Genomic DNA, 130,418 nt, shown 5'->3' with positions numbered 1-130,418 from the left:
ATTACTCTGTAAAAAGCTGCATTTACATGTAATTTGTGCATGTGTGTGTAAACGTAACATTCTGTTGTGCATTAGTCATTGCCAAAAATCCAATGTCAAGTCAACATCTTAAACCAACATTATATTGACGTCAAATACTGACATTTATTCATCAGGTACCACAACCAAAATCCATTGTCTGATAGACATTATAATGTTAACGTCCACACAACGGTTGGCTGTAACATTATTAGACACTGATATTGGGTTGGTTTTAGGTTGGATGTTGAAGATTGACATTAACGTGATGTTGGGTTCTGACGTCAACCTGATTTTCATTTCCAAACAAAACAAAACGTCCCCCTGACGTTAGGGTACATTGTCAATTTGACGTCATGTTGATGTCTTGTGCCAGCTGGGTGTTTAAGGCCATTTCAGTCATCATACAGTAAACATCTGTCATCTTCTCATCAGTGACATGCATCTAATCAGTCTCTGGGTCAATGCGTGTAAAGATTTTGGACATCTTGGGCACTTTTAATGCTTTCAAACAGTTTGCTGCAATTATAAATCGCCCATGTCTTGAGGTAGTTAATTTACCTTTGATGTGCGATTTGATTGGACATCACATGACTGATTTTTCTAATCCCCAAAGACAAGAAATAATAAAGTAGTGACTGCAGGTTGAAGGAAGTAGTGGAATAAAAGTACTGATACAGCACTAAAAATGTGCTCAAGGAAATGTAAAGTACACGTTTTTAAGTGAAGTTTATTCATAAATTAATTTCGAGAGGAGCACGTGATTACGATTGAACACGGCTGGTTCTGCATTAGCATGCATGATCCACCAATCAGGCCATTCCTAACCCACAATAAAGAGCCAGAGTTTTTTGCACTACAGTCATCTTTAATTTGAAGAATACACTGCTCTGCATCAGCTGCTACTGCTACAAAACAACAACAACAACTACTACTACTACTACTACTTTTCCAACTACAACTACAACTTCAACAACAATTTCAACAACTTCTTAACCTTCTACTTCAAATTGCCTCACACAATGCAATCTCTCCATCTTCAACCCAATTCTCCAACAAGATCACAGTCAAAACTCGATCACCATCCATGAACTCTGTCTAAACTCTGGATGCCGGCGATCCAAGCTGAACTCTCTTCTAGGGGTGCACCAGCGGTAACGTACATAAAACTTTTTAAAGGGAAGCCTCGCAAACTACAACTAAGATTAAACATTCATCTTTGAAGGATGAATAGCGTGAATAGAACGACTCACCTCTCAATCAAGGGTATAGGCAATACAATCCTTAAAACATCAGTCCACAACTTATTCATACGTTGATAAACATCCATGTTAATTATCCAAACTTGTCGCTGTGGTGCGTTCAATAGAGTAGCGTCTCCAGTCATAACACTAGGGCTGTTTCTCAATTCCAAGAACGCAGAGAACGGACTTGTGTTCTTGTGGAGAGCGGTCTTGCCAGGTGTCCTTGGAAGAACGAACTCGGGAGACCGCGAGGGCAGAGAACGCGTCCTTTGAGAATTGAGATGCTGCGTTCTTCCTGATGGTCACGTGACCTTCATGTGTTTTAAATGGAAATTATTTAAACAATACAGCATTCATACAACGATTTATTGTTTTTCCCCTCTTCAAAATATATACTTTGCATAAAAACATTATAAATATACTCTGCACAATATAAATGAAACACATTTTAATACGAAGTTCAGCAAATAAACACCCTTAATGTATTTGTTCCTATATTAAGATGTTCATGGTTATGTTTACTTTCACCGTTTCCTTTAGAGAAACTCCTGAGGTAAATAAGTGATATCTCTGAACTTTAATAATAAAACTAAACTGCTGCGCTTCCCACCTCCATTCGCAATGACTTCTGGGACTTCCAGAGCTAGTTCGGTGCTTAAGTCTGTATCGTTGCGTCCCTAATATCAAGATCACGTCCGGGAAGTTTAACGTGTCCTCCGTACCTGCGGTCTTGAGTATTGGAACTGAACTTAGGCAGCTGATGATGATGTTGCACGAGAACACGAGGACGCAAGACCGCTGAAGAATGCATATTGAGAAACAGCCTAGTTCTTTGGCAAACAAAATGGCCGCCGGCCTTTTACTGCAACTTTCATAGCCAATAGCTGAAAGGAGAAGCGTCACCATCCAATGAGCTCTAAAAAACTTGAGATAGTCCCGCCCTCTCTCTTGACAAGCTCATGAATGGACCCTGTGTCAAAGACTTTGTGGATGAATTGGATATGCTTGTGATTTTATTACGTTAAGTTTCCAAAGTAATACTATTTCTGGATTAAAGTAAAGCCCATAACTAACATTCCATTCACACAGTTACTACTAAATGGTGACATTAATTGTAAGTTCAGGGTTTGATGTTGGCAGGTGGTAAATAAATAAAGAAAGAAAATAAATAATTATAAAATGTATAAATAATCAAAAAATAAATATAAAATAAATAACTAAATAAAATAAATCAATTAATTTATAAAAAAACCCACACACACTCTGCCACATCCGATAGCAGTTTAACTTCTAAAAAGATTACTCAGCTATTGAAAAACATTCAACGCATTAGGCATAGAAGTCTAATCGTAATATGCCCTAGTGACTCCGGTCCATACACTCATAAGCCATAAGCTTATAATGGCAAGTCGGTTAGATGTGAAAGCGGCAAAGAAACAAAACTTCCCGCTTTGACTACCATGGATGAGAGAAGGACATTTCTGACATGTCTGATGTTTCATCTATTGACTCTGCGTTAGATACATTTTAAGCAATTTCTATATCACCAAGGGGTTTAAACTCCACTATAACTCCACATACTCAGTCTTCATGAGGTACATCAGGACCACCAGACGAGCAGATTTCCCATCAATCTGCCATATGTAGGAGGGACGAATGCCCACCTCTACTATCTTTGTACATTGCGACTATGAGGCTATCGTACCATCCATTAACAAAGGCACTTCCATACACAGTAGCCCATGCTCTTATTAAGACACCCTGCATGGCTATCAGTAAAAAACAATTCATTGTGTTTGCCGTACATGTTCCATGTTGTAATAATATCATTTCTGATTCTCTCTTGTTTTTCTCATTTCAGAGAGCATGTCAGCCGCCTGCAGAAGCTGACCCTCATCCAACCTATTACACTCCACATCCATTTCTAAATATTCACACTCTTTGCAAATGATACTTTTCTACTCACATAGCCCACACCCTTGTTGCCATATTCACACTAGCCTTTTTAATTTTTTATGTCTTCTGAACTAAGTATGACATTTCAATCCAACAATACACCTAACCATATCTGATCTAACTTTGCAGGATGAAGGGATGCAGGATGGTCTCCGCTCCCCCACACACCAATTCTAAACCTCTTAGCATTTTTACACCACAGAAGAGCAATACCACCTCAGGGAAGCCCAGCTGATCCTCTCCAGCCAACTTCCACCATCATGCATTTCTGGGTATAAGAATGACTTTGTCATTTCCTTCCTATTTCCCTTCCTATTAACATAGGAGCTCCTTCACTACCCTTCCCCCGTTTTTTTCTAGCTTTAACTTTTTCCCTCCAAATTTGAACTATCCTATACTTCTATTCACTTTCATTTACCACAGCTCCGACCAATTCAGGGGTTGTCTCGAGTTTCAATTGCTGCAACAGCAATGCTCTAAATGAGCTCACATACACTTACAAATTTTCTAAATACTACTATTGTTACACTCCCCGCACTAATACAGCAGTAAATGCTTCTGCGGGAGCACAAGTTGCCTCAATCCTGACCCACTACACCGCTGCAGCCGCAGAAACGCTCCACCGAGTTGCACACCCATAGCACCACTGCTACCGCAGTGACCCTCTAGCTAAGCCTTATTCACCTTCATCTTTACATATCACTAAAGACAGTATTTAACATTCCTGCGGGAGCACTCAAAACTTTCAAATACTGACTGTTGAGGTGCTCCGCTGAACTATACACACCATTAACACCATTGCAACTGCAGTGACGCTCTAGCTGAGCCCCTTTTTCACTTTCATCTCTACATGTCACTGCTAATAGTACTTAACATTTCTGCGTGAGGCTCCAATACTGAGTATCACTGCACCTCCGTAACAGCAGAGACGCTTTGCCGAGCCTTATTCTCACTCTGCAAAATTAAGCTTTGCCTGAGCTGCAACTGCAGAGATGCCCATTTAGCCTTAATTCTCTGCACCACTGACTTCATTGCACTTCTGTAACTGCAGAGAAGTTCTGCTGAGCTTATTTCCCCCTGCACCATTGCTGCAGCAGTGACGCTCTGCCTGAACAGTCTTCCAGCAACAGATATAAACTCTGTCGTTGGACCTCTAACGCCTTTAAATCCTCAATTTGCCTCAGCCAATATTACCTCAGAGAAGCCAAGCTGATTCTCGGTAGCTGACTTCAACCTAGTTTCCAAGCAGCACGACTCTGTCTGTTCTTCCTACTTTCTGTCTTAGTAGCATAGGACACATTTTTACTAAACTTCCCTTTTCTCTTCCTCTTCATAATTTTTCAATTTCATTTGCACTCATTCTCCGCAGCTCGGACTCGCACAGGGGTAGCCCCAATCTCCCACTGACACAGCAGTGAAGCTCTTTAAGAGCTCACATACACTTTCCATAAATTTAACCATCATCACACTCCCCGCAATAATACAGCCGTAAAGGCTTAGCGGGAACTCGTATTGCTTACATACTGACCATCATCGCACCTCTACAGCAGCTCTACTTAATTACATTGCATTTTGGCATCAATTTATTCTCCCATCACCACACTCCCCGCAACAATAAAGCCGTAAAGCAGGGGTCACCAATCTTGGTCCTGGAGGGCCGGTGTCCCGGCAGGGTTTAGCTCCAACTTGCCTCAACACAACTGCCTGGATGTTTCAAGTATACCTAGCAAGTCCTTGATTAGCTTGTTCAGGTGTGTTTGGTTAGGATTGGAGCTAAATGTGCAGGACACCGGTCCTCCAGGAACAAGTTTGGTGACCAGTGCCATAAAGGCTTAGCAGGAACACACACTGCTTTCACACATATAATTCACCAGACACTGAATACCTAGTCAACTTTGCAGCCGCAGAGTCGCTTTACCGAGCCTCATTAACTCTCAGCTATTCGTCTCTTCAGAAGCCTACTTCCCTTCAAATACTGACTTCCACCGCACCTCTGCAGTTGCAGAGATGCTCAGCCGAGCCTCATTTCCCCTCTACATCACTGCCACAGCAGTGAGACTCAGAGAGCGCATGTATACACTTCCATTTAGTGTTCCACTACTGATACACTCCCCAGCACTGCCAAAGCAGTTAAACGTCTCTGCAGAGGCATATTTCTCTCCCAAATACTGACTTCCATTGCACCTCTCCTGCAGCAGCTCTGCCGGAGCTCATGTACACTACCATTTTATTCATACCACTACTGACACACCCCCTGCACTGCTAAAGCAGTTAAACACTTCTGTAGAAATGTTTTCTGTACCTTTCACTATTGACTTCCATCGCACCTCTGAACAACAGAGATATTCAGTCAAACCTCATCCCCTCTGCACCACCACGCAACAACAGTGGACACAGCTACTCTTCAATAATTCCTTTAAACTGATTCTTACCACTTGTCTGCAGCAGCTACTACTCTGCAGAACTCTATAGCTACATTTAATCACTACCATAGTAAGCCTCTCTTACAGAGCTCACCCACATACGTTTCAAATCATTACATTTATCTTACTCTCCTGCTCGGTCCTGGAGAGTAATTCTGCCCTGGGAGCACACATAGTCGATATAATCCGTCTGCCAGTGCACCACTCCAGTAGCAACGGCCACTCCCATCTCACCTTTTACACCCACACAAGCCTCATTTTACTCCTTTAAGCTTTTCTAGTTCACTTTTTACTCAGCAGCCGGATATTGCATTAATCTTCATTGCCTTTTGGGGGGTTCTTCAAATACGCGGCTGCTGTCCAGAGTGGAGCATTTTGGAGAGTTGTCAAGATCTACCTGAGCTCAAGGCTCCCCTCTCGCCCTTCAAATGGGAGGAAGAACCTTTGAGCTCAGGGCTCTCTCCCGAGACAGAATGCCAAAATTGCATATAATCAATCATCAGCTAAGTGTGAACTCTTGAAGTGAAGTTTATTCATAAACTAATTTCGAGAGGAGCACGTGATTATGATTGAACACGGCTGGTTCTGCATTAGCATGCATGATCCACCAATCAGGCCATTCCTAACCCACTATAAAGAGCCAGAGTTTTTTCACTACAGTCATCTTTGATTTGAAGAATCCCCCCTTCCACCCCTACCTCTTCACCTTTCCCTTCATAGGGCAGCACGGTGGCCCAGTGATTAGCACTGTCGCCTCACAGCAAGAACGTCACCTGTTCTAGTCCTTTAACAGGCCGGTGGTCGTTTCTGTGTGTAGTTTGCATGTTCTTCCCGTGCTTGCGTGGATTTTCCCCGGGTCCTCCGGTTTCCTCCCACATTACAAAAACATGCACAACAAGTAAATTGATAATTTTTTGTAAAGTAAAAAAATTTGACTTTTTGTAAAGTATTTGCTACTGTTCAGATGGCTTTGCCTACTGCTCCGCTCTTTGCATTTTTGCTTTTATATCTTATACCCTAATTTTAACTTGAGCCTATCAGCACAGTGATCAAACAACACAGCTTGAATTTTAGCATCGATTCTACAAACTTTCGGGAATATAGCTTTACTAACAAGAGGGGAATTACCATCTAAACAATCCTTCCGCTACCAGCTACCAACTGCTTACATTCCGGAGATGGGAAAACACGGCTGTGTTGCCTCTGGATCGGATTAATTCAGATTCTCACTGCTGTACAAACTGACACAAACTTCTACAAAGGATTGCAGTTTTTGAAACAAAGTTACTTGCGATCCGACTTCAGCTTCATTGTGGATCCTCTCAGCATGCAGCCGGTAAGTCCCATAAATCTGTTCCTGCCACTGTTTTGAGCACAGAATAAAACTGTTGAAAATGAATATTGGCATAAACAAGGTGCGAGACCAAAGAGTACTCGCGGGGTCAGATCATACTCTGCCGCATTAGTGTTATCTACCCAAAATACAGCTCGGACTCAAATACAGCTTCAGAACAGATATGAAGTTCTGAGTAATATGGGTGAAAAATCCCCAAATGCAGTCAGACTGAGATCGCATGATTCAGCAACTAATTCTGCATGGAACAGGGGCTCAAGGCCAACTAGACAGCACCATTTTGCTCGGATCACACCTGAAAGGGGCTAAAGGACAATATTTTTTTCTTCCTCCAACATCCATCAGCTGTGTATGCCACTGAACTGAATTGCGCACACACACACACCTAGCAAATGTCCGAATGACCACAGGACCTCAAATCAGCTCCTGAGTGGACTTGTGGCTGACACATCACCCAAGGACAGTGATAATGCCACGCAGCCAAAACACCCAATGTTGATAGAGACACTATCACTTGCCCTCTGCTCAACACAAGCAGACTGTGACGCATCAGAACAGCATCAAGTCTCGTCACTAAAAAATGATCCTCAGGAAAACATATTTCAGCAGCCAGAATCTCCAGTCTCACAGCCTCTGTCACCGCACATGTTCTCATTGTCACCTTGCTCGCCCCTCTTGAGTTTTTCAAAAAAGATGGAGGAACTGGTGTATGCGGGAACAAAACTTTCACACTCAATTGCCGCAAGCCCCCAGTTACCAACCAAAAAGCGGCCTGCTCCACAACAACCTATAAGCCCACCTGGAAGAGCTACTCTCTAAAAGCAAATGTAATGAGTTTGCTCATTTCTTTACTGACAAGATCAATAATATCAGAAAGGCAATCCGCTCATCCAATCAGCCAAGTTGTGTCGACGTCAGACAAGCTCAACCACAACTTAGGAAATCAGACATTGTGTCTGATTTAATGGCAATTAATGGTAAAATCTTAAAAGAGACAAGTTATGAAAAAATCAACCTGCAGTCTTGACACGCTCCCCACATCATTCTTCAAAACAGTGTTTATCTGTTTAGAAATGGATCTTCTAAAAGTGGTAAATATTTGGGTTGTTAAACCCCTCTTGAAGAAGACAGGGTTCTTGCACCATTTTAAAAGTAAAATTTAATGCTTTTTAAGACCTCAACAAATGTAATTTAAGACCCCAAAATTTAATAATTTCTTTGGAATAGGCTACTCATTTTAATGGTCTCGTTAGATTTAAATAAATTGTGCCTCGTCACAGTATGGATAACCCACAGTACCTGTCTTTTGGGTGTCTGGTGGTGAAATGAAACTTTTATAGCTGACTGTGAGAGGGCTGAACTAGAGCTGTAATCAGGCTATAAAAGTTAAGCCCGATAGAGCCTGAACCCGACAGGTACATTTTGATTGACAGCTTTTTAAAAGCCCGAACCCGTTTATAGCCCGACATTATCCAAATGTGCACATGCACACAGCTCTTTTGTCTATTTTTCATGAATGAGTCGTTTATATGCGTTAACATTACTTATTCATAACATAGACTACAGGCCAAGTTGGAACATAAAAATAAAATAAGCCCTCTGTAACATCTTAACATCTCAACACTCTAAATAGGCCTGGGTACATACACTTAACCTTTAAATTGGCCAACGCACCAATTAAAATAAGGCACAGTAGGTAGTGCTGTTACCTCACAGCAAGAAGGTCGCTTTGTGGCTGGTGCGAGCCTCGGCTCAGTTGGTGTTTCTGTATGGAGTTTGCATGTTCTCCATGCGTTCGCGTGTATTTCCTCCGGGTGCTCCGGTTTCCCCCACAGTCCAAAGAAATGCGGTACCGATGAATTAGGTAGGCTAAATAGTCCGTAGTGTATGAGTGTGTGTGTGTATGTGTGTGTGTATGTTTCCCAGAGATGGGTTGTGGCTGGAAGGGCATCCGCTACGTAAAAACTTGCTGGATAAGTTGGCGGTTCATTCCACTGTGGCGACCCCGGATAAAGGGACTAAGCCGACAAGAAAGTTAATGAAATTAATGATAAATGATGACGGGTATTTGGCAATAACGAAATTAAGATAAAGGCTCTGTGGGATTTGTTTTGCCACTTCTCTTCACAATAAGGCGATGGTGAAGCTGAATAATAAAAGAATAATGCCAGCATTAGCCTGTATACTCTGACTACATTATGATTTTATGGTTTTATTAATATTTAGTTATAATTTGAAATTCTTTACTCATCAAGATTAGGCTTTGTGTTAATGTGGGGGAACATTATTTAATTCACTGTGAATGGCTTTAGTGCAGTCCTGCTCTCACTGAGCAGCACTGAACACCCTTTCTCTGCTGCTGCTACTGGCCAGGATGCACTACTGATCTGGCTAATTAAGCATGTTTTGGGTAGGATTGTTTGTTCATCTTCTACCAGTCAGGAACATTCATTTTATTTTCCATGACAACGGTTTCAATGCAGCGAGTGACCTCGTCATCTTCTCTGTCAGCTCGCTGGACACTGCTCCGTAGTGCTCTACCGTAATACGCAGTATATAAGCGACTGCCGGAATACTTTGATGACTAGAATGACTGTTCGAATTAAACTGGTGGCTGGCCAGACCTCTGACAAAATTTGCTCGTTTTGACATCTCTGTCATCATTTGATTCACCTTTGAGGGGATGGATTTCAATGTTGTAACAAACTTTTTGATTACTTCCCCGCGCTAATCGAAATGCATCACATGACTGTTCATTTACTGCGCAAGCCCAAGCCCGGCACGACCCCGTCTAAAATGATAGAAATAAAGTCCGAACTCAGCAAAGATCTTCAGCTCTAGTCTGAACTAGTAACATTGTTAAGTCGAGCTGCAAACAATGCAGGGATTAACCTGGACCTGCTATGACTAGCAATGTCCCGTGGCTGCTTTCCTCCTTTCATGTGCGACTCGATGGCTTTAGCCTCATGGTCCCTAACGAAAAGGTATTTTTGCTGAATTTACACATTGCCTCATTGCCACGTCGTTAAATTTACACTTTCCCATCGTTGCATTTTGAACCTCACATCAACAACCGCGTAATGACAGCACGCAGGAGCAGACCAACGTAAGCGTCTGTACTCTGTAGCCGACCTACCGTAATAAGCTAATAAATCACGCAGACTGTCATTTCTCTCCTGTTTCATACATACTAAATGAATCAACTATTAGATATAGTGGACCACTGTGCTTCCCTATCGTCATTAAGTACACCGGCTGAAAATGTAATACCTACAGCCACTTACGGTAAAATTTAACTTAATTTCCCGGATTTTAATTTAAGACATTTTAAGACTTTTTAAGGACCCGCGGGAACCCTGGAAGAGCAACCTGGATAACACCCTATTGAGCAATTACAGACCAATCTCAAATCTCCCTTTTATTGGCAAAATCATTGAAAAAGTTGTTTTTAACCAGGTTAACAAGTTCTTAAACTTCAGGGCGTGTTTAGGCAATTTTCAATCTGGTTTCAGAGCACATCACACTACAGAGAGCGCTCTTATAAAGATAATCAATGATATACGTCTAAATACAGATTCAGGCAAGCTAACAGTGCTGGTATTGTTGGATCTCAGTGCTGCATTTGACACTCATTTGACACTGTCGATCACAGCATACTTCTGGATAGGCTGGAAAACTGGGTTAGGCTGTCTGGCAAGGTCCTCAAATGGTTTAGATCTTACCTTGAAGGTAGAGGTTACTATGTCAGTATAGGTGACCATAGGTCAAGGTGGACACCCATGACATGTGGAGTCCCACAAGGCTTGATTCTGGCACCTCTCCTGTTCAACCTTTACATGCTCCCTCTTAGCCAAGTAATGAGAAAGAACCAAATCTCCTACCACAGCTATGCTGATGACACTCAGATCTACCTAGCCTTACTGCCTAATGACTACAGCCCCATTGACACCCTATGCCAATGCATTGATTAAATGAACAGTTGGATGTGCCAAAACTTTCTTCAGTTAAACAAAGAGAAAACTGAAGTCATTGCGTTTGGGAACAGAGATGAGGTTCTCAAGGTAAATGCGTACCTTGGCACTAAAGGTCAAACGACAAAAAATAAGGTCAAGAATCTTGGTGTGACTCTGGAGTCAGATCTGAGTTTCAACAGTCATGTCAAAGCAGTCAGTAAATCAGCATACTATCATCTCAAAAACATTGCAAGAATCAGATGCTTTGTTTCCAGTGAAGACTTAGAGAAACTTGTTCATGCTTTTATCAGCAGCAAGGTGGATTACTGTAACGGTCTCCTCACCGGTCATCCTAAAAAGACAGTCAGACAGTTGCAGCTCATCCAGAACGCTGCGGCCAGGATTCTGACTAGAACCAGGAAATCAGAGCAAATCACACATGTCCTCAGATCTTTAGACTGGTTCCCAGTTACATTCAGAATAGAGTTTAAAGTATTATTACTTGTCTAAAAATCACTAAATGGCCTAGGACCTAAATACATTACAGATATGCTGACTAAATACAAACCTAACAGATCACTCAGATCATTAGGATCATATAAACTAAAAGTTCCAAGAGTTCAGTCTAAGCAGGGTGAATCAGCTTTTAGCCACTATGCCCCTCGCTTCTGGAATCAGCTTCCAGAAATGATCAGATGTGCTCCAACATTAGGCACATAGAAAATCAAGACTGAAAACACATCTGTTTAGCTGTGCCTTTACTGAATGAGAACTGTGCTGCGTCCGAAAGATTGCACTATTGTGTTTTTCTCTTCTTTTTCATTCTTTTATATCACATTTTACCTGTTTTTATGTTTTTTTAAAATCATTTTTATTATTTGTTTTTATTTTTATTTTATTTGTTTCTTTTATTCTTGTTTATGTAAAGCACTTTGAATTGCCACTGTGTATGAAATGTGCTATATAAATAAACTTGCCTTACCTTGCCTTGCCCTTGCCTTAAATATAAATTTTGCACTACAGTTAATCTCTCACCCTGCAGCATATCTTTTCATAGCATTCAATTTTTAGTCATCAGTTTTTATCAAGGGGTAGTTGTCGAGATCTACCTGAGCTCAAGGCTCCCCTCTCGCCCTTCAAATAGGAGGGAGCCCAGGGCTGAAGAACCTTTGAGCTCAGGGCTCTCTCCCGGGACAGCATGCCGAACTTGCTTATAATCAATCATCAGCTAAGTGTAAACTCTTTAAAACCACTTTGTAAATTACAAATCCTGAGAAAAACCTCTCAAATACAGTAGTTTGAGTATTTGTAATTAGTTACTTTACACCACTGTGTGTAATATAAAATAATGTGTATAAAGATTTTTAATTACTTGTTTATTTACTATTGTCATTTATTTTCTTTGCAGTTTATTGGTATTTTGTTGGACATCATTGGAAGTGTCTGACAAATCACGTTTAAAATCAATTACTTATGAAACTATTAAAAATGAAATTTTCTGCTATTTATTTTAATTGTCATAATTTGAGGTTTAAACTTTATCCCTCTGAACTGAAAGCATGCATAGTGGCATATAGTGGATTGACATAAGAGTAAAAAGTTAGATAACATTATTTATTACAACTTGTACTTTGTGTAGTTAATTTATAAACTAATTTTGAGAGGATCACATGACTATGATTAAACAGCTGGTTCTGCATAACAGTTTTATACAATGGCTATGACAGTTTTTTCAATACATTTAACAAGTTTGCTAAATCTTAACCTCTAAACTAATGTTTAAATTACAATAACAAACGAACACAATACACCATGTCTAACACTGCAAACATGTTTCAAAATAATATAATTGTTCAAAACAGGCTCTCTTCCAACAGAAACATTTAGTCAATCAGAACACACTGACAAGAAAAACTCTCATCAAACAATCATCAGTTAATATCACAGAAACTGCATTATTTTAGGTGTCAGTTCTGCTCTTATATCTGAAACCTCTCTACATTTTAGTTTTGTTGGGTTTAGTAAATGCAGGCGTTTGGCTTCTTTTGCTGCAGAAATTCAATACTAAAATGAACAACCATCCCAGAGTAGCTTTATAAAATGTACAGTTTGTGTAAAAGTTTTCTAAACTCTTAACACAGTTAGCACAACATCCGTCTTCGTGGGCTATACAATAAACACATTTCTTGTTGCTTTGACACAAAATAACATCACAGCTGGTTCCCACTTAGGAACCACACTCATGTGTTGTGGTTTTTTTAAATACATGATCATACTGTATGTTCTAAAAGAGGACTCTTGAGGTTTTTGGAACAGTGAGCGCATCAAACTTCGTCACCTAATACATCCCAGTAAGGTTATGCAATACAGTCATTACTGTACTATACACAGTGGGTTTTGCTGTAAACTACTCTATAAACCTGAAGTTCATTACTGCAGTACATAGTGTAAATGCTGTATTGTACTGCATAGCTACTTTCTGTCTACCTTCATTAGTAGAGAAGTGTGCTATAAGTTTGTGATTTGAGCTGTTTCTCCACCCATCCATGTTACAGTTTTTCTTAGTTGTTTACACACAATTACTTGTACTACAGACACAATTTCTACAACATGTAATATATGCGCCAACCCCCTGAACCAATTCTGCTAAACTGCAAGCACAATTCCTGCTTTACACTCAAATTGCAGGTTTAAAACACACTTTTTTCAGAACACTACACACAATTCTCTGCATTTTACACAATTTTCATGCTGAAATTCTTTTGTTTTCACAAGGAACACACTATCATTCACAATTGTAAAGTCAGTTGTCTTACTTTGCATACTAACTCATCGCATGAGTAAACACTTGTCTCACAGAATTTCAATTTAGAAATCAGAGCTCATCTGGATCATAACTGGTTCACTGCCCACTTACAATTTTTAGTGGTTTATCTCCCTCCATATTCTCCATTCCTTAAACCTATTGAGGAATTGTTTTTTTGCCTGGAGATGGAAAGTGTATGACCGAAATACACACACACGTATACCCCTTCTCCAAGCTATAGTAGTTGATGCTTTTCATGGCAGGATTCACCATGCAAGGTGACATTTCCCCCACTGCTTGGCCAGACCAAAACAGAAAAGAGGATGCAGTATAGCTTCTTTTATTTTTTCTGTAACTGTATTCTGTAAATACTTCTGTTGATGGTACATGTAGACCACGTTATCTGCAACTTTGTGTTGGTTGGGACGAACACTGTGTACACAGTTTTTGTGGGGAAATACAGTAAAATGTATTTGGTATTTGTGTGTTTTGTATAAAACAATATTCTGAAATATTTTACAGTGCACTTCTGTAGGCCTATGTACTGTCTATCTGTAGTAAGTGTAACACTGAACAAAAAAGGCGGACAGTAAGTCATTATGATGAATGGTCATAGTGTTTTACATTGAGCTCATCAGTGTTCAACTGTTCTTATAATTGTCTATTGATGTGATGGCTTGTGTGTGTCATTTGAAAACAAAATTCCATTTTGAGAAGAAATTACATAGTTTTGAATGTAGAGTTTCATTTTGCAGAAGAATTGAAGAGTTTTGCCCAATGTGTGTGTGTTTTGTGATTTGTGTGTGGAGTTCTGACAATATGAGACCGGCTTTCAGAAAATGTGTTTAAACAATTGGAAAAAACTGTAATTTTTTTTCCACATTACCCAATAAAACATCCAGTTTGTTGTCCAAACTAAGGTGTGTGGCAGAGCAGGTGTATTTGTGTTTTTGTCTCTTTATCCATGCAAACTCCACACAGAAACTCCAACTGAGCCGAGGCTCAAACCAGCGACCTTCTTGCTGTGAGGTGACAGCACTACCTACTGCGCCACTGCTTCTATCTATCTATCTATCTATCTATCTATCTATCTATCTATCTATCTATCTATCTATCTATCTATCTATCTATCTATCTATCTGTCTGTCTGTCTGTCTGTCTGTCTGTCTCTGTGTGTGTGTGTGTGTGTGTGTGTGTGTGTGTGTGTGTGTGTGTGTGTGTGTGTGTGTGTGTGTGTGTGTGTGTGTGTGTGTGTGTGTGTGTGTGTGTAAAATTAATATAAATGGCTGTGATTTTGTCATTAACATTTACATTTATCACTAAAACCAACGATGGATGAAAATATATTGATTGTTTTAAATGCAAATGTTTAGTCAGTCCATAGTCTTTTGCTAAAAGATATAAACAGAAACGAAGCGTGAAACTTTAGAAACATATGAAATATCCAAATCAGATGACAACTCAAGGCTGTCCTATTTGTGCTGAATGTTATCATATAATTAGCAGATTTCCCATATTGTCTTGTGCATGCAGTGAACCTTGTGTAATAAAGGTTCCTATAAAACATTATTGGATGCTGATTAATATCAATAAAATGTCCAATAGCTGAACATTTGTCACCTGGTACATTTTAATAATTAATTTTAAAATGTCAAAATGAAAAACTTTACTAGTATTTTTTATTATTTAACACCAGGGGGAGACAGAGACCACTAACCAAGCTGGGATAAATAACCAGTGTTGTGCAAGTTACTTCCAAACTATAATACATTACAGATTACTCATTACTGTTAATTAAAAGTAAACCCTTACATTACAGTATTACTGTCTCAGAATTGTAATATGTTACATTACTCTTATATTACTTTTTAGTTACTTTCACCAAAATTACTACAGAATTAGAACTTAACATTATAAAACTCTATAATGTTCTATAATGAGCATTTTACATCCAGTAGAAAGTGATTTGATGTTGCAGAATAACTGTGACCTCTCCTGGCTACTAACCATATAGTATATATTTGGCAATGTGAAGGCTCAAGACAATGCAAGAAAGGATGACAGCCAGAATCACAAATGATCTGTTAACAGTATGGTAGAGGTAAAGTGATTATCTGGCAATATCTGTGAATGGCTTGGCTATATTCATATTAGACACAACCGATATGTAAACTCCAATGCCATGACAAAATGCAGATTTTGTTTTTTTTTTCTTATTGTTGCCATTATTGTATTTACTTTACATTCAAGTGGTTCACAACACAAAACTGTCATGCACAAAGTGAGCATGATGAACAGCTTTCTCAGTATAATGTTTGTGCACTGATTTTCTCTGTTTGTGGACAAAACTTCTTCCGAACTCTCACATACGCTGCTCACGCAGACACGCACAAATTCTCACGATCTCTCAAATATGCACTGCTCACACACAAATTTTCTTGCGTGCTCTCAGTACACTGCTCTCTCAGTGAGATTGCATGCAGACTCACAATTTGTGTCTTGTGTTCCCTCTTCCTTTCGAGCTTTTTGATATGTTGTATATTAGTACACTATTTATTAACAATAACCAACATACTAAAATAGACTTATAATTTTTAATCTAATAAACCATAACATTTTTGGCTGTATGTTATATGATGACATATTTCCAGTTTTAAACACTATTAACTATTAAACATCCAAAAGGTGCACCATACTAATAAAAAATTAAAAAAAACATTTATACAGAATAGCAGAAATGTAACTTTAAACGTAATTTCAAATGTAAATAGAAACACTTGATAACTCCAAAAGGAAAAATCCCAATAAACAAGTAGTTAAAATTCATTATTTAAATCACATATTTTCTCTTTAATGTAGAAACAGTCAGATGTCAGATGTGTGTCTGAGATTATCATTCCAAAATGTGCATTGTCTCCACTGAATAAAGCAGTTGTATCTGCACTGAAATGTTCGGATGACTTCAGAAGATTACAGATCATGTTCACCTGAAAATGGAAATAAATGTGATTTATTCAATGGAACTAGGCTAACACAGCTAAACAAACACACTGATTTGTTTGTGTGTACATTTGATGTTCATTTTTTTCAATGAGGAGTGTATTTATAAAAGAGTTTGAAAAGCATCAGGAATATAAACAGAAACGAAGTGTAAAACTTTAGAAACATATGAAATATTCAAATCAGATGACAACTCAAGGCTGTCCTATTTGTGCTGAATGTTATCATATAATTAGCAGATTTCCCATATTGTCTTGTTCATGCAGTGAACCTTTTGTCATAAAGGTTCCTATAAAACATTATTGGATGCTGATTAATATCAATAAAATGTACAATAGCTGAACATTTCTCACCTGATACATTTTAATAATTCATCTTAAAATGTCAAAATGAAAAACTTTACTAGTATTTTTTATTATTTAACATCAGGTGGAGACAGAGACCACTAACCAAGCTGGGATAAATAACCAGTGTTGTGCAAGTTACTTCCAAACTGTAATACATTACAGATTACTTATTATATCTGTGTTGTTGTTATGTTTAATGTTGGGTTTTTTTCTTTGTTTATTTATTTTTCTCACCCTCTCCGCTTCTTACTCAACCCTTAAGTTTCTTTTTGGTTCAGCATCTGTCCATCATCATGACAGTGTTGTGGTTCCACCAATCACCGGATGAGCTCAAGCATTTAAAACCCCGACAGACCAGTGTATGGTGTGCGCTCTACCTTGGCGTACCTTTAGTGCTCCACGCGATCTGTGTGTTTTGGCCTGCTTAGGCTGTTAAGTCATTTATTATCTCAGTTTACGGTGGTAATTCTTTGGATAAAATGATTTGATAGTAGTTGTGGGATTTAAACCTAGCCTGTGACCTTTTTGTTAGGTTTGTTTTAGTTTAGATGGGTTGTTTTTAGATTAGCTTGAGTGTTTTGCCACCCATGTAACTTTGAGTTTTGTAGTTTAATTAGTTTAGTTCAGGTGTCGAGTACACTGAAGATCTCGGTTTTATTTTCATTATTTCTTTTTGTCGCCTAGTTTAGACTTTAGATTTAAGGATTGTTTAGTTTTGTTAAATATTTTTGATTTGCTTAGACTCATTGTTTTTGTTTAAAGAGAATAATTGTAATTTAAAAAAATGAAAAAATAGTAAAAAGCTTAAATATAATTAATTCCTGCCTCATCATCCCTGATCTGCCGCACACATTACATTCGTCTCACCTAAATATTACAGCATCCCACTTAAACATCTTTAAAACACGAAACAATTGTTCATAATTAAGTCAAACCGTTCCAGTTATTTTTGGATATGGAAAGAGACTCGTCTTTTTTGGTGTGCACCAGGTTTTTGGTCTGCATCAAAGGAACCAAGGGAACCAAACAGTCAAGTGAAATGCAAAGTATATAATCTTAAATTTGCAGATTCTTAGTATTCTGAAGATTGTACAGTAATATTGTTTTTCATGCCCCATATAACATGATTCAGTAAAGATTCTAAAAGATCATTATTATCTTAAAGGAAAACATAAAGTCAAATTTGGCCTACCTCTTTCTGTTGGTCCAGGTATACTGTACTTCTGGCCTTTTTTCCAATTTCTTATTGCCAAACCAACAATTATGGCACATACCAACAGCATAGCAACACCAATAGCAATCCATATGTGGTGTTGGTGAAGTTCAACTAAAAGAAGAATTTAGATGAAGATCAGATCAAAATTTTATCTCATATGTTCATCTCATATGTTTATCCTGAGCCACCTCAGCTGACTTCTCTCGTTGTAAAGAAGCAGCGGCTCTACTTCGAGCTCCTCCCGGGTGTCAGAGCTTCTCACCCTATCCATAAGAGTGCGCCCTGCCACCCTTCGAAGGAAACTCATTTCAGCCGCTTGTATCTGAGATCTTGTCCTTTCGGTCATAAACCAAAGCTTAAGACCATAGGTGAGAGTAGGAACGTAGATTGACCGGTAAATTGAGTGTTTTGCCTTTCGGCTCAGCTCCTTCTTCACCACAACAGACATCAACTGCTGCCGCTGCACCAATCCCCCTGTCAATCTCATGTTCCATCCTTCCCTTACTCATGAACAAAACCCCGAGATGTTTACCCTCCACCTGGGGTAAGGACTTTCCTCCAACCTGGAGATGCCAAACCACCTTTTTCTGGTGGAGCACCATTGCCTCGGACTTTGAGGTGCTGATTCTCATCCCAGCTGCGTCACACTTGGCAGCAAACCGCACAGTGCATGCTGAAGGTCCATGTTCGATGAAGCCAACAGAACAACATTGTCTGCGAATAACAGAGATGAAATCCTGTGGTCCCCGAACCGGACCCCCCCCAGCCCAAGGCTGCGCCTAGCAATTCTGTCCATAAAAATTATAAATAGAATTGATGACAAGGGGCAGCCCTGCCGGAGTCCAACATGCACTAGAAACAACTCTTATTTATTGCCGGCAATGCGAACCAGACTCTTACTCTGTTCATACAGGGACGAGACGGCCCTCAACAGATCGCCTCTGACCCCATACTCCATGAGCACCCTCTACAGAATGCCACGAGGGACACGATCGAATGCCTTCTCCAAGTCCACAAAACACATGTGAACTGGTTGGGCATACTCCCATGAACCCTTGAGCACCCTGGTGAGGGTATAGAGCTGGTCCAGTGTACCACGGCACGGATGAAAACCGCATTGTTCCTCCTGGATCCTAGTTTCAACCATTGGCCGGATTCTCCTCTCCAGTACCCTGGCATAGACTTTCCCCAGGAGGCTGAGGAGTGTGATCCCCCTATAGCTGGAGCACACCCTCTGGTCCCCCTTCTTAAAAATAGGAACCACCACCCCAGTTGCCCAGTCCAGAGGAACTGTCACTGACCTTCATTCGATGTTGTAAAGACGTGTCAAAAACGACAGTCCCAAAACATCCAGAGACCTAAGGCCGTACTCACACTAGGTACAGTTGCCTCGAACCGGGCCAAAGCACGCTTGTCCCCCCTCCCGTCTCCCCCGACGGCCTCGCACTCACACCACAAATGGGCCTCGGCACGCTTGCGTCATAGCTGCTGCTGCAGAAGCGCTCTCTCACTCAGCAGCACAGTTGAGATTCCTCTAGTTATATCGTTTCAGTCGTTTATTATGCAGTGACATGCAGTCAAATATTTCGCCAAACAGTTCTTAGGGATGCGTTGACACGCAGTCAGATATTTCGCCGAACAGATCTGCCACTTTTGGCGCTCATAAACAATCATAAAGCTCTCTTGCTGCAGGAATGAGGAGGTCTGCTGAAGCCGCGCAGCTGTCGTGCAGTGAGGGGTTTTCGTCTTTAATAAACTACAGCAGTTTGTGTTCACTGAACAGTAAGAATTATTAATAAATCCACATGAAACAGTGCCTTAAAAGTCATGTCTCGCTTTCAGTTTCGGGCATTGGCGCGTTTTGCACAAGCGTACCGTGCCAAAGCCCAAGTGAACCGCGCTCAGGCACACCTCTTCCAACCGGGCCAGGGCCAGCCAAGTTAACCGTGCTTGAGCCCGATTCAGCGCACTCACACTTCTCAAACGATTCGGGAAACGGGCCTGGGCACGGTACGGATGGCATAGTGTGAGTAGGCCCTAAGATACACAGGGTGAATCTCATCCACCCCCGCTGCTTTGCCACTGAGGAGCTTGCAAACTACCACAATGACCTCAGCTTGGGGGATGGGTGAGTTCACCCCTGCATCCCCAGTCGTCTCTGCTTCCACTTGTTTATGTGTGTAAAAGATAATTACCCAAATCAATGTGATATTCTTCGCCCATGTGTTTTGCAGAGCAGGTGTAATTGTGTTTTTCTCTCTCCTCTGCGCTGATCTCCAGACTCTTCCTCATCTGGTACGTCCCGTCTCCATTGGGCAGCAGATCTCCTCCAGTGAACTCATGATCAGATACAGGCTGTCCATCTCTTAACAAGGTCAGGTTGATGTGACGAGGGTAAAATCCTGTCGCTAAACAACTCACTACAAACCCTCCAGAATCTGAAGCTTTCTGGATGAGCCTGACTTGTGGTTTCACTAAAAAACAGAATTATAAAATTAAATATTTTGATATATAATATAATATATAAAAATAGGTGCAATTTAAAAATATTCTATAGACACACATTTTCTTTTTACCTTTTCTATTTATTTCTATTTCTCTTTTTTTGACGTAATTCTTTAGAGTATCTATACACACTGGGTAAAAGAACTGTTCAAATTTCATCTTGAATTCTTCAAGGTGGGGTTTCAGCAGATCTTGTCCAATAGTTGCAGTCACAGTATAAGAAAACGTCTTGTTGAAATAGCACAACTCATCTGTGGTGCAGCCTTTGGCAGCATCTTTAGTAATCATTTTTCCAGAAGTGTGAAAGTCCAGCAGCTCACAGACAACTAGTGTCTGATAAACATCAAGACCTGTGATGGAAATGAAGGAACATACTGTGAAAGATCAGCCTCTATTACACATGGGAAACTTTTTTTTATCGAGCCACGTCTGCTTACTGTCATTTTTGTTGTCTTGCCCCAGCAGTCGCGATCTTCTCATAAAGGATTCATGCATGTAGTGACTTATACTAATGATGTAATCTGAATGAATCACGTCATCCTCATTTGTTGTATTACCTCTTGGAATATAAGTCTCTGAATTATAGTATCCAACTGTGATGTCATCCAAAGTTGTCGTATAACTAAATTCTGGAAATTGTGTTTTTCCTTTAATATAGGTTGAGAACAACCAAAAAGAGAGACTTGAACCTGAAATACAAAATGCTTATCCATGATGTGTTTATTTTCTAAGTATTGTGCCTTCAAAGTTAGACACGTAGGCTGAGACTTTCACTTTCACTTAGAAAAAAAAAAACAATAAAGCCTACTATGAAGATCTGTAAAAAGATAACTTGTCTGAGTTCGATAAGATCAAATTGAAAATGTATTTACCAGCAATCAGTTTAAACAATTCAAAAAAATTTTAAAGACTTACCGTTTGAATCTGAAGCAAATGTTGGAGAGAAAAATACTAGTAACATAAGAATGGTATCCATTGCCTGACATTCTTTCGGTCTGTCGAGTTTTTAAAAATAATTTGCTCAATAGCTAATTAAACACATTGTTTATATGGTAAATGTAACAAGATTACAAAACAAATACATGTTCAGTGACTTGAAAAACATCCGAATGAAGGATTTAATTTTCGCCGTTGATCGTGCAGCAGTTTTTTAAAAATGCAGTCATTCCAGTTTAGGTGGCTCATGCAACCGTTTAGCTAAAAATATTTGACAACTCAATGCTGTTCCAGGTGTGGTAAACATTTATTATATGATAAGCAAGTCAGATTGCAATATTGTTTTCATTATACAGCAAGCCTTTTGTGCTATGCTGTATTCCTCTAAAACAGTGGTTCTCACACTGTAGTACGTGTACCACGTGTGATACACAGGCTTCCTTCTAGTGGTAAGCCAAAGAATCGCTGAATAATTAAAGTAAAAAAATGAACACACTTTTAATTCTTATGATACGTACGATAACACCGATGTGACCAGTAAAATGATTTCAGTAGGCTAAACCTTTCGTTTTCTTTTCAATTTTCTAATGTTTGTATTCTATCATTTGAAGCTAATTTCCTCCCATATTTGTAACCGTTGTTGTAGGCGTATTCTGCATTTTTATATCCCAATGTTGACAGGTATAGTTTTATCACTTGCTTTTCTGACACACAAAGCCTAAGCACATCTAATTTCTAATTTTATCATGTAAATCCAATTTGTATATTTAAAATACAAGTTAATGTCTAGATTTTAAACTTATACAAATAAGTTATATATACATGCAACATATTTCAAAATTTATCGAAAAGAGCTTATATATTCGAATATGATGACAAATATCCATATTTATGAGGTCCAAGGAACATTTCCAGGTTTTAATGAATAGGCTACTTCATGATAATATCTTTACATTTAAGTACAGCAGATTTGTTTTTACTTTTAAAAACCATTTTTAGTTTAAAAGCACATTTTTATTTAAACGCTATTATTTCTTTTTACCTATAAGCACAGAGAAGTGATAATGTTCAAACTATGTGTCATGTTTAAAGTGGTTGACAATAATAAATATTCAAAATAATATTAATCTGTCACATGCAGTGCAGTAGCTGCTTAATTAGGCCAATTACGCTACTGTATTTTAATACTGGTCATTATGGTGGTACCTGGAGTGACCTTTTTTTTTTTTTGAGGAGATACTTCTTCTCAGAAAAGTTTAAAAACCACTGCTCTAAAACACTATTGGAGGCTGATAAGTAATAATTATTATTCATTCATTTTCGTTTCGCTTACTCCTTTTATTAATCTGGGGTCGCCACAGCGGAATGAACCACCAGTAATAATTATTAATAAATGTATATTAAAACGTTTTGTTACTGTGTTTAGTTCTTATGCAAATATTTTAGCAATGAAGCGGTCTGCAACTATCTCGAAGTATTACAAAAATGACTAGTAGCCTACTTTTTATAATTTACTTAACATTAGGGGAAGACAGAGAGACCACTAATAATATAAAAACCCTCACAGAATTTGTAAACTGTTTAGAACACCTGAATTCTATAGCTTTTTTGTATTCTATAGTCTTTGATAATACATCTGCTAACACAGACTGATCGTTTCTGTAACGAATATGGCAGCTTACCATTCATCCGCCCACCAGAGGGAATATTGACTGGGTACTTCCTCGGTGGTACTTCCTGGTAGCCACCATATATAAGCACACGGCTTATGTCTGTTTTTTTGCGAAGTATTGCCAGTTTCACTGCCTTCTAAGCGTTTTCCTACTGCTGTTTCTGCCATTGTGTTATGACCTTTTTGCCTGCCCTTTTGACTACTGTTTTTGGATTTTGGACTCTGCCTTGTTTGCTTTTACGGACTGCCTCTTTGTTTGCTTGCTGTTGCCTGGTTTATAATCATGATTCTGCCTTTGTTTGATGCTAGCTGTTTGTTTACAGTTTTTTTGGATTGCTTACACACTAAAATTAAAATTAGTACACTATTAGCAAAACCTTACACACAAGTATCAAAACATCAGCCCATATTTGCACAACTATAAGCACATTGTCAACTTAACACTTGTTGCAAAACTCTACACACAGTGATTTGCAAAACACTAAACACACTTAGCATACATTACACACTAAAATCTATCATGAAGTCACTTCATTACAATACCAAAGCACGGACTGTCAAATTACTGCACCGTCCAACCAATTGGTTCAACACAGTCGTCAGGTGTGCAAACACTTGTTTGATTAATTGTAGACACATCAATCAGGTGTTTAAGCACTATAAAATGACAGTTTCGATGAAAACCATCAGGTCTCAATATCAACACACACGCCATAAAAAAAACCTATTCAAATGAAGCAAATTTATTGTTAATTTCGAAAGGGTGAAAGACTGGCATGATTATGCAGAGTTATGTATTCACTTGTGATCTTGCATACTGTCTCATAATCTTTTACTGTACTGTAATACTAGATTTACACTGAACTACACAATTTTGCCTGACACTGTTCTTCATGTAGTTTTATGAATGGATGGAGAAGAGAACCAGCATGTATTCATTTACGTAGATGATGGTGTGTTCAACCTGACGAGAACACAGAGTAGAAGAAATCATTGGCCACAGGGCTATAGTCAATGTCTCAGGGCAACGTGTGGAAAATGTACAGTAACACTGTGCAGCCATTACAAAGAATGGGGTCCTCCACTGCCATGACCATATGGGCCCTTACAACACAGCACATACACTTACATTCTTGGACCAATTGCACAACATAACAGCAGTAAATCAAATCGGTCATGCGCAATATATTGTTGTCTGGAACAATGTGTCTTTTCCACCGTTCTGCTCTGGTTCAGAACTGGTTTCAGCAACATCCACATTTCACCGTCCTAAATCTTCCAGCATACTCTCCATTCCACAACCCTATAGAAGAGTTTTCTCGGCATAGTGGTGGATGGTATATGACCTCCATCTTCAGGCTAAGGTACCCCTAATCCAAGCCAGTGAGGAGGCCTGTGATCAGATGGAGGTAGCAGAAATACAAGATTCTACATTCAAGACATTTCTTTCCAAGGTGTCTTGCTAAGGACAACATTGCAATTGAAAATTCTCATGCCAGTTTAATACGTAAAGTGACATGTTACAGTACTTTGAATCTTCATGCCAACATGTTGGACATGTTGAGGAATAAATGAGTTCCTTCAAGGTGCAACATTGTTCTTGAGTAGTGTTTGGTGAATTTACTTTATATTTGTACTTTGTTGATGGTAGCTTACTCTAATCATAGGGAAGCAGAAGTGCTAAAAGTGTTTTAGGTTTATCACAGCAGTGTGTAACTCGTGCAAACAGTGTATAGTAAATGTAAAAATGTGTGTTTCTTATGGTAAAAAAGTGTGTTTTTTGAACATAAGTCTATAGTTTATAAGAGTGTTTAATTATGCAAAGGATCTGTAATGTTTTGCTAATTGGGTGTGTGGTCGTGCTAGTTGTGTGTACTGTTTTGAAAACACGGGGCCTGTTATGAAAATCGTGCTTAAGCAATCCAAAAAAACTGTAAAAAACTCCAGCTTTTGGATTCATTCCGCCTTCATGTCTTCACCTACGGCTCCCTCACAGTTTCACTTAACCCCAACATGTCTTCTTCAGGAACCAGAGTTTTTTTTTTTTTACCACAGAAGTGCCATTAGTCACGGATTTAGATTTTATGAACCAAGAGTGATGTACTGAGGGTTATCAAATTGACCCTGTTTTTATTTTACATGAATTTCCCCTTTAAGATCAATACAATTGATGCGAAAAAAGAGTGTCAAAAAATGTGAAAACATGCTCTAAATTTGTGACACGGTGGTGCAATAGGTAGCGTTGATGCCTCACAGTCACAGCAAGAAGATCACTAATTCAAGCCTTGGCTGGATCAGTTGTCATTTCTGTGTGGAGTTTGCATGTTCTCTCCGTGTTCGTGTATAAGTGAATGGTGTAAGCTATATTGTCCGTAGTGTTTGAATGAGTGTGTATGGGTGTTTCCCAGTAATGGGTTGCAACTGGAAAGTTATCCGTCGCGTAAATATATTCTGGATAAGTTGGCAGTTCATTCCACTGTGGCAATCCCAGATTAAGAAAGGGATTAAGCCGAAAAGAAAATGAATAAATGAATATTTTCATTTCCACATTCGTCATAAGTAGAAGTCGTGTCTTGTGTGAAAGTGTGTAATGCTACTGGATTACACTGGCAACACCCGGGAAAAAAGATAGTAGTTAAGGAGTCAAACAAAGAAAAAAAAATCATTTGTTGCTGCCATTGGACAGTAGTATCAGAATGCTGACTTGTATGTGCAAGCTGAGACATGGAGTCAAATGCTCTCAATGGAGCTATAGGAAGGGAGAGGGTTAGGTGTGCGCATTAAAAGCATTTGGAAGGAGGTTCAATTTAAGCAGAGAAGTTTTTCAAAGATGGGGTGGTTGTGGAAATATCTAAAATAGACATGGAACACCCTTTTGAAGGGTGTTGGTGTTTGGTTCTGGGGTTTGTCTTGTTGTTTCTTACTGAAATATAAATGTCTTCAATAAAACATTCTCAAATCTGACAATGGGTCTTCTCTTTACTCACTGTTGTGGTGGTCCATCTGATTTCTTTACAGTAAGCATATGCTAGACATGACACTTTTTCTTTTCTTCAAAATGGATTTACATTATAATGGTAACAAATAAATTGTTTCAGTTCTTCTTAACAAACAATATTCATTATGGTTAACAAAAATATATGTGTAAAAAGAGTATGGTATAAAACCAAGAAATCACTCACACATGCAGATTGACTCTAAAGTCGTGTATTTTTATTAGTCAAAGATATTGGCTGGCAAATCTATTTAAACAAACCTATAAAAGCAGACAACAATAGAGTTAAAAAAATGAAATGTAAAAGAATAAAAGTTATTAAAATGTGCTTTTTGAGCTTGAGCAATATTGGTTAGCATACTGGACGTGATCTTTTTCTGATTGGTGTAACGGATGTGCTAGTAATTACTTTTATTTAGTAATTGTGCTTTAGATTACTAATACTATTACTAAAATTGTGAAGAAGCAGGAGTGATTACCAGCTCTGGCCTGCAGATGGGGATACAGCATTACAGACACAACTTTTAACTCATAGTGGAAATGTACTTGAACGGTACTGAACTGTTCCTTCTAAAGGAAAATAAAACTCTCATGACAGTAGGGGAGAGCGAAAATAATGAACAAAGTAATGGGGTTAGACTAAATATAATTTTTTTAACCAACAACACACAAGCCTCTCCTACAAATGAGCACTGAAATTATAATTGTCGGACCCATGGTTTCTGTGAGGTATTGTCAATAAGTGCCAGGAGTAAAAATGTTACTATTTACCCCACCTGCAGGCAAGTTGTAACAGATAGAGGGTTAGTTGTAACACATGCATTTCAAGGCAGATATCACGCAATTAATTTAACTTCTGTTTACTTTAAATAGTAGCTATATTTCCTTAGTAAGTGGCTCATTTCTTTTTTATTCTACACAGCACAGTATGTTTATGTATTTGTCTATTGGATAAACACATTTGAATCTATTTGCATTATTATAAAATGCATTTATTTGCATCATTAGCAATAAAATATTTTTTTTCTGTTAAAACAATATTTTCTATTAAAAAACATTTTTATTAAAAAATTCCCAACATTACACTCAAAATTTAAATATATATATATATATATATATATATATATATATATATATATATATATATATATATATATATATATATATATATATATATATATATATATATATTGTTTGTCCAACAGTGTGTGGCTTAATTGTAACACCCTGTTACAACTAACCCCATTGTGTCATGTTTTTCTCAAAACTGGCTAGCAGTCACTGTGTCGCTTACATATTTCAAAATGGTTCCATCTTTTAGCCTAGAAGACGGTGATCACAGCAATATAAATATATACTTCCCTTCTTAGACTTTACAGACCTGAAACTTGCTTATAGCACTTATTCATTGTTGCTCTTGGTTGTGTAAATTGCTTCCTTGTCCTCATTTGTAAGTCGCTTTGGATAAAAGCGTCTGCTAAATGACTAAATGTAAATGTATAAGATTTTACATTATATAGCCTAAATTGTCCATAGTGTATGGGTGTGAATGAGTGTGTGTGGATGTTTCCCAGAGATGGGTTGCGGCTGGAAGGGCATCAGGTGCGTAAAAACTTGCTGGATAAGTTGGCGGTTCATTCCTGCTGTGGCGACCCCTGATTAATAAAGGGATTAAGCCGAAAAGAAAATGAATGAATGAATGAATTAATATTTGGTTTGATTTTCCTTGTATCCTTGTTGATGTGGGTCAGGCTGTTACATTAATGTTGTTTTTCAGAATTTTCTTCAGATGCTGAAAAAAAAAAAGAAAACTAATTGTGAACATTGAGAAATCACGTGTCATTAAATTAATCTTACAGTTCACATTAAAACTGGAAGTCTCAATAATACATCAGCAACATTTGAAGAACTGTAATAGCATAACATGTAAAAAGCAACAAAACTAATATTTTATGCAGCATAAAATATTTTAAGCGGGCATAATGTCTTGGCTAATCAAGCCAGATTCCTGTCTGTCCACAAGTGAAATAATTAATAACATACCAAATTAAATTGAAAATGCACTAAAGCAAGGATTTCAGTAAAGATGTGCTTTCATATTAGGATGAGGAAGTACATACAGTAAAACATGTTCACACGGGAAAGCTGTGATTTATTTCTAAATTTTTTCACCTATAATCAGACATCAGATACAGTGTCCTTTCTTACAAACAAAACATGACTCCTCTGATATCAGATGTCCAAATGTTTCCACAATATTCTACGGACGGCTTTCATGTCAAAAGGGTTCTCGAAATTTCTTGTATTACTGCACCACCAATCAAACTCAAAGATGTTTTAGTATTTGAAACATCATATAAGATGCCAACATGAGGTTTAGCATTCTGCCATCTTTAAAAATTCGGGATGAAATGACAAAACCCAGACAAAGATTATGTGCAAAGGAAATGCACAGTGATTTTACCAACATTTACTTTTTGTGAACTGTAACCCTACTGAAAAAAAACAGCTTAAACCAGCCTAAGCTGGTCAGGCTGGTTTTAGCTTGTCACCCAAGCTGGTTTTAGCTGTTTTTTTCAGCAGGGAAGTGACCACTAAATGATTATACCACTTTAAATTAGTTCATGTCACATGTTTTCCGTAGCTCGGGTAACAAATAGGTTAATCAAATTAGCAGAGCGAAGAGGATACCTGTTTCTGTGCAGTTCGAGGAGATGAGTAGCAATTTATGAAGAAAGGAGGCTTAATCCTGCTCGGTTTATATCGTAGAACTCTTTGGTAAAGTGTGAGGTATGTGAAGTTGATTATTTAAGCCATATGAGTTTGTTTGTATGTATATGTTAATCGTCTTTATACACTTCATTGCTTACTTTTCTCTCTTTTCATTGTTTAGTTCATATATAGTGTCATATTTTTCTGTATACAAGTTGTATTTATTGATTTTTGTTGTTTCTTTGTGTAGTTTCATGGTGCTACGCAACGAAAGTTTAATGGCTCTCGTCTTGAGCAAAATAAAGAAAGAAGTACCTTTCAGAAACTCTCTGTCTCATTCATGGATGCCAAAGAGCAGCTAATTGAACAATCACAAATAAGGTGAAGGAGGTGTCTGTAAGGCTGTAATAACTGTTCACAAACCATTTTCTAGATCTTTCTGAATGAAATGCCTACTTTACTACATCCAATCAGTTCACAGTAGAAAAAAGCCACGCCCACAGTTTTCTCATTTAATATTCTATTTCTCTAGGAATCGCGTCACAAGAAAACATTGTGAACATTACTGCATCCAAAATGGTAAAAATCCTTGGAGTAAGGATTGATGATCAACTAAACTTCTCTGACCACATTTCTAGAACTGCTCGATCTTGCAGATTCGCACTCTATAATATCAGAAAGGTCCGACCCTTCCTATATGAACATGCAGCTCAACTCCTTGTTCAAGCTCATGTTCTCACCAGACTGGATTGTTTCAACTCTCTACTAGCCGGACTTCCATCTAACTCTTTCAAACCTCTTCAGCTGCTTCAGAACGTCTTTGAACCTAAAAGAGCACATGTCACTCCGCTACTCATCCGTTTGCACTGGCTGCCAGTTGCTGCTCGCATCAAATTCAAAGCTTTGATGTTTGCTTACAAAGCGACCTCTGGCTTTGCTCCTTCTTATCTGCTCTCACTTCTGCAGATTTATATACCCTCCAGAAACTTGCGTTCAGTGAATGAACATCCCTTGTGGTTCCATCCCAAAGAGGGAAGAAATCACTTTCCCGAACTCTTATTCAATCTGCCCATTTGGTGGAATGAACTCCCTAACTGCATCAGAATGTCAGAGTCACTCGCTGTCTTCAAGACATTACTAAAAACTCAACTATTTAGTCTCCACTTTCCTTCCTAATCTGCAACTGCCTTTCTGGCTATACCACTAACTGTACTCAAAAAAAAAAAAACTTACATTACTAATGCTTTGCTAGACTTTACACACCTGAAACTTGCCTACAGCACTTATTCATTGTTGATCTTATAGTTGTGTAAATTGCTTCCTTGTCCTCATTTGTAAGTCGCTTTGGATAAAAGTGTCTGCTAAATGACTATCCGTCTTTCGGATGAGACGTTAAACCGAGGTCCCGACTCTCTGTGGTCGTTAAAAATCCCAGGATGTCCTTCGAAAAGAGTAGGGGTTTAACCCCGGCATCCAGGCCAAATCTGCCCACTGGCCTTTGTCCATCATGGCCTCCTAACCATCCCCATATTCCAATTGGTTTCATCGCTGTCTCCTCTCCACCAATCAGCTGGTGTGTGGTGTGCGGTCTGGCGCAAAATGGCTGCCGTCGCGTCATCCAGGTGGATGCTGCACACTGGTGGTGGATGAGGAGATTCCCCCCATTGTGTGTAAAGCGATTTGAGTGCCCAGAAAAGCGCTATATAAATGTAAGGAATTATTATTATTATTATTATTAAATGTAAATGTAACTAGAACCTAAAGTTCATTGATAAACTTTGATGTTGGCTTGAGAAAGCCAACGTGACTGCGCTAGGACTGGGAATGGCAGTTGGCAAAAAGCACGGCGGCGGTTGCTAAGTGGTTGCTAGGCAGTTGCTAAAACGTTTATGGCATTGTTAGGTGGTTGCTAAGCAGTTGCTAAATGACAATGCTCGTGTACATGTTTGATCAAATGCTAATACTTAGTAGGCATTTCTAGCATATGTTATTGCATTTAGATAATCATTTATAGCATGTAGCTAATCGTTATTAGCACTTGGCTTCCATTATCATTGTTACCATGCATAGTACACAGGAAGTCCCATTTGCTAGCACGAGTCAAACAAGCCAATGGCCAGGTCCCTACGATGTTCTGATGTAGAGATATTGCTATATTTAAATGGTTGCTAGGTTATACTGTTTTATTGCTATGGGGACATTTGACAGGTTAGTGATGATACATCAAAGCTTCTTAGCAATATGAGTGATCTAAATCAACCCCGATGTTTCTATGACAGTCTTTATGAGTTTCAAAAACTGGACTTGAACATTAAGTTGGCAGTTCATTCTGTTGTGGCGACCCCTGATTAATAAAGGGACTAAGGGAATGAACATTATGTAAAATTGGCTTGCTGTATTTTTTTGAAAATACAATGCTTAATAAGTGTGAAAGTGATACATGCAAAAAAGGCTTGCCATATCAGTAAAAAATATGGAGTTTAAGTAAAAAATGGCTTACCATATTTTGAGAAAAATAATGCTTAAAAATTATTTATTGGAAAACTATAAGTCTGATAAACCTTAAAGATATAGCAACAAAATCTAACGCATCTAAATACAGCTTTTGGCCAAATTTGGGGCTTGTATAATTTTTTTTATATACTCGGATTATAAAAATTTTATATTTAACATTTTTTAATAAAAAAACAATAAGTCTTATAGGCATGAGGAAATATAGCAACAATCTTGAATGTAGAAGGCACATTTTGACCACATTTGGGTCTTGCGGCATGAACGGCCTAGGAGGAGATACGTTTGTTTTCAAGGACAGAGAAGTATAACAGTATGTTGGCTTTCTCAAGCCAACATAAAAAGAAAACAAAGGCATTGCAGCTTCTAGTTCATGCAGACTTTAAACTGAGTTGGCTAGAAATAGATGAAAATTCTTTACTAATTATAGTAACATCTTGCAACATCATGTCTTGTTTTTTTGCTTAGTTTATATGTGTTGTGTTCATAATTAAGTCAAACCGTTCCATAAGTAATTTGGAAGTGGACAGAGACTTATCTTTGGGGTGCACCAGGGGAGCATTGTGCAGTAATTGCACCATGACTAAATGTATAATTTCCACTCTTAGTGAGAATCTCCAGACACACAAGATTTTAAGGTGTTTTCTGCAGATTCTCAGTATTCTGAAGGTTGTACAGTAATATTATTTTTCATGCTCCACACAATGTGAGTGGGTAAAAATTCAAATAGATCATATTATCTGAAAGGAAAACATTTTTCAACAGTGAAATTAGGCCTACCACTTTCTCTCTATCCTGCTGCTTGGTATCTCTTCCAAATAAGCATTGCCAAACCAACAATTATTGCACATACCAACAGTACAGAAACAGCAACAGCAATCCATATGTGGTTTCTCTGAGGTTCGGCTAAAAGAAAAATTCAGAATAAGATCAGATTAAGATTTTATTTGAAACGGTATTTCATGTGTGGAAAAGATAATTACCCAAATCAATGTGATATTCTTTGCCCAGGTGTTTAATAGAGCAGGTGTATTTGTGTTTTTGTCTCTCCTCTGCTCTGATCTCCAGACTCTTCCTCATCTGGTACGTCCCGTCCCCATTGGGCAGCAGATCTCCTCCAGTGACCTCATAATCAGATACAGGCTGTCCATCTCTCAACAGGGTCAGGTTGATGTGACGAGGGTAAAACCCTGTTGCCAAACAACTCACACGAAAATCTCCAGAGTCTGAATTTGCTTCGTAAAAGAGTCTGACTTCTGGTTTCACTGTTGAGAATAAAAAAGAACTGAAAGATTTCATTATATTAGGCTAAATGTCAATTGGTTCACTATTTGTGATCATTCAGTTTACCTTTTCTATTGACTTGATCCTTCCTTTTTTCAAGGTAACCCTTGAGCGTCTTATAGCAGAATGGTTGATATAGAGTTTTATGACGGTTTTTGACCATTTCAAGAGTTTGTTCTATTTGTTCCTGTGGGATGGATAAGTTGATGTGAAGGGTAAAATTATGGTCAACATATAGCAGCGTATCTATGGTGAAACCTTCAAAAGCTTCTTGTGTAATCATTTGTCCCGGTTCACCATCATCTTTTAGCTCACACATAGCCAGAATTTGAAGGACAAAAACACCTTAAACAGATAAAAAACATCTTTAAACTAGTGTTTATATTAAAAACCACTGCATCTACAAATCAATTTTTCCATTAAATAAATCCTACAGTGTTTATAATCTAAATGCCCATTTTGCTGACTATAGTCTTAAACAATACTTACCATCAGTTTTATTTATATGTTTTTGTGCATATGCCCATCTTTGCTTAAAAGCTGACTTTGTTTTCCCATTTATATCTCCAAGAACATCTTGATCATACACATCATCTTCAGCTGTTGTGTTTCTCTTGCTGTGAGACTGTCTGTATCACCATTATAGTATAGGACACTGACATCATCCAGCATCACTACATAACTCAATTCAGGAAATGGCGTTTGTCCTTTGATGTACGTTGCAAGCATCCATAAAGAGTGAGAACCTGTGAAATTAATAGAGAATTTAAAAAAAAATCATGATTCAGAGAAATTACGTGAGGAAAATATTAGTTAATTTGTCACATAAAAAGAATATTTAAAGGTTTCTTTATGTTTCCTTGTGATCTAAAACATAAAAACAAAAATAAAAGGTGCATGTAATGTTCATTCATTCATTTTCCTTTGGCTTAGTTCCTTTATTCATCAGGGGTCACCACAGCGGAATGAACCGCCAACTTATCCAGCATATGTTTTAAACAGCAGATGCCCTGCAGCTGCAACCCAGCACTGGGAAACATCCATACATACACATTCACACACATGATTCAATTCACCTATAGCGCATGTCTTTGGACTGTGGGGGAAACCGGAGCACTCGGAGTAAATCTACGCCAACACGGGGAGTAAATGCAAACTCCACACAGAAATGCCACCAGAGCCAGCTGGGAATCAAACCAGTGACCTTCTTGCTGTGAGGCAACAGTGCTAACCACTGAACCACCATGTTGCCGGTGTATGATGTTTTTGGCAGTTAAAATTTCTTATTTCTCTCATGTTTCTTTGAACATTCTTTGAAACATACAAGATAGTGTAACTACACAAGTCAGTAAAATATACCAGTGTTCTAGTGTTTTTCAGATGTTTCAATGTTTAATGAAAAAAAAAATAATCTTAAATATTGAGTTTTTAAATTTGACCTCTGTAGTTATTATGGTGAGAGTAACTAAAAACTAATACAGAAATCATGCGATGCATTCTAACAGTCACAAGTAATCCATAATGTTTTACACTTTGAAAGCAATAGGGATCCTGTTTAATGGTGTCAGATATTATTATGGCTTTTTAATTCAATATAAAATCATGCTACAAAACATAAAGGGGTCTATTTTGACCATCCATGCGCAAAGTCTAAACCGTAGGGCGCAAAAGCATTAAGGGCGTGTCAGAATCCACTTTTGCTATTTTAAGGACTGACAAATCCGCTTTGCATCATGGTGCATGGTCTTACAGGGTTGAGCTTATTCTCTTAATGAGTTATAGGTGTGTTTTGAGAATAAACCAATCAGAGTTTCATCGCTCATTCCCTTTAAGAGTCAGTTGCATCACTCCATAGCACATTTGCTATTTACATGGCGGACTTTGTAAGTAAAAAACTGAATCCTTCACTTGCAAGAAAACCGTTGAACAGAGCAAGAATGTGAGAATGAGCCTCCTCATTCTTTAGTTTCACTTTCACTCTCGTGGATAGGGAAACGTAATGTATGCACAGAAATCCATTAGCCTATAAATAATTAATTTTTTTGTAAAGCCCAAAGATTTGATTTAAAATTATTTCTAAATTCAGTTCTAATTTCCTGCAAACTAATAAATGAACAGTAATAACAAAGTGTGGTCAAAAAATTTTGGTTAAATCTAAAATGCTGCGACCCATATGGTCTAAAGCCTGCAGGTGGGCAAATCTAATCTTGTTTTCAATAAAAGAAATATAAATATGCATATAATAAATACTACTACTACTACTACTAATAATAACATTATGCAAAATCAAATTGTTATGAATAAACTGAAAAAACTTCTCAAGATGAAGAAGGCATGAAAGTGTTTTTTATATTTATGTAGGCTAGAAAATAATATTTTTGTAAAATTTTAATCCTTTAATTCTTTTTCATTTGTAAAGATATTTGCGTATTGCTGTAAACCTTGTGTGTATTAAGCAATGTGAAAGCGAGGCACACAACTAACGCACTCTGCGCTGGACTTTAGACCTGCTTTGATCTGATCTATTAAACAGTCTATTATAGTTCTTCAAGTGCTAGCAATGCACTTTAACATACCTCATTTTTTAGACCAGAACGCCTATGGGCGCACATATGAGCGCAAATGCATTTGCTATTTAAACAGCATAGTGCAAAACATCAAAACAACTCTTGCGCCAAGCTGAAACTAGCAAACAACATTTGTGTCGTGCCTTCCTGGTGTATCATAGGGCCCAATGACACTGTCATAATGACAGTATATGTATTGACTATATGACTATATATTGATAAAGAAAGTGTTGTGTGACTCCAAAGCATTTCAGACATCAAAATATGAAGAAGTCAAATAAAAGTAAAAATATGAAAGAGTAAATGTGACACATTTTAATAAAAGTAAGTAAATACAACAAACTTTGTATTTCTGTAACTACTTTTTTATTTTTTCCCATTTTGACTTCTCACAAAGTTTGACCCCTTTTTTAAGCATCAGCGGTTTGTAACCAGGAAATGATGATTAAATAAGCATATACATTTTCAGTCAACACTGTGATTATATCTGTTCTGGTATTTTATTATGTACTTTTATTTAGGTTTTTTTTATGTGTACAAACATACTTCAACAGACTGTTCAATCACTTCCTGTGCTAAAAAATAACACTAAAAATCTTTTTGAATATGATTTTCATATGGTACATTTATTGGCAGCATATTCTGTTCAGCTACTGACCAAACTGTTTCTTTTATTTATTTATTAATTATTCTCCAGTTAAGAAACAGCAGTCAAATTTAGGTAAATATCTCTAAAACAGATTCCATTTGCAAGCTAATTTTAATGCAAATTCAATAAATTGTTTTAAAACCTTACCTTTTGTAGGTACAACTAGAAGTAAAATTTTAACCATGTTAAAGACAAAGTGTTGTACTATATGTTTGCAGTCAGCAATCACTTGAAAATTATCAACTTTAAAACACTAGAAATTCTTTATAAGATTTCTATATAAGAGCTTCTTTGCTTTTCATTTCTAGTCTCCAAGTCTCTTAAAACAAACAAGGCTTAATATGTCCTTATTAATCAGAAACTTTTCTGTTTTAAAAGCCAAGACCAACAGTGGCCGGTAAACCTGCAAAATAGACAGGGATAGTTCACCCAAAAATGAAAATTCTGTCATCATTTACTTTTGTTGAACACAAAAGATATTTCTAATAATGTTGGTACCTGCACCCATTGTATTTTTTCCTACTATGAACGTCAGTGGGTCCCAGCAACAGACCATCTTCCAAATATCTTCTTTTATGTTTAAAAGAAAGAAACTCATGAAGATTTAAAACCACATGAGAGAAAATTAATAAAAAAAAACTTTTGGAGGGGGTGGGGGATGAACTATCTCTTTAAATCTCAAACACGGAATTATGTCTAATAAAATGTGTCACTAGTGATATTCTTCAAAATGTACACTTCTGTAATTTATTAAATTATAAAGTATTTTTACCATAAAAATACATTAATAAAGTGGTGGGGTACATAACTGCAGACATTTTTTAGCATAAAGCTTGCACTTGAAAGGAAGTGTATATTACTAAAAGTACTGATTATCCAACTTATGGCTTGGACCAGAGAAGATAGATTTAATTGCTCTTGTGCATCAGTGAATATTCATTGGTTCATTATTTTTACATATAGTTGTTAAATATTTATAGAAAAATACAAAAAGTATATATAAAAAAATTAGTTAACAATAGCTGTGGCTTGAGTCTTTAGTAAAACTCAAGATGACCTTTAAGATGACTTAAAATGAAAAAAGAATAATACAAAAATGTACAAACAACTATAAATCAGGGTATGTTTTTTTCCAGGTTAATTAACATAGTTTAAGTATATTAAAACAAATAATAGATGACTTCAATCTAAAAGCAAAACAACATTTGAGGTAAAATTATAAAGACATTTATAATTATATTAATGAATTCCAAGTTAACACAATGTTTCACCAGTACATTGTCAATTGCTTTGTTCCTCAGATTCAAAAAAGCTGTGTCAGGATGGTAGTTTCTAATTTTCTTTGGGTTCTATAAAAATAAGGTTTTGTTGTTGTTTAATGTATTTAATGTATCACATTTAAGGTCCAGTTTAACTGGAAATTGTCAACTGAAATGGAATAAGTAGGGGCCGATTTTTATATTTACTCATCTCTAAGCTTTCGTTTGCAGTAAACTAACAGTTGGAGTAACAAGGCATATAATATTTGACCCAAGCCATCAAACTGATGTCAACAAAGAATATAATTACTTTTCCAGAGCAGAAGCAAATGGTCAGATTTTGATTAAAACTAAAAACTGTTTTCAGTTAGCTAAAAATAAAAATTATTTAGATTATAAATATGATAGATAATTTAATTTGTACACAAAATAAAATAATAATAATAATTAAATAATAAAAACTGAGTCCAGCAATATACTGTATGCTTAATCACTTAAGAAAACAAGCCATTTGGTTAAGTGTGCTTTTTTGAAAAATGGGTCATACATCTGATATTTGCAAATTTAGGGAATATGTCTCTAAAGTAACAACATTCTTTTACACATTTAAAACATCAGTAGCATTTTAATAAAAGCCTACAATCATACAACCAGCTGAAACATGTATAGACCTAGTTTTCATTTAGGCTCCCTAAAAATCCCACTTTTACATTTTTAATGTCATTGTTTGAGAAGCGAGGATTGATGTAGCCTAACTGTCTATGACGCAGCAAAACACATATGCAGCTATGAAAAAAGGTCTCCTGCCTTTGCTTTGAGTGCTGTTGTGTGCGTCTATAATGAACCGTCAGTACACAAGAGAGTCGTTTTGGCGTTTGTACGCTATTAGCAAGACATTCAGAAAGAACGAGGTTATGCTCAGCAAGGGCGTTCGGCGCATTCGCGTGCTGAAACACGTTTAAGTAAGACGATCGCTAGTTGTGAATCTCTGTATATGATTACGTCATCATGCTGTTATAATAGGAATTACTATGTCAAGTGCCTTAGAAGTTCTTTTTAGGTTGTTTTATGCCTTGCCAGTTTTTGAGTACTTTCGGTTTGCATTGCATAACGTGTTCGGCTAGTGGATAATATGTTGTGTAGCCATGCATATGCCCTGACTTTATACACTGTGATTATAGTGGATGTGGTTTTTGAGGTCCAATCATGTTATGCAGATTGTTTCTTTGTTTCAGTTTCATTGTAGAACCACACTACTCATATACCGTATGAGTATTTTTACAACCACCTCAGCGTTCGATAATAGACTACTCAAATTGATTAAAATGTACTGCCTGATTCACTGTGTTCTGATCGATTTTAATACACTATAACAATCTAAAATGTTTGAAAATGTTGTTTAAAAATTTGTTATTTCTTTCTTTTCTAATTCTTTTGATAGGCCTATATGAATATTAAAATTCAATGTACTTGTACTTTTTTACAACTTTATACCACAAAATAACATAATTTGAACAGTGATTTTTTCACAATTTATCATCGCATAGCAGTCAAAAACGGGAAAATGTAGTTCAGTACAAAAACAAGGCATTCTGGACCTTTCGCTGTGGGCATGATCAACAGTTAACACGGCCCAAGTAAAAAAAAAACCTTGGACACCCCGACAACCACATTAGAAAACTTTCACTTCCGTTTACAATGACGCGAATTAAAGTATATAAACAATGTAAACATCTTACCATAAGACGCAAGTGGAAATGTAAGTGAAAAAATTAGGAGTACTGACTCTGTACATTTGTACTGCATGTCTTTAGTCTCAGCCTTAACTCGGTCAGAAGAAACTGGAAAAGGACTTAACTGACCGGGGTTTCATGTGTCGTTTCCTGCCCACTCACTACTGATTGGTTGAGAGGTTTGTTTTTTATGGATAAATAGTTGTGCGTCCTGGTTTCTTTTCCTGACCAGCTTTCCTTTATCCGCCTTGCAGCCAGAGCTCACTTAATATTGGATGGGAAGTTTATTTTTGTACTCACGACCTGCCTGGAAACCCCACATTAAAAAAACTATGGTAGTTCAAAGTAAATATTTTAGTGTTTTGAACTATACTACAACAGTACTTGAAATAATCTGTGGTAATATAATTATACTACATCTGCTAATATGTAAATTACATACTGTACAACGGTTTCAAATAGCATAATGTATGCACAGTATTATACGCTGTAGTATGGTTTTAAAACACTACTATGTATTACAAAAAATTTCTGAAAAAAAATTCTCGTGGGACTTTAGCTGTGCATCTCCCTGAAAACAATTACACAAATAATTGAATAAATGGTTGCCCAGTGATGGGTTGCTGCTGGAAGGGCATCCGCTGCGTAAAACATATGCTGGATAAGTTGGTGGTTCATTCCGCTGTGGCGACCCTTGATGAGTAAGGGACTAAGCCGAAAAGAAAATGAATTAATTAATTGAATGCATTTTCATCAGAATCAGCCCTTTATTTAATTACATTTAAAATTGCATTGCAGACACAACTTTAAAGTATCAACACGGAAAAATATTTACAAAAAATTTTAAACATTCAGGGTGAAATGGTGGTGCAGTGTACTGCTGTCACCCCACAGCAAGAAGGTCGCTGGTTCGAGCCTCGGCTGGGTCAGTTGGCATTTCTGTGTGGAGTTTGCATGTTCTCCCCGTGTTCGCGTGGGTTTCTTCTGTGTGCTCCGGTTTCCCCAACAGTCCAAAGACATGTGGTATAGGTGAACTGGGTAAGCTCAAATTTTCCTTGGTGTATGTGTGTGTATGAGTGTATGTGTGTGTTCCCCAGAGATGGGTTGCAGCTGGAAGGGCATCCACTGCATAAAATAATGCAGGATAAGTTAGTGGTTCATTCTGCTGTGGCAACCTCGTACTAATTAAGGGACTAAGCACAAAAAAAAATTAATGAATGAATGTATACTATCGATGTTCTAATTGTACTATGTAAAAGACAGGAAGTACTGAATTGTTTCTTTTAAAAATGACAATACATTTGATGTACACTTTACTAGGCACACTTACTAGTACCGGGTTGGACCCCCTTTTGCTTTCAGAATTGCCTTAATCCTTCGTGGCACAGATTCAACAAGGTACTGAAAATATTCCTTAGAGATTTTGGTCCATATTGACATGATAGCATCACAAAGTTGCTGCAGAACTGTCAGCTGCACTCCATGATGGGAATCTCCCATTCCACCACATCCCAAAAGCTGCTTTATTGGATTGAGATCTGATGACTGTGGAGGCCTTTTGAGTACAGTAAACTCATTGTCATGTTCAATAACCAGTCTGAGATGATTCACGCTTTATATTAAATTATGACCCTACCAACCAAATATTGCAGCAGAAATTGAGACTCATCAGCAGGCAATGTTTTTCCAATCTTCTATTGGCAAATTTTGGCTGAGCCTCTGCAAATTGTAACCTCAGTTTCCTGTTCTTGGCTGACTGGAATGACACCTGGTGTGGTCTTCTGCTGCTGTAGCCTATCCGCCTCAAAGTTGGACGTGTTGTGCATTCAGAGATGCTCTTCTGCATACCTCTGTTATAGCAAGTGGTTATTTGAGTTACTGTTGCCTTTCTGTTCAGCTCGAACCAGTCTGGCCATTGTCCTCAGACCTCTGGCATCAACAAGGCATTTGCGCCCACAGAACTGCCGCTCACTGGATATTTTCTCTTTTTCGGACCATTCTCTGTAAACCCTAGAGATGGTTGTGCTTGAAAACCTCAGTAAATCAGCATTTTCTTAAATACTTAGACCAGCCCGTTTGACACCAACAACCATGCCACATTCAAAGTCACTTAAATCCCCTTTCTTCCCCATTCTGATCCTCGGTTTGAACTGCATCAGATTGTCTTGACCATGTCTACGTGCCTAAATGCAATTAGTTGCTAAAAAGTGGCCGGTGAGTGTATATTTTGTTGATTTTTCTTGTACACATTTTTGTAGTTAGACAAACACAGTGTGTATCAAACACACTCTATACCCTTGAGATATTTTAAGCCAGTGTGTTCAAAATGTGATTTTCAAATTAGCCACAGGTGTTTGCTATCAAATTATTTTATTTATATATATATATATATATATATATATATATATATATATATATATATATATATATATATATATATATATATATATATATATATATATATATATATATTGTCTTTGCAGCACAAACAGAAATTGCACAGTTCAATTTTAAACAGCAAAATTATACAATTTAATAGTTTGTGTTTTACACACTCTGGACTGAGATGTGACACATTATGATTACCACCAGCATAAGATGTAACAATAAAATAAGAACTGTGACCAAAAATGGATTTAAAAAGCTTTTTATTTAAGATTGTGTATCTGTGTAACAAAGCTATTTTTGTCTATATTCTGAATACCAGCAGATCTACCTCACAGATAACATACATGTTCAAAACTTTTCTTGCAATGACTGAATGAGCCGTTTTTAATGAATCTGAATGAATAATTATGTGACTAAGATTTTTCTGTTTAAATTTAATAAACCCTGTATTTTATTTTAAATTACTTTATATTTCGATACTTAGCATTTGGAAAATATTAGATTATTAAAAATATATATAGATTTTATGTGAAATATGACATATGTAAGATAGAATTTTCCTTAGAATATTGAACTCTGCTATGATATGCTATGATATGCTATGATATACTATAAAATAGTATAACAAATAGCATCTTATATAATGAGATAAAGCATGTCCATTTAAATATGTAATTTACCAAAGATGTAAAGTGTTGGAAAAGTTTGAATATGCACCTAAATGTGCTCGAAAAGTCCTTAAATTTGACTTTGGACTTTGTGTAAGAACCCTGTGTTTGTCGAAATAACCCATTAGAAGTTACTGTACAGGTTATAATCAGCTTATTATCCCTCAAAATACTTAAAAAGTTTCATAACCAATGAGATGATATTGAATTAAATATATGAATTTGGATCACCGAAGCATATTTATTACACAAAATACTGAAAAAAGCTGACTCAATAGTAAATCTATAATTCAAAGCCTGATTACTGTCCATCTGATGATGCTCTGTAAATGTTTTATGTTATTCTCTAAAGGCTCTTATATAGAGAAATACAGTGATACAATTTGGGCAACACCCATTATGTTTAAGCAGACTGAGCCACCAGCCAGTCTGTGATGTCCTCCTGGTTTTCAGCCACCCATTTTATATTGGCTTTTGTCTTCTCGATGGCCTGTTCCAGAGCTGCTGTCGCTGATCCAAAGCCGATCTCAGAATTATCACTTTTAAACTTCAGCAACTTTTCACATGATTAGAAATATGAATAAAAAATATTCATGTCAAAATTTTACATGGTTTCATTAAATTCATGAGTCGTGGTGATAAGACAATATTAAATTATTTAGAAAACTCTCACCTGCTCAAGTTCAGCTTCAGTTGAAAAGGTTTTGGTTATGCCACTTATAAGGCTGGCAAAATTAAATGATCCAACGCCATACCTAATGACACAATTTAAATATGTCAATTATGTGCCTGTATTAAAAAGTACACTTCAAATCACCAAAAAAATTTTATATGAATATTAATGTACAAAAAGCTCACTCTGTGAACATATATTCCCATTTATTCCTGACAAATTCCCATGCCAGCTTCTGACCATCAGGATTACTAGCAATATACACAATCACAGATGTGGCGTCCTGTTTACGGATCATTGATGGGTCCAGCGTGTAGCCAAGGTACCTATATTTATGATAGTAAAAAAATAAATAAGATAAAGTAAAAAAAAATAAGATAAAAAGTTATATGAATAACTAATTTCAAACCTTTTTAAAAGAGTTTGATTTTTTGCACAAGCCAGGGATGACATGAGTTTGTCAGCTTCGATGGCGGCGTTTTTAAACATCGTCCACCCGAAGTCCCACTCTTCAGCTCCCCCTGTGGCAATAGCACTGCAGTACACTGTGGACCTCAAATTGGGGTGAATCCTTTAAACCAGAAACTTCAATTAGACATACTCAGTGCTTAATTTGTAAATGAATAATTCCCAGAACAAAACTAGGAAATAAAAGTTACTGTGATCGGCGTCCACCAAACCATTTCAGTTTTCTTGGAAAACATGACATCATTAAACGGTAATATCGCAAAAAAGAGCCTCACATTTCTGAATGGTCTTTTATTATTTTGTGTCATGTATAACATTATAGGTCAGTCATGGATAATAAAACATTTAGCTACAAACTTAAATCGTATGAACAATCACTATTCAGTCCACTTCACTATTATGGCCAAGTGGAAAACAAATAATTTAATGACTTACTCCGTCTAATCTACAAGAAGAGCCCAGTTACCTCTTCTGTTATGTTTTCTGGCTGACTTGAGATCCTTTCTCCTGCTATCCAGATCCATTTGCACAGTTTCATCTTATCAAGATCTCTTTTGATCAGGATCATTATTAGATTTACTCGTGGTTTTAAAAAATTAAAATATGCATGACTGGCTCTTTGCCATTTTGAAAATACAAATATTACTTAGGCAAGCCACTATGCTATTATTTATTTTCGCTGCTCTTTGTGCGTGAAACAAGAATCACCAACCAATGAGACTGATTGTAAACACACACGTAGGTATTCACCATGCACAAGTTAATGCCGGATTTAATAAAATAAATACCGAAACAAAACACCAATATCGGAATTTTTTTCAGAACAGGATCCGGCTTAAATTAAGCATTGGGTATGTTTATTAAATAATGTTGCTATACTAATAAAAGGTCATCTAACATTTTGTCCACATTCTGATTCCTGATGCACCAAGCTGACAAGAGCTAACACCATGTAACAACAAGATTCCAGTAACAAGCAATTGGCAGTCTGTGACGCAACATGACAGAAACATTTAAATACCAGCCACTACAATCGAATCGAGATGTTAAAGGCTTAATTTAATCCAAGTATTACATATTGAACCTCTTTAAGATGATTAATAGGCCACTGAATGACTCATGTTGTTGATTTGCACTGTCATAGTTTGGAGTTTCATTTTCAAATCGTCTGCTATTGCTAAGTATTTTATTATTAAGATCTGAAGTGAACCATCTGCTGCTGCTTTCAGTAGTATGGCAATAAATGTTATGTAAAATGGTATTCAAAGTCACATAGATAGAATTCAACACTGAAAAAGCACACAATCTGTACCTGAGGGGATCTTTGTCATAGTAGTTTATGCTGTTGTTCTGCTGAGGCATTGTAGAAATAGGCAGCATTTCAAAAATTGAAATTTTGCGTATCATAGTCGCAGATGTTTAGGACAAAAACTTATTTTAAGATGCAACAGACCTTTCAATGCATGTCACAGTGCTACGTAGCATGTAGTTAGGACACAGTATCACTGTAGCATTATAAAGTTAAAGAGTTTACAGGTGTTTGCAAACTAGTATGTGCTTTCAAAAATTATCATCTACATCAGGAGCAGATATCAATATTGATCTATGATATTTATCAGGTATATCTGTATCACCTGATAAATTATTTTATTTTTAATCTTACTAGTATTTGGCAGATAAGAAAATTATTTTTTTCACTGCTCTTTTATTTAATAGAAAAATCACACACCCATTTTATCTTTTGCCTCTGTATTGTTATTTTAAAAAGGCTCCAAAAATTCACATTATAGGGATAGTTCACTCACAAATGTAAATCTACTGACTATTTACTCTCTCACAAGTGGTTTCAGATCTTTATGGGTTCTTGATGAACACTAAAGAAGACATTTTGAAGAAAGATGAAACCTGTAACCACTGACATCCTTATATAGTAGGAGTAACAAATACTGTGGAAGTCAATGGTTACAGGTTTCCAGCTTTCTTCAAAATAACTTCTTTTTCGTTCAACAGAAGAATGAACACAAAGGGCTCTATTTTGACGGTCCATGTGCAGAGCGCAAAACGCAGAGCGCAAACGCTTTCAGGGCGTGTCAGGACGCGTTTTTGCTAATTTAAGGACGGGAAATCTGCCTTGCGCTTCGGCGCATGGTCTAAAAGGGTTGAGTTTATTTTCTTAATGAGTTATAGGTGTGTTTTGAGAATAAACCAATTAGAGTCTCATCTCCCATTCCCTTTAGGAGTCAGCTGCGTCGTGCCAAGAGCGCACTCGCTATTTACAGGACGCAAAGTAAGTCTAAGTGGAAAAAATGAGCATTTCACAAGCAAACAGTTAACAGTTAACAGTTTTTTTAACAGAAAACTGTTAAAAAGAGCATCTACTGGCTGAGAATGAGAGATAATGGATCACTTTCACATTCGCTCTTGGATAGGGAAACCTTTACGCACATACATCAATTAGTCTATAAATAAATACTTTTGTTTGTTAAGCTCAAATATTCGTTTCAAAAACTATTTCTAAATTCAATTCTAATTTCCAGCAAATGAATAAATGAATAATAATAACAAAGTGTGCTCAAAAACCTGAGTTATATCCTAAAACACATGCTGTGCCACATATGGTCTAAAACCTGACAGGTGGGCAAATCTAAGCTTGTTTTTAATAAAACAAATATAAATATGGATATAATAAATAATACTGCTAATAATAATAACATTATACAAAAGCAAATTGTTATGAATGAACTGAAAAAGCCTCCTAAGATGAAGAAGACATAAAAGCAGTGATTTTTCATATTTATGTAGACTAGAAAATAAAATGTTTTTTAATATTTTAATGCTTTATATTGATATTCTATATCTATTCTTATTATTATTATTATTATTATTTATTATATATATCCTTAATATTTTTTTTTTTTCATATGTAAAGATATTTGCCTATTGCACTCTTGTGCGTATTAAGCAGTGCGTAAGCGAGGCGCAACTCTGTGCCGGAGTTTAGACCGGGTTAGTTTTGGTCTAATGAAAAATCTGTTTTAGTTTCTTAAAATAGCGACGCGCCAGCGGTCCGCCTCAGAACGACTTCCTTTTTAGACCAGAACGCCTATGGGCGCACAAATGAGCGCTAATGCATTTGCTATTAAAACAGCGTAGCGCAACGCCTCAAAACGACTCTTGCGCCAAGTTGAAACTACCAAAAGACTATTGTGCCGCGCCTTGCACCACACTGTGTCGGGTTTATGATAGGGCCCAAAAAGGTTTGGAACAAGTGAAGGGTGAGTAAATGAATTTGTCCTTTTAGATTTGTATTTACTGGCCTCTATATTTATTGGTTTTTCAAATATAAATAGTTATCTGTTATTGATGCTGACTAAAATTTCCAAATATGTGCATGTCTAGGTCTCTATAGTTCGTACTCCTCATGGAAAAAGGGAAATTAGAGCAGCACAACACTGCAAAAACTACTGACTCTATGAATAATTGGCTTGATCTGTCAAAGGAGTACCAATTGCTCAAATGCATTCTGAATATACTCACGGGTTGTGGTTTGGCTGGTCCATCCATTGTTTGTACCAGCTTGAAGTGAGATTTTGACATTCATCTACACCAGTGCTGCAGGCGAATCTAATTGCATTAACTTGATTATACCTACAGAATGACAATACAAAAAATAAATCAAATGTCAATTATTTATGACTTTTTTATGATACAATTTTGGCATCACTTGAAAATGTCATTATTTATGGATTACTTACTGGTCTGTATGGCCAGAGGGAACATCAGACCAGTCTTCAGTAATAGTCTTGAAATAGTCAAAAAGTGGGGTCACCTGCTTTTTAGTGTAGCTCTACAACAAGAAATGCAAAATTTATAAAAATAGCATGCCTATGTACATACTTATACAACAGACCCAATTATCAAGTATGATTTATTTTTAACATCGATTAATTATTAGAACAAACCTGTAAGAGTCGATAGACCTCAGTTTGTGTAAACATGAGGTAGAAATAATCCAAGTTGTTGAGGGCAGACTGCCACGGCATATATTCTCTTTCTTCAGATAAGTATGTGGTTGTTTTTAGTGCTAAAGTGACAGGAATTATCTTAGCCCTTGAAAAAGAATTCAGATTACATTGAAATTTGCATTCACATATTATAAGTAATAACTATTTCTTTTGACCCCAGAGTAATAAAGGGACTAAGCCGAAAAGAAAATGAATGAATGAAATATTTTCTTCTTAGTTCTCTTCATTTGTGCTGCATATCTCTTTACCTTGCGAGATTAAATGCATCGTCTACTATCTGAGCTCTGTTGATGACTGAAATGACCTGTATGAAAATTATGCAGTAATAACATATGAAAGACAGATAAATGTGGCTAATTTGATATTAAATCTAATCATGTCTATGTGAATTTACCTTGTGATTCTCTGCCAGCTGATTTAAGAGACGTTCCCAGTTCCCAATGTCATAATTCACTCTGTAATACCCTGTGATGTTCAGGTTCAGAAGCACCCACTCACTCCCAGTCGTCTTCATATCATTATATACAGCTATATGTTGAAAGATAATTATGTAAATCTGTTTATTATACATAAAGAGTGTTTGTTGGTTTCAGAACTGCCTGACAGGATAAAATGACATAATCAAAACATGTTTTTGTGTTCATACCAGTTCTTTCCAAAAGCCAAAAGCGTGACTGCACCATCTTTGATTTCATCCAGTTAATGGGTACAATCCATTCATAGCTAAAAGAATCAGTAGAAATAGTATTAAACACTATAGAAAACAGGCGTAAATGGAACACTACAGTGGTCAACATTTGAAGTGATTCAAAACCTTGCATCAAAGTTATTTTAAACCTTTAAACGACACTCAATTTTGTCTTAGGACAATTTTGTTGATCCACTCCAAATGTTGACCACTTCTGCAGCTTCTGAAATGACTTTAGGCCTACTTGAATGGAGACGTCCTCTGCAGAGAAGACTCGGGATCCAGAAGGAAGTGCATCTGAGAGACCTGACCAGTCGTAGTGTTGACCGTGACCACAGGGAAACCCATTTGAAGAACCCAGCGGTCCATGATTACTTTAACACTTAAGGGAAGTACTGTTCCAGTCTTATTAACAGCCTAGATGTGTTACAGGGATAGTTCACTCAAAAAGAAACATCATGTCATCATTTACACACTCTTTATTGGTTAATACGTTTCAGAAGGAATTATTATTATTATTTATTTATTTTATTTTTTTGTCGTCGGTTATTTTGATACATCAGCACATACAAATACAGTCTCAGTCATACAGTGGGAAAGAATTATTTTTGAAATATTCTGTGACATAACTTACACCTTTAAAAAGAGTAATGAACCACTAGAGGGCAGTACTGACAAACATTACGTTTTCTGAGAACTTCTATGTAAACATTAGTCAAATAATTACGTTTTAAATGCATTATATTGACATATTTAAGTTTATATTTAATTTTGAGGTAACTTACAGTTTGAAGGTGATCCCACAGATCCTCACCGACTGTATTTTGATCGGCAAACATGGTGAGATAAGTCTTTTAAGAGGAAAACATAATATAATTTTACTTTACTGCATATATGGAGCATAAACATTAAACTTAGAAACAAAACACACGTTATTATCACATGCAAGAGGATGCATCTTACATTTAGTCCCTGAACGAACACAGGCTCTGTGAGGAAGTCTGACAGCATTCTCAACACCGACGCCCCCTGCAGGTAATGAATAAACATTGAGTTTTTTCTTATCAGTGTTCTTCAAGTTTATCAAGTGTACTGTACCTTGCTGTAGGAGACAGTATCAAACTGCTCAATGATCTGCTCGGGTTTTATAATATCTTCCTCTTTAGAAGACAGCGGATGAGAGGAGGCCAGAGCATCCACAGCAAAAACGCGGTGTACGTCTTTAAGAATGATCAAGTCTTTCTGTGAAAACGTACAGGAAAGGGAATAATATAAATAAATAACCTAACATAATATAAAGTATTATCTGTTTCCTTTTTTATTGTTTTAAAAATATATTTTTGTCAGTTATTTTAATGTCTCCATTTGGCGTGTGGTGACTCGGGTGGTGACGTAGGGAAACAAAGAGCGGGTGTTACCAGAGTTACTCCAGATTTATTTTGAAATTTCTCTCAAAACGTTTGAGACTCAGGACGAAGAAGCAAATATTTGAGCTGTTAAATGTCGGTAGGCGTTTCAACGATTATAGGTGAGCTTTGTTTAAGGTAGTCAATGGCAAAACGTTTATCAACGTTTTTTTTTTTTTTTGTCACATTAAATTTGTTTGTAGATCTGAGGCAGGATGTAAGGCTGCCACATGGAAATGAACAGATCTTTACAAAAGACAGTTGCAGTTAAACCACGGTAAGTTAACGTTAAACTCAAAACAAACTTGCTTTTGCTACACTAATTCTTTAAAGTTTTTATATAACCTTTGTATACAAAAATCTGTAAGGGACTTTAAAAAGGTTCTAGATCACCCATATAAAGTTTTTATTTTTTTTGTCTTAGAGCACCTAAACTTCTCAGTTTTTTTTTTCAAAAGATTGGCTATTTGATTTTTATTTTCTAAAATGATTTGTCAGCTGCTGTATATTATAGAGTTTGTAAATTTAAAAAAAAGTACATTATGTTTTATTATTGCTTAAAAAAATGAACATGACGTTACCCTGACTAAACTCTAAATAGAGTTCATTTTAAAAGATGTAAATGTTTTTAATTGATTTTTGCCACATGTAGCATTAATTTGTGAGCACTCACCACGTTCCAGGATGGTTCTGCAAAGTCTGCACCAAGATACGACACATAAGATGCAAAACCTTCATTCAACCAAACCTCATTCCACCATTTTAGAGTCACAAGGTTGCCAAACCACTGAGCAGTAAAACACATAAAAAACATGATATTATTATATTACACATCATAGGTATTATACATTTAACTTGTCATATTTTTGTGAATACAAGTACCATGTGAGCCAGTTCATGGGCAATAATGGTGGCTGTTCTTTCTTTGTTTGCATTAGATGAGACGGTTGGATCGTATAGAAGGTTAGATTCTCTATACATCACCAGACCCCAATTCTCCATCGCCCCAAAGTAAAAATCAGGAAGGGCAATCTGGTCTTCAAGTGAGAGAAAGAGTGAAAAGAATTAATTTCCCCTAAGCCAATAATATAATAACATTCATGAGTTGATATAATATAAACCCACCTGATTTAGAAAGTGGATAAGGTACATTGTAATAGTTTTCAAAAAACTTCAGGATTGGGCCTGTTATATTCAGAGCATAATCACCATGGCCGTCCTCAATGGCTTTCTTACGGGCCCATATCCGTATCTGCTCAGAGCAAACATCATTTAGTCATACGCATTACGAGCACATATGCAGTTAGGGACATTTTGTGCTCAATAAACATAATTTTTATCTGTTAAAACAGCTTTACAGCTCATGAGAGGCGAATGAGAGCTGTACCAAGGTGCCATCTGCTGATGTAACATTAGTGTAGTCACTGACAACCAGTGCCAATAGATACGAGGACATGATCTTTGTGGGTTCAAATGTTGTCACTGTAACTGGCTGTCCATCAACAATGGTGTCCACGTTTTCTAAATAAGGAAAAAAAGCAGTAAACCTACATTAAAGCTGTATAAGTCAATTCAACAATGTTTTCTAATTCAAATCAGTCTTAATTCTGCATTAGCAAGTTTTTAAAAGTGAAGGGTACACATTAGGGGAATACAGTCTTTGGTGGTTGTTGCTAGAAGGGATACAGCTGCGGCTGTAAATATTATCGATTAAATTAGCCATTACTTGTATTTCATTAATGTCTAGCCCTACCCCAACCCTAAAGCCAACCATCACAGTAATGTAAAGCAGTAATTATACTGAGTATTATTCATATTATTAATTAAAATACCCTTTAAATAGTATTTTATTTACATCTTCCTCTCTTCCAACCCTAAACCCAACCCTCACAGTAATGTAAAACAGTAATTATACTGAGTATTATTCATATTATTAATTAAAATACCCTTTAAATAGTATTTTATTTACATCTTCCTCTCTTCCAACCCTAAACCTAACCCTCACAGTAATGTAAAACAGTAATTATACTGAGTATTATTCATATTATTAATTAAAATACCCTTTAAATAGTATTTTATTTACATCTTCATTTCTTCCAACCCTAAACCTAACCCTCACAGAAATGTAAAACAGTAATTATACTGAGTATTATTCATATTATTAATAAAACTACCCATTAAATTGTATTTTATTTACATCTTGTCCTCTTCCAACCCTCACAGTAATGTAAAACAGTAGTTATACTGAGTATTATTTATATTATTCATTACACTACCCATTGCATTGTATTTTATTTACATCTTGCCCTGTTCCAACCCTAAACTCAACCCTCACAGTAATGTAATACAGTAATTATACTGAGTATTATAAATATTATTAACTAAACTAAGTATTAAATTGTATTTTATTTACGTCTTGCCCTCCTCCAACCCTAAACCCACCCCTCACAGGAATGTCATTAGAACTAACCAATCTCCATTCCATTGGACAGGGCCACGGTTCCTCTATCATGGATGAGAGTGATGTGGAAAACGGCTTTCATTGCAGGCTCATCGAAACATGGGAAGGTCTTGCGAGCATGTGTGGGATGCATCTGGCTGGTGGCAACTATCCTGGAGGAAGTCATTATTGTCATATCTGCAAGATACTTTGTTCCTAACAAAAAATGGTAAGTGCAGACAGTAAAATCCACACTGGGTTATTAGTAAACCATTGTGTATAAAAATAGGTATTTTATGTGTTCAAACAACGTGTGCATGATGATTGAACCCCTCACACATGAGAACTTCCCTCTATCATATAATGCTTAAACATAAACATAAAAAGCTGCTTTATGGCTGCTGTTAGTGTCTTCTCTTTTTTATATGAGGGTGCAAAGGTCAGACAGGTATAAAGCTCCTGAGAGACTCCTGAGAGAAACAAACATGTGACCTGCCAACTAAAATAGCCAAGATGATGATCTTAATGCAGATCTGAATGTCTTGCAGATCTTAAAAATCTCATATGGACTTACTTTTTCTCTCCGTCCTCATCGTATTCACTACGGTACAACCCGGCCAGGTCGTCTGCAAGTTCTCCAACAAACTCAGTGTAAAGCACATAGAGCTCTCCAGCTTTGAGTTTACCATTCAGTTGCAAGACAAGGTACTGCGTCATCTCCTCTATCCAGGTTTTCTTCACTGAAGGCACCTCTGAAGTACTAAATGCTGATAGTTTGGCCAGATATCCATCTTCTGAGGTCAGGTTCAGCTTATTGCAGTGAATTATGATGATATCAGTCTCCCGCAAACATTTAAAGACCACGCTGGAATTTCCAGTAAACACATAGAGGCCGTGATCATCCGGCTGGAGTCGAGGCCAGAGAGTGATGTTGTAGTAGTGTGGAAACAGAGTGTCTGGTAGACGATACTCTTTCCAAGGCTCGACATGAGATTCAGTTGTTGGAAGGAGTTGAACGGTCCACAAACCAACAATGGTGGCCAGTGAAGCCATTCCCAAGAAGGTGCATCCAAGGCACATTGCGCTAAAATGGATTCTCTTCATGCTCCCTATCAGTTTAGGTCAGCTACAATCAGCCCAAACAGATGTTATTTTATTTATTCTTCCCACCTTTTCTCCTCCCAAAGGGTATAATGGCTCATCTATTAACACCGAGACTGGCTAGTGAAAGAATTTGGAAATCTGATAAGTTGAGGTGCACTAGGATAATATACCATGCCATGTGTCTTTCCTGACATGTTTATGCAGCCATTACTCTTAAGTAGAATGTGACGGTGAGAATCGTGGGAAGGAACTCATGAAAACAAACATGGATGCGTCTCAGTCGTGAAATTATCTAATGTAAACAAAAAATATATTATGGTTTGGTTTAAATTTTATGTTTAATTATATTAGAGGCCAGTTTATAATAAGGCTACACACTCAAAAATATGTTTGCTGATTGTTCAAACTACTTATTTAAAATGAGCTATAATGTATTAAGCTAATTGGCTAACTTAATTCTTATTATGTTGTATCAACACAAATCCATTGTGTGGAAATCAGCATTTTTTACAATGAGGCATAAATGATGAGGGTATCGAAATTCTTTGCTTCTGTGGTGCATCGTGATGTAGACTAGGATGATTCGGTATTGTTTTAGTAACAGACCATACCTAGTTATGATGTACTGAAGGTTTCCTGACTTACTTTGTTGTGGTAGCATATATGGCAATGGAGGCAACACGTGTGCAAGTAATTAAAAAGTGCATCATTGATTCATTGTTGATGCATCGTGATATCATTCATTCATTCATCCCTTATTTATCAGGGGTTTCCACAGTGAATGAACCGGCAACTATTCTGGCATATGTATAATGAAGCTGATGCCCTTCCAGCTGCAACCTATTACTGGGAAACATGGTGATATCAATGACATGATAATTATTATCAAACCAAACCATGAAACCAGTGTACTGTAGTTTTGCAGCCCTACTAAATGATAAAACAAATATTCAACAGTATCACCTTTGCCAACTGTTTGGAAAACTATGCATCATCCAGGCATTCTTAAAATGAAATGTTTCATTGTTTTGTTTTCCTCGAGTGATTCCAATGAAGAACTATTTTTGGTTTCTCAAAGAACCTGTTGGCGTTTCTAAAAAAACATTACAAATATTAAAAAAACACTGACTAGAAAAATTCAATTGACGCTAAAGGTTCTTCATGGTTCTCCACTGATGCCAACAAATAAACTTTATTATAAAAAGTGAGATTTAAAACATCAACTTATGTCTGTGATTGCATCTCATTTCCTTTAAAGGATGCATTCGAAGGGCACTGCATCATCATGGAGCAATGAAGGCTGTCTTTCAAATGCAGCCTCCAAATGTTTCCCAGGTAATAAAGGATACAACTGGTGGATCCTTTATGGCCTTGAACATACCTAGATTCATTGTCTGCTGATAATGGCAAATTAAAAGGATTAAAAGTATTAATTAGGTTTTATTTTACTTGTCTATAAATAAACATGTTAAAAAACAAAAAGAGTATGAAATGTCTTACTAAAAGTGATTTTACTATCAGATCGCTTAAAATAAGTTTTAAAATCACTTTGAAAAAAGTAATTACAAGTTTTATTACCACTTATTAACGGCGACTATGATAGTTACTAGGAGAGGAGATCGGTCCTCTGTAGGCTTGATCGTCTCATTTCAAAACACTTTGTTTGGCTTGTGTGGTTTTCAAGGACTCATCTTTGAAGTGTGCATCATTTCCAGCACACAAAACTCCATTGCAAACAAATGGCTTTGCAAAATATTATGGGCTATTCATTTCAATAGGAATTATTTCACTTTCAATAGGAATACAGATTTCACTTAAAAATTCAAGCAGCTTGGTTTGAAAGTGACAAAAATCTGCTGAAATAAAATTATTCTTTTGAATCAAAGTTTGTGGCTCAGTGGTTAGCACTGTTGCTTCACAGAAAAAATAACGTTGGTTTGAGTCTCAGTTGATATTTCTGTGTGGAGTTTGCATGTTCTTTTTACAGTAATTCACAGTCCAAAGACATGCGCTATAGGTGAATTGGGTAAACAAAATTTGCCATAGTATGTGTGTGAATGTGAGAGTGTTTGGGTGTTTCCCAGAACTGGGTTGGGACTGGAAGAGCATCCGCTGCGTAAAATATATGCCGAAATAGTTGGCGGTTCATTCCCCTTTGGTGACCCCTCATAAATAAGGGACTAAGCTGATGAAAATGAATCAATCAATCAAAGTTATTTGACACACACAATTTGATTTTTTGGTTATGTTTGATTCAACATTTCAATTACGAAAGCTCCTACTTTGATGTATATTATAACTTTTGAGAGACAAGGTAATTTACTGGCCTCTGACGGCTGGCACAGCTTTGAAATAATAAGTTAGAAATGTATCCTTATGCTTGAAAATGAGCTTTGGAACAAAGATAACCAAGAGATTATGAAGTATGAAAAGCCCTAACAAGTACTACAGTCAGAAAACAGACAGTTAACTAGATAGACTAGACAGTTAATCTAGTTAGACTAGAAAAGTAGAAAAGATTATGGATGGATGTGTTTATTTTCATTACACAAAATATCAAAATGACAAATACCAAATAATCATGCACCATTTGCATATTCAGTTCTACAGTTATTTAACATTATAATAACATTATAAAACATTGCAAAGAATGATCAAAGACAAAATGAATAATTACAACATGAAAAAACTCCAAGAAAACATATTTATACACTGTACATCTTCATAGGAAGAAAGTAGCTGTGGAAAATATTGCGAACATCATGAATAATAAATAATCATTTTTCTTGAGTCCTCATTTAGATATAGCAAAACAGCGTGTTCCCCAGTGTTCCTCTCCTCCTCAGAGCAAACTAATCACAGCATGTTCATAGCTTTTAGGGTTTGGATTGGTCTTTAAACCACTGTAAAACATCAGCTTTGTTCTGTTCCACCCATTTGATGTTGGCTTTTGTCCTCTCAATGGATTGCTGAATGGCTAGGGATCCGGAACCGAAGCCGATGTGCTCGTTGTCCTCCTTGAACTGCATTAGCTGCATTTGCAAAACAGAAAAGGATATTTAGAAACATTCACATGTACAGTTGAAGTCAGGATTATTAGCCCTCCTGTATAGTTTTATCCCCAATAACTCAGGGATATATTTATCCCCAATGTCTCAGGGACAGAAATAATTTTTTTTGTTCACTTTTTTTTCGAAATAAAACAAATAAGACGTTCTGCAGAAGAAAAATATTATAGAAAATACTGTGAAAAATTCCTCGCTCTGGAGAAGTCATTCGGGAAATATTGGAAAAAGAAAAAATAATAATAATAATTTTGACTTCTACATGATGGCAGTCAAATAAATCAAGCATTGATGAAGAAGATAACATACCTGTTTCAGTTCAAACTCAGTGGAGAATCTCTTTGTGACGCCGTTGATCAAATTGGAGAAAGAAAAAGATCCACCTCCATACCTAATGGAGAATTTTAAAAAAAAGTGGAAATGCGTTTACTATATAGAAAACTATGGGCCCTATCATACACCTTACGCAATAAGGCGCAGGACATATTTGGCGCGATTTGTTGCTATTTTTAGACCAGTAAAACCCTCATTTTGAGGTTTTACGCCACTTTGTGGCATATTTTTATATATATATATATATATATATATATATATATATATATATATATATATATATATATATATATATCCATATCTTTATCTATCTATCTATATATATATATATGTATGTGTGTGTGTGTGTGTGTGTGTGTGTGTGTGTGTATGTGTGTGTGTGTGTGTGTGTATATAGAACTGCCTCCATGCCTTCATGTCGGGGAGCTTTTTTAGATTGTTCATGACAATTTGTGCTTGTATAATGTTATTGTTACTAACAGTATTATTTAATATATGCAAATTTATATTTAGTTTAGATTTGTCCATCTGTTGGGTTTTGGAGACGTATGTTATAAGAATAGGAAGTGTTGTTGTATATAACTCAGTTTTTTGAGCACACTTCATTATTATTGTTAATTTATTCATTTGCTTGAAACTAGAACTTAATTTATAAACAGTTTTGAAACAAATATTTGCATTTAAAAAACATAAATATGTAAGGTAATGGATGTTTTCAGTGGAGTCCATACAACACTGTTTCCTCACTCCACAAAAGTAAAGGAGTAAAGAGTAAAAGAATGGAGGAGTCTCGTTCTTTATCCACGCGCTGCAGATGGTCTGTTTAACTGTTTTCTCGCTAGTGAAGACTTTTGCAACATGCGCTTTAGACTTTGCACTTAGAACATTAAATAGAGTCCAAAGTGTTCCAAAGAGTTTACTTACTGGTTGAAAATGTACTCCCAATTGGCTCGAACAAAATCCCAAGCCAATGATTGGCCGCCTACATTGCTTGCAATGCTGACAATGGTAGAAGTAGCATCTTGCTTGCGAATTTTGTTTGCATCCAAAGTGTATTCGAGATACCTGCAACATAACCCGAAGCTCATGTATTTAACTGAATATAATGAGAGATATATACATTTGTTAGTATTAACCTGCCGTGAGCTCACCTGTTCAGTAACCAGGGCTGGGTGGCACATGCCATTGCAGCTCTCAGTTTGTCTTTTTCGGAAGCGACGGAAGTCTTTTCAAACATTTTCCAGGCGAATTCCCACTCTTCAGCACCACCTGCAGCAATGGCACTGCAGTAAACTGTAGACCTCAAGTTGGCATGAATTCTGATGCAGAAAAAAACAACGGTTAAAAAAAGAGTTAAATGGCAGTCTATTGATTCAACGTTTGAATTTTGCAGTCAGTAAATGTACTGAAATACTGCAAAGGCTTAATATGCAGTGGCCCCATAACTTTAAAAATTATTTAAAATCTTTGATGTTCTTTCTGGAGATGTTAAATGTTACTTTTGACCCTGTTGCTAATCATGAAAATGCATACAAACTTTTAACACACTGATGTGTTGCGAAGTTGTGTTTAAGGAAAAAAAGTATTACATATTTGATGTTATTTATTCATTCATTCATTTTCTTTTCGGCTTAGTCCCTTTATTAATCATATATTGCCACAGCTGAATGAACCGCCAACTTCTCCAGCATATGTTTTATGCAGGGGATGCCCTTCCAGCTGCAACCCATCACTGGGAAACACCCATTCACTCTAATTCATATACACACACACTACGGACAATTTAGCTTACCCAATTCACCTCTAGTACATGTCTTTGGACTTGTGGGGGAAACCGGAGCAACCTGATGTTATTTATTTTAATATAATCCACTTCATTACTCATTGCATTTATATAGTGCTTTTTTATACACTCAAAGTGCTTTACACATTGGGGGAATCATTGGGGGGCATTTAATAATTAAAAAAAATACATCTTATATTATTTGACAAATTAAATATTTATACATGTTTTGTAACAACATTATAGACATACTACTTTATACTTTCAAAACTAAGAATTTATAATATTGGCCTACTGTCCCGAGAGCCCTGAGGTCATAAGATCCTTAAGCCTGAGGCTCCCTCCCGTTTGCAGGACGAGAGGGGTAGTTTGAGCTCAGGTAGGTCTCGAGAACTCCCCCCTTTGTTTAAGGGCTGATGGCAGATAATAGTAGAGCTGGTTATGAGCTCGACTATAGTACTAATTAAGATCGATCAATTGACTTATGACACATGTTTTCAACTGTGGAAAGAAAACTGGAGAACCCGGGGCAAAACTCACGCGAGCATGGGAAGAACATGTAAACACACAGAAATGACAGCTGGCTTGTTAAGGATTTGAACCAGTAACATTCTTGCCGTGAGGCAACAGTGTTAACCGCTGAGCCACCACTGAGTGGAAGGGGGGATTCTTCATGGAGAAGATAACTGTAGTAAAACCTCTGGCTATTTATAGTGAGTCAGAAATCATCTGATTAGTGAATCAGGTGTTAGTTAATGCGAGACCAGCTGTGTTCAATCATAATCACGTGCTCCTCTCAAAATTTGTTCATGAATAAACTTCACAGTTGAAATCAAAATTATTAGAATTTTTTCATAGAATTTTAATTCATAGTATTTTATATAATTTGTGTAAGTGATATGAAATGTGTAAGGATTGATGCTAGGATTTTTTTTCATAGTGTTTTCAAAAATATTTTTTTCTTCTGAAGAAAGTCTGATTCCTTTTATTTCGGCTAGAATAAAAGCCGTTTTTAATTTTTTACAAAACATTTTAAGGTCAATATTATTAGCCCCCTTAAACAATATTTTTTTCAACTGTCTACAGAACAAACCATCATTAAACAATGACTTGCCTAATTAACCTTATTAAGCATTTAAATGTCACTTTAAGCTAAACACTAATTTCTTCAAAAATATATTAAAATATCTAGTAAAATATTATGTAATGTCATCATGGCCAAGATAAAAGAAATTAGTTATTAAAATTGTTATATTTAGAAATGTGTTCCATTTAAGCAGAAATTGAGGAAAAGATATACAGGAGGGCTTATAATTCAGGAGGGCTTATGATTCTTACTTAAACTGTATATTATATCAGAGCTATAATAATAATAATATTCTTATGGGGCGTCACAGTGGCACAGTGTGTAGCACGATCGCCTCACAGCAAGAAGGTCAATGGTTCGAGCCCCGGCTGCGTCAGTTGGTATTTCTGTGTGGAGTTTGCATGTTCTCCCAGTCCAAAGACATGCAGTACAGGTGAATTGGGTGTGCTAAATTGTCCGTAGTGTATGTGTGTGTGAATGACAGTGTATGGGTGTTTCCCAGTGATGGGTGGTAGCTGGAAGGGCATCCACTGCATAAAACAAATGCTGTTCATTCCCATGTGGCAACCCCTGATTACTAAAGGGACTAAGCCGAAAAGAAAATGAATGAATGAATAATATTATGTAGCAAGAACTGTATGATCTGCTTTAGTATACATTTTATCATCAATGCTATAATGCGATATAATGTAAAATAGTCAGACACAAAATTTCTGTTTACTCCAGTGTGAAACTTACGGGTTGGCATCTTCATTGTTCATCCACTCTCCGAACCATGATGTAACAAGATCTGTACAATTTTTTAACCCAATGCTGCAGGCAACTCGGAGAGCATTCACTTGATTGTATCTGCAGATACCAAAAAAAGTATGCAATAAATACATATTTATGTAAATATGGTAAATGCTGAATATTCATGACTTACTGTTCAGTATGATTGTCAGGCACACCCTGCCAGTCTGTTAGTTCTGTAAAGTATTCAAACAAGGGTGTCACCTGCTTTCTAATGTATGCCTGCAAACATGAAAACAACATGATTATTAATGTATGTTAACAAATATTTAAAGCTTAGTTTAGCTGGTGTTATTGAAATATCCAGAGACAAACTTACCTGCATGTGGCCGTAAACCTCTGAGCGATCAAACATGAGGTAAAAGTAGTCCAGGTTGTTGAGAGCAGACTGCCATGGCATGTATTCGGTTTCTACATCTAGAAACTCTGTGGTTCTTAGAGCCAAGGTTGTTTTAATAATTCCTGCTCTATAAAGGATAGAGATGATTATTAGTATTTGGACTGACTGGAGATTATACTCAGAATTTTAAAGAATGAAATTGGCATCTTACTTGGCCAGGTTGAAAGCATCATCGATTAGCTGTGCCCGGTTAATAACTGGAATACTCTGAAGGAAATCACATTTAAAAGTAGTTATTATGCTGAATAAAAACAGTATATTAACAATAAACCTTAGCAGGAAAAACACACACGCATAACATGTAGACATTTATGCTGATATTTAATTATTCAATATATTGTGAATATGGACATGCACAATATTGATATCAAGAGCACTTCAAAATATTGTGAATAATTATTTATTATTTAAACTTTCTTTTAGTGTCTTTTAGTAATATCCAGGTTGTTGTATTGGCAGTGGATGATCATTACAGCAACAAATTAAAGATTCATAAGTGGTTTATTTTCACCATCTTCACCTGCATGTGGAACACATATGATTATGTGAATACCCAAATTAAACACATTGAACATCAAATCAAGTATGAAACACATGGAAAATGAATCGCACTTGAAAGAAATGTGGAACACATGAAATATGTAAATCACACGTAAAACAAGCATGGAACACAGATGGAACTTGTAAATCACACTTAAAACACGCATGGAACACAGATGAAACATGTAAATCACACGTAAAACAAGCATGGAACACACATAGAACATGTAAATCACACATGAAACAAAAGTGAAACACACATGGAATGCATGTGAATCATCAGCCTGATCTCACGAGGAAACGTAACTATTTTATTTTTTTGTAAGTTTAGTGGCTAATTCTTATGAATTAGCTACTAAACTGTTTGGTTGTACAAAACTGTATTATTTTAAAAAGGACACCAAACCCCACCCCTTAACCCAACCATGGGGATAATCAAATCTTATTAGATTATACAAATGAGATCGAACAAATTTGTACAAATTAGCCAATAAATCACAAAGAGATAACATTGGAATCACACGAAACGTAGTGTCATGTGAAAAAAAATGTTATCACTTAACTTAAAATAAAATAAATATCACTTAAATAAAAATGTTCCAAAACCAAGTTTCATGCATAATTAATATGTGTTTCCAGTATATTTTATATGTGATTTTAACAGACAAGATGCTCATTTGACACTGGCTGAATTGTTAATAAACATATTTCTCCTTACCTCTCTGGATGTCTGGAGAGCATTAAGCAGGCGTTCCCAGTTTTGCTCATCATAGTTAACCCTGTAGTATCCTACCATGTTGATGTTGGCGAGAACCCACTCATTTGCATTCGTTTTCATGTCATCGAATTGAGCTAAAAGAGAAAAAGCATAGATTTACCGTAAGTAAATGTTGTCTTTTATTGTATTTATCCAAACATGACAAGATATGAATTCTGAAATCGGAAAAAAAAATTGTAACATCATCATCATTCAATTATGTTTTTATTATGGTTTTATAAAGGTTTTGTATGTATCTATATATATATATATATACATTTGAAGCCAGAATTATTAGCCCCTCTTTAATTTTCTTTTTTTTCTTTTTTAAATATTTCCTAAATGATGTTTAACAGAGCAAGGAAATTTTCACAGTATGTTTGATAATATTTTTTCTCCTGGAGAGTCTTATTTGTTTTATTTCGGCTAGAATAAAAGCCATTTTTAATTTTTGAATAAACATTTTCTACAGAATGAACATTCATTAAACAATAACTTGCCTAATTACCCTAACCTGTCTAGTTAACCTAATTTACCTAGTTAAGCCTTTAAATGTCACTTTAAGCTTCATAGAAGTGTCTTGAAAAATATCTAGCAAAATATCATCTGTCATTATGACAAAGATAAAGAAATCCGTCATTAGAAATGAGTTATTGAAACTATTAAGTTTAGAAATGTGTTGAAAAAAAAACTTCTCTCCGTTAAACAGAAATTGGGGGAAAAAATAAACGGGGGCTAATAATTCTGACTTGAACTGTGTGTGTGTGTGTGTGTGTGTGTGTGTGTGTGTGTGTGTGTGTGTGTGTTGTGTTGTGTTGTGTTCTTCATTTACTGTCATTGTATGTAATAGAATATAGAATATAATATGTATCCTTTGTCATATGAAGCATACTAGATGATGGCTGCAATGCCATTTTTTTGCAATGCTGTCACAATATAAATCAATCAATATTAATGTCAGTATCAATCTTAAAACTCACTGTTTTTCTGCAGCAGCCAATACTGGGGTTTTATTGCTTCATTCTTTGTCCATGTAATTGGTACAAACCACTCATAGCTGAAAAATAAAGAATACTGTGATATAGTTATTCCACATTTTTATAAGACAGAATTAATATGTAGGATATATCTTAGAGGGCTTTTAAATTGTTTTCAATTTTAAAATGGTAAACTTTTTGTGTTTTAATTGTTCTTCAACATGACAATGCAGTTTGAGGGCCTATAAAATAATCTATTTTTTATTTTTGGTAAATTATTGCTGCGTAAATTTACACTATTTCAAATAGCCTCCATCAAATGCAAAAAAACTGATCTTGCAAGCTTTGTCAGCACATATTTACACATACTTGTTGTTTTTGCTATACACTAGGCTCTATGCTAATTTTGTTATTGTCAATAATTTGCACACTTAAATTGTTAATTTTCAGTATGTTTATCAGCGTATGACAAACTTTGGAAATTAAATTTTTTCGCTTTTATTCATTTATTTATTTTCCTTCAGCTTAGTTCCTTTATTCATCAGCGGTCACCACAGCAGAATAAACCGCCAACTTATCTAGCATATATATATTTTACACAGTGGATGCCTTTTCAGCTGCAACCCATTACTGGGAAACATCCATACACAGTCATTCACCCATATACACTACGGCCAGTTTAATTAAAACTAAAATGTTCTTTTATATTTTTAAATATAAAAGGGAATTTAGTTTTTAATAGTGACATCCTAGATTTAAAGAATCTGGCAAATCCTGCTGACTAAACTCAGTGATTGATGCTTTTTGTTTGACATACTTGAATTCTGATGGCTCTGGTTTGGTTTCAGGGTCCAATAAGAAGTGCTCCTGTGAGATCTGTCCAGTTACGGTGTTAATAGTGACCACAGGGAAGCCCATTTGAAGAACCCAGCGGTCCATAATATCTTTCACAGATCTGGGGAGTTCAGTTCCAGTCTCGTCCACAGCCTATAACAATTCAGAAATGAGCATTTATTCTCTGTATACAGTTGAAGTCAGAATTATTAGCCCTCCTGACTTTTTAGCCCCCTTGATTAATTGTTCCCCAGATTTCTGTTTAACGGAGAGATTTTTTCAACACATTTCTAAACATAATAGTGTTAACTCATCTCTAATAACTGATTTATTTTATCTTTGCCATGATGACAGTAAATAACATTTTACTAGATATTTTTCAAAACACTTTTATACAGCTTATAGTGACATTTAAAAGCCTAACTATGTTAATTAGGTTAACTAGACAGGTTAGGGTAATTAGGCAAGTTATTGGATATTGATGGTTTGTTCTGTAGACAGTCGACAATAAAATTACCCTAAAGGGGCTAATAATTTTGTCCTTAAAATTGTGTTTAAAAAATTAAAAACTGCTTATTATTATAGTCAAAATAAAACAAATAAGACTTTCTCCAGAAGAAAAAATATTATCAGACATACTATGAACATTTCTTTGCTCTGCTAAACATAATTTGGGAAATATTTAAAAAAGAAAAAACAAATTCAAAAGGGGGCTAATAATTCTGACTTCAACTTTACATAGTTGAACACTCTTGTTAAATTTCGACATACCATTTGAAGATGGTCCCAAAGATCTGTGTACACTGTGTTGTTAAATTTGAAATGTTCCAAGTAGGTCTGTTGAAACAAATCGGTCATGAATGAACAGAACAATAAATTCCTTAAATCAAACCAGTAAATAGTGTACAAACGAACTTACTCTGAGCCCTTGAGTAAACACGTCCTCAGACAGAAAGTTTGATAGCATCCTGAGTACTGATGCCCCCTAGAGGAAAATACTACGTTACAAAAAATAACATTTGCAATCAACATGTTAGACGTTACAAACTTAGCACAAAGTTTACCTTACTGTAGGAGATTGTGTCAAACACTTCGCTAATTTGCTCCGGCCTTTGGACATCCTCTTCTTTAGATGATAAGGGATGAGATGAGGCCAATGCATCAATAGCGAAAACTCGGTGCACATCATTAAGAACGATCAGATCTTTCTGTGAAATTTAAGAGTTTGAAGTTAGCCGTAGCTTTTAGCATTTAGCTTTCGCTTTGGCCTCAAATACTCACAATGTTCCATAATGGCTCAGCTTTATCCGCCCCAAGATATTCCACATAAGAGGCAAAACCCTCATTGAGCCACAGGTCATTCCACCACCTGATAGTCACAAGGTTTCCGAACCACTGGAAATATAGTGAAAATGTTTATTAATGAGAGAAAGCAGCTCGAGCTAACATAGCTACAGTACATATTTGCGGAGAAGTTGCTAAGGATGTCTTATCATTAGTACAAAAACCTATTTTATATATAGTTGTGCTCCGTAAACCCACTCTCAGATCATACAAACATTTTTGAATAAGACTAAACAAATTCATATGAAATAACTATTAAATCAAAAAGTTACGAATTGCCATGGAATTGTTTTTGAGAAAGTTTTAAGTTATTGGTACAGTTCAGTAAAGTATGGGATCAACCCAATCAGTATCATTTACTTCTAATGCAAATGTCATCATGTAGTCAGGGGTGCTCAATCCTGTTCCTGGAGATCTACCTTCCTGCAGATTTCCGTTGCTACCCATATCAAACACACCCGAACAAATTAATTAGGACCTGAACACCACGTGATAATTACAGGCAGGTGTGTTTGATATGGGTAGCAACTGAAATCTGCAGAAAGGTAGATCTCCAGGAACAGGATTGAGCACCCCTGATGTAGATACTTGGCACAAGAAGGCGACAAGCTTTGTTTGAGCCAGGCATGGTTTATTGTTGTACGCCATCATTGTAATATGTTATGTTTCAGCTGTGTATTTAAAAATGGAGCTTGCTGTGTTGTCATTCCCCTAGCTTAATTCACATGCAGGTGATGATTCTCTGTACATTTACATTTAGTCCAATGACAGATGCTTTTGTCTAAAGTGGCTTTTAAATCAGGAGACATTCAGCAAATTATCAAGAAAGACCAATAGAGTTCAGCAGTGAGTCTAGCTCCACTCTTTCCAAAAATGTGTTATGGTATGGTTCGTGTTTTGGTACCTTTGACAATGAAAAACTAATAAATGCATACCGTATTGCACTCCACCAGTGGAAACCGGCCATAATAAGAACATCTGTAAACATTTCACATTTAATTTCCTGTCATAAAAAGTGATTCCTACCTGATGGGCAAGTTCATGGGCTATTATAGTGACGACCCTCTCTTTGTTTCCATTTGAGGACATTTCTTCATCGTACAGCAGGGCTGTCTCTCTGTACGTGATTAAACCCCAGTTTTCCATTGCACCAGCGTTGAAGTCCGGCAGAGCGATTTGATCTGCAAACATTTTGAGGCATGAGTAAAAATGCAGCTAAATTCATTTTAAGGTGAAAATGTAGTCTTTAGGAATTCATAAAATGCAAGGTAATGGCTACCAGCAATTTAAAAGAAACAAAAAATAAACTATATTAATACCTGTGGCACTTGACAATACATTGAGGTTTTAAAAAGTGAACTATTGGTTTGTGCAAGAATTTGAACATTAAAAGCTTAGTTCACCCAAAAATAAAATGTTGTTATTAATCACTCATCCTTATATTGCTTAAAAAATGTGAGACTTTGAAACACAAATGAAGACACATGTTCGTCTTTAATAAAAACAAATGAAGATATTGTAAGTTAGATTTGATAGCTCCCTCTTCCTCTATTGAGAACAATGGTCGCTCATTCAAAGTCCAGAAAATTACCAAAAAAAAAAAAACTTTCGCAAAAATAGATCATATGTCTTCAGTGGTTCAATTGGACTATTATCAAGTGACAAAAATACTTTTTGTAAGCATAAAACACAAATATCAACTTGAATCTGCGGACGATTTTTGCTATTTCTGTGGAGAATTTTGGTGCGCAGATTCCGTGTGGGCGTAGTCATGGTACATTGCTCATAAACTTGCACAATATACTGACACTGAGGAGAATAAATTGTTAAACAAAGTTGTTTTTTCTCCTTTACGGGCACACAAAAGTATTTTTGTAACTTAATAATATTCAGATTGAACCACTTTGGTATTTTATTCCACCTCTTTGGTATTTTATACTTTGAAAGAACTAGGACTGTTGCTGTCTTTGGAGGATGAGGGGGCTCATTTCATTAAAAATATCTTAATTTGTGTTCAGAGGATGAACGAAGGTCGTTTGGAGTAACATGAGCTTGAGTTCTTAATGACTGAAAATCATTTTTTAGGGTGAACTTACCCTTTTATTTTTCATCAGCAGCCACAGGTATTAATTTTGTGTTGCCTGTAGTGGTTTCTTTGACTATAAAAGTGCAGATAGCTGTGGATTATTAATTTATGAATCACTAAAGATCATAATCCTTTTTTAAGTTATACAGAATAAAAAAAGATGTCTTCTGAATGGCTCTAAGTTGAGAAATTAAAAGCAAATGTAAAAGCTTTTCTGTGAAGTATGCTTTTAAATTCTAATAATAAAAATTAATGAATTGAACTTTTTGGGATTTAAGGTTCTTACCTGATTTGGGCAGTGGGTAGGACGAATTGTAATACTCCTCAAAGAATCGGAGAATTTTTCCGGTCACATTGAGTGCATACTCTCCTTGATTTGCATCAATGGCTTCTTTACGTGCAAAAATTCGAATCTGATTAAAAAAATGAATACAAATCGTAAATTAACACATGCTGCTTTCAAATTTTTGCTACATTGAGCAGTAATGTCTTTCTTAAGATTCTGAAGAAATATTAAGTAAATTACCTGCAGATCATCAAGTTTTTGTTCAATGTAGGTGAATTCGCTGACTATAAATGCCAACAAATATGTCGACATTTTTTCTGTGGGTGCGAATGTGGTTTTGGTTAAAGAAATGCCATCCTCTGTAACTGGAATCTCCTCTAAAGAAAGAAAAAGATAGTGAGTGATGAAACATTAACTTTCAAATTTGCTGGAGTCAGTTTGAAGATGTAAGGAAATTAATTGATTTAAGTTAATCTACACTGTAAAAATGCTGAGTTCCACTCAATTCCTTCAACACAAATTGGTTAAGTTAACTTAATTGTTTTTACAAATTGAAGTGGATTGAACATAAAACAATTAAGTTGTCCCCAAAAAAACGTAAGAATTCAACTCGTATTAAATAAGTAGTTTGAACAAGCTGCTAAAGTAATTTTAGCTGTTGTAATAACAAGCTGTTGATGCAACGAAATACTAACAAATGTTTGCTAACTCGCATCATTTTTTGTTTTAGTAAAATCAGATTTGTTCTAATGACGCTTAAGTCTTAACCACACATAGCATAGTAAAGTCAGATTTAATTTAGTAAATCTTGAACTTTGCTCTGTTGTAGTAATGTTGGAAGATCTGATTCATTGTGGTTAATCGGTTCTTGTTGGTAGTTCATTTAAATGAACAAGTTCACATAAATGATTCAGCAATTTGAGCCCATTGGTGTATTTTCTATTAAAGCACACTGTTTTTGGATTTATTCAATATAAATCCTGTTTAGATTTCATTCTCTAATTGAGATTTTGTATAACAAAAATGGTGTGATTGCACCACTGATCTATAATTGAAAAATTTTTTAAAGAACAACCTGTAACAAGTAGACAACCGGTAACAAGCAGAGCTGATGATAAACATAAAGTTTGACTAACAGTCAAAATGGTATAGCTACTTGTTAGATAAGGTTTTTATTTATTTATTTATTTTTGTGTGTGTGTGATCCTGGACCACAAAACCAGTCTTATATAGCTAATGTAATGTAATGTAATGTAATGACCAAAAATACCTTGCACACCCAACATGATCTTATGGCAATTCGTAACTTTTTGATTTAGTGGTCAATTCGTATGAATTCGTAAAATCTCATTCAAACAATGTAGTGTGATTTCGCTTATCCCCCAATGACGGTTGGGTTTAGGGGTGGGGTTGGGTGCCACACCTCCTTTTTAAAATCGCACATTTTTATACGACTGAACTCATGCAAATTTGTACGAATTAGCCACTAAACTGACAAAACATAAAATAATTGTTTTCTCATGAGACCAGGCTGGTACACCAGTGGTTGCCAACCAGTCTATCAACCCGAGCTTTATTACTCTCCTTACAGATCCCAAAAATGACAGAAGAATAAGTACATTTGATTTAACTGCTGTTTTGATTTTCATTACGGTTAACTGCTGCAAACTTCTGTATACAGCTCTCTGCATGTCATTCTTCATGCTCAGAATACTGGAGATAAGCCAAACACATACAATATCCACCAAGAACGGGAAGAGGGATTTGTTTGTACCATACTGAAAGATAAGTGTGTTTGAATATTGGGTAATGAACAACCAATTGTATAATGAAAAATCCATCAAGGTGCAAGATCACACAGAACGAGTTGCCACGCAATTCAATGCAAATGATGTTGTGTGCTTTTCTACTGAAGCAGCCGTTTGCTTTCCTATAACATTGTGAATTGGAGCTGCATGCAAAATATGATGCAAAACTGCAGTTTCAGTTGCAGAATTATGCTTTAATGTTTGTTTTGGTATACTTTTTATAGTATTATTATTTTTAGTTATCTTTGCTTTATTTTTCTGTCAGATTTTTGATGAGTGGATCTTGCATTTCAGCAAAGCTGAAGTTAGGGATCTTATGCTTAAAAAGGTTGTTGACCACTGTTTACTTAAAGAGTGGGTAAATGCATAGCCTTAAAATTGACAAGTTAACTTTACTGAATAAAGTGAGAAAAAAAAGCGTCAAAATGCAGCTTAAAAGCGGCAAAATTACTTTACATTAAAAAGTGAGTAAACGTTTAGCCCTAAAAGCAACACATTGACTTTACTTAAATATAGTGAGTAAACCCAATGTAACTTGGAACAGTTTTTCTAATTTTGCACATAGTTCATTTACTTAATAATTAAGGCAACAGCACTGTAAAAAAATGGCCGTGATTTCAACGGTAAAAAACATGTAAAAATGCTACAGTACAAATCCGTAACATGGTTAACAGTATGTATCCTTAATATAAACGGCAAATAACCATAAATTTACTTTCCCAGAATTCCCTGCATGGCACATAACTTTTTATGCATTTTGTTGACATTAATATGGATCTTTTTAGTTGTTTCCCCATCAGTTATGTACATTAGAGATTTATGTTACATCTAATGTTGATAAACAATGTTTATTTCATTACTTTAATTTTATGCGTGTTACCATACTGGTGTTTAGTAGCTGTGTGAATGACACTGAGCACCTTCTAGATGCTAATACTCTTTTCTGCTTGTGGGAAAAGTTGATTGTGATGAGCATTGGCTCATTATGTAACTTCCTAATCATCACCTGCATGTGGGTGTGCTAACGTGTCTAACTGTGTAACAAAAGATGTGTAGACGTTGGTCATTCAAAATACAGACATATATAAATTAATAAAATACGGTAGTTTACCGTAAAAATGAGAAATTACTTTTACGGTTTGTACCGTGTTTTTAACGGCAAAGTACTGGCAACCACAGCTGCCGTTTTTTTCCCGTAAATTTTACGGATTTATTTTTTACAGTGAGGTTTACTACATTTTTTAAGACAGTTTATCAAGTTCACTAAGTAAATATTATGTTCCGTAAAGATATTTTGTCAACTGTAACTGCGCTTTCCTAAGACAAATTTAAAGGTGATTTTCTTAATGTTTTGATTTTATTGAACCCTCAGATTCCAGATGTTCAAATAGTTGTACAGTATCTCTGCCAACTATTTTTCCACACACAAAAAATTACGTTTCCTGTTTGTTTAAACTACTTAAACAAAATAAGCTAAAACAACACAATTCTTGAGTTTTTTAAGGGTACAACATAATTTGTTTCATGATAAATCCACTTAAAATTGTAATAAAAAAATGAATTTGTTAATTTAATTTCTTCATGTTGTTCCGACTCTAATTGATTGCTTTTTTACTGTGTACATCTTAATAAACCATATACAAGAATGTAAATCTTATGTATTGATACAATTTAGTTTTAAAAAAATTACACTTATAACTGGTTTTGTGGTCCAGGGTCACAAAATATGATTTATCAATCTAGCTAGATTATTGTGTGTAAATTCACATACCGATCACAACGCCATTGGAGAGCGCGACAGTTCCTGGATCATGGAGAAGAACGATGTTGAACACGGCTTTCATTGCTGGTTCATCAAAGCAAGGAAATGCTTTTCTGGCATCCGTTGCCTGCATCTGAGTTGTGGCGACCACTCTGGGAGGAAAAAAAAAAATAATATATAAAGATTTAACTAAATATATGTGAACTTTAAGGATAGAGAGGGCCAAAACTTACTTGAGCACACCATTCTCATCATAATATTCACTCCGGTAAAAGCCACCCAAGTCATCAGAAAGCTCTCCCACGAATTCAGTGTAAAGCTCATAACTTTCCCCAGCAGTTAGTTCTCGATCTAGCCAAATCGCCATGTATTGGGTTTTTGGATGCATTTTAGTTGACACTATGTTAGGAGCTGGATTACCTCCGAGTGCTTTTAAAGTGGTCGAGTCTTTGATGGTCAGCTTATTGGAGTGAATGAGGATCAGATCTGTGTTTTCCACACATCTGAAGACCACACTTGAATCTCCCGTGAAGATGTAAAGTCCCTCAGCGTTCTTCTGGAGCCTCGGCCACAGGGTGACTTTGTAGGTTTCTGGACTGAGAGTTTGAGGAAGCCGCCAATGGTCCCATGGTTCATTGGATGGTGCTGTTGTTGGGACGTTTGTCGTCGCTGGAACATTTGTTGTCGGGCCCTTTGTTGTAGTCGTCTGTTGGTTCTCGATCTCGTTGTTTTTGGACTTCTCTTGGGAATAGACCACAGAAAGGGCGATGATTGTGGCCACCGCTCCTGCGCCTATCACAATCCCTACTATCCCGAGGGTTTTGCTAATGTAGAAACCCTTTCCCATGTTTCAGCAGTCACAGGACGAGGGGGAGTGGGATTGACATGTGCACAACTTTTTATTTAAAGCATGGGATGACTCTCCTCCCACTGGAATTAATGGCTCATCCATTATACACAGGACAGATTCGGTGTACAAGAGGGAAGATCTGAGGCATTTATAATGTCATTAAAGCCACTGTAAAAATGGCTATTAATTAACAGTTTCCTGTATTTTATTTATGCTTTTCAATTGCGTAATTAGAGCTTAATTTCTGGTTCCATGGATTTTGATGGGGAAAGATTCACTCTTTAACAAAGTGACTTTTATTGACATGTTTGTAGTTAGAAACTACACAGTTCCCTATTTAGTGATTCACAAGTGTTTTCAGTTAATTTACGGTTGTGTATTGCATTTTGGGATGTGTTTTTGGATGCTCTGACGACTTTTAATGTTGAAAATTTAACTCTACAGTTTAACAAAGTGACTTTTATTGACATTTTAGTAGTTTGAAATCATGTATAAGAAACAATATATAGAGAAATAAGTCGGTAAAATAACTGAAAATGTACTGGAAGTTTATTATAAGGTTTTTGTAGCGTAATATACAACACTAACCCAGACAATATATTCAATTTTTAGTTTATGTTTATTTCTATAGCCGTTTTACAATGTAGATTGTGTCAAAGTAGCTTAACATAAAAGTTCTAGTAAATCAAAACTGTGTCAGTCCAGTTTTCAGAGTTGAAGTTCAGTTTAGTTCAGTTCAGTGTGGTTTACATTTCACTGCTGAAAGTCCAAACACTGAAGAGCAAAACCATCAATGCGCTGCTCCACAAGTCCCAAACCAGGCAAGTCAGTGGCAATAATGACGGGGAACAAAACGTTCACCAATTGACAAAAGTGAAGAAAAATAAACCTGGAGAGAAACCAGGCTCAGTTGGGGATGACCATTTCTCTTCTGGCCAAACTTCTTGTGCAGAGCTGCAAATTAGCCGCCGGAAGCTGGAGAACATCCAATGTATCACTTTAAACTATTAAAAAAATTCTTAAATGTGACTTTTTCAAACTTTTTTAACTTTTACAAAGTTAGAAGTTGTTAGAAGAAAGATCACGCTCCCATAATGCAATTGAAGAGCATAAATATAAGCATAGAAAATAAACTTACAAAATACAGAAAACTGCTAATTTATGGATATTTTTTACAGTGTATAATATTGTTTGTGTGTGTGTGTGTAACTTTTGTTCCTCATATTGTGGGGACCAAATGTCCCAAGTATAGCAATACCAGTCAATTTTGACCTTGTTGGGACATTTTTGGTCTCCATGAGGGAAAATGCAGATTGCTTCTCGTGAGGGTTATGGAAGGATGATAAAATATATAGTTTGGTAACATTTTATTTTGATGGTCTATTTGAGTATTAGTAGACAGTCTGCTTAATGTCTACTGATGCATTACAAAAGCATAAATAAACAATAGAGAATCACAAACAACTGTTAATTTGCATATTTTGATTATATTGAAATGCAGTACGGCCACATTTGTTTTTAAAAATATAATTTTAAGAGTTATTGTTACTCTCACTTTTGTGTATTAAGAAAAATCCATATGGCAATTTCGGCTTCATGACAAGAATAATCATGAGCATACTTTCCAAATTACACCATACATAGTGGATCAAACATGTTTATGGAAGATGTCTGAAACTATTAAATAACATTTATTCTTGTCTTAAGATAATTTTAATACACTTTATCCACTTCAAATGCTGTCTATATACACTGCAGTTAGAATTCTGCACTGCAAAAAACACTTACTTTGACTTTTATTTTGTTTTGTTTCATATATATTGAAACATATATATATATATATATATATATATATATATATATATATATATATACAAAACATATATTGTATTGTTTTAAGAAATAATATACTAAAGTTAAATCCGTTTTTCCTTAAAACAAGCGAAATAATCTGCCAATGGTGTAAGCAATTTATTCTTATGTAAAAAGGAAAATAAGATTATTTTGCTTACCCTATTGACAAATTATTTTGCTTATTTTGAGGAAAAACTCACTTAATTTCATCATATTATTTCTTAAAACAGGACTATATGTTTTGCTTGTATAGAAAACGCTTCTTGATATACATATTAAACTGTTGAGGTCAGACAAGTTCAACGTTGTAATTCCATTCAAGATCAATTTTGTTTAGTGGCATAAACCAGTAGTACAAAAAAGACATTGTCCTCAGAAGCATCTGCTTGTGAAACTGCTGCCACAGACACATAATCACTAACATAACTGTTAAAGGATAACTGAGTATCTCTGTCATACAACTTTATAGTTTGAGCAAAAATACAGTTGAACTTTAGCTTAATTATGTTGTGTTTACCAGGAGCAAAAGACTGGATCAGTGACAAATGAACTTGTTAAAAAAAAATCTTCTTCTGGACTTTGAAGCTCACTTTACAAAAAGGGTGAAATAAATGATGAATTATACAAAGATATGGCCTTTGGATTATGTGTGCGTTTATGATGGAACATTGTACCAGAGATGACATTTATTATTTAGATTAGCATCTCAGAAAATGTCGACAGTAACTTTAACTGAACCTTTCATTTGTAAATATATGACCGTAATGATTATCAGGTTTTACGGTATCTCTCCCTCATCATATTATCCCATATCAGTTAGAAATGATGTTCGACAAAGAAACTGACTCTGTAAAACTCATCGTAGCTGTCGCAAACGCTTTAATATTATGCATTAATAATATGGCATGTCACAATTTACCTAAATAATAATGTAATTTTTTTATTACAAAGGGCTACAGCATACTTTTTTAATGCTAAACAAATTTCACTCTTCACTTTTTTATGAAAATTATTCGTTCATTCATTTTCCTTCAGCTTAGTCGCTTTATTCATAAGGGATCGCAACAGTGGAATGAAACGCCAACTTATCGAGCATATGTTTTACACAGCAGATGCCCTTCCGTCTACATCCCAGTACTGGGAAACATCTATACACTCTCATTGACACACATACACTACGGCCAGTTTAGTTTATTCAATTCACCTATACCACATGTCTTTGGACTGTGGGGGAAACCGGAGCACCTGGAGGAAACTCAACCAGAACACAGGGAGAACATGCAAACTCCACACAGAAATGCCAACTAAACCAGCCAGGACTCGAACCAGCGACCTTCTTGCTGTGAGGCGACAGTGCTAACCACTGAGACATAGTGTCACCCCTATGAAAATCATCTCTTCTTTAGTTGAATTTTTAAAAAAAAATTTAATAATTTTAACATTTGAATCTTGCCTTTCAACATATTAAAAAAAGTAATAATTAAAAGACATTTTTTGTACGTTTTGAGAACAAAAAAAAGTTTTTAAAACACTTTCATTCTCTTCCAATATGTGATATGGGATGCGAAAATATGTAATCTCATTTGCATGAACATTATGGGCTCTATCTTAATGATCTAAAAGTCAAAAGCGAATGGGGCAAATGTGCTAAGAGCATGTCCAAATCCACTCTTGTTTTCTTTTAGGATGGCAAAAAATTGAAAAAAATAAATGGAAAAGCTCTTAATGAATTATGGGTGTGTTTTGAGCTTGCTTTAAACCAATTAGAGTCTCATCTAATATTCCCTTTAAGAGTCAGTTGTGACCATGGCACATTTGCTGTTTACAGTGCGTCTGGAAAGTATTTATAGCACGTCACTTTTTCCACATTTGTTTATCTTACAGCCTTATTCCAAAGTGGATTCAATTCATTTATTTTTCCTCAAAATTCTACACACAATAGCCCATAATAACAATGTGAAAAAGATTTCTTGAAATTGTTGCAAATTTATTACAAATAAAAAACCTGAAAAATCACACGTACAGAAGTATCCATACAATGTATTCACACTTTATTGTATTTTTGCGGTAACTTACTGGCCCTTTAACTTACCTGTAATTGTGTTTTACAGTATAGTAGGGCCCTATCACAATTACATTTTTTACAGTAAAATAGCCTTACCGCAACTACTTTTTATAGTAAAATGACCTTTAACCCATTTGAATTTTACCGCATGACAATTTTCACACTAGATTTACTGTAATATATTTACATTTTACACTAGCAGTGCAAAACCTTTATTTTTCGTATTTACTATTCATTCATTTCATTTTTGTTTTCGACCTAGTCCCTTTATTAATCTGAGGTCGCTACAGAGGAATAACCCGCCAACTTAACCAGCACGTTTCACACAGCGGATGCCCTTCCAGCTGCAACCCATCACTGAGAAACATCCATACACACTCTTTCACACACATACACTACGGACAATTAAGCTTACCCAATTCACCTATTGACCTTATTCTAAAATGCGGAAGTGTGCCTGTTTTCGTGATTGTCTTAGAACTTCCGTTTCAATCGCCTATGGGAGAAATGACAAGGAATAATAAACGGCAAAAAAACGGTCAAACTACTTGCTCTACAAACAAATGTTTGCATGACTATACAGACCAAGTAGAATAATATAACAAGGAAATATAAGTTTGCAACATCAAACAGCGAAACGAGCAGTTTTTAATGTCTAAAAATGAATGGAAGTGAATGAGACCGGAAGTCTCGTGCCAAAAAGATTCAAATGGCAGCGCCCGCTCGTCTACGGAGAATAAGGTCAATAAGACATTTCTTTAGACTGTTGGGGAAACTGGAGTACCTGAAGGAAACCCACGTGAACGCGAGGAGAACATGCAAACTCCACACAGAAATGCCAACTGACCCAGCCGAGGCTCGAACCAGCGGCCTTCTTGCTGTGAGGCGAGAGCACTACCTACTGCGCCACTGTGTCGCCATACTTCATTTATTTTCTTGTCGGCTTAGTCCCTTTATTAATCCGAGGTCGCCACCGCCATACTTACTATTGAATTTAAAAAATTCCCACCAAGCCACCAATTTTTAAATCAACTGTCTCCTATTTGTCTTCAACTACAGTAGCAGCACTTGATTACTTTGATTACAGTAGAATACCGCATATTCCTAATATCCAGTAAGTTACTGTAAGTTTTAATGTCCCACAATGCACTGCATATTACAGTAGTGAACTGTAAAGAATGTATCTAGTATTTTACTAAGTGTTTTTGCAGTAAATAACTGTAAAATCACAACAAAGTCCCAACACATACAGTCCCAACACAAACTGATTAATTTAACTTAACAATTTAATTGGATTGAACTTAAAACTATTAAGTTGTCCCCAAAAAAATCAAGAATTCTTCAGCTGCTTTTAAATAAGTAATTATTTAATATAAACAAGCAGCAAACTTTTTATTTTTATTTTTTATTTGAGTGAATGCATAAAAAAAGTCAGTGTTCCCTGAGTCACTTCGCTCTGATGACTTCAGATGTCATCTGATGGCTCTTGACCTTTGATATCTGCTATCTTCAAGATAACACTATGATATCATAGATTTCCAGATATGGTATCGTTTTTTTTCGGTTGTGTGAGGTAAATGTTATCATTTGAACTCCTTGTTTTTTTCAACTCGCCTTTAAGGACCTCCTTTTTTAAATGCAATAAAGCTGATTTTATAACACTGCACAGTCACGGTGAAACTGCAGTGATTTGTCCAAAATATGCTGACATACTGTTACACAAATAAGATCTTGTCCTATGATTATCTGTTTTTAAGTGCACAAAATCGTAATCAGAACATGACGCTGCAGATTCTTTGAGATAATAAAATGTTTACGATTAAATGTTGAGGTGTAAAATGACAATGAACCAATGAAATGGAGAATGTCAGGTAAACATGCAATACTGCTATAATGGAATTTAAACCAAATACTTTTTTATAAAGCAATTAAACATTTCTCATAAAACATCTAAAGCAAGCATCATTCATGGTTGCGATTTATTAACCCACATAATGCGAGGTGGATTGAAGGTTATATATTCATTATATATGCTCAGCATATATAAGTATAAATCTCTCTTTTAAATTCATAGTTTTAATAGGAAGCTATACAATATTATATCTGTGCGTATACATTAGATTAGTCAGTACTGAAGCCAAATCTGGAGCTTATAACAAAATAACTTACAAAAACGGTCTAAAAAATAGTACAGCCAAATTTATATTTTATGGTAAAACATTAATATATATTAAAAAAGAGAAGCAAAAAAAATTAGAAAGATTTATTTATTTATTGATGGTTGTAATATTTTTTTCAATATTTTGCTTGAGTTTAATTGTCTTTTCTTTCAATTTCTAAATATGTTTGTTGACTAAAATATAATTTTAATAAAATTATCTGTTTAATAAATCTGTTTTGTTTAAATGAACCAAAACACCCAGAGGAAACCCAAGTGAACACAGGGAGAACATGCAAACCCTATAATATATATATATATATATATATATATATATATATATATATATATATATATATATATATATATATATATATATATATATATATATAGTCAGAATTATTAGCTCCCCTGAATTATTAGCCCCCCTTTTTATTTTTCCCCCATTTTCTGTTTAACGGAGAGGTTTTTTTTAAACATTTCTTATCATATTAGTTTTAATAACTCATTTCTAATAACTGATTTATTTTATCTTTGCCATGATGACAGTAAATAAAATTTGACTAGATATTTTTAAGACCCTTTTATACAGCTTAAAGTCACTTTTAAAGGCTTAACTTAATTAAGTTAACTAGGCAGGTTAGGGTAATTAGGCAAGTTATTGTATAACAATAGCTTGTTCTGTAGACTATTGAAAAACAAATTAACTTAAAGGGACTGATATTTTTGACCTTAAAATGGTGTTTACAAAATTAAAAACTGCTTTTATTCTAGTCAAAATAAAACAAATAAGACTTTCTCCAGAAGAAAAAATATTGTCAGTCATACTGTAAAAAGATCTTTGCTCTTTGAAACATCATTTAGGAAATATTGAAAAAGAAAAAAAAATTAAAGGAGGGCTAATAATTCTGACTTAAACTAAATATATTTATAAAATCAAGTTTGATACTATTCATTTTATATATTTTTTATACAAATAATGCTTAATAGATTTAAAAAAAATCCAAGTAAATAGCTTCACATAGTTTCATACGTACACGTCTAAAATTATCCGAATGCAAAATGGTGACCTATTTAAAAGTAAAAATTGTGAGGGGGGAAAAATCTGAAAATACATAAAACAAACAACCAAAGAATGTACATTTTGAAGCCTACAGGCAAATTTCAATCCCTCAGTTAAAATATGCAGCTCTTTATTCAGGGTTTCTGTAGGTTTCACCAAGTTAAATTTAAGACTTTTAAGACATTTTAAGACCCTTATGAATGAAATTTTAAACTTATAAAGGGCTAAAGGCTAAGGATTTCTTTCAAAAGCCCCAGATGAAAAAGACTTTTGAAAATTGCTCTATCAAAAAAATAAATAAATTATAATTTAATACATTTAATAATAGAATAATATATTAATAATTCAAAAATAATTTAGATAATTTTTAGTAAAATATTTTAAACATTGTGTAAAAACAGGCAAGCTCTAGTTGTAAACATGCACTTCTTTCCAACAAAAACTTTCTTGTTTTATAATGTTTAAAATGTTTTAACTAAATCTGTGCACAACAATCTGTCCAGGTCGGTGTCCTCCTCAGCAGTAAATACATGGAGAACTTGTAAAGGTAAGGAAAATAATTAAACCATTATAATAAATAGAGTAAAAAAAAATTTTTTTGAGATGGATTGTTGGTGATTGTATGAGTTTTGGCCAGATTGGGTAGCGATACATGAACAAAAGAAAATTAAGACCTGTTAAAAAAGATGTAAGACCTACAACACAATATTTCAGTACATTTAAGATTTTTTAAGCCTAAAATTTGGATTTTAAGATTTAAGACATTAAGACCCCGCTGAAACCCTGTTATTTTTAAACAATTATCTTCTTGGTTACAGTACACTGAAATCCTTTATGAGACTAAATGAATTAGAAAACCCATTTTATTTAACTAAATTGGAAAAAATTTAAAAAGACACAAATGATATTTCTGGACAAAATCAATTTTAATGTAACAGTAACATTCAATATAAATTATTAATGTGTAACATTTACCACTTTCATAATTGGTCTAAAGCTGGCAGAAAACACATGTTAGAACTTTACAGCATCACAGACAAAATACAAAACAACACTTTAAACAAAACTGGAAACACGCTTCTGAAATGAAAGATATGTTGTGAATGATTGGACCCTGTAGTGCTTTGGACTCAAATGACTGTCAGTAATGGCAAGAGGGAGACGGCATCTATGGCAATTACTGATAACACATAATAATAACAACAACAGAAAAACACATGGATCAGACGAGCCGACTCAAAACGGGGAGAGACTGGGCACTTTGATATTAATGTCCCCGATATTGATGTTCCGGGGGATTTCAGGAAGATTCATGTTTTTGACTGCAGAAACGGCTCGTGCTGGTGCTGCAGACAGACCACCCTGCAGAAAAGCACACAAATCTTAAAACACAGAAACAAGTGAATAAAAGCATACCATGGAATATTTAAATAGGAGCCCTTGTTGTCTATTCTAATTTTATCCTGGCTCAAGATGATTGAATTTTTAAAAACATTTTCCATTCATGAGTTTATAAAAAAAATAAATTCCTGTTATTATTATTTAAAAAAACATTATAAACTACTATACTCATAGTATCAATTTAAATCTATTTTAATATTTAATAAATAAATATTTCTTTCTGATTCAATGTTTATTTATGAATAAATATTGATTTCTGGACCATAAAACCAGTCATAAATGTAATGTTTTATACATTATCTGAAAGCTGATTAATAATAATAATAATAATAATAGATCCAAAATTAAGTTTTAGTTTATACATAAAATATAAGTATTCAACACATCATGTTTTTTTTCTGGGAATAATATTTCTAAAGAAGCTGTTGACATGGAGTGGAACCAGATTTATGTAAAAACCCAAACAATACAAACATAAAAATAAAACAAAATAAATTGGTTATGTTTAGTAACAAATGGGATTCTGTGGGTCTCGTCAATAAAATCTGATCTTCATTTCGTATTTTCTATCGGATCCAAGTCAGGTGATTGGCTGGGCCATTCTACAGCTTGATTTTCTTTCTCTGATAGCATTTGAGAGTTTCCTTTGCTGTGTTTTGGATCATTGTCTTGCTGAAATCATTGTTCATCTTCATCATTCTGATCATTTAGATGTTGGACTGAAGCAGCTAATATTCATTTACAATGACGAAGGGTTGCTGAAGAACTACTTAAAGGGTCACGAAACACCAAAACACATTTTTTGAGCTGTTGACAGTCGTATATGTGTCCCACACTGCTAAAAACACTATTAGGACACCTATATTTCACTAAAAAGTGTAAATTGGTTGTTTTTGCGTTATTTCAAGCAAATTCGTACTTCTGGTTTGAAACAAATTTTTGAAGCTGCGTCACGGTCATGTCATAATAGCGTTGTATTCCAGCGTGCAGACTGGACGTCTGAGCCAGACTGTGTCTTATTACGTCTTACAGTGTGATGCATTAATGCATGAGTAAAGCTTGGTTCAAACCAATCAGCGCGCTCTATTGTTCAACTTCATTAATATTCATTACTGTCATAGTGTTTAGACGGCAGACACGCCACGTTGTATTGGCAAAACAAGCGTGAAGTGTTGCTTTTATAGTTTGCTGCCGTTAAGTTTTGTTTTCATTTTCTCTCTGTGAGAGCGCAGCTGGAGTCATGTGGATTACCAGTGTACGCAACGCTCGACAACAATAACTTAACTTACGTGTCTAAGAAGAATTATTGTTTACCTGAGAGCTGTAATCTGCAAACGCTGAGATCTGGATTCGCTTGTAGTCTCCTCTTAATAAAGACGCAGCTCTAGTTGCTGGTGATTGTCCTGTCTCTACAGATTTGGTAAGTGAGCGACCAGTGCTCTTTGTTTATTCAGTTTGTTCGTATCGAACTTAACTATTTTACCGAGTGTAAACATGTTAGCACCACAACCAAACTTTTTTTTGTTACCGGAATAAAACATGCGGCTTTCTGACGCTACCTGCCGTGTGCATCTAAGTTTCTGGGAAATGCTGAGTTTTTTTTTTCTTCTCTCATTCGCCGTGCGGTATCAAACATTGCATGAAAAATACACGCTTAGAGCAGTTCCTCGAATCAAATGTCTCGTTTGTCGCGAGGGACATGCATGAATTCCCTGAATGAAAGAGCCAAACTGCAGTTAAAGTCCACCATTTAATAATTTGGCAAATAATTCGACTACAGATGTCCATGTAAACACCATCACTTTCTCCCGTGTTTGTGTGTGTGTGTGTTTTGACTCTGAAACTCGCACGTGCCCAAATAGACACTCCCACACCAAGCCTCTTTTCTTCCTCCAACACTCCCCCCTAAACAGAGCTGGACACACCCACTTTTCTGACTTTTTCCAAAGTAGAGGTGTGAAAACACCCTGCTGAAACAAGGGGGTTTCATGGCCCTTTAAATTTCAGATTTTTTTTTTTTTTTTTGCATATATGTATTTCTTTGGTTGTTATCAACATTCAGTAAAAAATAAGCAACACCTTTAAAAAAATAATAAATAAAATTCTGAGAAAAATGGTGACGTGTTCAATATTGCTGTATTTACAATTGGAACTTTAAAAGATATCTTCATGGTGCATGATCTTTACGTAATAGTCTTATGATTTTGGCATAAAAGAAAAATCTAGCTTTTGGTTATTGCTAAAAATATACCCATCTAACATAAGATAAGTTCCAGGATCACGTACAGTTGAACTCTGTACGACTTTCTGTGGTCGTTAAAAATCCCAGGATGTCCTTTCGAAAAAGAGTAGGGGTTTAACCGGCACTTGACCGGCTTCCTGGCCAAATCTGCCCACAGGCCTCTGTCCATCATGGCCTCCTAACCCTCCCCATATCATTGGCTTCATTACTCTCTCCTCTCCACCAATCAGCTGGTGTGGTGTGCGGTCTGGCGGAAAATGGCTGCCATCACGTCATCCAGGTGGATGCTGCACACTGGTGGTGGATGAGGAGATCCACCCTATTGTGTAAAGCGCTTTGAGTGCCCAGAAAAGCGCTATATAAATGTAAGGAATTATTATTGTTATTATTATTATTATTATTATTATTATGTTTATTACCAATTTCTGAATGATTTTAACTTCTCTGTTGACCAAAATGTTTATTAATAAACTCAAAAATCTATTTTTTTTCCTTCTTAAACTTATACTATTAGCGCACATGCTCTTAACTGTTTTATATACCCCAGAGAAAAAAAGTGTTGTGTCCATAATTAAATTAAAACAAAAAAAATAATCCTTTCCACTCAACGCAGTAGAAATTTTAGGGCTAAACCTGGTCCAAAACAAGGATGTAAAAAAGTAAACAAATTGTAATCATATTAATAATTTTTTTTATCTTATATGTAAGACTGCATTATATTTAGATTTTTTCATCGCATATATTTTTTATCAGTGCAAACAAAAAACTAACCTGACCAGGCCTGCTCTCAACAGATCTTTTCTTTAATATTGCCCTGTGTGACATTTCCTCACTGTGACTGCCTCTACCATACACATGTTAAGAGTACATCTAGTGTTGTCAAACATTACTGATCACCTCTAATCCAGATAGGATATCATGTGACAGTCAATCACTGATAGCAGCACAGACACCTTTCACCATTATATGAAGTACTGATACGGTCAAAAGATATGCAGGAAAAAGAAAATGATACTCATCAAAACTAATGTGAACATTACCAAGCCTCTGCTCTGTGTATTTTTACTATTCAACCATGTTAAATATGAGCAGATACAGTTAAAAATGTAAAATATTATCCCTTCTGTGATTTTTTTCTTCTTGTAATATTTCCTAAATGATGTTCAACAGAGCAAGGACATTTTCACAGTATGTCTGATAATATTTATTTCTTCTGGAGAAAGTCTTGTTTGCTTGATTTCAGCTAGAATGAAAGTGTTTTTTTTTTTTTAACTATTTTAAGGTTAATATTATTAGCCCCCTTAAGCAATATTTTTTTTAATTGTCCATAGAACAAACCATCTTTATACAATGATTTGCCTAATTACTCTAACCTGCCTAATTAACATAATTACGCCTTTGTATGTCACTTTAAGCTGAATACTAGTATTTTAAATTTTCTAGTAAAACATTATTTACTGTCATCATGGCAAAGATAAAAGAAATCGGTTATTAGAAATGAGTTACTAAAACTATTATATTTAGAAATGTGTTGGAAAAAATCTTGGGAAATTGGGAAAAAAATATATACAGGAGGGCTAATAATTAGACTTCAACTGAACGTTTTGCGTTAAACTATAAAACCAACCCTGCGTGTCTAATGCTGTGTTCACACCAGACACGGTACGCGTGGATAAATCGCAATATTCGCGTGTGAACATTTTGAGTATAATCGCTTCATTCACGATGATGGAAGCTTTCATCTGTGCTTTAGACTGAGCTGAGCCCAGTTTGATCAACTGTTGTCCGGTGATGGCTGGAGGATTTCCCCCCGGGACACCAAGAACAGGCGCTATGTCATAAGCACACCCCTACAAGAGAAAGCTCCTGATTGGTTAACGTGGCACGAATGTTTGCTGAAGTTCAGATTTTCGAACTTGAGCGATTTGCACGAAACGCGCAATAAGCACGTCAATCGACTTTTGAATTTGACTTAACATGTAAATCAGTCGCGCTTGAAGCTTCTTTCGCGTCTGGTGTGAACGCAGCGTAAAACTTCTAATAAACCGAACTAGTGGCATCTGAGTGACTCCAGTTGGTTTGGCCTAAATGTGAACTTGCCTCTGATTTCTCCATTCTGTTCTGAAGCTCCACTTGAGCAACGATTTCATTCATATTCGTTTCCAGAACCATCCCACCCATCACGACTTCCTGGAGAATATAATGGACCTGGAATGAACAAACAAAAAACGTAAACATTTGAAAGAATCAGATCTGCCTTTTGTTTCTTGACATTAGCTTAAAGGGATAGTTCAGAAATCTAAAGGGCTAGCCCAAAAATATAAATCCTGCCATCACTTCTTGACTCTTCCGTTGTTCATTTGAGTTTCTTTCTTCTGTTGAACACAAAAGAAAATATTCTGAAAAGATGTTGGTAGCTGGCACATATTGATGTCCAGTCATTTTTTCCTATACTTTAAAAAATTGCATGACAAGACAACAAATATGTTTATGTTGCTTTGATTTATTTTAATGTTTCTTGTTTCAACTAAATGTTTACAAAGTTGTACAAAGTTTAACTTAAAGTTCTTGATCAGTTTGATTGTTGAAAGTTGAGATAAGTAGAAAAGTTCATTTGGTTCACATGAAAAAGTTAAAAGTTTTTTTACAATGTACGACAACACTGCAAACAAACAAAAAGTTGACCTAACTTAAAATTGTAAGGAAACGTGTTGCACAGCTTTTTTGAGTTGACTCAACTTTTAACCTAAGTACTGTAGTTGACTAGATTTAAGTTGAATCAACTCTAAAAGTCATCATCAAGTTGTCCTACAGTTTCAAGTTGAGTCAAAGTTGTTTTTTACAGTGAAGTCAATGGGTGCCAGCTACCTGCACTCTTCAAAATATAAACTTAGCTGGTTTAAGTCGACTCAACTTTTAACTCAAATACTGTAGTTGACTATATTTAAGTTGAATTAACTAAAAAAAGTTGTCATCACGTTGCTTTAAAATTAAGTTGAGTCAATGTTGCTTTTTTTACAGTGAAGTCAATGGGTGCCAGCAACCAGCATTCTTCAAAATATAAAATTTTAACCCAAGTACTGTACTTGAGAAGATTTAAGTTGAATCAACTAAAAAATTGTCATTAAGTTGCCTTAAAAGTTAAGTTGAGTCAATGTTGTTGTTTTTTTTTACAGTGAAATCAATAGGTGCCAGTAGCTAGCATTCTTCAAAATATCAATTTAGCTTTTTTGAGTTGACTCAACTTTTAACGCAAGTATTGTAGTTGACTATATTTAAGCTGAATCGATAAAAAAAGTCATCATCAAGTTGCCTTAAAATTTTAAGTCAATGTTGTTGTTTTTACAGTGAAGTCAACGGGTGCCAGCATTCTTCAAAATATCTTATGTGCTCAACAGAAGAAAGAAACTCAACACGAGAGAATAAATGATGAGGTCATTTTCATTTTTTAGCAACTCTAACATAACATGTTTCATATGGAGTATCGAAAAAACAAATGTGTCCAGTTACCGTAAAAAAGCCATTGGTTATCATTTTCCACGTCATTCCTTCCACTCATAAAACAATAATTCTGATTAGATAACCAACAAAGGCAGTGTAGCGTACACTTCTATCAGCGTATATGTTTTATGACGGTGCCATAATCCAACAGGCCATTATCAGAAAGGATATTCCGACCTGTATTTCAACTGATGAATTATGATCACCCCGATTATTCTTACCCTGAATGAAATTTAACAGCACGTTTTAAGATGTAAAACCTGTTCAAATGTTTCATAATTCTCTATAAATAACAATAACAATAAAACTGACCTTATCCATGTGGAAGATTAAGTCAAGTTCGCACACATTCTCAAAGCATTTATCCAGGGTCTCCACAAAGACCTGTATTATTATGATAAAAATACATAAGTGTGAACCACAACAACATGCTCTTTCACACTCACGCAACATTTCAGAATATGTCATCTGAATTTAAATCAGGAGCAAATCAACTACTAATGCTAATAAAGATTTAAGTTTCGGCATGACAAAGCTATGCTGTCATGATTACAAGGTTGGGTAGCCTTAATAAGGTAAAGTTCACACTAATTATTTCTGTCAATCAATGATTGCACTAAAACAAAGGTATATATTAAAGTGTCCCATTATGCTTTCTTGATGCTGGCACACTTTCATTTGTTTAATGTGCAACTGTGAAAGTTGCTTAATAAATTAGGTTATTGTTTCCCAAAAGAAAAGATGAATTATCTGGAATTTCTACTTTATGAGGGGAAAAAATATATTTTTTGAACTTGCATGGATGTAAAATTACATTTACAATTCAGTCCGTTGATTTATTGCGATCCTAGAATTTAATGCAAAAAGACAAGCAAATTCCACACAATTTTTTCTCAAATTTCTGCACATTACTAGCAGAGTTTGGACAGATTTGTGAATCATGTGGCTTTGATCGCATCTCACATTCAACCAGAGCCCAATTGAAGCAGGCTGTGCGTGTTTGATCAATTACTAAAACTCAATAAGTTGCTATTAGTGTACTCATAGACTATGTTTACATTGTAATAGTCATGTAAGTACTTGGCACTTTTCTAATTCTTGCATATATATATATATATATATATATATATATATATATATATATATATATATATATATATATATATATATATATATATATATATATAATTGCTGCGCATTCTGAGAAAACACCATTGAAATCAGTTATTTTACGCTGCAAAAAAATTTGAAAATAGCATTATGGGGTACTTTTAAAAAAAAATTTTTTTTCTAACAGAGTTTTCTCTTCCTGCATATAAATAAATAAAAGGTTTTACAAGATATGAATATTATCAAAGCACAACGACTCAAGAAATGCTGCAAATTCTAAGAATAACACCATTAAATCAGTCATTTTGTGCCACAAAATAATCTAAAAATATCATAACACAGGCACTTTTCTCATTTATCTTTCTTCTGGTTCCTTTCCTTGCATATAAATAAATAAAATAAGGTTTTACATGATGTAAATATTGCCAAAGCATAACGACTTAAGAAATGCTGAAAATGCTGAGAAACACACTATTGAATCAGTCATTCTAGACAGCAAAAATAATCTGAAAATAAGATAATGGGGCACTTTACTCATTATTTTTTCCCAGACTTTCCTCTTCTTGATTATAAATAAACAAATATATAAATAAGGTTTTACAAGATGTGAATATTGTCAAAGCCTAATAACTAAATACAAAAAATTCTGAGAAAAACACCATTGAATAAGTCATTTTATGCCGCAAAAAATAGCATAGCAGGGGCATTTTTCTCCTTTTTTCTCAGCGTTTTTTCTTTTTGCACATTTGCATATTTTAAATATATAAAAATAAGGTTTTACATTATGTAAATATTTTCAAAGCATAAAAATGTAAGAAATGCTGCAAAATATGAGAAAAACACCATTAAATCAGTAATTTTATGCTGCAAGAACTCTGAAAATAGCATAATGGAGCACTTTTCTCATATTGCTTTTATCAGTGTTCTCTTCTTCTTGCATATAAATAAAGGTTTTACTGGATGTGAATATTGTCAAAAGCATAACAACTCAACAAAAACTGCCATTTCTGAGAAAAACAGTCATTTTACACTGCAAAAAAATCTTAAAAAAAAAATCTTAATATAAATAAATAAAAATAAATAAATAAATAAAAATCTTAATATAAATAAATAAAAATAAAGTTTTACAAGATGTAAATATTTTCAAACCATAAAAACTAAAGAAATAATACAAATTCTGAGAAAACATTGAATCAGTCATTGTATGCCACAAAAAAAAAACTGAAATAGCATAATAGGGGCACTTTAAAAATGCAATATAACTTGGATGCAAAAAGGAAACATAAAATGCCCTCGTGTGGCTATAAGCTGTGTGCACCACTGCAGTTTCGTTCACCTGTATAAGATCGAGAATCCCCAGCTCGCTCTCTGACGAGTCCACGCAAAACACAAAATACAGAGTGGCATAGTGTCTGTAGATCAGCTTGTAGTCAGAGCCGCCGATCAAACTAAAATGAAGGAGCAAAGCTTCAGTAACTGACTCTCATACAATCCTGAGTATTGATATGTGCAAGATTATTATGCAAAAGCCTCTCCATCACCTTCCGCCTTCCAGAAAGTTGCAGACATTATCATCTCTTTTGGATACCAGATGAAAGGTCTCCCTGATGATCTGCTGCTGCATGTCTTCGGCCTGTGAAAAGAACATACATTCCTTCAGTTTCTTTGTGGCTTAGTCACTATATTCAACAGGGGTCACCACAGCCGAATGAACCGCCAACTCATCCACCATATGTTTTACACAATGAAAGCCCTTCCAGCTGCAACCCAGTACTGGGAAATACACATGCACACACATACACTATGGCCAATTTAGTTTATTCAATTCACCTATAGCCAGGGTATTTGCAGGTTCTTAAAAAGTCTTAAAATTTCTTAAATCTCAAAAGCAAAATTTTACGCCTTAAAAAAATCTTACATCTACTAAAATGTTGTGTTGTAGGTCTTAAATCTTTTTTAACAGGTCTTAATTTTCCTTTCTTTATGTATAACTACCCAATCTGGCCATTAACTCCCATACAATCTCAATAAATCTTTTAACTTTTTCTTACAGTGGCATTTGCTTTAAAGCTCTCTATTTATTCACTGCTGATGATACTGACCTCACCTATTATTAAATCATGTTTATTGTTGACTGAAGTCATTTAGAGCTATGTTTTGTTCTATTCTTGTTATGGGTTATATAATTTGTGAATGAGTATATTTGAAAATTACTTAAATTATATAAACAAAAATTATCATATTATTAAATTTTTATACATTTTGATAGGGTAAGCAATTTTCCACCTGGGATGTTCGAAAAAAAATCTTTAACATTTAGCCCTGTATAAGTCTAAAATTTCATTCATAAAGGTGTTAAAAATGTCTTAAAAAGCCTCAAATTTAACTTGGTGAAACCTGCAGAAACCCTGATAGCGCATGTCTTTGAACTGCACCCGGTGGAAACCCACGTGGACATGGAGAGAACATGCAAACTCCACATAGAAATGCCAACTGACTCATCCGGGGCTCGAACCAGCAACCTTCTTGCTATAAGGCGATGATTTTAACCACTGAGCCACCATGTTGGCCCATGAAAAGAACATATTATATTAATTTTATTAGCATATTCTGGCTTTTCATATTATTATACATTGATAAACATATGCTTAGCAGTAAATTAAACACATAAAACCGCAATGTGATTGATATAGATTTAGATTAGGTAATAATTGAGGTAAAGTTTGATTTATATTCACACATTTGTACTTTCTCTTTAATAATATTATTTCAGAATAGTATTATTAACAAATTTAAAATGGAGATATCATTTTAGCAGCCAATGACTGTCAACATTGTTCAACATTCACTGATCAGTCAGTGAAATAATGCTAATGTTCAGACCCAATATTCAAAGTAGCGTGGTAAACAATACAGAGACGGTTAAATGAACGAATGTGCAAAAATAAAATTAACTTTACCTCAAATATCAATTTTGTGGATGATATAATATACATATACTTGCATTAAATATATTTAAACACCTAATGAGTGAATACATTTCCAAAAAGCAGCTGTGACAACTATGAAGTAAGTCATTTTTACTCACTACAAAACGGTACACTGATATTATACATGTATGTTCAACTATAGACTGTTTATACATCTATATTAATTATAAATCAGCGTTTAGTATCAATGGTAAAGACGGAGAGTAACGTTACTGTTAACTGGTAAATGCTGTTTTGCGCGTTTCTTACAAAATATTGGTAGAATCTGATGAGCCGGGGTTTCCCATGGTTGTTGAAAATAAGAATAGCCTTGATCATCGTTGCTTGATGCTTATTTTTGTGTGTGGTTCTTCAGCGAAGCGTCTGCTTGTCAATACAAACGACTCGATGTAGTTCCGTGTCTCGTGACTTTTTTTCCAGTATAAAAGTCCTTGGAATTAAAGCTCCAGGGTGGAAAATTTACATGCAGAGTTTGCTTTTTTGTCATTTAAGCGCTTTACAATGATTATTATAGATATTTTACGTTATATTTTTGTCAAGTATATATTTCAAAAATATGATTATTTTGTGGTAGGTAATGTAAATGTCCCCGTTTATTTATTTTTTTTACATTTTGTACATATAAATCTCTTTTCTCATTTTATTTTTATCAGTTTTCTTTTATTGCATATGAATAAATCAAAATAAGGTTTTACGAGATGTATATATTTTTAAGGCATAAAAACTGAAGCAATGCAGCAAATTCTGAAAAGAAAACACCATTGTCTCAGTCACTTTATGCTGCAAGAAATCTGAAAATAGCATAGTAGAGGCACTTTACTCATTTTGTTTTTCTCAGAGTTTTCTTTTTTTGCGTATAAATAAATAAAAATAAGGTTTTACATGATGTGAATATTGTCAAAGCCTCACAACTTTAAAAAATGTTGAAAATTCTGAGAAAAACAATGAAATCAGTCATTTTAAACCACAAATAATCTGAAAATAGCATAATAGAGGCACTTTTCTCAATTTGTTTTTCTTCTGTTTCCTTTTCTTGCATATAAATTAATAAATAAATGCTTTACAAGATGTGAATACTGTCAAAGTCTAACAACTCAAAAAAAAATGCAAATCCTGAAAAAAATACCATCAAATCAGTCATTTTACAACGCAAAAAAATCTGAAAATAGCATAGAAGCACTTCTCGTTTTTTTTCTCAGTGTTTCTTTTTGCATACATAAATAAATAAAAATAAATTATGTAAATCATTTTAAAGCATAAAAACTAAAGAAATACTGCAAATCCTGAGGAAAAACACCATTAATCAGTCATTTTATGCTGGAAGAAATCTGAAAATGGCATAAATAAAGTTTGATTACTTTGCCATTTAAGTACTTCGAAATAAATATTATAATTTAACGTTATGTTTATTGTTTATGTTACATTTTTGTCAAGTATATTTCATATATATGATGATATTGTGATAAGTAATATAAAAATATCCCCGTTTAATTTTTTAACATTTTGTACATATATACTATATACACACACACCCACAGTACCCCCACCCACCCCACTGACAAAGGTCCAGTATTTGTCCAATGCATAAGCTCATTTGTCCAATGACTGTTATACCATCATAAATTATCAAAATAACCCATCAAAATGGCGGAATCTGATGCAAGTCAACTTTCACTGTATTTTTGTTATAGGGAAAACATTTTTTAAGTAACTTGTAATCTAAATCTTGGACCTTAATCTCGTTGTGAAGTTGTGAAGCACCGAAAGCGACCCATATTATTACTTATTAGACTGTTGTTGTTCTTCATGAATTTTCAAATGTACTTTGTTTTTACAAGAAAAGTTGTGATGCTCTCTACAGTATTATGTTTCTTTTTCATTATTCAAATAGGCAAATTTGGAGACAGAGAAAAGCTGAACGACCAATTTATTATTTGCCAATTAAATGACAATAGGCCACAGTTTCAAATGTAAAACTTTAACAGATTGATATTTTCAGTATGTGATATATCATAAAGTAGCTTTAAAGTAGCCTCTTCTTCATGTTTCTTCATGTACACAAAAAGCGTCCATTCGACAAGCTAATCCAGCAAAAAAAAAGTGATTAAAATCTCTCTAAAATGCAGAATTTAAACCACATAATTAAATTAAAATAAGTCGAATGGTCCAGTTTTTGAGAAAAAAAACCCCTTTCACTAGGCAGGCTACAGTCCTGTATATATATATATATATATATATATATATATATATATATATATATATATATATATATATATATATATATATATATATATATATATATATATATATATATATATATATATATATATATATATATATATATATATATATATATATACGTAACTTATATGTTCACAAGTAAAGTCTTCACTTTCGTTGTAGGCTAAATTATTTATAAAACCTTCTATTAACGATATTTAAGAAACTGCCAATGCAGTGATAATATAATCAACAACTAAATGTAGCTTAATTAGCCGTTAATTAATTTACGATCCAATCAAAACAAACGTGAAATGTATGAGCCGAGGACTTTGATTTTGACGCACTCGCGGACGCGGCGTGACCCGGAAATCCTGTATTTCCTCTTGTCGCATCACCCGTGTATCTTGTCTGTCAGCAAGCTGTTACTTACATAAACTATTCGATTGAAAATATGAAACATTTGACAGGGGAGTGACAATAAACCGCCGCCGCATTGAAGAATGAGATGCTGTTTTGTCGCTCGTGTTCGTAAACCGCAATAAAGAAGAGGGTTCTGGAAACGCTGCTGTTTACATCGAGACTAACACATTTATTTTGCTTCAGTTGGTAAGTGGATCCTCGTTAACCTATTGTGTGTTCGACAGGATTAGGACATATGTTTGTTTTCTGATTTCTTTGTGATAATATATTTATTCTTCAAACTATTCCAGTCAAATTGTATATTTTAATTGTGATAAGGGTGTGTCTGAGGGGAAAAAATAACAGATTCAGATGCAAGTCAGTTAGAAGACACATGTTCCTTTGTAAAGGGCAAACAATGATGTCGTTTGTTTTCACATTCCTAAATTAACTGCCCCGTATTAACCTAGAAAAGGCTCTTAAAAAGTTCATAACCATAATATTAAACACACCAGCATTTTGAGTGTGCTTTTACATAATGCAATTGAATGTTAACCTTTACACTTAAACATATCATATTAAGTTTAACAACGTTATTAATCACACCAAGGGCTTTTAAATTAGGGCAGTAGCATCGTGATACAGCAGTTACATAAAGAGGCAAATCACTTACAAACCATATTTAAAAATTTCATAATAACTTCATAAATAGTTCAAAAAAGTACTCGTATGTTAAACATTTAAAACTTGCTAAAATGTAAGCCTTATTGCCTCTGGAACAAAGGTGAATATATATTTGTTACACTATAAAACCCAACAGTCAATTTTATCAAATGAAATGAATGTAGTTAACTCAAAATTGACAAAGTTAATTCTACTCATTTAAAAAGAGTTTTGAACTCGGTGCTGAAGGTAATGAGTTTATTAAATACCTCATTACTAGGACCAGACAGAATCTGCTGACATTTTTTTTGCTATTTCTGCAGAGAATTTTGTAAAAAATCTGCGGATTTATGCGGAATTATTTTGGGGGATCGTAACTATAAATAAATAAAATAAAAATAATACTTTTTTTAACTTTCATTTAATGTTTACAATTCAAATCCATCTAGATCAGGGATGTCAAACTTAATTCCTGGAGGGCCACAGCCCTGCACAGTGTAGTTCCAACCCTGCTCCAACACATTTACCTGTAGGTTTTATACAAGCCTGAAGGAAAATTAGTTTGATCAGGTGTGTTTAATTAGGGTTAAAACTAAACGAAGCAGGGCTTCGGCCCTCCAGGAATTTAGTTTGACATCCCTGATCTAGATCCACTTATTAGGTAAACAAAGCAAGTCTCTCATATAATATGTATGCTGAAAGACAGAAAATAATACTTTACAAACTGTATTGTATTTGTAAATAAATCAAAGGAACACTTTTAAATTAATCAATAATATTACTGAAATTGTTCAAAAACAAAATAAATATAAATGTACACACATTTACACAAATAAATATGACTCAATGGGCCAAATATCTGCAGAAATCTGCAGATTTCTACGCGCACAGATTCTGTGTAGGCCTACTCATTACTTCAACTTAAATGGAGGAAGTTCACGGTACTCATAGATTAGTTTTTAACTCAAATGGTTTGTAGCAATCGGTTTCCTCACACGGTTTGGGTTGCTCTAACTTGTTGGGTTTTACAGTACTCAGTTGGTTTAAGTTCTCTTCATTTATTGGGTTTTACTGTGCTCAAATTGCTTCATTTACTCAAAGATTAAGTTCAAAGTACTCATTAGGATTAGTTTATGAATGTAAATGTTGCAATCGGTTTCCACAAATGGTTTGAGTTTTTGGGTTTTACAGTGTAGAAGAGCATTTGATGCTTCTAAACCTTTTTTCTAGAGGACAGTAGTATAAAAAAGGCTTCAGAGGAGGGGAATCATTTCCTATCACACTTAGATTTGTTTCTTATTATTTGCTGTTTATGTAACTCAGCTAGATTCAAGAGGCAAACCAATAATCTTGGATCAAGTCTTGACTAAGTTTTGAAGGCGATTTGTGTTTCAAACAGAAAGTGAGGAGAACCAGCATGAAAAGGAAAAGCTTGATATACTTAATATAGCTAGTATAAAAAGTTCTCTATTTTCTCTACACAGTAATAGTTCAGTTTCCTAAGAACATAGTTGAAATCAGAATTATTAAACCCCTTTAAAAAAAATCTTTTTTAAATATTTCCCAAATGATGCAAGGAAATGTTCACAGTATGTCTGATAATATTTTTTTCTTCTGGAGGAAGTCTTGTTTGTTTTATTTTGGCTAGAATAAAAGCAGTTTTTAAAGTTTTAAAAACATTTTAAGGTCAAAATTATTAGCCCCTTTAAGCTATTTATTTTTTTCCAATAGTCTTCAGAGCAAACCATCATCATAACAACTTTCCTAATTACCCTAACCTGCCTAGGAAACCTAATTAACTTAGTTAAGCCTTTAAATGTCACTTTAAGCTGTATAGAAGTGTCATCATGGCTAAGATAAAAGAAATCAGTTATTGAAACTTGTTGGAAATGTGTTGAGAATCTCTGTTAAACAGAAATTGAGAAAAAAATAAATAAACAGGAACCCGGCATTTTTATTACAGTGTATAGAAACTTCTTGTGTAGATAATCAGCATCATGCGTATCTCTTTTGTGTCTTAAACTGAGATGCTCAAACTAAGTTGGCCCATAGTAACCTTTGATTTGGCCCACCATCCCATCTGAGAATACAAGGGGAATGATGGGGATGGTTTTGAAACTGTCCATTCAAATTTATTGCAACCCTTTATTTGTTTTATTGTTAAAAGCTAACTGAAATTAAATGTTTTAACAAAATGATGTAAATAAATCAGATTTTGTTGAAATGTACATCTCACACAACAATGCAGAGACTTGGGTGAGCAATTCTGGGTTTGAAACTCCACTGGGTTATAAATATGATTGTTTTTTTTTTTTTAATTGCAATAATTTTAGTTTTTAACTCTTCATATGAAAAGGTTTGGGATAACCCAAAAGTAAATGTAGGATTCTTTAAAAGTAATATAACCCATTTCTACTGCCACAAACTTGATTTTGATTACCATTTTAATGATTTTTTTGCTTTGTTTTATTCCAGCAAAGAACGGAGCGTCCGTGAATAATCTGCTTCACCTCTGAGTGAGTTTCGTTGCTTTGTTTAAGCCTGGATGGAAGTCATATGATCTGTAGATCCTGGAACTGGTTTAGTGAAGCCCTCTGTGCTGTTTGCTGTGTGATTTTTAAGGGGTGTGGCGGAACTTTATCTGTAACTATTTTCTTACTTCAAACTTCCTTATACCCAACAAAGTCTGTGGAAGTGCAGCAAATCAGCTCCAGTTTCTAACACTGAGAAGAGATTTTAAAGTTGAAAAATAATTAAAAGATAAATTACAATTTATATACAATAAATTATAATGTTGTTTTATGTGTTTTTATAGTGCATTTGTAGTTTGACAAGTATGTGAAACTGATGTTCAGCAGGAAGACCAGAGAACTTATTTCAAGTTTGTTCCTGTAGTGTTACGGAATGTATACTAGATGGCGCAATTGCGTCACAATTATGCTCACTGTCGCAATTAAACTCTATCTAGATGCGTTTAAAATTGCTTGAAAATGTAATCGTTTTGGCTCAATTTGATCACCTTTAGGCTTGCTTCCTCTATCTGTAAAATGTAATTGATTTGCTTTTATAATAATTGATCTTACTGAATAGGTAATACTTATTAACCATTTAAATAAGATCAATTTTTTTTTCTTTTGCCTTAAATAATCTCTGGACTTTAAATAAAATTAAACCCTTTGAAATTAAAATAAAAATGTTTTTTTCAATAACAAGTTCATGAAATACACATTTAAGATAGATTGAAAATGATATATAAGAGAATAAATGACAGTAGTTCGTTGATGGGTTTGGGGGAAACATGCCATCATTAGAATTCTTTACTGTTACTTGCATGCATATATACAGTGCTCAGCATGAATGAGTACACCCCCTTTAAAAAAAAATATTTGTATCAATTTTCTGTGAATAGTCGATATGACCTATTGCTAAAAATGTCCACAAATCTTTTTTTTTTTCTTAATTTTATTTTTTGATGTTTATTAATTTTATTCAATAACAATATAACAGTTCAATAAACCCGTCTTGTTTAAATTCACCAAAATATATTTGCCATATTAACTGATAAATGAATAAAAATATAAATTCTCAAAAAGGGCTGTACTTATTTATGCTGAGCACTGTAAATGTGTATGCCTGCATGTAAATATGCAAGTCGTAAATTGCTCAGGATTTCCAATAACTTATCAAGTATTTAAAAGTACTTGCATTTCAGATATATGGATTCAAGAACTGGAAAGTACTTAAACAAACATAGGTCCTTGAAAGTGCTTGAATTAAATTTGAAATTAAATTTGTTTATGGTTTTATTTAAGCATTTGTACTCAATTTTCAACAACAGAACGAAAAAAAAAACTGAAATTCTTGAAATGAAAATCTTACATTTAAATCTTGTACAGTAACACTGACATTTTATCAATATTCCAGAAACCACATTTAAATATTACTAGCATTGAAAAAAAAATTTTTCTTTAAACATGATTTCTTTTTAAATGGTCAAGCATTTTAAAAAAATTTACGGATATTTTTTACATGGATATTAAGTTTAACATGGATATTAAGTGTAAGTGAAATATTAAGTGCTTTCACAGCGCTACATATGCTGGGTTATGAATTACAAAGGGGCTTGTTTTAAAATTAACGGTGGTTTAAAATGTCCGTGAATCTGCTGCTAGTAAAAATGTGGGAAAAGTTTAAAAATCCACCTGGAAATTGCTTGAAAACTGCTTAAATTTCACTTTGGAAAATGTGTGTGCATATTAAAAAGCAATCATTGTTTTTGTGTTTGTCACAGATGTTGGGGATGTGACCTTCTCTCACAATATGGTCTCAGCCACTCATGTGATCATGACTGTCCATCCTGTCCTGGTCCTGCTGCCCATCCTGGGACTCTTTGTGCTTCCATGTGCTCCCACACATTCTCTGAACGGCCTCACCATTGTGGCTAATAAGACGGTGGCAAACCCAGCGGACTGTGGGACTGAACTCTGTAAGTCTGCCTATTGTAGTCATTCCATTATAAATCCCTGTAAATTCCTTAATAGATTTTTCTACCTTTTAGTTTTAGTTCAAGCATTTGATGATAACATATTTGTATGGCAGGTTATTTGAAAAAAGTACTTTTAAAATGTGACAATTTTAAACTATAAATATATATATATATATATATATATATATATATATATATATTTTTTTTTTTTTTTTTTTTTTTTTTAATTTACTTAAGGTAGAGTTTGTGTATATATGTGAATCACAGCAAGACACAAAACGTTTATTTATATACACATATATATACATACATACTTGCATGCATACATACATACATGCATACATGAACAAATAAAAAATAAGTTAATTACAAAATATCTTTAATACAAATTTTAGATTGCAGGGTGTCCACGGGGTCTTAAATTGTCTTAAAATTCAAAAAGTAAATTGTAAGCCTTAAAGTCTAATATTCACTGAAATGTTGTCTTGTATGTCTTAAATAATTGTAAACTGGTCTCAATTTTCCTATGTTTAGGTAAAGCTAAGCCAAGTGGGTCACCATGCATCCAATCACCAACAATTAACTTTTAACAGAACTCTATTTATAACTCTGTTTACCAATATGGTTAAATTGTCCTTAACAATAAAATTTGTTTAAAAGTTCTCTGTGCGTTTATAGTCCATATATGGTGAGGACTCTGACCTGAACAGTCTGTTGTGTATACATTTAGTTTATAAATAATTTTTTTTTTTGTAAGATATGTTGAAGAATGTGTATGCATACAACTAGGGTTTGCTTGTTTTGACAGTTTATTTAAAATATGTGGCTAAGAAATAACTTGGTATATTATAATATAAAAAGTTCTGTATAAGTCTTTAAATTTAAATTATAATGGTCTTTAAAAGGTCTTAAATTTGGCTCTGAAAATTGCAGAAACCCTGTTATAAACAACACAATGAATATGTGATTATAACATTACATGAACTTTTTGTCACAAATCCTCATTTGTGCAAAGCATCATGGTCCTTTAATCTTGGTATGCTATCTGACATCAACGGAATGCGTTAGAACAATTTTAGTATGTCATAGAATACAATGTCTAGAAGAATAATTTCTATTTCTGTACATGTGGACAACATTTTTGTCAACGTTTTGTTGCTCATGTCATTCCAAACCTGTATAACTGACTTTGTGGTGCACAAAAGAAAATATTTTTAAGAACAATGAGAACCAAACAGCATTGGACTGGAATTCCTGTCAAAATGTCTTGAAGACAGAAAGGGATGCGTGATAGAGAAATGATGGCAGATTTTTCATTTTTGAGTGAACATTCGCTGTAAGTTTGGAAAACTATACAAGTGTATGATTTAAAAAGTCTGCGTCCACATGTTAAGTGTGACATCATGCAAAGCAGCTTCCAGGTCCAAGCATTCTTATCAAACAATGTCAGAAGACTCAACAAATTGTAATAATAATCATGACTAATATCTGATGGCCAGAAAGAGATTCGTTTTTTTTTTTTTATATATATATATATATAAATTGTTTAAATATTGGTGTCTGTGATGCAGCAAGTCCAGAGACTGTTGTGTCCACCATAATTTTAAATAAAATTCACTTTTGATGTGTAATCTGAATAGGGGAGCAATAATTATTGATTTTGGTTGTATGATTATAGTCTGAGGAATAATCACGGTTATCACGATTATTATGCATTCATTAATTTCAACTCTACTTGTTTAGAAAATCGCATGAAAACTCCTTATATTTTGTTGCGTTATTTATTGATGCTCCGTAATCAAACCAATTGATACTGCACAAAATAATACAAAAAAATTATTCCATTTCTCTTTTTTGACTTAAAAATAAGTGAAAAGGTTTTTAGCATTTAAACATAAGTAATGATTTTACAGTGAAAATAAATGACGGAAGAAGTATTTAAATAAAATAAGAATGAATGAATAAAAATTTTATTTGTCTGATGCAAGTCAAAGCTACATATTAGCAACAATAAGCAAATGCAGAAATGTATAATTGACATAACTTAGTTGCAGAGGGGGGGGGGGTTCGTACAGTAACATGACATTGAGAAGCCTTTACGATTAATTAAGCATGACAAATTAAAGCACGGTCATAGTGAAAACGGTTAATCGTTGGATCACTATGTACAATGTTGTATACATTGCGTCATACGTCAAATATGTGAATAACTGGAAATAACGAACTTGTCCGCACAAAAGACGCGATATGTGACCGGCTCTTACGTGCGATGTGAAAGAGGTATCAGATGATAGCCTCAGCCATAGTTAATCTAGTGTGTGTGCGTATCAGCTTCGATGTACAAGCTCGGAACTTTAAACTAGGGTACAGTTGGCATAACTGTGTTGCAGCAGTTTTGTTCTGTGCAGAAAGGCAGCGTTGAGAAACCTTTACATTTAATTAACTGTTACTAATTAAAGCATGGTTATTAGTAGGGGTGTAACGATTTATCGTTGTACGATTTATTGCGATGCAAAAATGTCTCAATATGCATTGTGGCGTTATTACGATTTGATTACGATATGACGTCCGTTTTCTCTTATTAGTTGAGCTGTTTGCACAAGAGCTACGTTCCACCTGCTGTCGCACGCGAGTTCAGATTGCAGCAGCAGTAATGTTAGCATACCAAGATGAGTGGAGCTGAAATAGAGGATGGCCCATCCTCTCAAGATCAGACGTCTGGCAACATTTCGTTTGTACAGTCATTGCTTTAGACTCGTCCGCTTTTTGACACGCATACTGGGTCAAACATCCTAAGTTTTAAAGTCTTCACAGTGATTTACATACTTTGCACAGCGACAGGGATACCTCCTAATGGTGTTGAAAGAGTCACATACTGTATTTATAAGGTACAATTCACCCTAAAATATTATTCTGTCTTCATATAATGTTCCCGCCGCAAAATCGCACATGACGTGAGCTGTTACTACAGAGGGCGGACTGATAGACGCGCGCGTATGGCAAGCTGTTTTAGCATTTAAACCTTTGTTCTGACTATCCATAAATATATTTAGAGATATCTCTAATTATATTTTGACTAGTCATAATTATAATTCGACTAGTCAGAATGACAATTAGAGATATCTGCTATTACAATTGTACTAGTACAAAATCAGATTCTAGATATCTGCAAATATATTATGACTAGTCATATTCCTCCATTGACTTCCATTGAAAAATATTTGCAGATATCTCTAAATGAGTTTTAACTAGTCACAATTGTAATTAGAGATATCTCTAAATGAATTTAATTAAATATGAATGAAATACCTGGAAATGTGGATTTTTTTTTTGCACACACAAAAAACGCAAGTGACCAAGCAAAGCCTTAAGCTCTTACTGTTAAATTCAATTGAATAGAAAGCTTATTTTTTTTGCACCTTTACTTAAATTGTTCCTTAATTTTGTCTCTGTCATTTCAATAATATTTTTAAGAAGTTTTTAAATTGTTTTATTTTCCAGAGACAGGCCTGTTTAATTTATTTTCTTAAAGAAGGTTAAGTTTAACAAGTTGAAACAAAAGAAATACATAAAAAATAGTTTACTTGGTAAAATTTGCATTTCAGTTTAATTTTCAATATTTATTCCAAATATCGTGATACATATCGAATCGTGAACATTATATCGTGATACACATCGTATCGTGAGCTGAGTGTATCGTTACACCCCTAGTTATTAGAGAAACCGGTTAATTGTTGCATACCTAGATCGGACTAATAAGTGGTCATAAATTAATATTTTCTCAATTAAAATTCAGGCTTAGTCCTGGAAACAATATTTCATGCGTCACGACCTTACAAGCGGAAAAGGCAAGTGACAGTCCCATCAGCTGGCCAAAGCTCTAATATAGGACATCTTTATAGTTGGTTGGTGCGTGATTTGATTTATTTTTCCACTCTTTTCTAGAATTAATCCAGCCCTTTTTATATTTTCAGTTTTTTTGAAGTGCTTAAGAATGAAATGCAATCTGCGTGCAAAGTTAAGAGATAATACAGAGTACCTGTGGAATATCATTTTTTTTTTTTTTTTTTTTTTAAAGTAAAGCCATATGTTTTGTTTTGCCTGTTTATACATCATGTTTTCCTCTTGAAGGACGTGCGCTTTCAAAGAGGGCCATGTGTTTCACATTTAAGATGAAAGGGAGGCCTGGGCTGGCTGTTCTGCTTATGCGCCAGGCGCTGCTTCAGCGGGTCCTTCCCTTCTTCCAGTCCTCATCAAGACATGCTCTTTTTTTTAATTAAATCACTTTCTTTTTTTCCCCTCCTTTCACTTCGGCCACACACGTTGCACTTGACTATCTTGCCACCTCTGTAAACAAGCAGACAGCCCAAATGACCCCGGGGTGGTGGGGTTCTGGCTTTGTGTTTGGGGGTAGATCTTCTGGCCCTGCCCCCCCATCCCATAACACACACATACATACAAACGTCGGTATTGAGTTTCCATCATGTTAACCGTATAGAGATCGAACGCAAGGTCAGAATCGCCACCGCCATCTGGAAGTCTGCAATGTTTGGAATGATGGCGAGCTATAAATACATAAGCATTCCACATTCCAGCGGAGGGAACGGTGTGTTTTTTCGACACGTCAAAGACCAATCAGACCTGTGGCGACTGCAAAAATCAAGCCAGGTCCTCTATGGTTTCATACCGGAATCCATTTGCTTGTGGATTGGTTGGTTTTTCTGCTTTTTACAGCTGGAGAAGTGTTTAAAGGAGGGGAAAAATGCAACCAATGCAGCTGGCCTCTCGATTTAGTGTGTCAACACTGACCAAGTGATGATTCAAGCTCCACTTTTTTACCTCACCGAATTATTGATTCACCTGGAGCTTTTAAACACTCGCTGATTGTCCATTGGCTCGCTCCAGGAAAAGAAATGGGGGCATTTTGGAGCTTTTCTGCAGTGCCAGCGCAAGCACATTCTTTCTAGCCCCGTTGGTCCCGCCGCCTGCTTAAGTAATCAGGGGAAGTGGGAATAAGGAAAAGAGTGGAGACGGATGTTGAGGTTGAGGTGTGCTGTACCTAACGCACACATGGCTGCTGGGATGGGATCAAAGAAAGGTGCGGCGAGGCCTGTTTTTCCTCCCAGACGTCGCTCGTTCTCCAAGACTGCAGAACTCAGGATATGCAGTTTGACATCCAGTAATGAGCATTAAGGGAGCGTCTTTGTCCCAATGAAAACAACCTGAGGTTGATGAGTCACAGATCGCACTGCTCATTTTATTTCACATTTTAGAGCCGGCTGTAAAATATATTTCGCCGTGACACTCTAAAAAGAGCATTTAGAAACTTTCTTTGGGTTATTTGTCCTATTAAATTTGGATTATAGCTGTTTTTAATTAAGCTTGGAAATTTTTGGTATTGATATTTGGGGAACGTCTAATATTGGTGAAACACAAGGTTACGTTTACTAATCTCGTTTATTTCCAAATGTTTATTTGTACGGGATTTGTTTAAAGGGACAGGATGCTCAAATAAACTTTAATTCAATATACTCACCTGCGGGCCATTTTGTTTTTCTTCAGGAACACAAATACTTTTTTAAAAGCTGAAACTGTTCATGCGATAGTTCCTTCTTCATTTATTCCAAACCTATGGCGTGAAATAAGATATTTTGAAGAATTCTGGATGGATTTGTACCCATTGACTGGCCTAGTAGTTTTCTTTCATTCTACTGAAGTCAGTGGCTACCATCAATCAGCATTTTTCAAAATATCTTCGTATTAATCCACAGCCTCTGCAAGCATCTTACTTGGTACAATTCAAATAATCATCGTGATTGTTTTTGTTTTTTGTTTTTCAGGTCCTCAGAACAAATCCTGCACCAATGCCTTTCTCTATAAAGAAAAAATGTGTTTTCTGATTAGCTGTCCAAATCAAACCCAGAACTCGTCTTGTGGAAATTACACTAATTTCATCGACCTGTTAGTGGAACAAGATGCAAACTCAACAGGTAATACTTTTATCCTACCGTATGATCTCAGTGCTGTTCTTCTTTAAGATTTCTTTATTTTACCCCCTCATGCAGTGCAGCATCACAACTCCAGTGCAATATCTCATTTTTTAGCATGTTTTATTAGAGTTTTTATGTCTTATATTCAAATATGTTATTTAATTATTTATTATCTAATGCATTGGACTAGTTTTGTTCAGTTTTTATATCTTATTTTCTAATATAGTACAAGGGGATATGTTATTTATACATATCTATTATTGGTTTATTGATTATTATTGGCTGCGTTCACTGATTAAAACCAACTCTAGAGCAATTGCGATTGACAAGATATGACCGTAAAACTACAATGCGGATGTTTATTTGTTTTTTTCTTGTCTTAGTCGCAGTCTTTTTCATAACACTTCAATATAGTTACCATTAAATTTTAATTTCTGTGTGTCACGGTGTAAATTTTGGCTCTATTTTGGCTCTACTCCACCAATAAATATCCTTCACATGCACAGTGATCTTCATTTGACCAAAACACAGCATTTAAAGTGTTTCCTCGGATATAGAGTTAAAAATTAAAGCTGGCTTTCATATGCGAGTCTTTTTCAAACCAAGACAGTACACTGGTTTGAACCAACAGGAGGCAATGATGACGCTTTTATGCTGGGCTCACACCAAACGGGCAGTCCAGTATTTACAATAATAAATTAAATGGTGAATTGCGTACTAATCATTGCAAACAGGAGAACAAAGGCGGATTACCATCCCGCAGGCAAACAACAAAATATGTGACTCATTTGCTGTGAATGTGTGGAATTCCACAACTCAATGCAATATCTACATTTTTTTTAGCATATTTTATCATCGTTTCAAAATCTTAGATTATTTTTATTTAATTATGTATCTCTTGTAGTCTTAGAAGTTACGCATCTTAAGCAGAAATGCTGCAAGTTCCATCGTATCCTGTGTACAATGCCAACAAAGCTGTCTATCCTGTTCTAAGATTGTATTGGATCAGTTTTATCAGCTTATTTTCTAATATTATTAGTAACTCGCATTGAACGATTCATTTAAGGGGACACGGTTAAGGACGCCATTCATACCAAACAGGAAACAAAGTATTTACATGAGTAAATTGCATACTAATCAATGCAAACGTGAGAAAAAAGGCAGTTTACCATCCCGCAGGCGAACGTCAAAATATATGCGATGCGTTTGCTGTGAATGTGTGGTATTCCACAACTCGATGCGATCTCAATTTAGCATATTTTAATCATTGTTCCAATATCTTACATTATAACTAATTGTATTTAATTGTATATTTTTGTTAAATTATGTTTCTCTTGTATACTTAGAGGTTATGTATCTTAAGCAGAAATGCTGCAAGTTCCATTGTATCCTGTGTACAATGGCAGCAAAACTTTCTGTTCTTTTATATGATTGCGTTGGATTAGTTTTGTTCAGTTTTATTAATTTTCTAATATTATTTTCTAATATTTTAAGTAACTTGCACGGTTTAATTCAAGGAGGCCTGGTTTAGGACCCCATTCACACAAAACAGGGAATCGAGTATTTACATGAGTAAATTACATACTAATCAATGCAAACATGACAACAAAGGCAGATTACCGTCCCACAGGCGAACGACAAAAAATATGCGATGCATTTCACCTAATTTCCATCTTCCGCGTTTGCTGTGATCCCCAGTTGGTTTCCAATATTTTGGAAATCTTCACCCTGGTCTGAGTTTGCAGAAAGGTTTGGTTTGTCACCTTATAATGTGTTTTCTTGTGAACAAACAGCGAAAGCGTACAGAACAAAGTGTGGTTTTGAAATTACCTGTGTAATTGCAGTACTATCAGCCAGATGTCACCATCCGCTAACCCAAACTTTGTTTTTGCAGACTCTGTCCATGTGAACAAAACTCAGACTGACGAATCAGAACTTCCCCTTCAGTCTTCTCCCAACCAAAACTCTTCCCAACCCACTTCAAACAGTTCTTCATCCAATACCACTCAAACATCAACACCTCAAACGAATGTCTCAAACTCAACAATAACCCCAACAGCGACTGTTTTTCAAAACAATATAACCACAGCGCCAACCCCCACAACACCGAAGCCTGCCACTACTGTCGCAGTGCCAAATAAACCCATTCCAACACCAGCCATAACGTCCACAAAACCAACCACGACCACCCCTCCAACAACAACCAGCACAACGACAGTTGCACAAACCGCAAGACAGCCTTCGCCAACAGGGACAAATTCATCCACCAACATCTCACCATCAGTGCCTACAACACCTCCATCCATTCCTTTAACCAAACCACTCCAAACTTCTCCCATTCCAACAGCCGTTGAGAAGCCACCACCAAAAACCTCAATGAACCTGCCAGTAGTGGTTCCCACACTGCCTAAAGACGTTCCCAAAGGGGGCAAAGCTATAGTGGAGGTGGCCGGAGACCCTTTGACCAGCCACCTATTAAACACAAGCTCCCTATTGGCCGTTCTACTTTTCGGCCTACTTTTTTTTGTGGTTGCTGTGGCTCTTTTCCTTAAACAAGCGTACGAGAGCTACAGGAGGAAGGACTACACTCAGGTTGACTATCTCATCAATGGAATGTACGCCGATTCAGGGGTTTGATTTCATTGTTTACGTTTGGTAGCAGATCGACTTTGGTAGCACGCATTTCGGGTTGAACAAGATGGTTTGGCGCGTATGTTTCATTTCTATGCAGACTTGGCTTCCACGTAATTTTTGGCACCACGGGGCTGAAGCCTTAGTATTACCTTAGCCCTCATCCTTCGTTCGACGAATGTCATTAAATAAGGGATTCATCGTGCAATATTTGGAAATGTCCGGTCTGGTGTGTCACGTCCAGTGTTTCATCCGCAGCGGGCGAGTTGGCTGCAATAATTGCCTTTTTTATGTGTGTCGGAACGGTTCAGGAACGTTCAGAGAGTCGTTTATGAATTATTGCCTCTTTTCGTATTTGTACGCGTGAGTGAGGAACAAATGCCAAACCAGGAATCGTGGAACAGAAGCACATTATCGTAAAGCCAAGGGAATAACTCAGCCATTGCGTTTTTGGTGTCAGGAACAAAAGATAAGTAAGGTATGAAGTGTGATCGTTTGATATGTGCCAAATTGATTTTGTAAGTCTTAATAGCTGCACTGTTAAAAAAAGAAAAAGAGATATATAATAAAGAACTTACTTTGCACTCGGTCTTGTTTTATTGTGTGTGAAGTGTCTGCCTCTGCTAGATGTTTACTTAACCGTGATCCATGATTTGGCCGTCGTGGAGTCTGTGCAACCACGAAAATGCGAGCTTTCATCATTGTGGCGCTTCTGTGTATTTTCAAGGGCTCTGGGGAGTAAAGGAAAACTAAAATGAAAGCTCTACAAGTCAAATTACAATTTTACAACTTTGTGTGCAGAAAATAGCAATTATACTTGTGGATTTGTTTTCAAATTCCACTATTAGTTAATTGTACATATTTCACCCCAATGTTTTTATCTTTTTTTTTTTTTAGTAAAATCTTGGCTATTTTTTATAATAGTGTAGTGTGTTGTTGGTTAATGTGACACAGCAGCACATGGTTTTGTTCAATATTACAATGACATTCAATAAATTTGTGTTTGGATGCATAATAAACATTACGTTTCATATGATTTTGCCCTTTATAGTTACACTCACTGGCCACTTTATTAGGTACACCTTACTAGTGCCGGGTTGGACCCCCTTTTGCCTTCAGATTTGCCCTCATTCAACAAGATACTGCAAATATTTCCCAAAAAGTTTGGTCCTTATTGACGTGATAGCATCACCCAATTGCTGCAGATTTGTCGGCTGCACATCCATGATGTGAATCTCTTGTTCCACAAAATCCCAAAGGTGCTCTATTGGATTGAGCTCTGGTGACTGTGGAGGCCAATTGAGTACAGTGAACTCATTGTCATGTTCAAGATACCATTCTGAGATGATTCGCGCATTGACATGGTGCGTTATCCTGCTGGAAGTAGCCATCAGAACATTGATACACTGTGATCATGAACGGATAGACATGAACAGCAACAATACCAGGTAGGCTGTGGCGTTGACTTGATGCTCAATTGGTACTAATGGGCCCAAAGTGTGCCAAGAAAATATCCCCCACACCATTACACCATAACCAGCAGCCTGAACCGCTGATACAAGACAGGAGGGATCCATGCTCTCATGTTGTTGACGCTAAATTCTGACCCTTACATCTGTATGTCGCAGCAGAAATTGAGACTCATCAGACCAGGCAACGTGTTTCCAATCTTCTATTGTCCCCGAGTCAAGCTAATGTATGAACCACCAATCAGACGATTCCTAACTCGGTATAAAGTCTTCGGCTGCTGCAGGCCATCCACCTCAAGGTTCAAGTGTTGTGCGTTTAGAGATGCTCAGTTACTGTTGCCTTTTTTATCAACTTGAACCAGTCTGGCCATTCTCGTTCTGGCATCAACAAGGCATTTCTTCCAAAGATCTGACCTTCACTGGATTTTTTTTTTCCGGACCATTCTCTGTAAACCCTATAGATGGTTGTGAGTAAAAATCCCTGTAGATCATCAGGTTCTGAAAAACTCTGCCATGGTGTCATGTGATTGGATGAGTGAGTAGTAAGACAGGTGTACCTAATAAAGTGGCCAGTAAGTGTATATTTGAACCATTGTGTTCTTGGCCTGTAATTGTTGTTCTCTTAAAATAATAAAAATGCCTTTAAGTTGTAGGAGACTTTTTTTTTTCTTCAGTTGAACTAAAATATTTTGCAAAAACTTTTTAATGATTCATAATATCAGATATTATGGTTTTGAAACAAAATTGTAGACTATAGGCAACACAAAAGTAATATTGTTTGCCAACACTGTGGATCAATCATGTTGTAAATAATGCTCCATTTCTTGCAGAAACAAATGCGCACATTTTAGATTGTTTGAGGGTGAGTAATTTAACAGCAAATTTTAATGAACTATTTTTCTTCTGGTGGACTAAATGTTTGAAAAACATCTCCCAAATCAGTACAGAAAACATGGATTTTTTTATCCTTATATAGTCTTGTTCATGACCAAGCAGAAAAGGATGCATAAGATCAAGGGGTCCACCGGCTCGTGTTTGGAGCCCCAGGTTTCCCATAGTTTCAAAGTGTTTTATGAGTAAAATCAGCCTTTGGAGTAAACAAGATGCCACACATAAACAAGCCACATCTGTCGGCCGATAATTGCACCTTGGAAGCGTGCAATGCACAATGTCTAATTTTAAAGGTCTGGAAGTTTATTGGGATGGAGGGAAATAACGAGTTGAAAGGAAGGTAGGCCGACACCTTTACAGCAAGCTCTCCAGGGGACCATTTTGTTTTGGCGGGAAAACAACAGTTTCAGAAATAAATGTGGATTTTATTAGAGGCATGGGACGGGTTCTGGTGTTATCTTCTCCAAGCATTGTGAAACTACTTTCTGACCTGATCTAGCCTTCAAAACCATCTTTTCACAAGCTATGATTACCACATCTCTTGTTGAGTGCTGCATTTCTGTCGATCCCATAAGGAATAGTCTGTCTCAGGCCTCAAAATTTCCCAATCTCACTTTTATTTGGCATTCATACATTGTGAATTTCGAGCCAAAAGAAAAACAATGTAGACCAATTTCCAATAAGAAAACGTTCACCTCGGTTTCCAAACCAAACACTGGGCCTTTCATTTGTTTTGATGGTTTGGTATTGATTCTCATCTATTAGCCGTTCATTTGCATCAACTTTCAGCAGAACATTCCCATTTTCCCCTGGTTGTGTAACTGAGTGGCAGATTTCTGCAGGGCTTCGGGCCGACTGAAACCCTGACTATCAATTTCCAGTGAAAAGTAGGTAGCAAGAAACAGGGTTAGCGCAAAGCACATTGACATGATGCCTCTATAAACCCTTTGTTTTAAGAGGGATTGTTCCAGATGGCATCTGTTACGCGCAAAATATGTCTTGCGTTAAGTCTTGGACCCGGTATTATAAACTCGACACTGTCTGTCCGTTTTAGCTCTTATTTTTTGATAGCTCACATATCGCCTACAAGAAGTTGCTTTTTTGGGCAAGATGCCACTCCCGGGTCAAAAGATAATTACGTCATCAACCACGACATCAGTAATTATTAACAGGCAGGCTGTAGACATTGCCAGTGACGCTGTGGGGAAATAATAACTGAGAAGAATTGGGCTGACAAAAGTATAAATAAAAAGAGTGGGGAGGTGGCATGGTGGCTAAGTGGTTAGCACTGTCGCCTCACAGCAAAAAGGTTGCTGGTTCGAGTCCCAGCTGGGCCCGTTGGCATTTCTGTGTGGAGTTTGTTCATCCAGGTCCCCACAAAGTCCAAAGACCTGTGCTACAGGTAAATTGGGAAAGCTAAATTGTCTGTAGTGTGTGTGAATATGGGTGTTTCCCAGTGATGGGTTGCAGCACGAAGGGCATCCACTGCATAAAACATATGCAGGATAAGTTGGCAGTTCATTCCGCTGTAGCGCCCCCTGATTAATAAAGAGGCTAAGCCGGAAAAAAATTAATGAATTTGGCCATAATGTATTATTGTGAATGTGAGTGTATGAGTGTTTTCCAGTACTGGGTTGCGGCTGGAACAGCATCCGCTGCGTAAAACATGCCGCAATAGTTGGCGGTTCATTCTGCTGTGGTGACCCCTGATAAATAAAGGGACTAAGCCGAAAAGAAAATGAATGAATTTGGCCATAGTGTATGACTGAATGTGAGAGTGTATGGGTGTTTCCCAGTACTGGGTTGCGGCTGGAATGGCATCCGCTGCGTAAAACATTTGCAGGAATAGTTGACGGTTCATTCCGCTGTGGCGACCCCTGATTAATAAAGGGACTAACCCGTAAAGAAAATTATGGAATTTGGGCATAGTGTATGACTGTGAATGTGAGAGTGTATGGGTGTTTCCCAATACTGGGTTGCAGTTGGAACAGCATCCGCTGCATAAAACATATGCCAGAATAATTGGTGGTTCATTCCGCTGTGGCGACCCCTGATAAATTAGAGACTGAAGGAAAATGAAAGAAGAGTGGGGCTTGAGTACAGCATCCATATTTAAATTTCAACCCAGTGGTATTATAACATCATCACCGGCCCACAGGACCAAAAAAACCCAGAGCTCGCTCGCCTTTTGTCCATCAGGCAGTGGAGAAAGTGATTTTTTTTATTTGCGCGCGGCGCTCGGCAGATCAAAGGGAACGCCGAGAGCCATATTACACAGGTGACTGTAAAGGCAGGTTTCATTACAGCATTTTTCTCTAGGCCCGGGAATTACTGCCTGCTTTACTCACACGCACGACGTGCACATGTGCTTTCACTTTGGATTTGGAGTTGGTTGCAGAACTTTACCATTCAACCCATCGAGCGCTTTCAGTCCGCCAGGGGTTGAGTTTGATCCTTGATGTTTACAGCTCAAGAAAGAGGCTGAAATGAATTTGCATCATTGTGTTTTGGTCTTTTGTGGGCTTTCATATGAGTATGAAGAAACAGAACAGGCTAGCAACTAACAAGAGGGCCAAGCCAACAAATTGATCTGTCATTCACTCACAAAAGCAGGTTTTAAACATCTAAAAACTTAACTTTCTGAAATAAAAATATGATTATTAGACTATACTTATTATTAGACTTGACGAATATGATTATTAGACTATACCACTTTCAGCTCGAAACGAAAAAATAAAATTGGTGCAGTTTGGCCATTAATGATTTTGTGGACTGAAAACCCAAACTTCTGAAATCAGGAAAACATTGTAAAATTGACTCCCCTGCCCACAAATCAGCAATTTTTGCAAAGAAACATTATCCAGGGCTTAGTATAGGATTTGTGCATCAAGTTCTGTAATGTGCCATTAATTAGTTGGTTTTCAAACTATTCTATGCTCACGAATCCACAAAAAAATCCCCTACAATTTGCAACAAACTATTTGCATAAGCTTTTGCACTTACTGGCCACTTTGTTAGGTTCACCTTTCTAGTACCGGGTTGAACCCCCTTTTGCTTTCAACTGCCTTAATCCTTCATGCATAGATTCAACAAGGCACTGGAAATATTCCTCCGAGATTTTGGTTCATATTGATATGATAGCATCACGCAGTTGCTGCATATCTGTCAGCTGTACATTCATGGTGTGAATCTCCTATTCCACCACAACCCAAAGGTGCTCTATTGGATTCAGATCTGGTGACTGTGGAGGGCATTTGAGTACAGTGAACTCATTGTCATGTTCAAAAAAACAGTTTGAGATGATTTGTGCTTTATGGCATGGTGCGTTATCCTGCTGAAAGTAGCCATCAGAAGATGAGTACACTGTGGTCATACACAGATGGAGATTGTCTGCAATAATACTCAGGTAGGCTGTGGCATTGACACAATGCTGGTATTAATGGGCCCAAAGTTCGCCAAGAAAATATCCTCCACACCATTACACCACCAGCAGCCTAAACCGTTGACAGAAGGCAGGATGGATCCATGCTTTCATGTTGTTGAAATGTGAACATTAACCATACAAAAATATAAGTTGCCATTTAGAAATCCCATACTGACATCCATTTCTTTCTTCTGTTGAAGAAAATTAATTCATTGTTTTGTTTTCTCAGTTTATGAATTGCGTTTGCTTTCCAACATTATTCAAAATATCTTCTTTTGTGATCTACAGAATAAAGAAATACTCTTTTGGTACAATTTGGTGATAAATTGTCATTATTGATAAATCTATCTCTAACGTTGATAACACACAGGCAAAAACGTAGGCAACATATAAAACATTGTATTGGAAATAAATACCATAGTAAAATGTGTTGTGTTGTTTACAAAGGTGCAGAGAATTTTTAATCTCTAAATATAATTTGGTATGCTAGTATTAAAAAGCCATCTCAAATAAATAACCCAGTTGGTTAGGCCAACATGTTTACCGTCCTGTTTACCTATAGCCACATGGGCTAAAAACATCAAAATTTGGGGTGTAAACAAAACACAATGTTATTAAATGTATTGAATGTTTCTTACTATAATTAAAAATCTGCATATAGACTATCAACCAAGTTGTCAACAACCAAGTTTACTCAGTCAGGTTAGCGTTAGCCATTAGCTCAACATGTTTTCTGTCCTATATTTACCAAAACCACTGAGCTAATATTAGTTGTTTTAACTAAATAGGAAATAAAAACATGATAATTATATAAAATAGGATCATTTACAGAATTCAAACTTGTGTAGTTTCTCCCACAACCTAAAGTTTCTCCCAAAAATAGATTTTTTTTCTTTATTTATTATTAGATTCTCTCTCTGGCATAAATTTCCTCCAAGACAAAAATGCAAAGCTCTGTGTTCTTACTGTATCAACATTTGACTTATTCAGGTCATTTTTGTTTCTCCGAGGGGTTTTTATTACTATGAAACAAACATTGAAGGTTCTTTTCACTGAAAATCCCCTCAAGCACCAGAACACAGAAAGAGGACGATAATCTCAATTTTAACCTTCAACCATCGTATAAATATAACACGAAATCATTTTCCTTCTAAAAATATGACAAAACGTTGCAACATTAAAACTAGAAAAACAGAAATGAAACCTAAAATGATCCTGTTATGTCCGTCATTTTACTGATGATTGCTATGCCATAAATGACCTGTAGCGGGCAGTACAACAAATCATATTGTCTTCTATTGGCAACCCATGAAGTGTGTAATCCTGTGATTTAAAACATTACAATTAATCTTTTATAAATTTCTATTAAATCGATGGTTTACACACATTTTTAGTAGACTGAACAATATTTTAAATACATTTTAATTAAATTAAATTTAAATCAGAACTTTGACCTTATCAGTTTTGTTCATATTGTTTGTAAATGCTAGTTTCTGTATAGACCATTTCAATGTGGTTATGTCATTGGCCCTGTTTGTTGTCAAACAATTTTATACATATAACGATTGAACTTTCTTTAGATATTCATCGTAAAATACTACCAGGGTTCTTGTTATCTTTTAAGGATATCCTGCTGGGTTTTTTTTAATGCTCCTGATAATAAAAGTAAGGAATATTTCATTATTAAACACCTTTTAATCCTTGCTAAATTTTATATACAGCGTTGAAAATTCTCTCAGCGTATACCTTGTTTTATTGTCTTTGAAAAGGAAATTCAACAGTACATTAGAACTATTGCTTCCTCTAAAAATCTTAAAGCCATTAGAACGGTTAACTTATTTTCCTTTTTTAATTTTCTTAACACATAAATTAATATTATTTGTTTTTCTTTTTATTGCTGTTTTCTTTTCTCTTTTATGTGCTTATTTGATGCTTTGCTCAAAACTCATATACACTCTTTGTAACAAATTTATATGATGTTGTTATTGTTACCCTGACATTAATAAAAAAATATATATATACATATAACAAGAGGCAATTCGATTATAACAACATTAAAACACCTGCCAGGGGATTATTTATCAATATTTTGACTTTTTTTGGATTCTCTGAAGTTTTGGAAATGAAAAAGGTAAAACAGGAAATATGTTAGGACCATTGCTATTGTTTACATCCCTCAAAATGATCTATAGACAAAAAGTTAAAAGTCTTGGCTACAGTTTTGCAACCAGAGTTATTAATTGTTATGTGACAGCGTTGATGTTTGCAGTTACTTTATGTGTTAATATATCAAATAATAATAATATGGCAGCGTGTTTGAGCTTGTGAAATGTACAGATAATAAATCTGGATAACAAAAAAATAATTAAACAACAATAGCCATAAAAATAGAAATCACACCACAATATAAATAACAGAACTTTATTTTTTTTTAAACCACATAAGGGACTGACTGCATTTTACTTGCATTGCTATTATTGGTTACTATTACTGGAACATGATAAGTTAGTAATTTTGGGGGTGGGGGTGGGGGATGATAAATGCAGAGTTGGCTGGTTGGCCATTATTTGGGAGGGAAAAACAACTATATATTTATCCTTTATTTTAAGGTAACACAATTGTATTACTACACTGTAAAATGCAAAAAGTCAAGGTAACTCAAACCATTTGAGAAAACTGATTGCAACAAACCATTTAAGTTCAAAAACTATAATGAGTTCTGTAAAACCCAATAAGTTAAGGCAACTCAAACTGTTTGAGTAAACCGATTGCTACAAATCATTTGAGTTAAAGAACTAATCTATATTAATACTGTGAACTTACCCCATTTAAGTTGAAGTCATGATGTATTTAATTAATTTAATACCTTTAACACTGAGTTCAAAAATCTTTTCAAATGAGTAGAATTAACTTTCAGTCAATTTTGAGTTAACTACACTCATTTTATTTGATAAAGTTGACTGTTGGGTTTTACAGTGTTTTATTGTTGTTGTTGTTGTTGTCGTCACTGTAATCATTATTTAGAATAAAATACAATAATATTTGACAATAAAATGCTCAGTCCACATGTTTGCAATCAATGCCTAGATTTAAAGTTCTTTTCTGTTTTTAAAAGTTCTTGCCTTTATTTTATGGTTACAATTAAAAATAGGACTAAAAACATGTCAAATTGATTGAAAACATCAGTTTATTCAGAGTTTAACAAATAAGAAACAATTTGAAACTTGATTTTCCCCCTTAAGTTCAGTCTTATTCCTTTTAGAATATTATATAATATATTCATTCATTCATTTTCTCTTCGGCTTAGTTCCTTTATTAATCTGGGGTCGCCACAGCGGAATGAACCACCAACTTATCCAGCATATGTTTTACGCAGCGGATGCCCTTCCAGCTGCAACCCATCTCTGGAAAACATCCATACACACTCATGCACTACGAACAATTTAGCTTACCCAATTGACCTATACCACATGTTTTTGGACTTGGGCAAACCGGAGCACCTGGAGAAAACCCATGCCAACACAGGGAGGCCAAGTTAACCTAATTAACCTAGTTAAGCCTTTAAATGTCACTTTAAGCTGTATAAAAGTCTCTTGAAAAATATCTAATCAAATATTATTTACTGTCATCATGGCAAAGTGAAATAAATCAGTTATTAGAAATTAGTTATTAAAACTATCATGTTTAGAAATGTGTTGAAAAAATCTTCTCTCCGCCAAACAGAAATTGGCGAAAAAATAAAGAGGGGGTGTTATTATTTAGGGGGGCTTATAATTCTGATTTCTTAATATAATTAAGATAATAATTCTGTATATATATATATCAGAATTATTATCTTAATTATATTAAGAAATCAGAATTATCTGGCTGGCAACACACCATAAAGCTAAATGCTTAGTTGTTTAGTTATTCATATCACTTTACTGCAACGTTAAAAAGAAAAACATATATATATATATATATATATATATATATATATATATATATATATATATATATATATATATATATATATATATATATATATATATGTTTTTCTTTTTAACGTTGCAGTAAAGTGATATGAATAACTAAACAACTAAGCATTTAGCTTTATGGTGTGTTGCCAGCCAGACGAGCGCTCCACAGCGCCGCGCAATCCCTGTTGATGACGTCGATCAGTTTCCGCTGTCAGTCAGTCATTCCCCTCCTCGTGCCTCCTCTACTATCGCTAGAAAAGTCGCTCGGGCGAAAAAAAAGTCCGATTGATCGACCTACGGACTAACAAACTTTCTCCTAACACCAATACCTCGAAGAAATGGAGCTGGGATTATGGAATTAAAGCCCAGAGCGCTTGCGATGGAGATTTTATTGCTGGAACTGCTGCTTTGTTGTAGTCTGACGGTGATTCGCGGTGAGTAAAAGAGTTTTTGTGGAGTTTTCCTGCGGCTCGGAGGTGTTGAAGTCATTATAGCTCGGCGAACAATGTGATACAAAGTAAAAACGCACGAGCGCGAGACTAAACCGCTGCTTGGCTGGGTTTTGCCTTACTTTACGCGCATTTTGTTTTGGTACGAGTATTTTACAGCTAAAAATACAACTATAGTAACTTTAGTGAACTGAGTGTGCGAGAAGTTTATCGTAACCTCATTCTGAGGTGGGTTTGTAAACCGAGATTTGCTTTTCTGCAAGCTTGGTTGAAGCTTTTAAACAAAAAACAAAACGAAAATCCTTTTGGTGATTCCTGTTGGAAGTGTTTGACTTGGTTTCATCCGAGTTTTTTTTAAGTTCCCAAGACGTGTAAACTGCTCTGGTTGTAGTGTTATGGAGGCCTCGGTGGTGTCGGGTGTCAAACAGCGAGAAAAGAGTGTAAAATGTATTACTTTGAGTCTGAAACTATTCTAAAGACGTGCTACTTTTTATTTTACCTGAATGGGAGCAGTTGCGGTAAGAGTTAAGTGGATATGCTAACGACGTAAACATGACTACGTGCATCAAGAGTGAATAAAGAAACACTTTTAACGAGCTCAAAGACCCTCAAAATATAAAGAGTTGGATTTTTTGTGTGTTTGATAACTTTTATAACATTTACTAAAGTGATAATTCGCTTAAGGTTAACAGATAACTCGTTTAAAAGTTGATTAAATTTAGTTTTTTGGTCTACATAGGTAGTCAATGGTCATGACTTAAAAGATATGTGTAAATACCTGTATGTATCTAGACACCATTAGCACTATTTTAACTAGTCATTTAGAATGGACCAGGAGAGTAAAAAGACTTAACGTGTTATAATAAAGAAGCGAATAGTTACAAAAAAGGCATAATAGTTCAAATAATGAAGTAAAATTGTATGAAAGTTGGATATGCTTACGATATACAGTGGATTTGCCAACGACTTAAGAGTAAGAGTAAGTGCATCAAGAGTAAATAAACGCTTTTAATAAGCTCAAAGACATTCAAAATATAAAGAGTTAGTTTTTTGTGTCTTTGATAACTTTTATTACATTAACTAATGTGATAATTTGTTTACAGTTACCAAGTTATTAGTTTAAAAGTTTATAAAATTAGTTTTCTGGTCTACATGGGCAGTTGATGGTCATGACTTTAAAGATTAGCTTGTGTGTAAATACCTGTCGGTATCTAGTCACCATTTGCACTATTTTAATTGGTCATTTAGAATGGACCAGGAGAGTAAAAAGCCTTGATATGTTATTATAAATGAGTTAATAGTTACGAATAGGCATGGAATGACAACCGTTTTCAAGGTATACTGCAGTTTGAAAAAGTTAAGGTTTTAAAACTGCCTTAATTTTCTGTAATGCCGTTCCCAAGGTATGTGAAATATTTTTTTAATTACATTTTTTTTTTTTTACCAAAGATGTCATTTTAAAACTAATGAAGACAGCAGAAGTCAATGAGTAATTTTAATTATTTAGCCTGACATGTTTACTGCTCCAAAACATTTGAAATATTTCTCAAAATAAAATATATTGTGTTTGAAGGGGAAAAAGTTGTTGTTTTTAACCCAGATATTTAAAAAGAACTTATTTTAGAGCAGTAATCACAATACCGTAAAACCGTGATATTTTTATCCAAGGTTATCATACCATCAAATTCTTTACCGACCCATGCCTAGTTACGAAATAATAGTTCGTAGTTATAGCCACAATAGTTCAAATAATGAAGTAAAATTGTATTCCAGTTGCTGTAACGTGGATATGCTAACGACGTAAACATGACTTACTTGCATCAAGAGTAAACTAAATTCAGTTTTTTTTTTTCCATTACATTAACTAAGATTAGGACATGATAATTAGTTCACAGTTAACAGGTAATTAGTTTAAAAGTAAAAAATAATTCTCGTCTAGATGGGTAGTTGCTGACCATGACTTTCCAGATTAATATGTGTGTAAATGATCAATATCATAATATCTGTTTGTAATAGATGATTAATATCATAATACTGGCACGTTATAGATGATCAATATCAGAATATCTGCATGTTATAAATGATCGGTATTGTAATATCAGCATGTTATAGATGATTAATATCATAATACCGGCTCGTTATAGATGATCAATATTGTAATATCAGTATGTTATAGATGATTAATATAATAATACTGGCACGTTATAGATGATTAATATCGTAATATCGAAGTCAGCACATTATAAAGGATCAGTATCGGAATATCTGCATGTTATAAAAGATCAGTTTTAATATATCAGCATGTTATAGATGATTAATATAGTAATATTGTTATGTTATAGATTATTAATATTATAATATTAGCATGTTATAGATGATCAATATCATAATAATATTATTAATTAACATTATTAGTTTGTTATAGATGATTAATATTATAATATCAGCATGTTATAGATGATCAATATCATAATATCAGTTTCACAATGTTATGAAATACAATTGCTGAAAACTTTCCATGGCAGTTGCTGGTGAGAAATTGGCATGCAAAGAGGTTTGTGCTTAAATATTTATAGTTTTAGCAGCATGTACTCATTATTGGTTTGCTGGGTGGGATGTTTGTATTTACGCCTAGAAAGAGAGAGGGATTGAACTCTGTTTCGGTTTTATTTTGGGTGAAGCCATAGCAAAACCGTGTGAATATTTAAATTTAGATGGATTGCATCATATAATGTGTCTCCTGTATCTCCAAAACAACAGTGTAGTGGCTGGTAAAAGTGCATGGGTTAAGAGTGTTCACTTTTACCAGCAAATACATGGTTGTTTTGTAATTAGTCCAGTCCTCTAATTCTGATGCCTGCTTTTAGTTTTTGGATGTGTTCATATTTGAATGAACGTGCTTTTGTTCTGTCAGACATTATTAAGGGTTTGGTTTGTGAATGACTACTTAAGTTATAGTGTTACCAGGTCGTAAGAACGACATGAAATCAATCCACTACTATAAAAATAAAGGTTCCAGTTAGACCAGAAAATATTGGAAAGCCTGTTTCTGTTGGAAAACTAAGGACCTATAAAATCAGTTTTACTCGCCCCATCCCCCCTGAAAATCTCTATTTTTATTCCAAATGGATTTTTATCAGTTTGTATGAGTTTTGTGTTGTGTATATCTCTGTATATGTGTATAAATGTGTGAGCTGTGTGTGAATTTCTTCAAGATAAAGCAGTCGTTCACCCAAATCTGAAAATTCTGCCATTATTTACTCACTTTTGCATTGTTCTTTACCAATTAGAGATTTGGAAACATGTAACCACTGACTTCCATAGTATTTGCTTTTCCTATAATGGATGTTAATGGTTACAGGTTTCCAACATTCTTTAAACTGTATTCTTATCTATTCAGACTGGTTTGGAACAAGTCAAGGGTGAACAAATGATGCCAGAGTTTGCATTTTTGAGTGAACTATACCTTTAAACTCTTATTTTTGTGTTCACGTTTTTATATAGTGAGTCTACAAATGCTGAAAACATGCAGTTTAATCAGTACTTCCAAGTGCTTTTGATTATTTTTATCAAAAATTTGCTTGAATTTATCTGTTTTACTTAAATCATAGCATCCTGAAAGCCTTTAACCTATTTTACAAAAGCAATTTAGTTCACTTGTACTGTATTAAAACCATATATACGAGGCCTTTAGTGAATTCATAAACGTTATCTGTCATAGAGCTTTATTTTTTTTTAAAGAAACAGACTCCTTTTTCTTGGCTGAAATGTTTGAGTTTTAAAGCATGATGTTCTTGAATGATTGTAAGCCATTGTTTGTATGCAGCCGCTGTTGCGTTATTACAAGCTGTTATATTGCAATTATAAGACTAGACTGTCATGCTATTGTTTCGTGGAGTGTTGGCTTAGTCTTCTTAAACGTTTCTGGTGGAAAACTTGATTTATTCAGGTCACGTCAATTGCGAGCGCTTTACTTGTTGACATGCCACTATTTAAGATTGGTAATGTCTGCCAGCAAGATTCACTGCAAATGTTAGAGGATTTTTTTTTTCCTGGTAGTATTAATAGAAATGTAATAAGTTATAACCCACTATGGGGAATTTAATAAATTGTGTATTCTGAGAGCATTCTGGTTGCGTGTAGTGCTAATTTAGCATACGGGAACGACAAAAGGCCTTGTTGAGTTTTAGCATAACAAAAACTGTTAAACTTTTGATGCAATTGTCAAGCTCCTGCTCCCAATGTCAGTCACTCTTTAAGCTAATTAAACAAGTTTGCATTTGAATAAAAGGATTTTTTTTTGTTTAAAAGAGGTGAAAGAGATGTAACCTCCAGAGCATGTTTTGATCTCGTCTCTGCAGCATTTTATTATGGTTTAAATTGTTAAATTAGTAGGAAATGTACTGCATAAAATTAAAGGTTTCAGATGGAATTTTGGTCACAGCTGTGGTGTAGAACCATTTTTTAAAAAGTAATTCTTGCAAGAACATTGTTTTTTTTTATTGTCAAGTACCTTTGAAGAACTTCAATTTCACTTTTATAATAGATCATTTCAGTGGATTACAGAATAATTGCTTGGTTACAGATTCTTAATGTAACCTTTACTTTTTAAGAGGATGGATGGATGGATGGATGGATGGATGGATGGATGGATGGATGGATGGATGGATGGATAATCAACACAATCTCTTGATAATTCATTACTTTTTGATTTAGTGGCTAATTCGCAATAATTTGTACAATCTTGTTTGTTGATCGATTTGCTTATCTCCCAATGATGGTTAGATTTAGTGGTGTGGTTTGGTGCCACGCCTTCTTTTTAAAATCAAATACACTTTCGTATGACTGAACTTTGATGAATTCATACGAATTAGCAACTAAACTGACAAAATGTAAAATAGTTATGTTTTCTTGTGAGATCAGGATAGATTGGTTACAGATTCTTAATGTAACCTTTTAAGACATAGATAGATAGATAGATAGATAGATAGATAGATAGATAGATAGATAGATAGATAGATAGATAGATAGATGGATAGATGGATGGATGGATGGATGGATGGATGGATAGATAGATAGATAGATAGATGGATGGATGGATGGATGGATGGATGGATGGATGGATGGATGGATGGATGGATGGATGGATGGATGGATGGATGGATAGATAGATAGATAGATAGATAGATAGATAGATAGATAGATAGATAGATCAATGGGATCACATGGCAATTCATCATTTTTTAATGGCTTATTAGTATGAATTCGTACGATCTTGTTTGTACAATTTTGAACGATTTGCTTATCCCTCAATAACTGTTGGGTTTAGGGGTGGGGTTTGGTACCTGCATTTTTTAAAATCATACATTTTTGTATGACCGAATTAGCCACTAAACTGACGAAATGTAAAATAGTTACGTTTTCTGGTGAGATCTGCATAGGAAAAGGAGATTGTTTCAAGGACAGTGGTTTTATTTTAAACAAATAGTAAAAAAAAGTAGTAAGCACATTGCTTTAAGCTTTCAGTAATCTGTATATATGGCATGTCGTACTCTAGGGTCAGGAAGTTCTCAGATATCCTAAAATATAATTTTTTGATGTGTTTTTTAAAGGTAGATGAAGGTGAAGGTTATACAGTGCAATATTAATTACAGATCTCCTCTATTTAAAATGAGAAAAAAAAAAAACAAGTTCTGAAAGAGACCAAGTCTCAGCTAGGTAATAAAAAGTAACTCTATGCAATGCTTTACTTACCATAAAAATGCATTGTAATGCATTACTTTCTAAAGTAACTTTCCCCAAAACTGATAATAAAAACCTTTTAAGTACGAAAGTGTGCCTGTTAAAACGTTACCGCTTTTGTATCTTTATTTCCGAGTGTGAAACATCTACTTAAATGTTTGAAATAACGTGAAAATAAGGTTTTGTAATATGGGTGAAATGTATGTAAAAAGTGAAAGATGGTTATTCTGACATGCATATTAAAATCTCATCTGAATGCTTTAATACTGTTTATGTTATTATTATTACTAATTTTGCTCATAATAGGTAAAACTGTGGTTTGAAGGATAGTTGCAAAAGATTTAAAAAGGACGTATTATAATGTGCAAAAACATTAAAGGCCTTTTTGTTTGCATAGGCGGATAAATAGATTACATTTATAGTATTTTAAAAACATACTATTGAAATTTAAAACATCTCTCCAGCTGTTTAATATCTCATTAAGAGCGTATGAAGGTGCCACCGAGTTCAGTGTTTTTTTATTTTTTCACTCTGCATGTTTGCATACTTGCGTGTTTTTTTTAGCACAATCTCTCTGCTTTACTGTATGGTCTCTTGCTGATAAGGGTTGTAGGAAGTGAGCGACCGGTTTTGATCGTAATCAGGCAGATCAGGTAGGTAGAAGGAGAAAGAGGACAGAGGAGGAAAAAAGAAAACAGACTGATAGTGAATGAGCGGAGCAGCTTTTCATTTGAAGCTCTTTTACCCACTTTCCAGGACTCTTCACGTGTTCGTAGCCCTCTTTTGTGCTCCTCCCTTCTGAAGATGGTTCATTCTGGTGACAAGCTCAGACTGCTTCTGCTGTTTCTTCGGTTTCTTTGTGCTCTTCCTCTACAAAGGAGGAGGCCGGTGGGTCCAGGTGCTCTCAACTCCCCCTCCTGGCACTACAAAAGTCACAAGAAGAGCGGAAGTGCCTTAGTCATATGGGTGCTTGCTTGCACTGTAAAAAAATGCTGGGTTCCACACAATCCATTTGTTTTGTTTTTTGTTTTTTTGGAACAACATGAAGGAAATAAGTTAACTTGTTAGTTTTTACAAATTGAAGTTGATTGAACATAAAACAATTAAGTTGTCCCAAAAAAAAAACTAAAGAATTGTGTTGTCTCATCTTATTTTCAATAAATAGTTTGAACAAATAGCAAACGTCATTCGTTAAGTGTAGTAGTGTTGGATTATTCATCGAAAACAAATCAAAACTAAAAGTCTGAAGCTCAAAGTTATGTAATTTTCCCATGTGGCTTATTTAATTAAAAAAATTCTGTTAACACTATTCTTTAAAACACAACCGTATGTGAATTCTGCGCTATAGGAGTCTTTTGCATGTTCTCTCACCATGGGTGGACTTTTAAAGGGGGCCTTTATGCAAAAATTATTATTTATTGAGGGGTTTAAACACAAGTGTGTGGCATCAGTGTGGGAAATACAACCAGCTTCTAATGGTAAAAATGAATTCATTATATTTTTAATAATCACACTATAAAATGCAGAAACACTTTCATTGACCTTCTCCCGCTGTACATGTCATCAGAGAGAGAAAGCCCTGCCTATTGGTGACAATCTCTCCCTCATTAGCATTAACAACTCTGAGTTTTGAAGCAGTCATAGACTTTGATTCTGCATGCCATGCTGATACATAGATGTGAAGCTCCACCCTTTTTGTGGAGCACAATCTCATTTGAATTTAAAGCTGCAGTCACAAAACAGCATAATTTCAAAGACTAAAAAGGGCAGTTTCAAAGAGTTCTACCATTATTTGTGTGATATTTTAAGTTGAAACCCCACCTACACACTCTAGGGGCATCAGAGACTTATTTTACCACTTGTAAAAAGAGGCATAATATAGGTTTCCTTTCAAATAAAAATAATAAATAATGACGTATAATGCGTCAAGCTTCACTAAGATCTATCAGAAAAATAACTTAATTGTTTGATGTTTAGTTTTTATGATTTCAAATAATCTTGCATGTCTTTTATGAAGGGAAAAAACAAAACAATATTTTCAGGTTACTATGCTTTACACGTTGGAATGTTTGAAATGCTATTAATTTACAAGATTACCTTTTCAACATGTCTGCTTATTGAAATAAAAATTTCTTTGCAGGCGTGACCACGTGAATAAATACAGTAGTAATTTATAGAAAATACAAGGGCTGCACGATATTGGAGAAACTGATACTGTGAAATTTGATTTTTTCTGCTATTAAATATTGCAAAATGAATACAGTTACAGAAGATGGTTTGAATAGCTCTATTTGACTGTTTTCTGGGGTGTCAAACTGTATTCAGGTACAGAAATTTAATGATCAAAATGCAAAAATGCTTTTCTTTTTGTCTTGTTTCTAGTAAATGTCCAAACAATTCTTAGACCAAGTAAAAAGATTGTTTAGTTTTCACTGTTAGAAGAAATAACAGGGTGTCTGCAGGGTCTTAAGAAGTATTAAAAGTTGATAAATCAGTTATGAGAAAATGAAGGCTCTTAAAAGGTAGTAAAAAGTCATAATTGCATTTTAATTGTATAATTGCATAAATGCATTTATTTTCCTCCTAATATTACTAATGGTGTGCTTGATACATGCGATTGGTTTGACAAGGGGCCTGTCCGGCCTCTGTTTGGGTGATGTCATGTAATTTGCGACAAACGTGGGAAGGTGATGTGATGCTCTCCATATGTAGCGAAACCATAGAGCGAAACAGACAGCAAAATGGGAAAATGTAAGCTTGCGAACTCCTGGTTGGAGAAAGACGTGTATAAACAGTGGCTGAAGCCTGTCACTTAAAACAACCGTGTAATTTATTCTTCCAAGCTTTATTTTTTCAGAGCTTATCTGAGTTCTGTTGCATGGTTGTGCTCCATTGATTTAATAAACTACAACTGGTTATTAACAACTGTTTAATAAGTTAAAGTTTTGATACTGATTAGAACTTGAAGTGACGATGAGCTCTTAAAATATTCCGAGAAGGTCTTTAAAAGGTATTGAAATTACTTTTTAGATTCCTGTATATATCTTGAATAAGTAAAAAATAAGAGTTTTGCTGCTTGTTTATAGGACATTATCTGCCAGTGGAATTGAAATGTAGATATTTGGTCTAAAAACAAAACAGAAATTCTAAGTAAGACATGTTTTTTTGCATAAATTATATAAATTCTATATAAATACAGTGATTAAATACAATTCTGTGGCTCCTGTTCAGATAGAATTCAGACTGGACTTTGCATATCTTAGCAATGTGACTATTGCGGATGCGCATATTGCAATATTGATGCTTAACAATATATTACGCAGCCCTAGTAAATACTATAGTGTTTTTGAACCATACTATATAGTAAAGTACTTTAGTTATTACGTTTTTTTTGTTAATTCTATGGTAATACAACAACTGTAGTAGTCATGTAAACAAATTACCTTATACTTAATTAATTTTTTTTTTTTTACAACTACACTGTATATTGTACTATAATAACGGCAGTTTACTGTAGTAAAATTAAATCACACTACAGTGTTTATTACAGTTGATTAGTATTATCAGCTTTTCACACGAAAAAAAAGTGACTGTTTTACAAGATGTCTTTATTTCAAGCATTTTGTGATGTGCTTTGATTTCAATTGTTTAATGGATTCAACTAATAACCAGTTAATTTCCTTTAATCATTGTGATTTCACAAAGATAAGAAATGCATAAAATACTTGAGTATTTTTGCAAGCTTGAACTATGAGGGCATAAAAATGTAATTGAATGAGGCATAATAGTTTAAGTGTTTAATTAATCGAGTTTTTAAATCTTAGGTCATATCATCCAGCGCTTGTGTTTGGTTAAAGAGTGGAAATGAGTTCTCTGAGGGACGTCTGTTTATGGAGATTAGCAATCTTCACGCTGGGACTGAAATTTATTGCTGGACTTTGACTGATTTTGTTTCCTCTAGTAAGCCGCAGTGTTTAAATGTCCATTGAAACAAGGCCCGCTTTGCCTTTGTCCTCAAGATCTCTGGCACGTTGCCTCCTAAAACCATTACAAAGTTGCTAGAGTTCATCTGTTTTCGCTTTTCTCTCTCTTATAGTGGACCTCAGATGTTCACCGCAAGACATTTGTGTCCACAGAAGTTGTGAATCTTTGAGTGGCTTCTCTTCTTGTCTCTGAACAGGCGAAGCATAAAATGAAAAGGTGGAATTACAAAAGTCTAGATTGTCAAAGGAGCTTTTGAATATATTTTTCTGGACAAACAATTTTTAGGCTAAAATTTGAAGGTTTTGTCAAAAGATTTTGTGGATTCTTTCATTCCGTTCATTTCAATGTCCCTCTGTCTGTCTGAGATAAATCTTGAATGTTTTTATTAAGATATTTGTGGCTGTCTATGATCATCTTTTTGTTTATTCGATTGTAAGTTTGAGATAAGAGTTCTGCATGATTTTTTTATCTGTCCGTTCATCTGAGGTAGAAGTATTTTATAAAGATATTCTTGGCTGTCTATTATCCATCAACCTGTCTATTCTTCTGTTCATTTTAAGTAATAATCTAAATTTATAAAATATCTCCTGGCAGGGTATGCATCTTTCTGTCCATGCCAAGTAAAAGCGATTTAAGATCTTTCTGGCAATCCATTGTTCCATCAGTCTGTCCAACTAAAGGTAGAAATTAGACATTTTGATGGATTTTTGTCTATGGATCCATCCATCACTCATCAGTCTAACAATTTGACCATCTGAAGTAAAATTATTTATCTATTCTGAGGTAGTGTTGTCACGATACTGCAATTTTAAAAACGTCTATTTCCCATTAACATTTGAGCACATGAAAGCTCAACAGAAATGATTGTGATTGGCTGTGAAGATCATCAGTTCACCGAACTCACGGTTGTTTACTGAGTGTAACTACAGATGCTGGGAAACTGGAGTGTTTCAAAGTCTCATCGGTCAGTTGGTTTGTCTACAAGCTGATATACAAGCAATCCTTTGATAAATCGCAGCTTTAAAACGCTCTAGTGTCCCTGTAAATGTAGTTACACTCTCACAGTAGTCATGTCAAAGCAGTTAGTAAATCAGCATACTATCATCTCAAAAACTTTGCAAGAAGCAGATCCTTTGTTTCCACTGAGGACTTACAGAAACTTGTTCACGCTTTTATCAGCAGCAGGGTGGATTACTGTAACGGCCTCCACACGGGCCTTCCCAAAAAAACAGTCAGACAGTTACAGCTCATCCAGAACGGTGCAACCAGGATTCTGACCAGAACCAGGAAATCAGAGCACATCACACCTGTCCTCAGGTCTTTACACTGGCTCCCAGCTACATTCAGAATAGAGTTTAAAGTATTATTACCTGTCTTTTAATCACTAAATGGCCTAGGACCTCAATACATTACATATATGCTCTCTGAATAAAAACCCAACAGATCACTTAGATCTTTTGGATCATATAAACTAGAAACTCCAAGAGTTCAGTCAAAGCTTTCAGCTACTGTCGCTGAGGGAATCAGCGTCCAGAACTAACAAACTGAAAGTAACATAAAAAATATTTTAATTTCGCTGGACCTTTTAGGAATAGCGTTTATGTTAAATCTGTTAAAATCTTTTATTCTCTCCTGTGCGTGTGGAATAAATTAATTGCAATTATCCTCCTCTTACACAGAGAATCAAATTTTCCCTTTCCTCTAGCTCTAGCTTTCCTCCAGTTTATGTGTTTGCTTTAGGCTGTAGCTGAACGTGTAGAAGTGAGTAATCTCATCTGTTTGAGTTTGAGATTGTGCCGGGGGGGGTGTTGTGGTGGTTATGCATAATGCTGGTGGTGGTGTTTTTTTTTTTTCTTGCACATTTGGGCCACAGAGGTCCGTGTGATCTCATAAAACAGTGCAGCTGTTAGGACGAGGTTATCTTTTTAATCCCCGCTGCTCTGTGCTCTTCGGGGTAGGAGGTGTCAGTCCTCCCAGACTCTGCCGGACCATTCCAAAGGCTTTTCTGTGCAGATGGAGAGCATGTGCTGCAGTTTTGCTGCTTGAATGGCGTGCATGGTGCCAAACGGTGTAAATAAATGCCGGGTTCCACACAATTCCTTCATGTTGTCCCAACGCAGATTAAGTTAACTTAATTGTTTTTACAAATTGAAGTGGATTGAACATAAAACAATTAAGTTGTCCTTAAAAAAAACATTAGGAATTGTGTTGGTTCAACTCGCATTAAATAAGTAGTTTGAACAAGCAGCAAAAGTATTGTTTTGAGTGTAATATATGGGCTGCGTGGTCATTATTCCAAAATGATCACCATTTTGAGGCATGTAAACGATAACAATGATAGTGTATTTCCTGTTTTACTTTTTTAATTTCCATAGCTTCAGAGAATTTAGAAATGTTAACATATTGATGAATGATTTTATGATAGCTGTTTTGATGTTAAGTTATAATTTAATTGCCCATTAATAAAGGTGAAATAGTTTGACAACAAGCAAGAAATGTCCAATGGCCAATGACATGACCACATTGAAGTGGTCTATATTACTGTCCGCACCAATGCATGATATTGTTGCGTTTATTCTAAGTGTGTACTAAAGTTTTGTCGTCTGCTACTTTTAAATGTGCACATTTAAAAAAAAAAATTGTTATACACGATATATTCTGATTGGCTGTCAATGATTTTTATTATTTGTGTATTATTTTATTAATCGATTTGTGTTGGGACAACATGAAGTATTTTTGTGAACCCGGCATTTTTTTTTTTTTTGTTTACAGTGTTCATCAGCTTAATAAATTGTTTTGTGTTATTTCTCTGTACTCATATTCATAGTTGCAGTTAGTGAGTTGTGCTATTTGGATCATTTTGTTGGAAAGTACATCTGTGTAGAAAATTTGCATCTGTTTATTTTAAATAATTGCAATTGCAAATAATTTCAGTTTTGAAGATATTGGGTTATTTACTTTTTTCAGTTTACTTTGTAAGAAACCCTTTAACCATAAAATAAATAGAAAGTATTCTTCCACTTCAACCAATCCAACCAATTAAACGGGTCTATGAAAGTTATTGTTTATTTATTGTTTTTTAGGGGGGGCGATATGACCAAAATTTAATTTCTCGGTTATATGAGAGACTTTACTTTACAACACTTCTAGTCCTCCATAAAGCGTCTTTTTGGGACTTAAAGCATGCTGTTTGTGAGTTGGCCACACCCACTTATTTACATTTTACATTGTTAAAATGTGTTATTTACATTATTTACATATACAAACAATAAAAAATATTTTATGGTACACGTTTCATTTCACGGTAACAATATATATTATCATACTGCCCAGTCCTAGTTATTGTTGTTGTTGTTTATATTGAACAAAATAGCAAATGTAATGTAGTAATGCCATTGTACAGAAATCTAAAGATCATAAAATCATAATTAAATCATAAAAAGATTATTTAAGTTAAAATTACAATACTAATGTTTACATCTTCATTCTTAAATGGTGTTAAATATTTTAAGAGTGTAGTTAATAGGTGAGTATATTTACAGTATTATCAGTAACTTGTTGAAGTATGATTTTTAAATAATAATTAAATCAATAATTACATTGGAAATAAAAAATATTGTTCAGTAATCGAAATCAATTATTGAATGTTTTGGCTGCACAAAATTGGAAAAATCTGATATTGCGATATTTTACTTTTCTGCAATAAATATTGTGATTATACACAAATATTAAATGATTAAATAGCTCTGTTTGACAGTTTTTTTTTTGTTTGTTTGTTTTCCAAGTTTAACAATATTTTGATACAGAAATTGAATAATAACAATGCAAAAAAAAAAATTTCTTACTTTGCTTTGTCTTGTTTTTTTTTTTTGTCAAAATATCCCCAAATTCTTGTAGGTCAAATAAAAATATTGTTTTGTTTTTGTTTTTCCTTAAAACAAGCTAAATTATCTGCCAATAGGGTAATTAAATACTCAAATATTTGCTTTAAAATGTGGATATTTGGACAAAAAACAAGAC

At 35.1% G+C, this 130,418-nt stretch overlaps 6 protein-coding genes, 1 long non-coding RNA gene and 1 pseudogene across 13 annotated transcripts in view; 3 read left to right on the top strand and 5 right to left on the bottom strand.

Moving 5' to 3' along the window:
* Positions 1 to 12,777: 12,777 nt before the first annotated feature.
* On the bottom strand, positions 12,778 to 23,633 carry LOC103909824 (major histocompatibility complex class I-related gene protein). 2 transcript variants are annotated; one of them, XM_073942824.1, is made up of 6 exons: positions 23,441 to 23,633; positions 21,260 to 21,511; positions 20,894 to 21,172; positions 20,513 to 20,791; positions 18,294 to 18,428; positions 12,778 to 16,741 (listed from the first exon to the last, which is right to left on the bottom strand). In XM_073942824.1, the coding sequence occupies exons 1-6, from the start codon at positions 23,445 to 23,447 to the stop codon at positions 16,725 to 16,727; spliced, it is 969 nt and encodes a 322-aa protein (XP_073798925.1). In that variant the 5' UTR covers positions 23,448 to 23,633; the 3' UTR covers positions 12,778 to 16,724. The 2 variants fall into 2 exon arrangements, with proteins under 2 accessions (XP_073798925.1, XP_073798924.1); XM_073942823.1 differs by having other exon boundaries at positions 21,738 to 23,441.
* Positions 23,634 to 28,083: 4,450 nt separating this feature from the next.
* Positions 28,084 to 39,251, bottom strand: si:ch211-147g22.4 (annotated as a pseudogene).
* Positions 39,252 to 41,772: 2,521 nt separating this feature from the next.
* LOC100004744 (aminopeptidase N) lies at positions 41,773 to 53,030 on the bottom strand. Its single transcript, XM_001920383.9, has 20 exons — positions 52,471 to 53,030; positions 51,927 to 52,069; positions 50,844 to 50,977; positions 50,582 to 50,708; positions 50,339 to 50,493; positions 50,130 to 50,243; positions 49,149 to 49,292; positions 49,014 to 49,079; positions 48,836 to 48,901; positions 48,295 to 48,467; positions 48,009 to 48,085; positions 47,757 to 47,890; positions 47,611 to 47,666; positions 47,300 to 47,447; positions 47,093 to 47,184; positions 46,875 to 46,985; positions 43,279 to 43,440; positions 43,055 to 43,195; positions 42,870 to 42,951; positions 41,773 to 42,752 (listed from the first exon to the last, which is right to left on the bottom strand). Exons 1-20 carry the CDS (start codon positions 52,998 to 53,000, stop codon positions 42,600 to 42,602), a joined length of 2,808 nt encoding a protein of 935 aa, XP_001920418.2. The 5' UTR covers positions 53,001 to 53,030; the 3' UTR covers positions 41,773 to 42,599.
* LOC141380907 (uncharacterized) lies at positions 49,102 to 80,052 on the top strand. 5 transcript variants are annotated; one of them, XR_012400275.1, is made up of 4 exons: positions 49,102 to 49,578; positions 49,660 to 49,733; positions 51,949 to 52,125; positions 79,348 to 79,391. It is a non-coding gene; the product is annotated as an uncharacterized lncRNA (long non-coding RNA). The 5 variants fall into 5 exon arrangements; XR_012400276.1 differs by having other exon boundaries at positions 49,117 to 49,556; XR_012400277.1 differs by having other exon boundaries at positions 49,281 to 49,552; positions 79,348 to 80,052.
* On the bottom strand, positions 55,520 to 71,714 carry anpepb.1 (alanyl (membrane) aminopeptidase b, tandem duplicate 1). Its single transcript, NM_001089325.1, is given in 20 exon segments — positions 55,520 to 56,032; positions 56,375 to 56,456; positions 57,323 to 57,463; positions 57,550 to 57,717; positions 60,007 to 60,117; positions 60,194 to 60,282; positions 60,380 to 60,527; positions 60,612 to 60,667; positions 61,719 to 61,852; positions 62,738 to 62,814; positions 63,552 to 63,721; positions 64,340 to 64,405; positions 64,488 to 64,553; positions 64,633 to 64,776; positions 64,850 to 64,963; positions 65,939 to 66,093; positions 67,285 to 67,411; positions 67,525 to 67,661; positions 70,864 to 71,006; positions 71,088 to 71,714. Coding segments are annotated over 20 exon segments (2,898 nt in total). The 5' UTR covers positions 71,702 to 71,714; the 3' UTR covers positions 55,520 to 55,876.
* Positions 79,752 to 90,477, bottom strand: ap3s2 (adaptor related protein complex 3 subunit sigma 2). Its single transcript, NM_001002539.1, is given in 6 exon segments — positions 79,752 to 80,206; positions 84,588 to 84,695; positions 86,301 to 86,372; positions 88,435 to 88,546; positions 88,640 to 88,731; positions 90,338 to 90,477. Coding segments are annotated over 6 exon segments (579 nt in total). The 5' UTR covers positions 90,407 to 90,477; the 3' UTR covers positions 79,752 to 80,080.
* A 2,191-nt stretch (positions 90,478 to 92,668) lies between these two features.
* On the top strand, positions 92,669 to 107,064 carry wu:fa25f02. Its single transcript, XM_685812.11, has 5 exons — positions 92,669 to 92,917; positions 95,849 to 95,889; positions 97,665 to 97,859; positions 103,700 to 103,849; positions 105,744 to 107,064. Exons 3-5 carry the CDS (start codon positions 97,694 to 97,696, stop codon positions 106,484 to 106,486), a joined length of 1,059 nt encoding a protein of 352 aa, XP_690904.5. The 5' UTR covers positions 92,669 to 92,917; positions 95,849 to 95,889; positions 97,665 to 97,693; the 3' UTR covers positions 106,487 to 107,064.
* Positions 107,065 to 116,448: 9,384 nt separating this feature from the next.
* Positions 116,449 to 130,418, top strand: part of lrp5 (low density lipoprotein receptor-related protein 5) — a 127,174-nt gene continuing 113,204 nt past the window's right edge. For both annotated transcript variants that reach the window (NM_001430956.1, NM_001177458.2), the window contains 1 exon segment: positions 116,449 to 116,657. In NM_001430956.1, coding sequence (NP_001417885.1) covers positions 116,576 to 116,657 — 82 coding nt within the window. In that variant the 5' untranslated portion in view covers positions 116,449 to 116,575.

Source organism: Danio rerio, chromosome 25, assembly GCF_049306965.1.
Source record: "Danio rerio strain Tuebingen ecotype United States chromosome 25, GRCz12tu, whole genome shotgun sequence".
In the NCBI taxonomy this organism is placed as follows: Eukaryota; Metazoa; Chordata; class Actinopteri; order Cypriniformes; family Danionidae; genus Danio; species Danio rerio.
This window is presented reverse-complemented; position numbering and strand designations above follow the sequence as displayed.

Coding starts and splice junctions, on each gene's coding strand:
- LOC100004744 (XM_001920383.9), bottom strand. CDS start 53,000: ATGAAGAGAATCCATTTTAGCGCAATGTGCCTTGGATGCACCTTCTTG. Junction 50,978..51,926: donor GTCCAATGGAATGGAGATTG/GTTAGTTCTAAT, acceptor TTCCTTATTTAG/AAAACGTGGACACCATTGTT. Junction 47,667..47,756: donor AGCTGGCAGAGAATCACAAG/GTAAATTCACAT, acceptor ATTTTCATACAG/GTCATTTCAGTCATCAACAG.
- wu:fa25f02 (XM_685812.11), top strand. CDS start 97,694: ATGGTCTCAGCCACTCATGTGATCATGACTGTCCATCCTGTCCTGGTC. Junction 97,860..103,699: donor GGACTGTGGGACTGAACTCT/GTAAGTCTGCCT, acceptor TTTGTTTTTCAG/GTCCTCAGAACAAATCCTGC. Junction 103,850..105,743: donor ACAAGATGCAAACTCAACAG/GTAATACTTTTA, acceptor TTGTTTTTGCAG/ACTCTGTCCATGTGAACAAA.
- LOC103909824 (XM_073942823.1), bottom strand. CDS start 21,798: ATGGATACCATTCTTATGTTACTAGTATTTTTCTCTCCAACATTTGCT. Junction 20,792..20,893: donor AATAGAAATAAATAGAAAAG/GTAAAAAGAAAA, acceptor TCTGTTTTTTAG/TGAAACCACAAGTCAGGCTC. Junction 18,429..20,512: donor AGAATATCACATTGATTTGG/GTAATTATCTTT, acceptor TTCTTCTTTTAG/TTGAACTTCACCAACACCAC.